The sequence below is a fragment of the Aquarana catesbeiana genome, linkage group LG04, assembly GCF_042186555.1.
Source record: "Aquarana catesbeiana isolate 2022-GZ linkage group LG04, ASM4218655v1, whole genome shotgun sequence".
NCBI classification, from domain to species: domain Eukaryota; kingdom Metazoa; phylum Chordata; class Amphibia; order Anura; family Ranidae; genus Aquarana; species Aquarana catesbeiana.
This window is the reverse complement of record NC_133327.1, coordinates 562,625,664-562,760,615: the sequence shown is the minus strand read 5'-3', so window position 1 is coordinate 562,760,615 and position 134,952 is coordinate 562,625,664. Positions and strand designations below refer to the sequence as shown.

At 42.6% G+C, this 134,952-nt stretch overlaps 1 protein-coding gene across 1 annotated transcript; it reads right to left on the bottom strand.

The window, feature by feature from the left end:
- Positions 1-40,368: 40,368 nt before the first annotated feature.
- Positions 40,369-134,699, bottom strand: LOC141141285 (kinesin-like protein KIF28P). Its single transcript, XM_073628959.1, is given in 21 exon segments — positions 40,369-40,433; positions 46,529-46,695; positions 48,733-48,867; positions 58,916-59,187; positions 59,713-59,820; positions 61,061-61,179; positions 75,895-76,039; positions 76,345-76,468; positions 77,412-77,466; positions 79,190-79,280; positions 84,579-84,655; positions 85,211-85,265; positions 85,267-85,357; positions 87,956-88,023; positions 99,504-99,615; positions 102,965-103,119; positions 121,517-121,741; positions 123,600-123,635; positions 127,064-127,270; positions 128,859-129,050; positions 134,646-134,699. Coding segments are annotated over 21 exon segments (2,553 nt in total).
- Between the last annotated feature and the right edge of the window lie 253 nt (positions 134,700-134,952).

Here is a 134,952-nt window from a genome sequence, read left to right as displayed (position 1 = left end):
AAGAGGAATACATTGCTTATGTCCTTTTTAAAATGGTTCTAAAACCTGAAGAATATTTACCTTCTTGCATTCTACGCATGAAGGTTAAAAACTTTCAGTATGCAATGCCCACTTAACCGAGCCTGATCACGATCCAGCGAGGTGCATGAGAGTGGCTGCTCTTCTGGGTCTCTGCCTCCTAATTTGCTGAGACAGCAGTGGAAGCCATTGGCTCCCGCTGCTGTCAATCACAGCCAATGGGGGGTGGGCAGAGCCCTGTTCTGTGTGTGTCTAATGAACACACAGAGTGGGGCTCAGAAGCGAGAGCCCCCATAGCAAGTGGCCTGCTGTGGGGGCACTCTGAGAGGAGGATTTGGTCTGCTCTATGCAAAACCATTGTACAGAGCAGGTAAGTATAACATGTTTATTTTATTAAAATATGCCTTTTAATATCACTTTATAAATATTAGCTGTTGGCTATTATTCCGACCCACTAGCTTTAATAATCACTGACCTAAATAAATATCCAGATCAGAGACACCAGGAGTCATGCATTTAAAGCTATTTTCAGAAGCAGAGCTTGGCAATGGCAGTCTCTGTTGGTCTCTCATGACACATTACCTTTAAACAGTGAAATGTTGTATTGTAAATATTATATGATGAACTCTTCCAATATCCCATCATAGCTTTATCATGACACATTTATCATTGACAGAAGTTATTGGCTGTTGTTTCAAGTATGGTTTGTAGTTTCATTGTTGAGGTACCAGAGAGACATAAGCTTGCTTGTTCCTTCATCCTACCAGCATTAATGTGTAACTTTAAAGTCCTGTGTCAGTGGGTAAGCTAATGGTTATATGCAGATTGACAGTAGTTTGAATTTCTCATTTCCATAGACTTGCATGAGGGGAGAAGCAGTTCTGATGTGAATAGAAGCCCATTCACACTGGCTCTTTAACTGTTTGCTGCCCACAGAGGTTGTACTGTGAGCGTGCTCAGCTGCAGGCAAGGCGACGTACGGGTGCGTCGCGGCCCTTCTTTCAGTTTTGGGGGGCATATGCTGTGCACGCATGTGACTGGACACAGCATGAGTTTGGAGGCTGAAGTCAGCTGATCGGCTGTGGCCAATCGCACACAGTTTTTGTAAACCGCCATTACTACTATAGTAGCATACAGTAGCTAGTGTAAATTCCAGTGTATATATACACCATAGTTTGTAGACACTAATTTTTGCACAAACCAATTTATATACACTTATTGGGATTTTTTTTTTTTTTTTTTTTTTAGCGAAAAGATTTAATAGAATACATTTTTGCCTAAATTTATGAAGACATTTGATTATTTTTATTGAATATGTTTTATAACAAAGTAGAAAATGATCTAATACCACTGAAAGAAAACTCTTTGTGTGAAAAAAAAAATGATATAAGTTTCATTTGTGTTAGTGTTGCATGATTGTGCAATTGCCAGTTAAAGAGGAGCTCCAGTCTGGAAAAAAAAAAAATTAAGTCAGCAGCTGCAAACGCTGTAGCTGCTGACTTTTAATATAAGGACACTTGTCCAGGGATCCTGTAACGTTGGCACCCCGAGCTGATTCGGCTTCAGGTGCAGGCATCGGGATTGTAAGTAAGGGAAACCGGCAGAGAAGCCTTCACTGTGCTTTCTGAATGGTCCTGCTGACTTCTGGGACATGTGTGTTTCCCAGATGGTAAGGAGAAATGCACATAGATTGGCAATCTTACCCGAAAGTGAGAGCAAGTACTTGTCAAAAGCAGGTACCCGCTCCCCCTTTCGCCCAAAAAAGTGCCAAATGTGACAGTGGAGGGGGATGCAAACAAGCAAAGCCTCCCCTTTCTGGGTGGAGCACCGCTTTAAAGTAGCACAGTGTTGAATGGCAAAAAAAAATGCCCTGGTTATGAAAGGGGTAAAACCTTCCAGAGCTCACGTGGTTAAATTAAATGTCCTTCCTTTAACGATAAAGTTGTGTACACAGTACTACCTTTTTGCCCAGCTATTTAGAGCATTTGCAAAATTAGTTTTAAATGTTCTTACTGGTGGCTTGTAGTGTTTCAGCCGTAGGAAATGTCCTCGGATAGTGTTCATGCTTTGATAGAAAACTTTCAGAGCTTTTGCAAAGTCTGCATCATAGCTGGCCCTGTGCATCGGGGTTCTCACTACTTCTTTTGAAGAACCTGCAGAATGTGAACTTTGAGCAGAACTGTTGTAGCTTCTAACAGCCTTCTCACAACCTAGAAAGCAAACACGTTTTAATACAATTCAGAAAGGAAGAAAATGTTACTGTTTGATCCTCTGCTGATTTTGTACATTCGCACACTGACAAAGAATTATAAACTGATTTGCATTTTAATGAGTGAAATAAGTATTTGATCCTCTATCAGTCAGCAAGATTTCTGGCTCCCAGGAGTCTTCTATATAGGTAATGAGCTCCTGATCTTAGCTTGTTACCTGTATAAAAGACACCTGTCCACAGAAGCAATCAATCAGATTCCAATCTCTCCACCATGGCCAAGACCAAAGAGCTGTCCAAGGATTGTCAAGGGCAAGATTGTAGACTTACACAAGGCTGAAATGGGCTACAAGACCATCGCCAAGCAGCTTGGTAAGAGGGTGACAACAGGTGGTGAGATTATTCGCAAATGGAAGAAACACAAAATAACTGTCAATCTCAATCATTCTGGGGCTCCATGCAAGATCTCACCTTGTGGCATTTCAATGATCATGAAGACATTGGGGAATTGGCGCAGAACTACACAGGAGAATCTTGTCAATGATCTCAAGGCAGCTGGAACCATAGTCACCAAGAAAACCATCGGTAACACATGCCGTGAAGGACTGAAATCCTGCAGCGCCCACAAGGTCCCCCTGCTCAAGAAAGCACATGTACAGGCCTGTCTGAAGTTTTCTAATGAACATCTGAATGATTCAGAGGAGAACTGGGTGAATGTGTTATGGTCAGATGAGACCAAAATCAAGCTCTTTGGCATCAACCCAACTCGCAGTGTGAGGAGGAGGAATGCTGCCTATGACCCCAAGAACCCCATCTCAATGGTCAAACATGGAGGTGGAAACAGTATGCTTCAAGGGTGTTTTTCTGCTAAGGGGACAGGACAAGTTCACTGCATCAAAGGGACGATGGACGGGGCCCTGTACTGTCAAATCTTGGGTGAGAACCTCCTTCCCTCAGCCAGGGCATTGAAAATGGGTCGTGAATGGGTATTCCAGCATGATGAAGACCCAAAACACACGGCCAAGGCAACAAAGAAGTGGCTCAAGAAGAAGCACATTAAGGTCCTGGAGTGGCCTAGCCAGTCTCCAGACTTTAATCCCATAGAAAATATGTGGAGGAGTTACCAAACCTCTGCCTCAAAATCTTAATGACTTGGAGAGATCTGCAAAGAGGAGTGGGACAAAATCCCTCCTGAGATGTGTGAACCTGGTGGCCAACTACAAGAAACGTCTGGCCTCTGTCATTGCCAACAAGGGTTTTGCGAAGGGGTCAAATACTTATTTCACTCATTAAAATGCAAATCAATTCACAACGTTTTTGAAATGCGTTTTTCTGGATATTTTTGTTATTCTGTCTCTTACTGTTAAAATAAACCTACCATTAAAATTATAGACTGATTATTTCTTTGTCAGTGAGCAAACGTAGAAAATCAGCAGGGGATCAAATACTTTTTTCCCCTCCCTGTACATTCTCCTCCACCTCCAACCTGCACATACAGTCAGACATGTCTTACCTGTCAAATAATAAACCCCTGATGAAACTTAGGCCATACATTATACAATTTTACTTTAGGATTACCAAAACCATATAATACATATAAAACCTAAACATTTTTAATTTGTATGCAGTCAGGCAGGCCATTGCACTACATAGTTGAAGGTACATCTAAAAGAAATTGAATAAGAAAATTGTATAATGTATGGCCAGCCCTATGTGTATTTTGCTTAATCAGTTCCAAGATGCATCGTTTTATTCTGTACATCTGAGGTTGCCTAATATGCTGTTTTTGAGTACTGAAGCCTTAAAAGATGGCTAGCAGCTTAATTGGAATATATAGGCTGCCATGGCTAATCTCCTCCTTATAATTGTAGCTGCCTCTGACTTTGATTTGCTGTCCTAGAAGATGCAGGTTAGGCTTCTCTTTACCTGCACTGTTCGCAAACCTGTTCTAAGACAGTTGCTCAGAATGTATTGAAATTGGAGAAGGCCAGGCAACCATTAATTTTAGAAGGTCAATAATGGCAGCTTATGTTTCTCGCAGCACAGTTTTCCTTTAAATAATAATGCAACATTGTTTAAAATATCTGTTTCTAATTAGCGACAGAATACTGTAATGGTATCATGGCACAGTTATAGCATTTGCATTGTGATGCGCTGGGCAGCATTGTATAGTACAGTCCCAATGCAAAGACAGGGCAAATTGCCTTGTTTCCTATGGTGTCAGTTCACACCACTGCATTGCTGGGGTGTGAGTTGAAACAAAGTACTGCATGCAGTACTTTTTCAGTGCAGCAGGCTGATAGAGAAGCCACTACATCCCAATGCCGGTGTGAAAATAAAACCTTATGGAATGCCACTTGTGATATTTCAGTCAAATATCTCTTTATTCAAAGGGTTTTGAAGTACGTAGTTTGACAGCAATGAGGATATGGTTTTGTACCACATGTAAATCTGCAGTGTAATCAAATATAATAGGAAGAACACGAAAACACTGAAATTGTCAAAGGATCATTCAAAGAGCTATTCTAAGGCCGATCAGGAATAATTCCTGGAAGTAACGAAAAGAATGGGTTTAAATAGGGGATATGAACAAAACCAAGGAAGGGGATACAGGAGCAGGGAGGATGCCATGGGAAGCTAATTTTGAGAGCACCGAGAACTCAAAGAAAGAATTTTAGGAAGGTGTAGCAAAGTTGTTGTGATACTAAGGTGCAATCAGCAGCAGAGTCCCTATAGGCCCACCGACACATCCATGTACTACAGACTCATTTTAGGTCTGTGTTATCTTCTACTGCAAGGGTTTCCAGTACCATAACATTGTTGATATCTGGGCCCACTCTAGGATATGAGGAGGAGAATTAGACTTCCAGTGGTGGGAAATAACAACCTAAGCCACTATCAAGCAGTAGCTCAAGATGTCCTTTTTAATTTTTGGAGATGGATGCAGGGATCATCAACAAAAGAGCAACCCTGGGAGTGACCTGCACATCAGAGCTACACATAGAATTACATAAGACAAAGATTTCCTGTCAAAACAGTGAGATAAGGTGACATCCCCACCATATGTGAAGGTAGGAAGCCCTGTTCTTCCATGCACCTCCAACAAGTTTTAGGAGATAAGAGATACATACAGTTCATATTAAGCAGGGTCCTATACCACAATGGGACAATCTTGTAGCTCTTTTCATGAAAATATGAGGGCATTGCAAGTTTATGTGTAAAAATGAAACATTTCCTCCAGTCATCTGCAGGGAACGAAGTGTGTAAATTTTCTCACTTTCAAATGGAGGGGACTTTGGAAGTCCCCTCCCTCAACATGACATACAACCAAGATATGGTATGGTTATGGGAGTGTCTTGGGAGAGAAATGTCTCCAGAGGAATAAAGTATGGGTCAGACTGGGGGTCAGTTCGAAGTTTGTGGAGCTTGACCCAACTGACAGCTTGTCAGTTGGGTCTAGGAGAGCAAATCCTGGCTTATGTGAAGAGGCTGAAGGAAAGTGAGTCATGAAGGACAGACTCATGGAGGAGTAGTCAGGGAGAAAATGGTGCAGTTGGGGCCAGTCTTTTCGGGATAAGAATAATATGGCGGCTTTCCATAGACTTGGACTGAAAGGATTGTCAAAGATGGGGGTTCAAGGGATCCTGACGATGGGACAACCTGTGGGGTATGATGGAGAAAGGAGAGAATGGGCAAGGTAGGGGAAGGAGGAAGAAAGAGGTTGATGGGGAGGAGGTATCCAAGGGAAAGCCCGATGATCTAAAGAGGAAAGATTTTGCTCCAGTTGGCCCACTCGTTTGTCCGTTCTATGGTAGAACCAGTCTGACAATCAATCCAACAAAGCTGCTTTACGGTATAGTTCAAAGTCTGGAAGGCCTAGTCCCTTGCCGATTTAGGTTTTGTAAGGCCCGCCATTCGACGAAGTCTCTAATACAGCGATCCGTGTAGGTAGTTGAGCACAGAAGCTCTTAAGCAGAATGTTAGGGATTGCTTTGAATATAAATAAAGACGTGGAACGATATCCATTTTCAGCATATGTGGCCAAACCAGGAAATATGTTTCAATTTCCAGCTTGATAAATCTCAAATATTTCAGTAAGGATTCTATGATAATTGAGGTGTAAAAGAGATGAAAGATCAGAGGGGATATGTGTGCCAATATAGGCAATGAAATAATTTTTTATTCTTTAAAGGGGAATTTCTGCTGCATTTGAGCCTTCAGTGATGAGTGCAGGGATACGTTTAAGATTTCTCACATGTACATTTCTATAAAGTTCAGACAGGAAAAAAAAAGCGCAATGCAGTGCACAGGGATTGGCACTTCAACACTGTGTCCTCCCAGCGCACACCAGCAGCTGTGCGTTCAACACGACTGCTGATGTAAATCAGCCTTTAAAGTGCAAACTTTGTTTATAATTACATAGTGGTAAGTACACAAGCAACTGCTACCGAAATGTATATGTAAATTACTTGCTTATTGCATTTTGTAAAAATAAACATGAGACAAAATAAGTAAATGGAAGAAAATATGCTGACCATTGGTTTGGCTAATAATTATGGATTGTGAGACCTTTAACCTTCTTCTTCATATCTGTGAATTTAACATTATAACCATACAGGTCAGGTTGTAAACCCTTAAAACATATAACCAGTACAGTGACAAGCCTAAAGTGATACACAGGGATGAAACACATTGTCCTACATAAGCTGTACCTGTTTATTTACTACAATCTTCTTCTCTATAGACATTCAAATTGCAGAATTTATACAGTTCTGAGCTTTCAGAAAGCAGGGGATGGAGAGCTGAAGTTACACTATGCAGAGCTCAGTGAGGACACCTGAGAGCTGATTGGAAAAAAGGGACATACCCTCTTCACATGGGTATAGAGCTGATACTGTAATTGCAGGCTGTGTGCTGGAGCTCCCTCTCTGTCACCTCTTTAAATCTTGGTGTCAGGAAAAACTGTCATAAGTGACTCATGCAGATAGCAGAGGAACACGGCAACAGACAGAACTGACGCTTACAGTAGTGCTCTGGATTGAGACAAGTACACACTACAGAGGGATATTCTTTGTTCAGATTTCATGTCAGAGGTTTACAATCACTTTATTGTTTCAACCATGCCACAAAGTCCTGAGCTAGGCAAATTTTAATATGACATTTAGCGGTAATAATTCAACAGAAAAGGGTAAAAATGAACAAGCTATAGTGTATATGTTGGAAAATGTAACCATATATGCAGTATTTATATCTCAATGATCAAAACTGCACGCAGACACAATATAACTAACCTTGAAATTTCCACGTTTCTGACTGTTTTAGTGACTCTTTCAGGAAGATATTCTCTTCTCTTAGGGCTCGGTTGATGTCCCTTAAAAGCTCAGTTTCTTGTTCCAATTTTAATAATTTCAAATAGAGCTCAGACACTTGGCTATCTGAATCCTGAAATCCAGAAAGAGAAGTATTCTTATACTGAGTGTCTTGAATAAATCACAATCACAGCTGACATGCTCCAGGACAGAAACTAAAAAAAAAAAAAAAAAAAAAAAAATAAATTTTTGCCAAATGGTTATGTATGTACAATATCTGCAGCCTGGATCATGTCAGGTGGATAATTCTGTCACTGCCCACACATCAGCAGCAGAATCAGCGAGGTGCAGGAACAATTTACTCTAATGGAGGCGTTCGCACTTTGGTCTGGAATATGTAACAATTTCACTAGTGAGGGTGGACACCTTTAGGTTTGACCTCATATTATATGGTTTTGGTAAATCTAAAAGAAAAAAAATGTATAATGTGTAGCTGTGTATTTGTTCAGTTTATTTTAATAGGGCTTAAAGCAATATGCATAGTGCATAGTTGTATAAAACTGGTGCGCTATCCCTTTAAAATATAAACATATATGCAAAGTATCAATATCAAAAAGCACCCCTTCACATCAGTATAAATTGAACTTGCACAATATAATCATAGATAATTAATGCATTGTCCATAAACAAGCAAACAAATGTTTAATGAAGGGTTAACATATCAAGTGCAAAAAACTCATTAAAAGTCTACATAGATGTTTTGCTCAGTTGTAATCCACTTAAGTGTTTCAGTGCCAAATAACTTTAATAACCACCAAGTGCACACACTCTTTACCAGAAGCATAATATGCATAAGTAGTGCAGTAGCTCATAGTAAGCACCTAAACTATTTGACGCCAGTAAACTAAAATGTGAAAATCAAAGTATAGGGAATGGCGCTGTGTTAGAACTAGGAGTGTGGCTGTAAATTAAACAAATGTGCATAAAATAATTACTATTAAAATTGAAAAATATTTTGGTATGATCCAGAAATTAAAAAAAAAAATTTGTCCTTATTTTAGTGAAAACACCTTATTAAATGAAAAAAATGCTACTATATGTGCAAAAAATACCGCAAATATTAAAACGACACCTTTATATAACACATATAAATCTTCACATTAATAAATATAAAGTGATAAGTGCCAGAAGCAGTGATTATCAAACAATAGTGCATTAATGTGCAATAACCATTCGCAATAATAAATCATTAGTAGTGTGTCAAATCGCAACTACTAATGATTTATTATTGCGAATGGTTATTGCACATTATTGCACTATTGTTTGATAATCACTGCTTCTGGCACTTATCACTTTATATTTATTAATGTGAAGATTTATATATGTTATATAAAGGTGTCGTTTTAATATTTGCGGTATTTTTTGCACATATAGTAGCATTTTTTTCACTTAATAAGGTGTTTTCACTAAAATAAGGACATTTTTTTTTTTTTTTTTTTTTTTTTAATTTCTGGATCATACCAAAATATTTTTCAATTTTAATAGTAATTATTTTATGCACTTGAACATTTGTTTAATTTACAGCCACACTCCTAGTTCTAACACAGCGCCATTCCCTATACTTTGATTTTCATTTTTTGGGGGATCACTTAGGTGTCCCCTTTCCACATAGGGGGGCTGCAGGTGTAAATTAGTCTGTAAGCGCGGATCTGTTGATATATTTATAAACTAAAATGTGACTCAGTATGAGTACCATAATAGCTCTACCTCTTTGCTCTCCTTTATTAAATAAATGTAATGATGTACTAAGAAAATTTGCATGCTGACTCCAATTTTCCAGCATATGCACAGTTAAGCTAAAATAAAAGTATGAAACATTAATTTGACAGCACTTAAAGGGTAAGTTCCCCTCTACAGAAAATCTATAAAGGTGAACTTACACTGGACACCCCCCCCCCCACCCCCACCCCCCGATCCCCCCTGTCAGGCACGGGGACGTTGCTTTACCGGTCCGAGTATTTGAAATCCTCCTGGTTTTCTCTCCTATCCTCCAGTGATGACAGGACAGGCTAGGGGGATTCTGATTGGTCAGCGCTGTCCTCTCTGGGAACTCACACTCCTGACTGGCTTTTGGCAGCAATGGGAGCCATTGGCTCCACTGCTGTCAATCACATCCAGTGAGCCAATCAGGAGATGGAAGGGGGTGGGGCTGACAGTACACACAGAGCCATGAGTCGTGATCGCGCCTGCTTGGGTGCCCCCAAAGCAAGCAGCTTGCACCCGCCAGGAGGGAGGAGCCAGGAGCGCTGGCGGAGGATCCGAGAAGAGGAGGATCTTTAACAACAAGACTTTAATATCGCTTTAATATTAACTAAACTAAATTTATCTAAACTGATTGATAAATTAGAACACTTGGAGCACTTAATATCATGGAAATTAGGAGCTGTGATTGTGGTGATATTTCACTTTGCAATAAATACTCAATCACATTCCACAAAAATAATAAAAACTGCATTCTAGATGGCGCATGATTGGGCGATGGAAGGCAGCAAAGCTTCAACTCATTCATTAAAGTATAACTAAATGCAAAACTTTCTTTTTTTCATTTTGGATACAGTGGAGAGGGATTCAAATGCTTTTCAGGTGTTTATGCTGCCTGTTCCCCTGTTAAGGAGATTCACGCTCTCTATTTTTCCTGATTACCATTATAATTGAAAGTGAAAGTAAAAAAAAAAAAATCCAAATTGTGGGTTGTCCCGAAAAAAGTAATAAAGGGGAAATCTTTCAATGGGGACGCTAGTTCTGGTTACCTGGGGGTCCCCAATGAATTACCTTTATTTTCAAGGATTCGCTCTCACTTCCTGTTTGCATATGAGACAGGAAGTGAAGGGAAATCTCCGCAACGGGACACAGATGGCGGAAAAAAACCTGGCTGGGGTTATAACCCTCCCATGCTCTATCCAAAATGAAAAAAAAAGTTTGCCGACAAACAGAAAACAGATTCACACGCACTTCCGGGGTCACGTGGGGCGTGATCACTAGGGATGGGCGAATGGTTCGGGCCGAACTTTCGCTGTTCGAACAGCCGAACAAACGGGTCGTTCGACCATTTGTTCGCCCCCGAATCAACCACAATGCATTGCGGCGCTGAACAGTGCATTGCAAGCCCTGATTGGCTGAAGTAGTGAAAGCTTCAGCCAATCAGGGCACAGAGTACTGTCAGAGTCATGATTGGATACTGTCATCATGACTTTATCCAATCATGGCTCATTCCCGTCCCACAGTATAAAAGTATACTTTCAATGGCAGCCATTTTTAGTGTGATTTCAGCGTGGAGAGAGATAGAACAGGGCTCTGTTCAGTGCTATTAGTTAGTGTGCTACATTGTGCTATTTGCTTTGATTGTCAGTGTAGAATATTAGTTTAGTGTCAGTCTAAGGATAGTGAGTGTAGTGAGGAGGACCATCATTCAGCTTTGCATAGTGTGCAGCTAGAGTAGGGACAGCTCAGATAGTTTCACTGTAGTGTAGTGAGACCGTGTCATTCATACATACATTAGTGTAGAGTAGGGACAGCTCAGATAGTTTCAGTGTAGTGAGATCATTTCAGTAATAGGGATAAGCCGAACACCTCCCGGTTTGGTTTGCGGCAGAACATGCGAACAGACCAAAAATTTGTGCGAACAAGCGAACCCTGTTAAAGTCTATGGGACTCGAATGTGAAAAATCAAAAGTGCGAATTTTAAAGGCTAATATGCAAGTTATTGTCCTAAAAAGTGTTTGGGGACCTGGGTCCTGCCCCAGGGGACATGTATCAATGCAAAAAAAAGTTTTAAAAAACGGACGTTTTTTCGGGAGCAGTGATTTTAATAATGCTTAAAGTGAAAAAATAAAAGTGAAATATTCCTTTAAATATCATACTTGGGGGGTGTCCATAGTATGCCTGTAAAATGGCGCGTTTCCCATGTTTAGAACAGTCCCTGCACAAAATGACATTTCTAAAGGAAAAAAGTCATTTAAAACTGCTTGCGGCTGTAATGTAATCTTGCCCCCCCAGCCCAAAAAAAAAAAAAGGCGTGGGGCCCCCAGGCCCTATACACTCTGAACAGCAGCAGTATACAGGCGGTCACAGGTTACAAACAAGATAGGGACTGTAGGTTTGTTCTTAAGTTGAATCTGTTTGTAATTTGGAACAGGTACATTTTCTAAGTGTAGCTCCAGCCAAAAAATCTATTTAAAAGCTTTTTGGATAACAGGGAAGGGTTATCATCACCCCTGTAGAATTTGTTTTGCTGTCTGTGCCCCTGTTCAGAAGATTTCACCTCACTTTCTGTCCCAATGAGAATTGGATTTTGAAAATGTTGGGTTGTTTTAGAAACAAGGATTGGTGATAAAGCATCAGTGGAGACACCTTTTTCCCAGATTAACTCTTACAGGAGAGAATTATCCTTCCTAGGGGTAGATTTCCTCTCACTTCCTGTTGTCTTCCTCCATTTTTAAGTAGGAGTTGTTTGTAATTTCGATCTTTGAAAACAGAGGACCGCCTGTATATACTATACAGCCTGCCCTATACACTCTGTGGAAAATTGTGCCTTAGGTGTTGGTGGTACCAGAACACTGTAAGCCCTCACAGTTACTCTTGGTGGGCGCTGTAACGGGCCCTGCTGCGAAATATTATATCAAGAATTGTATTTACATGCCCCTGTTAAACAGGGGCAGAAATATTGGGCCTTAGGCGGTGGTGGTGGTGGCACAACACTGTAAAGCCTCACAGATACTTTTGTTGAGCGCAGGAACAGGCCCTGCAATGAAATATTAGATCAAAAGGTTTAATTAAGCGCCCCTGTTAAACAGGGGCAAAAAATTGGGCCTTAGGCGGTGGTGGCACAACACTGTAACCCCTCATGCCGCGTACACACGAGCGGACTTTGACAGACTAGGTCCGGCGGACCGTACTCCGTCGGACAATTCGACTGTGTGTGGGCTCCAGTGGACTTTTTTTTCCCAAAAGTCCGACGGTCCTAGAAAAAAAACATGTTTCAAATCTTTCCGACGGACTCGAGTCCAGTCAAAAAGTCCGCTCGTCTGTATGCTAGTCCGACGGACAAAAACCAACGCTAGGGCAGCTATTGGCTACTGGCTATGAACTTCCTTATTTTAGTCCGGTGGTACGTCATCGCGTACAAATCCGTTGAACTTTGGTTGATCGTGTGTAGGCAAGTCCATTAATTCGAAAGTCCGTCGGAAAGTCCATCGGGAAGGCCGACAGAAAGTCCGTCAAAGTCCGCCGGACCTAGTCCGTCGAAAAGTCCGCCAGTGTGTACGCAGCATCACAGATACTCTTGTTGGAACAGGCCCTGCTGTGAAATATTAGATCAAAAATTAGAATTACACACCCCTGTTAAACAGGGGCATAAAAATTGGGCATTAGGCGGTGGTTCTGGTCAGGGGTGGATCCAGGGGGGGTGAACGGGGCAATTGCTCCCCCTGAGAAAATAATGAGCGGGTGAGCCGGCGGGTGACTGAGCAGGCTGGTGAGTGAGCACTCATGCCGGCGGGCTGGCGTGTGACTGAGCGAGGCGAGCAGGCAGGTGTTGTCAGGAAGCCACTCCGCTTCTGAATATGTGACTGAAGGGACGTTGTGTTGCAGCCATCTTGGTACTCCTGCACTCGTCCACAGTAAGCCTAGTGTTAAAAGTTGGCAAGCGGACATCTTTATACACCCATCAGAGTCTTGCTTTTCAGTTATTTTTAACAGTAAACTCAACTTATATTTCACTAAATAAGCTGAGTTTACTGTTAAAAATAACTGTGAAAAGCAAGACTCTGGTGGGTGTATAAAGATGTCCGCTTGCCGACTTCTAACTCTAGGCTTACTGCTGACAAGTGGGGGTGTACCAAGATGGTCGAAATGCAACATCACTTTGGTTGCATATTCTGATGAGTAGCGGCTTTCTGATATCATCTCTCACCCTGCATCGCTATCACCACAGCTCAGCTTCTGACAGAACACCACCAACGCTGTGCAGGCGTGGGCAGCAGAGAGATTACATTATCTCTCACTGCCCACCCTGACCCTGGGACACAGCCACTGGCAAGTGACAATCCGCATCTTGTGGCAGGCGACATTGGCAAGTGACAATTCGCATCTTGTGGCAGGCGACATTGGCAAGTGACAAATCTCATCTGGTGGCAGGGGATGTGGCAAGTGACAATCCACATTTGGTGGCAGCCGACAGTGGCAAGTGACACGCTGCATCTGGTGGCAGGCAACGGTAGCAAGTGACACGCTCAGGGCTCACACTGATTCTGGATTATGGTGAGTTGAACTATTTAATTTTATATTACTGTGTAATAATAGAAATAATGCGCTTCAATCATCCTGATACCATATCAACCATGGCTCTGTGATGATTGAAGCGCCAACACCAGCCATTGCCCTGACAAATTGCCCGCAAAATTTTCTGGCAGTGCCCCTCCCAAGTCTAGGCTCTGGATCCGCCCCTGGTGGTGGTGGTGGCACAACACTGTAACCCCTCACAGATACTCTTGTTGGGCGCAGGAACGGGCCCTGCTGTGAAATATCAGATCAAAAATTGGAATTACAAGCCCCTGTTAAACAGGGGCTGAAAAATTGGGCCTTAGGCACTAGTGGTGGTGCCACAACACTGCAACCCCTCACAGATACTCTAGTTGAGCGCAAGAACGAGCCCTGCTGCAAAATATTACAGCAAAAATTATAATTATACGCCCCTGTTAAACAGGGGCAGAAAAATTGGGCCTTAGGCACTGGTGGTGGTGCCCTGAAACAGAAGCTATCAACATGAACATTGAAGAGGAATAGGATAGTCACTGAGCATAACAGGATAGTCACTCAGCATAGGCAGTCTTCAAGGGATCTCACATTCATAGAAAAATTAATCAGCTACATCAGCATCAGGTGCTTGGTAGCTGGTGATCCAAGACTGATTCATTTTTATGAAGGTGAGCCGATCAACTGAGTCTGTGGACAGGCGCAATCTGTGATCAGTTAAAAAGCCTCCAGCAGCACTGAATGTGCGTTCAGAAAGAACGCTGGATGCAGGACAGGCCAGTAGCTCAATTGCATATTGTGCAAGCTCTGGCCAGTGATCCATCCTCAAGACCCAGTAACCCAGTGGATTTTCGGTTGGAAAGGTCTCCAAGTCTGATCTTGCCCCTAGGTATTCCTGTAAATCAGATGCTGGCGATGGTTGCTGAAACTGATCAGATCTTGGGGCTGCGGACTAAAGAACTGTCTGAACGTATTGGTCAGACGGCCACCTTCTCCACCGCTCCTTCTGTGGCTGACCAAAGCCTCAGCAACATGTTGTCCAGGAAATTGTAACCTCCCAGGCTCTGGAAACGCATCGCACAAACCTTTCTACAAGGCCTCCTGAAGATGTTTCAAAATGTTTCATCCTCTGCTCCCTCTGTGAAGGCTGGATAAGTTCCGCAACCTTACCCTTGTAACGTGGATCAAGAAGGGTTGCCAGCTAGTAATGATCCCTCTCCTTAATACCACGAATCCGAGGGTCCTTTCGCAGGCTTTGCAGGATCCGGGAGGCCATGCAGGGAAGGTTTCCTGAGGCATTCGATCCGGAGTCCTCTGGGTCACTAAGGATGACATGATCCACAGCCACCTCCTCCCAGCCACGTACAAGTCCATGGGTTTCTGGGGACTGAAAATGATCCCTTGAAGACTGCTGCTGAGTGTTAGGCTCCACCTCCATGCTGACACAATCCTCATCCTCCTCCTCCTCTTCCTGTGAGATTGGCGGGCCCGCGGGAATACTGTCAGGATAAAGGGGGCCTTGAGAGGTAAGGAAATCCTCCTCTTCCTTCCTCTGTTCTGCCTCAAGTTCCCTGTCCATTATTCCACGAAGCGTGTGCTCCAATAGGAAGACAAGAGGGACAGTATTACTGATGCATGCACTGTCACTGCTCACCATCCACATGGCCTCCTCAAATGGTGACAGGACAGTGCATGCATCCTTTTTTTTTTTTTTTTATATTCTCTTTTTATTGGTATAGGTTATTCAGGTTAAACAGTCTTATTAAGTATTACATTTTTACAAATGTTGGTATCTCCACCTTACATTTTCAATACATTAATCTATATTAGACATACCATCCCTCATCACATAACCTGAAAAGAAAATTTCAAAATTTAGTAGATAATTAAACAAATCCCATAACCACCCCTCCCTCCCCCTTCTCTCTCTCTCCCTCTCTCCCTCCCCCCCCACCCCCCATGCATCCACCCTCCCGACTCCTCTTAACACTCCACCATCATCATATATTATAATGATTTTTTAAACTCTAGCCACCTCTCCCATACACTGTTATATGTTTCCATGGAGTCTTCACTTCTATGTATTGTTTCTTCTATTGATCTCAACCAATCTATTTTTACTGTCCATTCTTTCATTGAGGGGGGATCAGGAGTTCTCCACACTCTTGGGATCAGGCTTTTGGCTGCATTCAGAAGGTGGGGTACCAAGGTATTCTTGTATTGAGCTACTGTTTTATCCGTATCATGGAACAGACATATCCACGGCTCTTTACGAACATGCTCTCCTGTTATTTGGTAAATGTTATCTATGATCCTTTCCCAATAAGGCTGGATCTTCACATAGTCCCACCATAGGTGTGCAAAGGTCCCCAGGGTGCCACATCCCCTCCAGCATGTTGGTGAGGTCTCTACACTATACTTCTGTACTATTTGCGCGACAACATACCATCTCGCCATCAGTTTACAACACATTTCTATTGTCTTAATATCCCTAGAGGTAGAGCACGCTAACCTAAGAATCTTACACCTATGTTCCTCATCCCACAGGTCACATATTTCCTCTTCCCATTTCCCCAAATAGGGTGGGTATTTAGGTTCTGTTTCTTCTACCAATATTTTATATATTTTAGATATACTCTGGCCCAAGCACCCCGGGGAAGAGAGTAGCCTCTCCATAGGCCTTATATTACCTCTTCCCCATAGTGGCTGGGGGAGTGTCTGTGAAAAGTGCAGTATTTGTGCATATCTCCATCTATCTAGTGGTCTGTTTCCCCATTTTTGTGTTAATTCAGAGAAAGTGCATAATCTATTTCCCGTCATTACATCTTGTAAAGTTATGTCACCTTTCGTTGCCCATCTAATAAAATACATGTGCTCATCTTTCCCAGGTTTAAAATAATTTGTGTCTAGTAAAGAAATTAAAGGGGAGTTATATTGCCAGTGATATAATCTACTTAAACCATCCCATATCCTTAAAATGTTTTTTGTTAGTGGATTTGTGCTATTTGATAATTCGCGATATTGATATGGGATCCATACCCTTTTCCCTAAGTCTACTTTGCTTTGGGCTTTTTCAAGATTCACCCACCCTTTCCCGTCTTTATCATGTATCCATCCTGTTATCCGTGAGATAATAATTGCCTGATAATATTTTTTAAAATCCGGTGCTGATAATCCCCCTAATTGTTTTCCCTTTACAAGTGTTGCATATGAGATTCTAGGGTGTTTGTGCCTCCATATATATTTTATTACTAGAGTTCCTAATTTTGCGAAGAAATCTTGTGGGACTCTTATTGGGATCATTTGGAATATGTATGTTAATTTTGGCAGGATGAACATTTTTAAAGCATTGATCCTCCCTAACCACGAGAGGGGTTTGTGTCTCACATAGTTTAGTTGGTCTTTGACCTTATTCAGTATAGGGATATAGTTAGCCGCATAGAAAGTTGACAATGATGCTGTAAGTTTTACGCCCTAATAGCCAAGCTCTTCTCTACACCAAACGAAGGGAAATGTAGGTTGAATTGCCTGCTGTTCTTCTTTTGACGTAGTTATGTTTAGAATCTCTGACTTTGATGTATTTATTTTAAAAATTTTCATCTTCCTGTATCTACTCAGTTCCTTTATTACGATTGGTGTTGTTGTCCTGGGGTTTGTGATATAAAATAGTATATCATCTGCATATGCAGCTACCTTATATTCCTTATCACCTACTCTTACTCCTCTTATGTTGGTATTTTCCCGGATCGCGGCTAGCAGGGGTTCCAAAGCCAGTACAAATAGCATTGGTGAAAGGGGGCAGCCCTGTCTTGTACTGTTAAACAGTTCCAGGGAGGGAGAGAGACTTCCATTTATTTTTATTTTAGCTGTTGGGTGATAGTAAAATGCCTCTTCTTCCTGGGCGAACAGTGGGCCTGCAGGAATACTAGTATCTAGATAAAGGGGGCCTTGAGAGGTAAGGAAGTCCTCCTCCCACTGTTCTGCCTCAAGTGCCCTGTCCATTATTCCACGAAGCGTGTGCTCCAACAGGAAGACAAGAGGGATAGTATCACTGATGCATGCACTGTCACTGTACACCATCCTCGTGGCCTCCTCAAATGATGACAGGACAGTGCATTCATCCTTGATCAGTAGCCACTGGCGTGGCGAAAAAAAGTCAAGCTCCCCTGACCCTGTCCTGGTGCCATACTCACACAGGTACTCATTGATGGCCCCCTGCTGCGTGTGCAGCTTCTGCAGCATTGCCAACATTGAGTTCCACCTGGTGGGCATGTCACAAATGAGGCGGTTCTTGGGCAGGTTGCATTCCTTTTGAAGGTCAGCCAGCTGAGCACTGGCATTATGTGACCGGCGGAAATGCCCACAGACTTTCCTGGCCTGCCTCAGGAGATCCTGTAAGCCCAGGTACCTGCACAAGAACTGCTGCACCACCAAATTAAAGACGTGAGCCAAACAGGGAACATGGGTCAAGTGCCCCTGTCGGAGAGCGGAGAGGAGGTTGGTGCCATTGTCGCAAACCACCATTACTACCTGAAGCTGGCATGGCGTCAACCACCTCTGAGTCTGCCCCTGCAGAGCTGACAGAATCTCTGCCCCAGTATGGCTCCTGTCCCCTAAGTAGACCAACTCAAGCACCGCATGGCATCTTTTTGCCTGAGTGCTTGCGTAGCCCCTTGAACGCCTATGGAGCACCGCTGGTTCAGAGGAGAAATCTGCAGAGGAAGAGGCCATAGAGGAAGAAGAGGAGGGGGTGGAGGAGAGAGGTGTGACAGAATCACCACTACTAGCATTTTGGAGGTGTGGTGGCAGAACAAGCTCGAACAATACTGCACCCTGCCCTGCATCCTTCCCAGCTGCCAGCAGACTTACCCAGTGCGCCGTGAAAGAAAGGTAACGTCCCTGTCCATGCCTGCTGGACCATGAGTCAGCGGTAATATGCACCATACCGCTGACCGCCCTGTCCAACGAGGCCAAGACATTGCCTTCCACATGCCGGTAGAGAGCCGGAATGGCCTTCCATGAAAAGAAATGGCGTTTGGGAACCTGCCACTGAGGTACTGCACATTCCACAAATTCACGAAAGGGGGCAGAGTCTACTAGCTGAAAATGCAGCAGTTGGAGTGCTAGCAATTTAGCCAAGCTAGCATTCAGCCGCTGAGCATGTGGATGGCTGTAACTGAATTTCTTTCGACGTTTTAGCAACTGGGGTAGGGAAATTTGCCTGCTACAATCGGATGTTGGTGTAGCGATAGCAGATTGCCCGCAAGTACTTGGCACACCTAATTCTATACCTTCATTCCTCTCAGTGCAAGTAAGGAGAGGTCTGCCTTGTTCTTTGGTGTGGGTCTTTTAAGTACTGTCACCAACGGACTGCATGTGAGGTCCTCATATGTCTGGTCAAGCATGTGGTGCCCAAGCGGCTGTTGTTTTGGCCACGCTTGATACGCTTCAGACATATGTTGCAAACAGCAACGGTGTGATCTGCTGCACGCGTATCAAAAAAGTCTCACACCAAAGAACTTTTCAAAATACGCCGGGAGTCAGCAGCGCCCTGCACATGCGGAGCTCTGCTGTGTGATGCAGTCGGGTGGCTGCCCTTAGGCTGGCCCCTGGAGGGCATCCTGCCTCGCTGGAGATGTGACTCCTCCTCCTCCTCTCTCCTATCAGGCACCCATGTGGAGTCAGTGACCTCATCATCCCCTCCCTCCTCATCACTGGAGCAAACCTGGCAGTATGTTGCAGCTGGGGGATCATGACTGCCAGATTGCTGTCCTTCTTGGGCACCCCCTCTCTCTGGGCTCACGTTACTGCCTTCCTCAACCTGGGTACCATCATCGGAGCCTTCAAAACGCTGCGCATCCTCCTGCAGCATGTACCTGACACTGTGGTCGAACGGTTCGGAGGAATCCCTTTGTATGATGGTGGGGCTAAGGAAGGAGTGACTGATGACATTGAGCCAATGGAATAGGCCACTTTGGCAGCTGCATTGGCAGGCAAACAGCTCTGAGCCTGGGTGACAGAGGATGAGGACGGCTTAATTATCCACTTCACCAACTCTTCTGTGTGTTGTGGATCAACAGGGCCAGCTGCCGAAAAAAAGGACAAGCGTGCCCCATGGCCACGTTCTGAGGATGCACTGTGTCCATGACCAACACTGTTGGCTGTAGACACAGAGCCTGCTTGCCCTCTTTTAGTGGCCTGTGAGCATCTGCCTCTCCTTGGTGGCCTTCCAGACATGCTGTAAACTTTTATTAGCAAAACCCTGCCTGAAGTTTAGTAGAAAAAGTACACCAGGAACAGCCTGCAGTCAGATATAGGCTTGGCTAAACTAGAAAGCAGTGGATATATATATGTAGGAGACTGTATATATATTTTATGCACTGCAGATCACTAAATCACCTGCCTGTCTGCCTGAAAGTGTATTTGAAAACGTACACGAGGAACTACCTGCAGTCAGATATAGGCTTGGCTAGACTAGAATGCAGTGGATATATATATGTAGGAGACTGTATATATATTTTATGCACTGCAGATCACTGAATCACCTCCCTGCCTGAAAGTGTATTTGAAAACGTACACCAGGAACAGCCTGCAGTCAGATATAGGCTTGGCTAGACTAGAATGCAGTGGATATATATATGAAAGAGACTGTATATATATTTTATGCACTACAGATCACTGAATCACCTGCCTGCCTGCCTGAAACTGTATTTGAAAACGTACACCAGGAATGGCCTGCAGTCAGATATAGGCTTGGCTAGACTAGAATGCAGTGGATATATATATGTAGGAGACTGTATATTTATTTTATGCACTGCAGATCACTGAATCACCTGCCTGAAAGTGTATTTGAAAACGTACACCAGGAACTACCTGCAGTCAGATATAGGCTTGGCTAGACTAGAATGCAGTGGATATATATATGTAGGAGACTGTATATATATTTTATGCACTGCAGATCACTGAATCACCTGCCTGCCTGAAGTATATTAGAAACAGTACAGCAGGAACAGACCGCAGTGAGATCTAGCACCCTGCCTTTGGCCAATTATGGCTCTCTTAGCTGAGGGCGCTGTGATTGGCCAAAGCATGCATGTCATGGTGGCCAGTCATCATACAGCAATGCACTGCACTCCTGCAGTGCTTTGCTGTATGATGCTGTATTACGCGTTGTTCGAATTTGGCGCGAACGGCCCATAATGTTCGGTTTTCGATGAACGGGCGAACAGCCAATGTTCGAGTCGAACTCATGTTCGACCCGAACAGAAAGTTCATCCCTAGTCAGTAATCTTTACATTAATGTATAGTAGATCTGCACGATTAATCGTCATAATCGTTATTGCGATTTTTTCCCCTTTGCGATCTTGAAAAAAGCGTTTCACGATTCTTGCTATGCAAAGAATTCTTTCTGCTCTTCTGAAGCCACAGCCGTCAAAAGAAAGGAAGAGAAAAATCGGGCAGTCTGCCAAGAATCAGAACATTCTTTATCAGTGAACTTAAGTAGAAACAACAATTTGTCAATGAAATAGACTTCTGCGTAAGTGAGGAAAGTTTAACCACTTAAACACTAAACCTTTTTCTGACATTTGTCATTTTTTTTTGCTAGAAAATTACTTTGAACCCCCAAACATTATATATATATTTTTAGTAGAGACCCTAGAGAATAAAATGGTGGTTGTTGCAATATTTTATGTCACACTTTATTTGCGCAGCGGTCTTTCAAATGAAAATTTTTTGGAATGAATTACTTTAATGCAGGGCTTTTTTCTCAAACAATAGGTGCTGGAACTTAACCACGAAACCCCTCCCCCTACACACACCCTCCAAATCACATCAAATAGTGGGTGCAGTCAGTCAAATTTCACAAACAGTAGAAGGGTCTTAAAGGGGCATTAAATACCAGGATTGCATTACATACAGAGTGCAGAGCTGTCACTTGTAAACATAGAAACCAGACTTCTGTGTTTACAAGTGATTGTGGTGAGCAGGCACCAAAGGGTTTGAGCCAGAGGTGGTGGAACTGAGTTCCACCAAGTTCCCCCTGAAAAAAAGCCCTGCTTTAATGAATTAAAAACTAAACTAACTAAAACTAACCAGTAAAGTTAGCCCAATTTTTTTGGGATAATCTAAAAGATTTTACGTCACGAGAATCGTGAGAGAATCGTGATCTTTTTATCCTGAGCAAAAAAAATCATGATTCTCATTTTGGCCAGAATCATGCAGCTCTAGTGTATAGCTAGAGTAGGGACAGTTCAGCTTGAACACTGTCTATTTGATTGCGTTACTGCCAGTTAAATGCCATTTACTTCTGTGTGCATTACTGCCAGTTTAACATCATATAGTTCTGTGTGCGTTACTGTCAGTTTAACGCCATGTAGTTTTGTGTGCGTTACTGTCAGTTTAACGCCATGTAGTTCTGTGTGCATTACTGCCAGTTTAACGCCATATAGTTCTGTGTGCGTTACTGCCAGTTTAACGCCATATAGTTTTGTGTGCGTTACTGCCAGTTTAACGCCATATAGTTCTGTGCGTCACTGTACGTTTGGCGCATTATATTGCAGTATATTATAGTGTATCCGTGGAGTGTGTCTGTGTAGTGTGAGTACTCAAATTAAAGTGCACCAAACACCTCTTTACATTGATTAAAGTGCATCTACGTACAGATTTCAACTTCTTCTTTATGTTTGCTTATAAGCACCGCCCCCCCAAATAGAACCTGGAGATTGCGAGGGACGTGATGTGACGTGCTCGGCGTGGGGGAGGGGTCTGGTGGTGGGGCGGTGGAAGGTGGAGGGCTGAGGTCGGAATGATGGCGGCTCCAGTGAAGGCACGGGGTGAGAGCCCGGGGCCAGCTGCCTAAAATCTACACCCGAGGCGGCGGGGAGTGAGCCAGCAGTCGTCCTTACACAGCGCCAAAGCACACATTGGATAGTTTGAGAGACGGGACGGACGGCTATTGAAGAGGTCGCTCGCCGCCGCGGCGTCTCCCACATCCATATCCCGCTGCAGCTCGGCTTCGTCTCGGTCCCTGGGGCCCCCCGCACACCCCCCCAATCTTTTCCCTTAGTCAACGAGGATGACTCACTGAGAAGGGAGTAAGAAACATCAGTGTCCTAGTTGCCTGAGCATTGGCTCAGTAAAGATCAGCAGTTGAAGACTTCCATGACACAGATGAGGCACTGAGAGAGCAGCACGCTCCACCCCTCCCCATCGAACACTGGCAATCCAAAGAGGTCTGCAGGACTAAGGTATGATTCTCTGTCCTTAGGGGATGAATGTATTGAGAAGGCTCCCACCTTTTGTATTAAAGGGACTGTGATTGTGATCTACCTGGGTAAAGCCAAAAACCTAAAGGTGTAGGAGCCTGGGATAATTAACGAAACTGTATTTTTTTTGTTTTGTTCACGAACTGTTCAATTAAGAGACCGGAGGGAGAGTGGATACATCAGTAGTCCGGTGGTGTGACATAAATCCTAAAATAAGAGGAGGAAGAGCGGTCCTAGAAGTTTAAAGGGTTCCAAGTCAAACCCACCTTTACTGTGTAGACAACCTGTCGGACAGAGTTTTGAATCTGAAGGGGGCTCTAGGGGCGAATTGGTGGCCGGAAATTTTACGCGGAACCTGTTTTTCAGCTGAGGGGAGTGGAGGAGGGCGCTCTCTCCTTAAGTGCAAAAGCTTGTATAGTTTGGTAGCAGGGAACATGAGAGGACGCTCTCAAAAGCAAGCAGAACCCAGCAAGCCCAGGGACAGTTTGAACTCTAGCACAATCCAAAAATATTTAAAAAGTCCAGGACCTGATAATAAACAACAAGAAGGTAAAGATAAGAAAAAGACCGCAGTTAAGAACAAGGGTGTGCAAGGGGGGATTCCCAACTCAGAGGCCCAAGCTGAGGTAGAACCAGGCCCAAGCATGGAAACTGACCCTACCGCAGAAGCCCTTCCAACCAAATATGAGATACAGGATATGTTCATCAGGCTGGAAAACTCAATTAAAGCAGAAATCCTTAACGTCAGGACAGACCTGGGACATCTCCTAAAGCGAGTAGAAGATGCGGAGAGGGTGGTGGAACAGCAGGCCCAGGATATAGAGACCCTTAAAAAACAAGTAAAAACCCTCCAGGGGGACCATTATGAGTTGAAGTTCAGATTGGAGGAGCAGGAAAACCAAAATAGGCGGCAAAATTTAAGGATCAGATCTATACCGGAACAGAGAGGGGAAGACTTGTCTATAGTGATGAAAGAACTCCTCAACCCACTTCTAGGAAGGAACCCAGAGGGGGATCTTAAAATCGACAGAGTCCATAGGATAAGAAAGCCCCCTAATATCAGAGAAGATGTGCCCAGGGACATCATAGTAAAGTTCCATCAATTTGAGGACAAAGCAAAGATCTGGATAAATTTAAAAGGGGCACAACCACTGAAATTTCGTAATCAGGAGGTTCAAATATTTTCGGATTTGTCGGCAGGAACTCTGGCGAGAAGGCGCCAATTAAAACCGCTGCTGGACTTACTGAAGGGAGCCAATTTGAAATATAGTTGGGGTTTCCCGCTGTCAATAAGTGTGACAAAGGAAGGCAGGACATTTAAAATGAAACATATGGGGGATCTGCAGGTCTTTTGTAGGAACTTAGAGATCTCAGTTCCAGTTATTCCAGATGGGGTTATGCCCTGGTAAAAGGGTTAAAGATCATAGGCAATACAAGTAAAGGGGGGGTGTTTGGGGGGGTGGGTTGGGGGGGTTGGGCTGTTGGGGGGGTGAGGGGAGTCGGGGAAGTGGAGTAAACAGGGGGATAGAAATCGGCCCTCCAAGGTCCCGTCCGTGCTCCGGGGTGGGACAGCTGTCCACAACCAGTGTCCCACCCCGGAGCACGAGGGGAAACAGGTCGGGAATATGTTATTCTCGACACTGCACCCCAACGGCCAAGTAGTGGCCAGGGGAGGGGGTGATAGAGGGGGAGGGGGGAGGGGGAGTGGTGGGGGGGTGGGGGAGGGGGGGTTGGGCGGGGGGAGGGAGTGGGGTCGGGAAGGGGGGGAGGTGCCCTTGTAGGGGTGTCGGGGGGGTGATGGGGGGAGGTGCCCCTGCAGATGTATAATAACTAGTAAGGCGGATGGCGGTCGGGATAGAGGTTAGGTGTGTGTCCTACAATGTGAAAGGGTTAAATTCACCAGGGAACAGGCGGAAAATTCTGAATGAATTACAGGGGTATGATGCAGATGTGGTCTTCCTGCAGGAGACCCATCTGGTGCAGGAGGAAAACATCAAGTTGAATTCAAAGAATTTCCCAGCCTGGGTATACTGTGATTTACCAACTAAAAAGGCGAAGGGAGTGGCTATTGGGTTCTCGAAACGGATCAAATTTTCATTGATTGAGAAGCGAATGGATGAAGAAGGACGGTTTTTGTTTGTAAAAATTATCTTAGGGGACAGGAAATACACATTGGCTAATGTTTACTGCCCGAACAGAGACCCGATAAAGTATCTCTCCCGGACCCTTATGAGTTTGAATGCATTTAAGGAGGGGGAAACAATTTTGACTTTAATTTTTGTTTGGACCCGGCCTTAGATAGGTCCTCTGGGACCCGGGACACAGGGAAGGGGTCACTGGTGAGATTAGGGAGGAAACTGCATGATAGTCAGCTTATCGATGTCTGGCGGGTGCAGCACCCCAAAGTGAGGGACTATTCCTTCTTTTCCCCGGTCCACGGGACCTATTCAAGGCTGGATTACCTGATGGTCGACCATAGCCTGCTGGAGTGTATAGTAGAGTCAAAGATTGAGGCTACGACCCTATCAGACCATGCACCAATTTTTATGACGGTAAAGTTTAGGGGTCTTTTAAGGGTCCCATTCTCTTGGAGGTTTAATGAGGTTCTTCTCATGAAAGATACAGTTGTTGAGAAAATACAGAGGGAAATCGATGAGTTTTTTACCCACAATGAGTCGAGTGAGACAACGGGGGTGGTTTTATGGGAGGCCTTCAAGGCATACATAAGGGGGGTCATAATATCTATAAGCTCAGGCGAGAAGAGAGAAAGGAGGTTAAAGAAAGAAAGTCTTGTTGCTATAATTTACCAGTTAGAACAATCCCATAAAGCTTCGCTGGGAAGGGATGAGGCTACATTCAGAGAACTGACATTAAAAAGCTATCAGGGAGCTATTAGAAGAAGGGTTGGCGAAAACTAGGACTATACAGCTAAAAAGGTTCCACATGAAAGGTAATAAGGTGGGGAAACATCTGGCGTCAGTCATCAGGAAAAAAAAAAAAAAAGAACTATATAGAGAAGATCAAAAATAGTAAAGGTGAAATGGGGTATACCACAAAAGAGATAGGAAAGGAATTCAGACAGTTTTACGCATCGCTTTATTCGGTCAACAAGGAGGGAAAAAACAGGGGAAACAAGGAAGAGAAGACGAAGGAGTTCTTAAAAGGGGCAGGACTTCCTACACTGCCGGAAGTCGATACACTAGAGCTAGAGCGCCAGATAATGGAAGAGGAGATCTACCAGGCACTAAAGTCTTCTCCCCCGGGCAAAAGCCCGGGGCCTGGACGGCTTTACAAACACTTTTTACAAGAAATTTGGCAGTACCCTGGTCCCGCGGCTGTGCCAAATTTGGAACGGTCTAGGGAAGCAAGGAGATCTGTGTAGAGATGCCCTGCTGGCAGCAGTAACACCCATCCCAAAGGAGGGGAGAGACCGGACTCTGTGCTCGAGCTATAGGCCGATCGCGCTTTTAAACGCGGACACTAAGTTATATGCGAAGGTGTTGGCAACTAGGCTTAGAGAGAAAATTACCTTTTTTGGTCCACCCAGACCGGGTGGGATTTGTCCCCGGGAGGGAGGGAAGGGACAATGGGGTGAGGTCTCTCCTAATAATGGAGTCATTTAGAACGAGCGGGGTCCCCAGTCTACTCCTGTCAATTGACGCCGAAAAAGCATTCGACAGGGTAGACTGGGGATTCATGTTTCATACACTTGAAGTTATGGGAATAGGGCCCATGATGCTAAATTGGATAAAAATTCTATATAATCAACCCGCAGCATTTGTAAAGGTTAATAATACCCCTTCAGCACAATTTGTTATGAAAAATGGGACGAGGCAAGGTTGCCCTCTGTCACCCCTATTGTTTGTCCTGGCCCTGGAGCCCCTCCTAGCTATGATCAGGAAAAATCCTGACATAAGCGGCTGCATAGTAGAGGAGGAAGAACACAAATTAGCCGCTTTTGCAGACAATGTGCTTTTTTATGTTTCTAATCCTAGAATTACGATACCAAACTTGTTATCTACCCTGAGGAAATATAGTGAGCTCTCAAATTTTAAAATAAATATAGAAAAGTCAGAAGCCTTAAAAATAAATATCAAAAAACTGGAAGCGCATAGACTGGGCGAAGTGTTCCACTTTCCATGGAAAGACAGTCTAAAGTACCTGGGGGTTAATTTACTATGCGATAGGACGAAGCTGTATAAGCAGAATTTTATTCTGCTATTAAATGAAATAAAAAGGGAAATAAATAGAATTAAACATTGCCCCGTCTCATGGTTGGGGCGAATCAATCTGGTGAAAATGGTGCTCGCACCAAAGGTTCTATATAAGATGCAGATGCTCCCGATCCCTCTTCCAGAGAATTTTTTCAGAGTGTTATCCAGTCTTATAAATAAATATGTCTGGGATAATAAAAAACCAAGGATTGCTTTAAAGATATTGAGGAGGGAAAAAGTAAGTGGAGGGCTGGCCCTCTCAGATTTTAGGTTGTATTATAAAGCAGTGGTTTTAGCACGGGCACTGGATTGGTCGCGTAGTAGTGGCACTAAAAGATGGATTAGTTTAGAAAATAGGATGAGTAACACACAATTAAAACACTTGATTTGGAACCCCCCACACTCCAGGGGGCTGGGAAAGGATACATATTTCATTACACACCTCACATTTAAAATTTGGGATCAGTTACACACAAATAACAAATGGGACTACAATTCCCCTTTAATATTCTTAAAAGAGAATTTACTCTTCCCTCCGGGGATGGAGAAAGTGGGGGGTAATTGAATATTAGATAGAGAGGTACAAGTAAGGGGTATTATTAAACGAGGAAAAATAATCACGTTTCACGAAATAGCAGCACAAGAGGGGGTTTGGATTTTAAATGGGTGGAGATATGCCCAGCTAGCACACTTTATTGCTAGCCTCCCTGGACCTTTAAGGGAGGAAGCAGAGTATAGACCGATAGAGAAACTTTTTCGTAAAGAATTGAAGAAGGGAAACATTTCAGAAATTTATAAAATTTTGGTGAGAGAATTGGGGAAGGAAGTACCTCCGTTTATCAGGAAATGGGGAGAGGAACTGGGAACTTGTGGTGATAATGAGGAAGTAAGGCGTATTCTAGAGGCGACACATGGAACGGCAGTCGATACAAAAACCAGAGAGAGCAACTATAAGTGTCTGACTAGGTGGTATATGACCCCGGTCAGAGTTAGTACATTTTCACCGGATAGGTCCCCGAACTGCTGGAGAGGCTGTGCTTCCCCAGGAACTATGGCGCACTTGTGGTTGGAATGCCCAAAAATAAAAATCTACTGGCAAGAAGTGATCAAAATAATTAAGCAATTAACAGGCAAGACGATCCCCCTTGACCCCTGGGACTGTTTGTTCCATAGGTCGGAAGGGGGAACGAGAGGGTATAAAACTTCAATAGTCCCGGTACTATTAAATTCAGCGAAAAATACCATTCCAAAGAAATGGCAGGAACAAGAAGCGCCCAGGATAGGAGAGTGGGTGGCTAGAGTTAATGAAATATATTTTCTGGAGTGAGCTGAGGTAGGAGAGCATTTGGGAAGGGACCAGAATACACAAGGGGGTAAATGGGATTCTTGGACCAAATTTAGAAAATCTGAGCGTTATATTGAAGTAATAACATTGTAGGATGAGACCTAGAACACTAGAAATCGCCAAAACTTAAAGAGATGAGAGGGAAGCTGCAGGGGCTGGGGAGGGGGGGGAGAGGAGAGAGATCAATCCGGGGGGGAGTATATAGGATACAAGCGTTAGAGGTTTTGGAACATTTTGTAGTAATATCATAATGTATTCCCCCTATTTGTATGGGGTTGGTTGTTTCCCTTTTTACCCTTTTTTTTCTTATTGGTTGTTTTGTATGAAATTTTGGAAAATTAAATAAAGATTAAAAAAAAAAAAAAAAAGATAAGCACCGCCCCCTCCCAATAATGTCTGGGAGGACAACAAGAAGAGGCAGACGTTCCCTTGACACTCTAAAGGGGGCCAACAACAAATGTGTCCACAGGCAAAGGTGGACGTGGTGGTCAGTCCTCAGGCAGGGCATCATTTCCTCTGTTTAGTGAGTTTGCCCGTGCTATCCAGCCACAGCATGCAGAGGAGGTGGTGGACTGGCTCACTAAACCTTCCTCATCCTCCTCATCCTCTGTCACGCAAGCAGAGACGAGTCTGCAGTCCCCTGCAGTTGCCAGAGTGGATAAACCTGCTTCCTTGTCCACATCTATTCCTGCCATAGCCCCAACATCAGCCATTGAGGAGTCAGCTGAGTTATTTGACCACAGCGTCAGCCACTTGCTCCTTGATGATGCCCAGCCATTACTGGATTCAGATGTTGGTTCTGAGGTTGGGGATGACAGGAACATGAGCCTTGAGAGAGGGAGGAACACTGGTAGACAAATTGGCATTCATGTTCCCCAAGCCGCAGCGCATTGCCAAAATGAGTCACTAATACGACTTGGGTGCCAGATAGAGCAGAGGAGGAAACTGAAGGTGAGGCGGCACAACCCCAAGGAGGCCGACATCAAGAAAGAGTAAAGAGCAGCCACCCTATTCCATCACATTCTGCAGCTGTTATCTCCCACCCCACCCCCCAAAGCTCAGCTGTCTGCGCCTTTTTCAGCACATCTGCAGCAGATTGCACTGTTGCTATCTGCAAACTGTGTCTCAGACTCATCAAACGTGGCAAAAACACTAACTATATGTATATCATTGCAATTTTTTTTGCCTATATCAAGATCACCTCTATAGGGTTATGGTGGGAAGGCGCCCCCGACACCCAAAGAGTAATTTTTCTGTACCTGTTACTTCTATACAAAGTCAAAGTGACACCAGAATATTTTAAAAAAATCTCTAATCTTGTTCCTAGTGCACTACATTGTGGCCTCATCATACACACTGGCTCCCCAGCTGTTGCTGAGCAAAATAAAGGCAGCTTGCAGGGAAACTGTCATTTTTTTTGGTTTTATAAATGCAGTTATTGCTGCAGCAGATTCTAGACATGGTACAGATAGACTAAGGGGACCCCCCCTTTACAGGTAGACTAAGGGGACCTCCCAGGAACTATATTGGAAGGAATTTTTAATTTTTAGGCTTTCACTTTAAAAAAAAAAAAATCACTGCTCATTTAAAAATTACGTTTTTCACAAACTTTTTTTCATTGATACATGTCCCCCAGGGCAGGACCCAGACCCCTATAACCATTGTATGCCCAATTACTTGAATATAAGCCTTCAAAATGGGCACTTTTGATTTTTGACGTTCGGGTCCTATTGACTTTAATGGGGTTCGTTATTCGGGTCCGAACTTTCGCAGTGTTCGGAAGTTCTGGTGGGAACCGAACACGGGGCTGTTCTGCCCATCCCTAGTGATCACGTCAGCACGTAGCTGTTTTGTTTTGGTTTCTCGTTTTTCACATTGATTAGCGTAACTTTTTTTGTCCACTTTAGTAAATCAACCCCAAAAATCCCTAAATGCCCCTTAATCATAGTTCATCTTTTTTTTTTTTTTTGTTCAACCAGCAGTCAAAAAAAAGAAAAAAAGATTCCCCCATCCACACAAGCGAGGTGGGTGATTGAATGGAGGAATTCAAGTACATGGTACAGCAGGCAGTACAGCAGGCACATATCAGGAATATGAAGTGTTGGGGTAACAAATGCTTTAAATCCATAAACACTATTTTCTGCTTAAAAATGGTGACATCTTTGAAGAGTAAAAAAGATGAATGTATTACTGGTCTCTATGTTTTTTTTTTTTTTAAAGTGCTATTAAAGATGCATCCTGTCAGAATACTATCAGGCTCGATAAAGGGGGGGGGGTTGAGTGGTGATATGTAGACCATGCATCCGCAGCTGCTGCTAGAGTGCTGACAGGGGATGGCGCCCGTCCTGGCTCCTGCAAAGGTTCAAGAAAAGAAAGGGTGACCCCTGGAAGTTGCACATCTATGTTGTCCTGCTGCAATGACGACCAGGCCACGTTCCCAACACGTTTCACTCCGCCCACGGAGCTTAGTCATGGGGTCTAAGTCATGGCTAAGCTTCGGGCAGCGGAGTGAAATGCGCTGGGGCCTGGTTAGAGTCTAGGCTGAGATTGCCACTCTATTAATTGCAGCAGGACACCATAGATGTGCGACTTACAGGGGTCACCCTTCCTTTCTTAAACCTTAGTGATCTTGTCACTAGGGAGTTGTCTTCAGAGACAGGATCGCTCATTCTCAGAGACATAGCCCCATCTCTTACTAAAGAAAGGATAAAAGTTCTAACGTTTAAAAGAACACCATCTCCAGACAGTGTGTTGTCCCTGTTATTGTGTCTTGGGGGTATTCTAGGCACTTAAGTGCTTGTGAAAATGACTTTAAAAGCTTTGTACTAAAAGCTTTGCTCTGTGAAGAGCAATGGCAAAACCATCCACCCGTCCCCACATGTCAGGGTGCTAGGTGTTATCCTAGATTCTGAACTCTCCTTTCAGCCCCACATCCAATCACTTTCCAAAGCTTGCCGCCTCAACCTCCGCAACATCTCTAAACTACGTCCCTTTCTAACCAGTGAAACTACAAAGCTCCTGATTCACTCCCTGGTTATCTCTCGCCTTGACTACTGCAACTCACTCCTCATTGGCTTACCTTTAAATAGACTATCCCCCCTTCAGTCCATCATGAATGCTGCTGCCAGACTCATCCACCTTACAAACCGATCAGTGTCTGCTACCCCTCTCTGCCAATCCCTCCATTGGCTACCACTCGCCCAACGAATTAAATTCAAAATACTAACAATAAGTTACAAAGCCATCCACAACTGTGCCCCCAGCTACATCACTAACCTAGTCTCAAAATACCAACCTAAACGCCATCTCCGTTCCTCCCAAGATCTCCTGCTCTCTAGCTCCCTCATCACCTCCTCCCATATCCGCCTCCAGGACTTCTCCCGAGCCTCACCCATCCTCTGGAATTCCCTACCCCAATCTGTCAGACTGTCTCCAAATTTATCCACTTTTAGGCGATCCCTGAAGACTTTCCTCTTCAGAGAAGCCTATCCTGCCTCCATCTAACAACTGCATTATTTTCTCCATTAGCTCATCCCCCACAGCTATTACCCTTTTGTATAACTTGACCCTCCCTCCTAGATTGTAAGCTCTAACGAGCAGGGCCCTCTGATTCCTCCTGTATTGAATTGTATTGTACTTGTACTGTCTGCCCTAATGTTGTTGTAAAGCGCTGCGTAAACTGTCGGCGCTATATAAATCCTGTATAATAATAATAATAATAATAATAATACTACTAGAAATTCATGTTTGAAGCAAGAAGTAGTATTATGTTATGACAGTAATCATTTAAACGTGAATTTAATGTACATACCACCAAAGTAGATGCAGGGAGTAATGTTTTCATGCAGTCAATTAGAATATAGCCTTCCTTGGTACTTTCTATATCAGGCAGTGACCAGTCATGTTCAGGGCAGCCTTCTGCAAATCCATAAGAATATGTGTTTCAATTTGAGTCTGTTAATTTTAAATCTGGAGAAATAATGAAGTAGACAGAGAATGTCAAGAATTTTTCTACACTCTAGTCTCATTTCCAATTAGAGATGAGTGAATAATTACATTTGCTAGATATGCTTCTGTGATATGATCTCTTAGGTTCTAATTTACTGGTATTAACCCTTTTGCTGCCAGGCCCTGTGCTCCATTTTTACACCCCAGGTGGCCAGACCATTTTTGAAATTTTTCCATTGCTTTTTTATTTTTTCCTTACAGCTTGCAGAGTTTGTTAAAGACCCCCCCAAACCATATATTTTCTGAAAGCACATGACCAGTAGAATACAAAGAAGGTGCTGATTTTTAGGGCACAATGATATTTGCACAAATGTTCATCAAAACAATATTTTTGTTAAAAATACACTAAAATCATTATTAGCAGATAAAAACACAGTACATTTTACAAAATTCCTACTAAATCTAAAAGCTTAACCTGTATTGAATAACAAACAAATATTTGTAGTTTTTAACCACTTGCTGACCAGCCGCTGTCATTATACTGTGGCAGGTCGGCTCGATCCCGCGAACCGTCGTAGCTGTACGTCGGCTCCTTTAAGTGGGATAGCAAGAAAAGAAAAAATAACCCCTCAAAAGATAGGTGGGACTTTAAAGGCAACGAAGTAGTAAAAAACAATTTTATTCATACAAATATACAAAAATACAAGTAGAAAAAGTCTGATACAGTTCACTCAATAAACAATAGAATAATATAAAAAATTAATATACTGATGTAAGATTCGAATGTATATTCGTGTAGTCTTCCACCTGGGCCTACGCGTTTCGGGACTACCTATAGAGTCCCTTCATCAGGGGAAACTTGTAGGAGGATTTACACTACATAATGAGATATAAATTTGAAATAATTAGAAATCATATGTATTGAACACATTGTCTGCATCATAAACCAATATGTGTAGTTTAACATCAAAAATATACAAGAGAGATAACACACGTACCCACGTATATTCAGTACAGGAAGCTCACTGTCAAGGTCTCGGAGGTGAGTACGGACAGAGCGCCACGAGGGTTCAAAAGGAATCGGGCGTATAATATTATACGCCCGATATAATATTATCGTAATAATATTATACGCCTGATTCCTTTTGGACCCTCGTAGCGTTCTGTCCGTACTCACCTCCGAGACCTTGACAGTGAGCTTCCTGTACTGAATATACCTGGGTATGTGTGTTATCTCTCTTGTATATTTTTGATGTTAAACTACACAGATTGGTTTATGATGCAGACAATGTGTTCAATACATATGATTTCTAATTATTTCAAATTTATATCTCATTATGTAGTGTAATTCCTCCTACAAGTTCCCCCTGATGAAGGGACTCTATAGGTAGTCCCGAAACGCGTAGGCCCAGGTGGAAGACTACACGAATATACATTCGAATCTTACATCAGTATATTCATTTTTTATATTATTCTATTGTTTATTGAGTGAACTGTATCAGACTTTTTCTACTTGTATTTTTGTATATTTGTATGAATAAAATAGTTTTTTACTACTTCGTTGCCTTTAAAGTCCCACCTATCTTTTGAGGGGTTATTTTTTCTTCTCTGTATACAAGGGATGGTGGCAACTCCTATGACCTATTTGGATGGTATTCTCCTTTTTATATCTTTAAGTGGGATAGCAAGTGCACGCGCCCGCTGCATTGCGTGGTGGGGCCGATGCTCGTGGACAGCGGCCGCAAGCAATTGCGGGCACGAGTGGCAGAACAGGGACGTGTGTGTGTAAACACACAAATCCCTGTTCTGTGAGGAGAGGCAGATTGTGAGTTCCTAATAGCTAGAAACCACGATCTGTCATCTCCTATAGTCAGTCCCGTCCCCCCACGGTTAGAACACAGTGTCAGGAAACACAGTTAACCCCTTGATCGCCCCCTAGTGTTAACCCCTTCCCTGCCAGTGACATTTACACAGTAATCAGTGCATTTTTATAGCACTGATCGCTGTATAATTGTCAATGGTTTCAAAAATGTGTCAAAAGTGTCCGAAGTGTCCGCCATAATGTCGCAATCCCGATAAAAATTGCAGATCGCCGCCATTACTAGTCAAAAAATAATAATAATAATAAAAATGGCATAAATCTATCCCCTATTTTGTAGACGCTATAACTTTTGCGCAAACCAATCAATATACGCTTATTGCGATTTTTATTACCAGAAATATGTAGAAGAATACATATTGGCCTAAACTGAGGAAAAAAATCCTCTTTTTTTAAAAAAAAACTTGGGGATATTTATCATAGCAAAAAGTAAAAAAAAAATTTTTTTTTTTCAAAATTGTCGCTTTTCTTTTGTTTATAACGCAAAAAATAAAAACCGCAGAGGTGATCAAATGCCACCAAAAGAAATTTCTATTTGTGGGGAAAAAAGAACATCAATTTTGTTTGCATACAGCGTTGCACGACCGCGCAATTGTTAGTTAAAGTGACACAGTGCCGTATCTCAAAAAATGCTCTGGTCATTAAGGGGGCAAATTCTTCTGGGGCTGAAGTGGTTAAAGACCCCCCAAACCATATATTTTCTGAAAGCATAGGATCAGTAGAATAAAAAAGAAGGTGCTACTGATTTTTAAGGCCCCACAATATTTGCGCAAATGTTTACCAAAGCAGTATTTTTGCTAAAAATACACTAAAATCATTATTAGCAGAAAAAAATTCTAAAATCATTATTAGCGGATACAAACACAGCAAATTTTACAAAATTCCTGCTAAATTCCCACTAAATATAAAAGCTTAACCTGTATTGAGTTAATAAATAACAAATATTTGTAAATTTTAACCACTTCCAGACTGCCGCATCCCGATATACGTCCTAACCTTGAAGAGGGATATCTTTGTTATGTACAAACAAGGCCAAGGATAAATCCAAGGGAAAAAACAAGCTTAACTTACCACCAGTTTGCAGACAACCAAGTAAACCTGTCTAACAGTATGCATTAAAAGCAGGGGTTTAGTCTGCACACATTTGCAAATGCATGCGTAAGCCACAGAGCCTCGTCAAGGCACCCAGGTATCTGTGGTACATAACACTAACTTATAAGTGTCCCACAGTGGAGGCACATGCATTCTGATGGATAGGTGAGAGCAGGTGGACTGAAGGAGAGCCACCCCTTCTTAAAGGTACAGGGGCACACTGAACACCCAGCACTAAGCACAATGGCTGCAAAGGTGTCAGTGTGTTGCCTGACCAAAAACACGACTGTGATACAAAAATGACGCCACTTGCTCCCATCTATAACTGGCTATCGCAGTATAAAGCATTGGAAGGCTAACAACAGGTACAAACAAGGCCAAGGATAAATCCAAGGGAAAAACCAATACCAAAACCATATCTTTGTTATGGCAGCAGCTAGCGGCCATAACTCTGGTATCCTCTTAGGAGGGCTAGTGGTAGAGCTGCACAATTAATCGTTAAAAAAATCGTGATCTCGATTCAACCCCTCTGACGATCTCTATTGCAGAGTTTGCGGATTCTTTCATATAACAAGTGGAGAGACTTATCTGCTCACTCAGCTGTCAAAAGAAAACATCGGGCAGTCTGCCAAGTTTTTAAAATTGAACATTGTAACTAACTTCCTTCTTAGATCAAAGGGAAACTTCTGTGTGTAAAGAAAAAAAAATCCAGGCAGTCTGCCAAGTTTTTAAACAAGTGTAAATGCAGGAAGTTTAACCACTTAAAGTCTAAATCTTTTTCTGACACTTGTTTCTTAAGGTAAAATCAATATTTTTTGCTAGAAAATTACTTGGAACCCCTAAACATTATATATATTTTAGCAGAGACCCTAGGGAATAAAATGTCAATTGCTGCAATATTTTATGTCACACTGTATTTGCCCAGCGGTCTTTCAAACGCAATTTTTTGGGAAAAAATACACTTCAATGAATAAAAAAAAAAAAGAAACAGTAACATTAGCCCAATTTTTTTGTTTTAATGTGAAAGATGATGTTACGCCGCAAGAATCGTGATCTATCTTCTAAGCAAAAAAATCGTGATTCTCATTTTAGCCAGAATCGTGCAGCTCTAGCTAGCGGCGGAGGCGATCGGATGCTTGTCCTTCCTGGGTATGGAGACGAGTGAGGGGAGGATGGCCCCCACCCGTCTCCATACCATTGCAAGGCAGGAGCGACGTCAAAATGTCACTTCCGCCCATAGCTCTTAAAAGGACATTTATTTATTTTTTTTCCAAATGACAACATTTTATTCATTTATTTTTTTTTTTTTTAATTACATTTTAGTGTAAATATGAGATCTGAGGTCTTTTTGACCCCAGATCTCATATTTAAGAGATCCTGTCATGCTTTTTTTCTATTACAAGGGATGTTTACATTCCTTGAAATAGGAATAAAAGTGACACAATTTTTTTTTAAAAGAACAGTGTAAAAATAAAAAATAAAAGGTAAAATAAATAAGAACAGTTTTTTTTTTAAATGTGCCCTGTCCCGCCGAACTCACGTGCAGAAGCGAACGCATACGTGAGTAGCGCCCGCATATGAAAACGGTGTTCAAACCACACATGTGAGGTATCGCCACGATTGGTAGAGTGAGAGCAATAATTCTAGCCCTAGACCTCCTCTGTAACTAAAAAAATGCAACCTGTAGAATTTTTTAAATGTCGCCTATGGAGATTTTTAAGGGTAAAAGTTTGTTGCCATTTCACGAGTGGGAAGTGTGACATTTTGGGTATCAATTTACTCGGCGTAATATTATCTTTCACAATATAAAAACAAAATTGGCCTAACTTTACTGTAGTCTTATTTTTTTTAAAACACAAAAAAGTGTATTTTCTCCAAACAAGGTGCACTTGTAAGACCACTGCGCAAATACTGTGTGAATGAAAGTATTACAACGACCGTCATTTTATTGTCTAGGGTGTTAGAAAAAAAAAATGTATAATGTTTGGGGGTTCTAAGTAATTTTCTAGCAAAAAAAAAAATGTTTTTAACTTCTAAACAACAAATCTCAGAAAGAGGCTCAAGTGGTTAACAAGAGTAAACACAGTTGATTGATAATAAATGGCTTCATCCAAACACTAACCATGAGTGAAAGAAAAGTTTTTGTGTTATCATTCATATTCTCTATAAAATGGCCAAGAAATCATACATTCTGCCAGGGTATGTAAACTTATGAACACAACTGTAAATGGATAAATATGTTTTTTGACTTTTGTCTAACTTAAACTCATTGCTGATAGCACTAGCTACATGTTTATAGTTAAAAATAAATGACATTTGCACTGATTAGCACTGAAAACAACCATTTTAAGTACTTTTTTTTGCAGTGTCAGTAAGTAATGTGGCTCTGTCAGTAAATGCCATGATTGTTTGCCAGTTAAAAATTGGTGCCGTTTGTAAATTTTGGAATTCTGCCAGTAAATTTTACTTTGCGGGGTTGGCAACACTGAGTGTGAGTCTAGTGATAATTAAGGATGAGCTCCGGCGTGTTCACACAGCCCACGTGCGGAGCCCACCAGGAAGTCGGCACTGCGCTGCGCTAATCACAGGCAGTGAGACATTATCCTGATGCGTGGTTGCAGAGATTGGAAAAAATGTCTCACTGCCTGTGATTAGCGCAGCGCAGTGTCGACTTCCTGGCGGACTCTGCACGTGGGGTGTGCGAACACGCCGGAGCTCATCCTTAGTGATAATCTAGCATTTTGAGTAGCTGGTTCACTGCTGTGCTGTGACTGAAGACCTGACATCAGATTCTCAGGTTACATTCACACTTTAATCTGCAAAAGTCAACAAATGCAGCTCTGCTGCGGAGCTCTCTTATAGGCAACCCAGCATGCGCTGCACACATGGAAACACCCTGTTTTAAATTATGATTTTTACAATAAGGGCCTTTATAGACATTAAAAAAATAAAATGAATATTTATAAATGTATAACCTTTCAAAAATGTTAAAATCATATTGATTAAAGATCAACAGAGTTTCCCTTTAAAGTATAAAATCCAGACGTTGTGGGATTACAGTATAGTAATATATGTAATATAACTTTTATATGCAAAAACGTGACATGAATTACTATTGTACAGTGCTTGAGAATAGTGTCTGCAGAGCCTGTGAAGTGATATGATCAGGGTATATGCACACTGCATTTAGCTGGACTAATAATCTCTTTAGCTAGAGATTATTGATTTGTAATGAGAAATGTATAGTATACTGAGGTGCAAATCTTCAGTTTACTCAGTAAGTAATAAACACATTTGAACAGAACATACCAAGCACAGGTTTTTTTGCTTCAAGTTAAAGTTGAATGCTTGCTAAAAGAATAATTTTAGTGTTCGATGTAGTGAAGAAGGGTTAGAACCTTTGTTATTTTTTTTTTTTGCCGACTATGTCCCCATTGAGGAGATTTCCTCCCCACTTCCTGTGTGGTTAAACCAACAGAGTTCTTACCTATTCCCTACTTTAACCAACACAAAATAAAATGGTTTTATCTGGCGCTTGGTGTCACAATAGAAATGAGGTATCTCCTTCTGTTTAGTTTTGCATAGAATAGGGAAAGTTTAGAATCCAGCTATCCTCCCCCTCGGTGCTCCAGATTGGTAAGAGGTGTGGGGGGAGGGGGGAGTCCTGTGGTGGAGTGATCGCTACTTCCTGTATGGGGGCGAAGGGATCAGCACGATCCCCAGGGTGGAATTGAGCCAGACATCCAAGACCATGGGCGGGGACCTTCTCCGTCAAGGGACAAACTATGCATGCTCGAGATCCACAGGCACACCCCATTTCTTGCTGAGTACCGAGGGGCACTTATTATCATCCCTGGGCATTCAGAAGAAATTACAGTAGCATGCACGGAGATTCAGGGCACTGTTTGGGATCACCTCTTAATTAACGCTCACAGAGCTGTTTGTGGTTGTTCGTTTACAAAAGTTTATATATGATACTGGAGTTGCACTTACTTCTTGCTTAGTACTCTTCTGATTTAGAGTAAATGTTTGTCTCATGTTTTCAAGCTGGGGAGGCTGGACAGGGCTGGGATAACTCCTCTCGGTCTGATCTAACCTCTTCCCCATTAGGCTGAAGCACCTCACCTGTTGATAGCCGGGGTGTGCTCCTTTGCAAAAATATTTTTTGCATTTATTAGTAGGAAGGACAGTTCACACTGTCCACTCTCATTCTTCCTGATCTGATCTTACTCTCCTTTGCTCTCGCTTTTTCCTGTTTCTCTCTCTTCTATAATCTTTCTTCTCCCTCTCTTTTTACCCCCTCCTCCCACACCCCCCTTAAGCAGGGTATTTTTTCCAGCGGGAACGCGGGGGAACGCAGTTCTGGCACCTCCAGCAATGAATGTATTCCATGGCAAGGTGTGCTGGAGGGTCCATTGATGCTGACTGCTGGGGGATCTATTTTTTTGTGGGGATCTATTGTTGCTGGGGTGGGATTTTGTTGCGGGGGGGGGGGTCCATTGTTGCTGGGGGGAGGTCTGTCGTTGTGTGTGGGGGGGGATCTATTGTTGCTGTGGTGGGGTCTGTTGCTGCTTGGGTGGGGTCTATCAAATTCCATACAATTTAGTAGCACAAAATGATACTTGGTTCAGTACTCTCTAAAAGGAGCGGTACTTGGAGGTGGGTAGGGGGTGGAGCCAAGAGACAGTGCTCGGAGGTGGGTACGGGGCAGAGATGAAGGGTGACTCAAAAGGGGGGAGTTCCTGCACCTATTCTCTGAGAAAAAAAGCCCTGCCCTTAAGACCCGGAGACAATGGATTCCATCAACATTTTCTCGCTGAATGCAAATGGTCTAAATGTACCTGAAAAAACGTATGTTATTGAATGATCTTAAAAGAACCCACGATGATGTGGCGTTTATACAGGAAACACACTTTAGAACGGGTAATCCTCCATGCCTTAGAAATCGATACATGAAGTGGAATCGAAACATAAACGAACACCTGTAGCCTCACTGGAAACTGAACTGTTGTCCCTTAGAAGGCAAACAGTGGATTTACTACAATATAGAGCTAAAGCAGCATTACAATTCTGCCGAAAGCTTACCTATGAATCTGGCAATAAATGCGGGAAACTACTGGCTAAAGTAGTTAGAAATCACAGACTTAATACATATGTACCCCAAATCATAGCACTCTCGGGGGAAAAAAGGGTCATGCCTACCCAGATTGCACAGGAATTCAGGGACTACTACTCTTCTTTATATAATCTCCCAGTGCGGTCTTCCAGTGAAGCAGCAATAGACTACATTGCCTCATCCCACATTCCCCAACTCACTGCAGAGGTAGGTGCGGAGATGGACAACCATATCACCCTAGAAGAACTGCAACAAGTGGTGGGAGGGATGAAACCTGGCAAAGCGCCGGGTCCTGATGGGTTCACCCTACAGTATTACCAATTCCTCCTACCACTTCTAGGCCCTTATATGGTGAAGCTGTTCAATGCCCTCAGTGAAGGGGTGCATTTTTCTAGATACCCTGAGGGCCCACATCTCCCTTATACCTGAAGACGGTAAGGACCCAGCCGCATGCAGCAGCTATAGACCCATTTCCCTTCTGAATATAGACCTTAAGCTTTTTACGAAGATATTGGCCAACAGATTAACTCAACACTTGCCGGATATAGTCCATCTAGATCAGGTGGGCTTTATCCACTCACGAGAGGCGAGAGATAACACCACCAAAGTGCTCAACCTTATTTATGTGGCCTCCGTGACCAAAACCTAAAACACTGTGCGTCTTCCTCAGCACAGATGTTGAGAAAGCGTTTGACCGCGTCAATTGGGAGTTTCTGTCCTTAAACACATTGGCCTGGGACATAAAATGTTGCAAAGGATTTCCAATATTTACTCCGCACCAACTGCTCAGGTTGAAGCTAATGGAGTTCACAGGGATGTCCGCTCTCACCTCTTCTTTTTGCCCTAGCCTTAGAACCCTTTTTGTGTACCAAATGCTCAAACCCAGACATATCGGGAAAAACTACAGGTAATGCCCAATACAAGATCTCGGCTTATGCGGATGACCTCCTGTTTTCATTAACTAACCCTGTAGTGTCCCTGCCAAATCTCCTCAGAGAGTTTGAAAGATACGGAAATCTGTCCAACCTAAAAATTAACTTTGATAAATCCGCAGCAACGGGGATCAATATAGCACCAAATAGACTGAGCTCCTTACAATCCCAGTTCAAATTCAAATGGTCAGACTACGCCCTCAAATATTTAGGAACCCTTATACCGTGTGGCTTGACACGCACCTTTGAACTTAATTTTCCACCTCTTAACCTCTTAACCAAGACCTGTTTGCTGCTATAGGAGTGTAATAGGGGACTCCACTCCTGGTTCAGCAGGTGTAACCTCCTTAAAATGTGTGTACTTCTGAAGTTTTTATACTTATTTCAACCACTACTGGTCAAGATCCCACCCCAATATTTTAAGCAAGCGCATTCCCTTTTTATTAAATTCATATGGGCACACTCAAAACCTCGGTTATGTAGACGTTACCTTACACTGCCTAAACACTATGCAGGGTTAGCTCTCCCAGATCTACAGAATTACTATTTGGTGGTACACCTTGGGAGAATTATTGACTGGAATTGACACGGTAAGACCAAACTCTGGACGCAACTAGAACAAGCCCAGACAATTGTTTAGTTGAAAGGGGCTGCAAGGTGCTATGACCAGCTACCTTCTGCTCTGACATCCCATCCTGTAACAGGCACTACTCTCCGCATAGGCTCAACGATCATACTTACAACTTTCCTCTCCACTAGAGACTCTCCTCTTTTCCCAATACTGGGTAACCCTGCATTCCCCCCGGACTTGAACAGAGTATGAGGCACTTCTATCGGCAGGTAGGGATTGCGCCTTGCACTTCTTAGATGGCAATCAGTGGCCTTCCATCCAATCACTGATAAGTGACACTGGTCACTTTCAACTTCTGTTCTGGAAAGCAATACGACTACACCATTTCCTGCATTCGATCGCCAATCCCGCTAAATTTAACCATACCCTGATGGCCTTTGAGGATTACTGTAGGGACGAGGGGGCCCTACCTCAAGTGCTAGCCAAAACATACGCTGTGCCTTGGAGGAGTATGGACTAGGCATCGGCCTAATAGAGCGGCACTCCCAAACCCTTTTTCTACCTACCTCTGAAATTACAGCCCAAAAAAGCTATTCCTTCTACCCATGACTATCTGATGTGACATAACCCGGGAGGCCTTTGGCTTTGATTGCTGCTTGTCTGACCCATTTCAGATATTATCATTTTTGATCGTTTCAGCGATCTACTGATTATTTGTACTATTGTGAACATCCTTTTTTCATCATACCTAACTGAACCTCTATCTCCTGAAGAAGCGTTCTTTGTCAACGTGAAACATGTAGAGCAATTAGAGACTATACCACCTTGGAATACCAGACCTGCAGTGTTCTTTCAATCCCAACTCCACATTCTTCCACCACCCTATGTCAGGGGAAGTTTATCTTTGTTTCTGTATGGAATGAATGTCTGAAATGTTTACATATAGTTACGAGGGATTATATAAGAGCTTGCAGGACAGGATCCACTATGGTGTATTTAACTGGGTTGTATGCCTAAATCAGACCTGTTTTTAAATTTTCATGTTTATTCTCCGTGTTTTTTTGTATGATACTAATAAAATTTAAAAAACCCTATTTTACCTTTTTGTAGTTTAATACTGTTGTGCCCTTGAAGTCCCATTGTTTAGTTCCTTGATGCCCTTAATTACAATGTTGGGGACGTTGGCACATATGACTATCAAGTACCTACAGAGTCACCCTGTGTTTTAGGTACTTTAGTACTAGGACCTCCCTTTTGCTATTTCTCACTCAATAACTCATGATACTAGTGTCGTGTGTCTAACAACAATGTAGTTGAAAATGCTGTCACAAGTCTTATTGATATTACTGTAATGTGTTTCAAACGCAGGACAGATAGCCGGCTTTTATCGAAGTAATTACCCATGTACATTTCCTGTTATGATTGTCATTGCGCTGTACCTTCCCTGACTTTTCTCTAAAAACAATAAAAATTTATATTTGAAAAAAAAAAGAATCCTGCTATCCGGGGCTCTGTCACTTTTTGTTCAGGGGACAACATTTTACCAAGCAGGAAGCGAGGAAAGATCTGCAACGGGGATACAGACAGAAGTAAAAAATCTTGCAGAGGTGACAGCATTCCCTAAATAAATAAGCATTTTTACTTCTATCTGTGTTCTTGTTAGAGAAATTTCCCTTCACTCCTTGTCCTGTTATAAACCTTTTTACCAAACAGGAAGCAAAGAAATCTCTTCAGTGGAGCCTCTGACAACAGTAAAATCCGATAGGAGTTCTAATCCTTTCCCACTTTATCCAAGACTAAAAAAAATAAATGTTTTGGGTATAGATACAGACTCATTATCACAAGATCCTCCATGTCATGTAACAGCAACTTTGTTTAGTTAAAGCAGCAGCTACAATAAGGGTACATGCACACAGATGTTTGCGGACACAAGGGAGCTCTAGTGTAAAACTGATGACTTTTCCCACTCCCAGGGAGCCATAGGTGGTGCGCATAGCTGGCCATAGATGCACATGGCTGTGTGGACATGTACTCCTGTAAACATCGATGCTCCTTTGCATCAGCATTTACCCACCCATATGTGTATGACATATTTGCTGAAATCGGAAATCTTGTGTTTGGGCAAAATACATCATACATACATAGACGTACCGACATCCCTCTTGTCTCGAACCATCAGAGGCGATAATATATACTGTACCAAAGCGAGAGATAAGCGCCAATAATTTAAAACCTTTTACAATTCAACTTTATTAGAAGTAATGCACTTACTCAATCTAGGATAAAAAAACAGCTTCAATCAATTTTCAATGTATAAAATAATGATCGTTGGTTAATCCAAAAAGATGCAATGACATGGATCTGTACCTCTGCCCGACCGGTTTCGTCACAAGGATGACTTCTTCTGAGGCAAGTCTTGATTGAACCTGTTTTTTATCCAGGATTGAGCAAGTGCATTACTTTTAATAAACGTGAATTGTAAAAGGTTTTACACTATTGGCGCTTATCTCTTCTTTGATATACATCATCGGCTCTGATGGTTTGCGACAAGAGGGATGTCAGTACGTCTGTGGGCTGTTATTAAGTGACTCCCATCATCTTCCCTTTGCTGGACAAACAGTGGATGGGTTTATGAGACACATGAGCCTTCTTTGACCTCCTGTAATAGAAGGTCTATGCTCTCTGGTAATGCTGGCCATACACTATACGAAAAATCGTTCTAACCCATTAGTGTTATCATGTAATGACCAATAAATCAAAATGAATTCATCCATTTTTTGTTTGTTTTTTCACATATACCTAGTGCAAACAGTTTGGATGAGAAACACATTAACCTTTCAATTTATCGTTCATTCTGCAGGAAATTTCCAAACTTATCCTTCGTTTTCTTGACTCAAAAATGTCCCAACCGATTACCGCCCATTAACTGGCTGAAAAACGAATGAACTGTCTAAATGACTGACTTTCGGACGATTTTTCGTGTAGTGTATGGCCAGCATAAGAGCACATCTATATGTGGTGGTGGTGAATTCACAAAGTGGTGTGTGGGATTCTGGAACTTAAAGGGGTTGTAAACCCTCAAGGTTTTTCACCTTAATGCATTCTACGCATTAAGGTGAAAAACCTCCTGTAGTGCAGCTGCCCCCCAGAGCCCCCTTTTTACTTACCTGAACCCTATCCCAGCAGCTCCAGCCACTGTCTTGAGTCCTTATTGGCAGATTGATAGCAGCGGGAACCATTGTTCCCGCTGCTGTCAATCAAATCCACAGGCACAAGAGCCGGGAGGTGGGTTCGAGTACTGCTGTCTGTGTCAATGGACGCAGCAGCCGGACTCGGGGGCACACCCGCACAAGTGCCCCCTTGGAAAGCGGGTCTCCGAGGGGGTACTCGATGTGGGGAGGAGCCAGGAGCGCTGCGGGGGGACCCCAGAAGGGTAGGATTGGGGCCACTCTGTGCAAAACCCTTACACAGAGGAGGTAAGTATACCATGTTTGTTATTTAAAAATAAAATAAAACACGAAGCTTTACAAGGCACATCTAATCGGTTACACTGAATTTGGGACTTTTGTGCTAGTAGACTTTTGTGCTAGTATCAGGAAACTGATTCTTGGACGCACATTGGTGGTGCAGCTTGTTCTATTTTTTTGTATCTTGTTTTATTTTTTTCATAAGCGCAGTTTATTTGTATTATTAATCATACATACATACATGCATGCATGGGTAAACTCTGATGCAGAACAGCAAGTAAGCGTTAACATACAAATACTTCTTTGGCCAGCTGTACGACCCATCTTTGGCTCCCTGAAGATGGAAGAAAACTGGGAGTTTTACGCAAGGGCTTCCATGCGCCTACAAACATCTGTGTGCAGGTACACTAAATGAAGCTGTGTAGGATTCTATCTGAGCACAAATCAGGACAAACGGTATACATGGGCAAGACAGCAGTGACTATCTTCCAGGCTGCTCGGGATGTGCTACTGATGACAGGTGAGTCATCCTTGAAGAGAAGTATTCACTGTTCTTAGAAAGATTAATTTTCACATCTGTGATGGATCCCTTAGGTTAAGAGGTTAGCTGTTCAGGGATTCCCAAATACCAACGATTCCTGGACACATCTGTAGTTGCAACCTAAGGACATATGGGCTACAACACTTGATTGTTCACATGATCATATTCTAAAGGGGTCCCAAAACATATATCCAAAGGATTATGAATTATATCAATGCAACTATTTTCCTATTTCCCTATCACTTCTAATAAACATTATTGAAGTTAATAATAAGCAGCTAATACAAAATATGTATAAAATAGCTTTACCTTGAAGGCCGCAGAGATCTACAACTAGTGCGTTCTTCTGCAGGTAGTTAAGAAATTCATTAGACACATTCAAAGCAACAAACTGCAATTTGTGATCAATCACAGGATTTACAGTTTTCCAAACTGGCTTTGTATACAGTGGCTGAGGGACATCATAAAAGCAATACCTTAAAGATAAAATAAGAATAGGTTTTAGTCCAGATTCATTAAGCTGCTAATGGAACTTAAGGCACGTTTAAGGCTTGTGGGGCATTCTAAAGTGGCCTCTTAATTAATATTATTGAATGACATTTCAGTATTTTAGTATGACCTAAGCACTTTTAACACATCTTAAGTGCTGATGCAGTCAGAAGAATCATGGCCATTGCATCAAAGACCTCATTAATATTAGTATGTTCTGATGCAGAAGCCATCCTGTAGGCTTATTAGCACATAAGGTTGGATTTCTATCACTGTAGCTTGTGTTACTGCACAATGTAATAAACACTGCCAGTATCTATCAAAAGCTGAAGAATGGTGCACAGTGACGGGAAGCTGCAATTCATGTATGGGAGTTATAAATAAATAAGGAACCGCGCTACGTGCATAAATGTGAAGATGTGAAAAATAAATGAATCGTAAGTGACAAAGATTGAGTAAAATCCTGCTGCTAAACACTATAACCTCGATATAAGGCAAAGATCAAATATACAGCAATCAGTGTAGCGCTGGACATAAGAGTGTAACTGGTGATTAGAAATTGGTGCACAATCTCTGATAATGCTAGGGTGTAATGCCGAATAAACAATGTAAATACACCAAAAATAATCATCTAAAGCTTATATCTATACAATACATAGTGATATTCCTTTTAAATATGGGACCATGCCAGAAATAGGTATGTGTGAAAAGAATAATAAAAGTGAAAAATAAAATAAAAAGTTCAAAAAAGTGTCCCAAATAACAATGTGTAAAATCCAAAAGAAATCCGGAGGAAGATATATTGCAGGATTCGGGAATATTCGATCCACCTCCCGTGCAGCCCACCACCAAATGGTAAAGATGAAGGCTTACCAGAAAGCCTGCGACCGCCCTTACTCAGGGGGGTCAGAACAAGCTTAGTTGTGGAAATGTCCAGGGATGATGGAGCCTCCGAGTCCTCTCTCACTACATCGGGCAGGCAGCCCACAGCAACGGGAACCCCGAAGAAGAAGTTCACAAGAATTCCCTCAATGTTTCTTCTCGGAAAAGGTCAGATATAAATGAGCCAGCATTTTCAGACCAGCATTTTCAGAAGTATCGGAAGCAAGTTAGGCACATCTAATCTCTTAGACCAGTGGTTTTCAGCCCTGAAAACCACTGGTCTAAGAGATTAGATGTGCCTAACTTGCTTCCGATACTTCTGAAAATGCTGGTCTGAAAATGCTCGCTCATTTATATCTGACCTTTTCCGAGAAGAAACATTGAGGGAATTCTTGTGAACTTCTTCTTCGGGGTTCCCGTTGCTGTGGGCTGCCTGCCCGATGTAGTGAGAGAGGACTCGGAGGCTCCATCATCCCTGGACATTTCCACAACTAAGCTTGTTCTGACCCCCCTGAGTAAGGGCGGTCGCAGGCTTTCTGGTAAGCCTTCATCTTTACCATTTGGTGGTGGGCTGCACGGGAGGTGGATCGAATATTCCCGAATCCTGCAATATATCTTCCTCCGGATCTCTTTTGGATTTTACACATTGTTATTTGGGACACTTTTTTGAACTTTTTATTTTATTTTTCACTTTTATTATTCTTTTCACACATACCTATTTCTGGCATGGTCCCATATTTAAAAGGAATATCACTATGTATTGTATAGATATAAGCTTTAGATGATTATTTTTGGTGTATTTACATTGTTTATTCGGCATTACACCCTAGCATTATCAGAGATTGTGCACCAATTTCTAATCACCAGTTACACTCTTATGTCCAGCGCTACACTGATTGCTGTATATGTATGGGAGTTGCATCATCAGAAGGGGCAAAAATGTACACAAAGATGTCACCAGTGGCTCTGGAGCTGTTATTGGTGGAATAGGGCAAATGCAGAAGTTTGTTCATATTACAAGTGCCCCACCCACCCTCATTCAGTTGTGCTTCATCCAGCAAACCAAACCACAAATGTATCTTGTTGATGACACTGCTATATTTCCCTTAATAAACAATTAGGCCACCAAACATCCCACATACCCAATCTGTATCCCTCGGTTTGTAGCTTCTTTTAGCCACCGGACTCCTAAACACTGTTGGATATGAATTTGGAAAACTATGTTCCTTCCCAGCAGTTCCAAAGGATCAATAACAATGTCTTCTTCAGTTAAAGGCCTATAAAAATATGACATGGAAGTTTTAGTTTTTCAGCTAAATCCACCTTATATTACTGATGGTGTTCAGATGACATGTTACATTACCATTCTGCCAAATCGAAATAAATAAAATCTAGAAATTTACAAGTTTACAGTTGTGCAACCTGACTGAGCACTTTGTGCAATCAACCAATTACATCTACAATTTCAGGGCCAGAAAAATGTCTCAGAAACTGTTTTCATAACTTTTTTTTAGTGTTTGCAGGACACAGGTAGCAATAAACTTGTTCAGACAAATATAAGGTGTAATACTAATTTATTTATACTAGTAATAATTTTGCAACATATGTTGATTTTTCCTAAAATATTTTGGATACTTAAACAGCAATAACTACAACTCTTTTGCTCTCAGGCTGGAAATTATGAGTGTTTCCATCCAACATTGCATATTTCAGTACCTCCTGTTGCTTTCCTTATAAAATACATGTAAAAATCTAAGAAGAGTGAGAAACCCTGATGTCATAAAATATAGTGCATCTGGAAAGTATTCACAATGCTTCACTTTTTCCACATTTTGTTATGTTACAGCCTTATTCCAAAATGGATTAAATTAATTATTTTCCTCAAAATTCGTCAAACAATACCCCCATAATGACATCATGAAAGAGGTTTGTTTGAAATCTATTAAAAAAAATGGCATAAGTATATTCAGCCTTTGCTTAATACTTTGTTGAAGCAACTTTAGCACCAATTACAGCCCCATATCTTTTTAAGTATGATGCTACAAGCTTGGCACACCTATTTTTCCACAGTTTCTCCCATACTTCTTTGCAGGATCTTCTGTTGTAAGATGAACCTTCACCCCAGTCTGAGGTCCATAGTGCTCTGAAGCCGGTTTTCATCAAGGATGTCTCTGTACATTGCTGCGTTCATCTTTGCCTCAATCCTGACTAGTCTCCCAGTTCCTGCCGCTGAAAAACATCCCCATAGCATGATGCTGCCACCACCATGCTTCACTATAGGGATAGTTTTGGCCAGGTAATGAGCGGTGCCTGGTTTCCACCAGACATAACGCTTGCCATTCAGGCCAAAGAGTGTAATCTTTGTTTCATCAGACCAGAGAATTTTGTTTCTCATGGTCTGAGAGTCCTCCAGGTGCCTTTTGGCAAACTCCAGATGGGCTGCCATGTGCCTTTTACTAAGGAGTGGCTTCCATTTAGCCATTCTACCATTCAGGCCCGATTGGTGGAGTGCTACAGAAAGGGGTTGTTCTTCTGGAAGGTTCTCCTCTCTCCACAGAGAAATGCTGGAGTTCTGTCAGAGTGACCATCAGGTTCTTGGTTACCTCCCTGACTAAAGCCCTTCTCCCCCGATTGCTCAGTTTTGTTGGGCGGCCCGCTCTAGGAAGAGTCCTGGTGGTTCGAAACTTCTTCCATTCATGGCTGATGGGGGCCACTGTGCACATTGGGACCTTCAATGCTGCAGAAATGTTTCTGTACCCTTCCCCAGATCTGTGCCTCGATACAATCCTGTCTCGGAGGTCTTCAGACAATTCCTTGGACTTCATGGCTTGGTTTGTGTTCTGACATGCACTGTTAACTGTGGGACCTTATATAGACAGGTGTGTGCCTTTCTAAATCATGTCCAATCAACTGAATTTACCACAGGTGGACTCCAATCAAGTTGTAGAAACATCTCAAGCAGGGGCATCGGGAGGGGGATGCTGGGGGGGGGGCTGAAGCCCCGAATGGGTCCCCGAAAAGCCCCGAGTCTCAGGAAGGCACCGTCCAATTGTTAGCCCCGAGCGCTGCCGGCCGCCGCTGAGCTGGGACCGATCTGATCCGCCGAGTGCGGCCGAGTGACATAGCAGGTTCTGCCTTCTGGAGCTATGATGGTCATCCCACTGGTCCAATGCCGGGACCGTGGGACGTGTGACGTCCTTTATAGGTGCTGCAGGCTCCAGAAGGCAGGAATTACAATGCCGCTGCGCCACATCACTGAGATTCCCGCTCCCCGCTCGACGCCCAGAGAGATCAGGGCAGTGGAGGAGCGATCGGGCGAGATCTGCCGGCAGTGACTGCACCGATTATTGTAGAGGAGGGGATGAGGGTAACCGGAAGAGGAGCCCGGCGCTGTGGTGTGTTGATGAACTGAGCTGTGCTGGGGCTGGATGGCAGAGTGAAGAGCTCCGGATCTCGGTGTGTCCGATCATGGGCACCAGAGTGTGCAGCAGGAGGCAGAAGAGTCTTCTCCGTACCGCCTTGTGCCTGCTGGCCGTGCTGGACTGGGCGGCAGGCTCTACTTTGTATAACTACATGCAGGACAAAGCCCGGAGCTCCAAGGTCCAGGCGATGAAATTCAAGCAGTCTCCTCTCCTCCTCTGGCTGCCTGCTGTGACACATGATGGGCGTGCTGCACACCGCACACTACGGCTGAGGCTGAACTGAACTGTAGGACACCTGGACACATGAAGTCTGTCTCCTGGTCAGGTAGGTGAGGTCAGTGTATGTATGTCAGGTAGGTGTATGTATGTCAGGTAGGTCAGTGTATGTTAGGTAGGTGTATGTATGTCAGGTAGGTCAGTGTATGTTAGGTAGGTGTATGTATGTCAGGTAGGTCAGTGTATGTCAGGTAGGTCAGTGTATGTTAGGTAGGTGTATGTATGTCAAGTAGGTCAGTGTATGTTAGGTAGGTGTATGTATGCCAGGTAGGTCAGTGTATGTTAGGTAGGTGTATGTATGTCAGGTAGGTCAGTGTATGTTAGGTAGGTGTATGTATGCCAGGTAGGTGTATGTATGTAAGGTAGGTGTATGTATGTCAGCTAGGTCAGTGTATGTTAGGTAGGTGTATTTATGTCAGGTAGGTGTATGTATGTCAGGTAGGTCAGTGTATGTATGTCAGGTAGGTGAGGTCAGTATATGTAGGTCAGGTAGGTGAGGTCAGTGTATGTAGGTTAGGTAGGTCAGTGTAATGGTCAGTGTGTCAGGTAGCTGAGATTAGTGGTCAAAATTGATGGGCATTGGTAAGCCCCAGGCAACAACCAGCAAGTGAGCTTACCCTCCGCCACACAACCCCACCGCCCAGCCAAAAAACCCAGTGCCACGACCACCCTGGACCCCCCCCCCCCCCCCCCGGTGCCAGCATTGGACTTCGGGCTGAAGCCCCTGGTCTTTTTGCCACCTAGCAACGCCCCTGATCTCAAGGATGATAAATGGAAACAGGATGCACCTGAGCTCAATTATGAGTGTCATGGCAAAGGCTGTGAATACTTATGTACATGTGATTTTTTTCGTTTTCTATTTTTCATTATTGTCATTATGGGGTATTGTGTGCAGAATTTTTAGGAAAATAATGACTTTAATCCATTTTGGAATAGGGCTGTAACATAAGAAAATGTGGAAAAAGTGAAGCGCTATGAATGCTTTCCGGATGCACTGTACTGTGAATCAGTCAGTTAGAATGTCGGACATTTAACTATAAAACACCTGCCAAAAACTGAAATAGCGGACTGACCCTTGAATGCATTTGGTAAAATCTTTTTAGATGCATTAATTAAATAGGTATTGAAAAGCATTTACCAATTGTGAGCTATTGAGCAGGCACTGTTACTTTGCCCTGAATAGACAATGTAGCACTGGAGCAAATTTACTAAAGACAAATAGGCTGTTTGCTTTGTAAGTGAATGCTATCTTAGCTTAGTGAATGTGATTAAATTCACTTTGCAAAGAATGCCCAGTCATGTGCTGGAGAAAAATCTAGTTCGCTGTAGAACAAATCAGTAAAAGGTAGATCCTAAGTAATTGCTATGGGCAGGTCACTATTCTTTTTCCACTTGTAAGTCTCCTGCAAACATTGTATCTTTAAAATTATTGGTAAATGTAGTGCTAAAACTAGTGTCTATTTGGGAAGCACATGCCACTTTATGGTTTTGTACAAGAGCGTGTATTTGCTTTTCTCCTCATCCTCATGCAAGTCAAATTGAATGCAAAAGCAACTTGAATCATCTTTGAAGATGGTCAGAAACCAGCTTAGAGGAAGTCAGAACCATCTACATGTAAGCTAAATGAACCTGAAGGCATACTGTTTTCCTGACGCACCCCATGGCAGCACACACAATGGGTTGTGGCTCCGCCTCCACTACCTGATAGGACTGGTTAGCTATAAGTTTTGAAGAGGAGCCCACCTCTGTATTCTCCTTTTTTTCCTCACCTAGATGGTTGGACCGGTAAAAGCTGGAAACCCCCTTACCGTATCGCCCCCGCTAGGTTCAGCCTCTCCTAGTCGGAAGCCCTAGCTGTACAGTCTCTAAAGGAGCTTTATGCAGGGAAAGCCCCACTCTGGTGGTCTCAGGGGTAAAGAAGAATTTATCAAACTTTTTTTTTACAAACCTTAAACAGGTTTGTAAAAAAAACATTTTTTTTTCCATTCTTTCATCTTCCTCCTGGCATATAGATTATTTGCTTCCTTAAACATATATGATGACTGCGCTGGGCGCGCTGGGCGCTGTAGTCCCACAGCGTTCCCTTACTGTGTATGGCGCCGGCTCCAGGGCGCACAGGATCTGACATAGGCGGACCACGGCCGCGCCAGATTCCAAGATGGCACCGGACGCCGCAGACGATCACTGCGCATGCGCGGGCGTGACGTCAGAGCGGCCGCGACGGCGGTCTATTTAAAAATCGGATTATTGTCATTTTAGCCTCTTTGAGCTTCAGAAACCCCACCACAGTGCTGCCTTGCGCTCCCTTTAACGTCCCCTGACTCTAGTAAGTACTGAATGTCTTTTTGCTACACTCTGCATCACTTATGGCAATTCCTGTTTTCAAAAAAAAAAAAACAAAACACCATTTTTCTTTTGTCACTATCCCCTTTTCCTTTCAGACACGCTCTATCTCCTTTCATGGAGGCCGCTGCTCCAGCAGACCATCCACGTGCTACAAGGTAAGGGGGGATGAGTATTAGGTAAGTAGTGAAGAGGAGTAAAAGAGAGCCTTGCCACTAATGCTGTATCATCTTGACAGCTCTGGCAGATCATCAAGGTCAACGCACTCCAAACGCAGGGATCGTTCACCTTCAAAACATTCCCAGTCCAGGAGAAGTAGGTCAAGAACCTCATCCCGTCACCATAGAGATGAGACCTCATCCCGTCAACCTCACGAGGACTGCGGCCAATGCCTGCTGGGTTTGCGGAGCAGTTGCACTTCCCGGTAAACTAGTCTGCCAAGCCTGTTTTGAGGAAGCAGCTCGTGAAAAAGAATCGGATGCAAGGCAAGCATCCAATATAATAAGAGAATCAGTGAAAGAATCGATCATGCAAGTGGCAGCCCACAAATCCATCAGACAGGCTTCAGTGGCCTCAAACTCTTATACACCTCAGAATCTCTCTCCGGCAGCCTCTCAAACTCTGCAGGAAGAATCCCCAGAAGAAGACGAGATACTAATACCCACTTCATTTGATTTTACGCTTATAGATCCCTTCGCAAAATCAGTGAAAGAGGCTATCGGTTGGGAGGAGGAGAAGGAGGCACCACGCAAGTTGAGAAAGTATTTTCCTAACCTAAAAAAGGATCCTGAAACCTTTCCTTTTATTGAAGAGCTGGAGGAGTTAATAAAGGATGAGTGGCAGAAACCAGATAAAAAAACTGGTCTAAACAACAGGATAGCGAAACTCTACCCATTAAGGGAACCAATGGTAAATCCGCTAATTTCAGCCCCTGTAGTAGATTCCTCATTAATGCGTTTGGCCCGACATGTAACTCTCCCGATCGAGGATGCTGTAACCTTTAGGGATGTGATGGATCGAAAGATGGACCTCGACCTTAAGAAAGCCTATTCAGCAGCAGGGGGAGCATGCAGACCAGCGATCACTCTGGCAGCGGTCGGCAGAGCAATTACCTGTTGGGCAGCCAACATTGAAAAATTGTTGTTGGAAGCGGCAGACCAGGAAAAGATCATATCAGCTATGCAAGAACTAAGTCTGGCGGGAGACTTCGTGGCTGAAGCGGCCGTTGATATCATAAGATCTTCAGCAAGAGCGATGTTGGCTTCAGTAATGTCAAGGAGGGCACTCTGGTTAAAACCATGGGTCGCAGATGCAACCTCTAAATCTACCTGGTGTAGAATTTCCTACGATGGCACCAACTTATTTGGTCCTAAACTGGATACAGCGATCTCAAAGGTTACGGGAGGAAAGTCTGGCCTCATCCCTTCCGATAGAAGACCCAGACAACAAAGAAATCCTCCATTTAGGCGCCAATTGCCAGAAAGGTACCGAGAGGCAAGATCTTACAAACCAGGGAAGGAATTCAAGCGAAATTGGTGAAACCCCCAATCGTCCTTTGTGAGGGTGCAGAAGCCGAAAGTCCCCAGTTCAGGAGAACAGCAGAAGTCTTTTTGATGGTGCGCACGCCCAGCCCACGTTAGTAGGAGCGAGGCTGAGGCGATTTACTCAGACATGGGCAAATCAAATAAAGGATTCCTGGACGATTTCTACCATCCAGGAGGGTCACAGATGGTCATTCAAACACAAGCCTCCCAAAGACCACTTCAGACCAACCAGAACACCATCTTCTCTACCAAAACGAAAAATCCTGACCAGTTATTTTCAAGAACTGTCACAAAAACAAGCAATCATAGAAGTACCTCGGGAGCAGAGGGGCTTAGGATTTTACTCTCCACTTTTTCTGGTGGCAAAAAAGACGGGAGACCTGAGGCCAGTGCTAGACTTGAAAGGTCTAAACGAAACAATTTCAGTCGAATCCTTCAAGATGGAGAGTCTCCAGTCCATATTACTAGCAATAGGAACAATGGACTGGATGCTCTCGGTCGATTTGTCCGACGCCTATCTGCATATACCGGTGCATCAAACCTTCCAGAAATACCTACGCTTTGCAATAGGTCCCCAGCATTATCAGTTCCAAAGCCTTCCGTTTGGGATATCTACGGCCCCCAGAACCTTTACAAAGGTCTTACTACCGATTATAGCACTCCTAAGAGAAAAAGGGCTAAGGGTGTTGCACCCTCGACGATATCATCCTTCTGGCCGACAGCCAACAAATTGCCATCCAACATCGAGCAATTTTAATTTCCACACTTCAACAGTTCGGCTGGATAATAAATTGGAAAAAGAGCAGTCTAGTCCCAACGCAAAGAATGATCTTCTTAGGCGCAGAATTAGACACCAACTCCAATACGGTGGGCCTACCTCAAGAGAAGATAAGGCCATTGATTCACAAGATAAAGAACCTTTTGGCGGCAGAACATCTTTCTGCCAGAATGTGTCTGAGCATCCTGGGCTCGATGTCCTCAACCTTCCTAATGGTCCAGTGGTCCCAGTGGAACTCAAGGGTCTTTCCTGTCTCAATGGAACGGGTCTTCAATGAAACAGCGAATAATCATCGGCCAGGCAGTAAAAAGATCAGCTTGGTGGTGGACACGAGTCAGCAATCTGACACGCTGTCGTCCCATAGTTCCTCCATTGCCAGAAATAGTCACGACAGATGCCAGCCTCCAGGGATGGGGAGCACATTACCAACATCACGGAACGCAGGGGCGCTGGTCTTTCCGCCCGCAGGGCATAGTCTCCAATGTCCTGGAGCTCAGAGCCGCCTGGCAGGCCATTCTAACATTCGGACCATTCCTGGCAGGGAAAAGGGTCCTCTTACGTATGGACAATACGGTAGCGGTAAACTACATCCACAAACAGAGAGGTACCAGGAGCAGAACGCTCATGAAAGAAGTACGACCCATACTCGAGTGGGCTCATGTTCACCTTGCGGACTTGAAGGCGACCTACGTTCCAGGTATACAAAACCAATTAGCGGACGACCTGAGCAGGATGTTTGTGTCAAACAACGAGTGGTCTCTCAGTCCCCAAGCTTTTGCTCTCATCACCCGCAAATGGGGAATTCCCGATATAGATCTAGCGGCAACCCCAGAGAACAACAAGTGTCTCCGATTCTTAGCGAGGAACGACTATCCGACAGCAGCGGGGATCGATTGCCTTCACCACCCATGGGATTTCCACCTAGGCTATATCTTTCCTCCGATTCCCCTAATAGCCAGATTTCTGGCCAGGTTGAGGAACTCAACATCCACGGTCATAGCAGTGCTGCCCTTCTGGCCAAGGAGGCCGTGGTTCACGACCGTATTACAGTTAAACACAGAGGAACCACTTCCGCTCCCATTGAGCCCGGATCTACTCTCTCAGGGCCGATTCCTGCACCCGTCACCAGAACGTTTACACCTAACGGCATGGAGGTTGAAAGGGAAAGGCTGCTGGATAAAGGATGTTCACTCAGAGTAGTGACCACACTACAACAGGCCAGGAAAAGATCAACAAATGGCACGTACAATAGGATCTGGGAGGGATACACCGCGTTTGCCCAGCAACATTCCTGGGATCCGCTCTCTCCTTCGGTCTATCATATTTTGGAGTTCTTGCAGCTGGGCCTAGAAAAGGGCCTGGGTGCAAGCACTCTTAAAGTACAGGTCTCTGCACTGTCCGCAATGATGGGAACTAGATGGGCACACACTCATAGTTCAGTTCTTGAAAGCATGCATAAAAATAAGGCCACCTAGGAAACCAGTCTTTCCAACCTGGGACTTGTCCATCGTCCTAGAAGCTTTATCAAAAGAACCTTTCTTCCCCCTGGAGTCAATATCCTTATGGGACCTGACGCTCAAACTATCGTTTCTGATCGCAATAACGTCTGCCAAAAGAGTCTCAGAAATACATGCCCTATTAATTAAAGAACCACATCTAGTCCTTTATCCGGATAGAGTTGTCCTCAGGCCCTCAGAACAGTTTATACCCAAAGTGGCGTCTTCCTTCCACTTTAACTCGGAAATCAACCTTCCGGTTTTCCGCTCTAATGAAGATCATCCACACCCCTTGGATGTCAAGTCTACCATTGTTTCCTACCTTGAAGCTACTGAACCGTTCAGGAAGGTTGAAAACCTCTTAGTCATTCCGCATGGCCCAAGAAAAGGGCAAGCAGCTTCCCCAAGGACAATAGCGACTTGGTTGATTAAAACCATCAAGAGGACGTACATTATACAATCACTCCCAATACCGGACGGCCTAAAAGCCCACACGACTAGAGCAGTGGCCACCTCCTGGGCAGCGTAAAACTATTTGCAAGGCAGCAACTTGGTCTTCTAAAACCACGTTTATTTCACACTACAGAATAGATCCGGCTCAATTAACTACGGTTGAGTTCGGAAGATCAATCATTCAATCTAACTCCCCTATACCTTGTACCTGAGTAAATAAAATGCTCTAAAAGCACCCACCCATGTAGCAAGTTATTTCCCATTGTGTGTGCTGCCATGGTGCGTCAGGAAAACGGAAAATTGTATACTTACCTTCCGTAATTTTCCTTTGCTGACGCACCCCATGGCAGCACACAAAATCCCACCCTTCTAAGGTGAATAGTTACTGAGAATACAGAGGTGGGCTCCTCTTCAAAACTTATAGCTAACCAGTCCTATCAGGTAGTGGAGGCGGAGCCATAACCCATTGTGTGTGCTGCCATGGGGTGCGTCAGGAAAGGAAAATTATGGAAGGTAAGTATACAATTTTCCGTTTTTGCCACCTACAAAGTCCTTCAGCTGGCCACACACCAGTAGAATTTCATTCAAATTTCATTTTTCATTCCAAGTACATTTGTTTTGTTTTTTTTAATAGTTATTGAATGTTAAAAGCAAATGAAATTTTGAAGTACTTTTGAATGTCATTCATTAGGGCTTCAAATGTACTAAGAATTTTCGCAAGAATGTTCACACAAATGTTCGTTTATAAACTACTAGTGTATTGCCAGCTTTGAACATATTTTATGCCCTGGTGGTGATGTGATCAAAATGTAGTACTGACTAAATAAAATAAACAATGCATAGTACAGGTATATAGCCTTATCTCTTCAGGTTTATTTAATATGAGACAAGCAAGCAACAATTCAGTTTATTGTTTGGATCAACTAAACAATGTACAAAGGTTCACTGCTTGTAGCCCCAAAGCTTTTGAAACATTTTAATATTTGTGTACACCAACATGAGCATAAAAGTACCTTCCACAGCTGGAACAGGGGGTAATATTTATCATGAGAATGGCTTCCTCTGCCCCTTCGGAATCCAGAACTTCTGTCTGTTCTTCCAGCTTCATACAATAAGCTAAAGACTGAAGCCAGATGTGAGAGGATCCTAAATGTATAACCTCTACCGGGTCCCAGAATGGATCACTTTTACGGTCAAAATTGATGTCTCCATCCAGAAATCTCTGATACAATTCTTCCATCAGAAACTTCCTATTGATGAACTTGGATTTTGACCACATCCATACCTCAAATCCAACAAATATGATATTATTAATGGCAGAAAAGATAAAAGATGGCCTCTCTGTATGTAGACGGATCTACGAAAATGAAAGGGATGTTTAGAGGTTTGTGTTCTATCTGTATTGCACAGACTGTCAGGAAGTGAGGCAATTTGGAGTAAGGAAAAATGGTGCAATAAATAGAGGAAAAAAAAATAGAAAATGAAAGCTTTATTTTTCTTTTTTTGGTGTTCTACCTCAATTTAAATATATCTACCCTTCTGTAATAGGAGAAACAAAACACAAGAGAAAACTAAAATATATATTTAGGGCACATTCAGTTATGCAACGTGTAGTAAAATGACACCCCAATACATTGAATGGTAATGGAAAAGATAGCAATGTGTGTGTATTAAAGAAGCACAAACACAAAGTACTGTATGAAAGACATTAATAAAAATTGTACAAGAGTATGAGCATTATATAGAATATTGAGCTGTGAGCTGTTTTCTTGCATTCAGCAACATATTCATACATATATTGTGATGATACCTGTTGGGTTTTTGTGCTGGTAACTTTTATCACAATGTCTTTCTGAAGATCATACCCTCTGGAATCCGTCAGAGCCAGATTTTTTACCTTTAGCTCAAATTTCAGATCCTGCACAAAATGTAAAAATACCATCATTCATCGGATTTGAGTTCCAAATACACACACATTATTTTCGTCATTCCTTCTTTGTATATCTTCAAAACATGTGTCAGCCTTTCCTGAAGTCTGGCTGTTCATAAATGTTGTGACATTCAGATGTATGTTATACTTTTGTAATAATGAAAAACGTGTGGCGCTATCAATATCGAGTGCATACATTGCTGAAATTCATATATATTAAAAACTGTAAATAAGAATGTGTTAAAAAACATTCATAAATAATCCAGTAAAGTCCATCAGAAAAAAAATAAGAGAGGTGCTCTTGTGCAAAAAGTTTATTTATATTTGTGTATCAACAAAAATCCATATTTCAGTTTAGATAGCAAAATCTTCACACCCAAAAGTGCACACGAACTCTCAAGCCGCTTACCAACTATTCTGACCCCAAGATAGGGGTCTGGCTGCACTTTATCCCAGTCTCCCCATGAGATGGATGGATATCAGGAGCCAAGATTCAAGGATGGGTTACCATATGACCAGGATGTTCAAATGGTATGGTAACCCATCCTGGAATTTTGGCTCCTGGTATCCTTCCATCCCATGGGGATACTGGGATAAAGTGCAGCCAGACCCCCATCTTGGGGTCAGAGTAGCCAAGCCCACTGTTGAACATCCTGGTTGTATGATAACCCATCCAGGAATCTTAGCAGCCAGACCCTCATCTTGGGATCAGAATAGCTGATAAGTGGTTTGAGAGTTGGGTGTGCACTTTGGGCGTGAAGATTTTGCTATCCACACTGAAACATGAATTTTTGTTACAAGTATAAATTTACTTTTTGCACAAGAGCACTTCTTTTCATGATTTTTCTGATGGACTTTACTGGATTATTTATAAATGTTTAACAGATGCTTATTTACAGTTTTTGATAGATATGAATTTCTTACTTGATTGAATTGATGTACTTTATATTGATAGCGTAACATGTTTTTCATTGATATTAATATGTATAATGTTTATGTGGACATTTTGTGAGTGCAGCTGTCATTGAGAAATTATTATTTTTTACTATTTGGTGACACTTTTTGCGCAAGAAATTATTTTTGTATACTTTTGTAATGTTGCCTCCTTCAAAAAATACAAATAAAGGGGAAAAGGGTAATATTACTTCCACCCAAGCTTTCAGTAAAGCTATAGTTAGAAGCAAATAGTCTAAGGAGTTGTTTGTTGTCATTGACGTGCATTGCTTACCTTGGATAACTCTTCACTCATCTGATTTACTTCAGCTACCAGGGGCATCAGTTTAATATAGTCATGAAAGACAGCCAGGACACTTGGGTCAGGTTTGCCATCTTTACTGCTTATAGCACCTGGATGGAAAGAAGAATTAATTGAACCAGAAAGGCTCATATTTAAAGCTACTCTCTTGCTATTAAAAAATACATAAAAAGACCAGACTGCAATGAATATGTATAGCCAAGGTTAGTTTTTGCTGTCTGTGTCCCATTGGGGAGACTTTCTGTCCTGGAGATACAACAGGAAATCTAACAACTAAAGTTTTTTTTTCTCTTTTCACATTCTGTCTGCGTTACAGTGGTCACCAGAACAAATAAGAGTGGCGAATTTCCCCAGCAGGGACACAGACAGAAAAAAAACTTTACTGAGAGTCTAACCCTTTTCCCTAACCTGATAAAAAAAATAGGAATTGTCTTTACATACAGCTTAAGAATGAACCTTCCTGCTCCAAACTCTGCTGTCTTCAAGAGATAAGCCTGAAGAATCTTCAGCATTTGCCACACTTGCAGTAGTGTTGGATGCCACCATCCTTCGCTGTGCTCTGTGGTTTTGTACACCCGCCCTCATGTCACTACTCTGTCCTGTAGGGACATAAGGGTCAGAGAATAAAACTTCAGAACGCAGTGGGGTTTACAAGCACTTGACACTCCCAAAAATGCTAGATCCAGAAGATTATTAGCATCTCTTTAAGACAGAGAAGTTCAATGGTGCAGGAGAGGAGACAGACAAGTATAAATATTAACGCTTTTTTTTGCCAACTGGGCTTCTTTTTAGAGTTGTTTTAAAGGGACTGTTGGGTGTATCTAAGACAGGAATCTCAAACTGGCAGCCCTCCAGCTGTTGTATAACTACAAGTCCCACCATGCCTCTGCCTTGGGAGTCATGCTTATAACTGTCAGTCTTGCAATGCCTCATGGGACTTGTAGTTTTGCAACAGCTGGAGGGCCGCCAGTTTGAGACACCTCATTTAAGACATATAGGAAGCCAGGGGCTCATTCAGCCCACCAGACTCCACCTACAACCACAGTTCAAAATCACTTAGGCTACAGTTGTTAAATAATGGGATTTTTGTACTTACTCTAAAATCCATTTGTCTGAGTTCATTGATGGACACAGCTCTCCATTATTCAGAACCACAGGGTTATATTGCCTCCTACAGGAGTAGGACACTAGGCAGAAAAAAGACTTGGCTACGCCTATGGGCAGTCCTAGATGGTATACATCCCCCTCTCTGCTATAGGCTTTCAGTTTAGTAACAAGCAGAAGTATTAAAACTTCATAGAGGGGTGGGTGCTGTGTCTGTCAATTAACTCAAAGAAATGGATTTTACGGTAAGTACAAAAATCCCATTTTCTCTTTTGTTTATTGATGGACACAGTTCTCGATTATTCAGAACCATAGGGACGTCCCCAAGCAGTGCCAAACATGAGGGGTGGGACATCAAAAATCCCAAGGCTAAACACAATAGCCAACCAGGTAAACCGGAGTTTAACAAAAAAAACTTGAGTCCAACCTGAACAATACATCCCCAAAGAGGGAAAAGACCCTCCAAACAGCAGCCTGCAAAACTTTGCGGCCAAAGGAAGCATCAGCAGATGCCAACACATCAACTTTGTATAATTTTGTGAAAGTGTGCACCTACGACCAAGTGGCCTGCCTTGCAAACCACTAATGCCTGATGACAGAAGGCCCAAGAAGCACTAAGAGCCCGAGTAGAGTGCACCGTTACACGGAAAGGAGGAACCTGACCTTTGATAGAATAGGCCTGAGTCACCGTCTGTCTGATCCATCTGGAAATGGTAGCAGAAGAAGTGGACAGCCCTTTTCTTGGCCCAGCCATGATCACAAACAGTGAGTCTGACCTCTGAAAAGACTCAGTGGCCGCCAAATACACCCAAATCGCCCGAACCAGGTCCAGGGCATGCAAAACAAATTCCTTAGGATGTTTGGGCCTGGGACAAAGGGAAGGCAATGCAATGTCTCCATTCAAATGGAAATCAGAGACTACCTTATGAAGGAATGACAGACATGGGGGAAGAACCACCTTATCTTTGTGGACAACCAAGTAGGGGGTACGACAAGATAAGGCTGCCAGCTCCAACACCCTGCGAGTAGAGGTGATAGCCACCAGAAAGGTCACCTTCTGGGCCAGCGTAAGCAGGGGAATCTCCTGAATACTTTCAAAGGGAGGCCTCTGGAGAACTGAAAGCACCAAGTTCAGATCTCACAGTGGTAGAGGAGACCGCACCGATGGAGTCAGATGTCGAATCCCTTGAATAAAGGTACGCACCAGGGAGTGCATGGCCAGGGGTCGCTGAAAAAAGAACCGCCAAGGCCAACACCTGGCCCTTGATAGTACTCAAGGCCAATTTCTGCTCGACACCTTGTTGGAGGAAGGTTAAAATTCGGGCCACCGAAAAAGAGCGAGGGTGAACCCCGGTCAACTCACATAACAAAATATACGCTTTCCATGTACGATGGTAGATCTTTCTAGAGGTAGACTTTCTAGCCTTCAGCAGTGTCAGAATCACCGACCCAGGCAAACCTCTATCCTTCAGCCCCTGGATTTCAACAGCCAAGCTGTCAAAGCCAGCGACTGTAAAGCAGGATGAAAGATCGGCCCTTGGGATAGTACATCCTTCCTGAGAGGCAGTCTCCAAGGGATTTCGGCGACCAGTCACACCAGGTCAGCGTACCAAGACCAGCGAGGCCCGTCTGGGGCCACCAGAATGATCGGAATCCCTTTGGCCTCGATCCTGCGCAAAAGCAGCGGTAGTAGCTTGAGAGGAGGAAAGGCGTAGATCAGACGATACTAGTCCCAAGGGGCCACCTGAGCATCTGTGGCATCCGCCAGAGGATCCCCTGACCTTGCCCTTGCCACAAACCTCTGTACCTTTCTGTTGAGCCGAGACACCAACAGATCCACCTCAGGGGGTGCCCCACCGGAGACATATCTGACTTAACATGTCTGGGTGAAGGGACCACTCTCCTCGGTCCAATGCCTGCTGGCTGAGATACTCCGCTTGCCAGTTTTCCACTCCTGTAATATGCACGGCGGAGAGGGCTGGAACGAAGCGTTCTACCCACCAAGGCATGCTGGCCACTTCCAGGGCTGCCAACACACTCTTTGGTCCACCCTGGTGATTGATATAGGCCACTCATTGTCCAACTGGATTCATACCGGGAGCCCCCGGGGTGGATTTGTCCAGCGATCCAAGCACAGCCTGATCAGCAAAAGCTCCAAGACATTGATCGACAGTCTGGACTCTCCCAGCGTCCAACAACCCTAAGCGGAGCTCAGTTCCAGGACACCTCCCCACCCAGACAGACTGGCATCTGTGGCGACCACTGTCCAATACAAAGGTAGAAAGGATTTGCCCTGCCGAAGAGCTGGAGAGCGAAGCAGCTAGACCAGGGACCCCTTGGTTTCCCGGCTCAGCCGAATCTGATTGTCCAGAGACCTCGGACACTTGTCCCATTTTACCAGGAACCTCGTATGGAACTGTGCAAATGGAACCACCTCAAAGGTAGACAACATTAGGCCCAGCACCCGCATGCAAGTCCGGAGGGAAGACCATCTACCGGAACCATGGTTGCCTTGTTCAACCTGGAGACAGGGCGATCCACCACTGGTGGGACAGTCCACTTCTTGAGAAGTGACTCTTCAAAGGGGTACCTCACAGCAAAGTGTTTAGGAACCACAAAGGGGCATTTTAGACACTCACATCCATTATAGACAAGCTTGTCAAAATAGGAGGGATAAGGAAATACTTTTGCCATGCAAGACGGCTTGTGGGTGCCAAAGGGAACAGGCACCTCCGCCGCAGCCTCAGCTGCATCCTCCATTTTTAAAGTCTCCAGCACAGAGGTAATCAGTGCGTCAACCAGCACCTTCTCGTGCGCAGCAACAGGTGTGGGGGAATCATCCTCACTATCTGATAGATCAGGAAGCATGGCTACAAACCCTGCAGGACGGGCCACATCCACGGCGGCAGAGGCAGATTCAGGATCTGACAAGTCAGATGAGGCAGCTCAGCTCCACATGCTGGGTCCAATGGAAAGATAAAAACCAGGGGTCAACGCCAGGGGAAAAGGAGGAGCTCCCATAGCCAAAAACACCATCCAGAGGCTCCACTGTCATGGTCACCGTTCTACAAGCATGCCGGACCAACCAAACATGACCACCGGACTACACAAACATGGCTGCTGGCCATTAGAATTACATAGGCCCCAAGGAAATAGTGCCGGCTATGGCAAAATGGCCACCCGCAGCATCCACAAGGCTCCCAGGGACCCAGGAGGGATCCCTGGAGCCCTGACATTAGCTACAGTGGAGTGGGGGATCCAGGCATGGGACCACCATCATCAGACAACGCCGCCCCCCAGCCATAAAGCCCATCCACCGGCGGCGCGCCCCTCCCACCACCAGTACAGTGCAGCACACCATCCCCTGCCACTTACCCACCCACCACGCTACCCCAGAGGAAGGGGGAGGGAAGGAGGGTCGGGGGGTACCAAGATGACCCACAGGGACCACCAAAAGGGGGATATGAGGGGAAAGAGGGGAACCCACAGGTCTGACCGTCCCAGGGAGGGGCCCGTGTCCACTCGCAGACCAAGCGTGGAGCTCTGGTCTGTGCGTGCTCACTGACCAGACTGGAGGGACCACTGAGCTAGATATTCAGACTGTCACCCAGTCTGACAGTTGATTGTAGATTTCACAATACAAAAACAGGAGAAAAAATGCCATGTAAAAGGAAAAAAATGCCAGGACCAGAGATCCCGGCAGGGAACTAGGTCCTTCCTCCTGACTAGGCAGAAAAAAAATGAAGGCCTTTTGCAGAGAGGGGGATGTATACCATCTAGGACTGCCCAGAGGCGTAGCCAAGTCTTTTTTCTGCCTAGTGTCCTACTCCTGTAGAGGGCCATATAAACCTGCAGTTCTGAATAATAGAGAGCTGTGTCCGTCAATGAACGAAAGAGAAATTTACATTTTACAGCAGCCTTTTATACTGCTTTCCTAAAACGCCAGCAGATTGAGAAATACCAAACAGAAGGTACTATGCATAGCTATAGAAGGAAAGAAAAGTTAGTGGTGTTTAAGAACAAGAATGAAAGCTTCCACCTAAAACCATTCCAGGGCTAATGTTACCGTGAGCAAACTGGACAGATATACAGGATCCCAACTCTCTGCAAACCCCCGACATGTATGTGCAGATGTCAGACAGCATCAGAAAAGAACGCGCGCATGCACCAATGTACAGAACAAGTTTTTTTTGTCAGCTGTTTGTGTGCGCACGCATGTTTGTGGGAACATACAAATTCATATGAATGCTGATTCACATGGACAAGTTGCATGGACAAATAGGCATGCAGGCGCACGGGCACGCATATCTTATACCAGTCTTGGAACCTGATGACCTATATAAGAATAAGGCTAAGCCAAGATGTTGCTGAATGGTTTTCTGCTGTTACCCTGCAACCTGTTCCTGTGATCTGCTTACCTGTTGCTGCCTCGGCCTGCTCCTGCACATGTCTCTGCTCTAATTCCCTGTTTTAACCCAGCTTGATTCTGACCTCATCTTCATTTGCCTGCTGACTTGGCTAATACCTGACTGCAGCCCTTCTCTGCTAATTTCCTGGTGTGACCTCGGCCTGCCTCCAGACCACAACTCCGTCTTCTCCCTTTCTTCCTCAGCCTGCCTTCAGACCACAACTATGCCTTCTGCCTTCCTTATTGCCTACCTCCTCAATTATTGATCATGGTTGGTCTCAGACCACACTTTTATTATGTTATGGGCTTCACGACGATAACCCCTCCTGCAGCCTTGCTCCTTGTTCATCCTCTAATCAGTCTGCATGTGCACCTCACAGTCAAACCAACCTCTCTATGCCCCTTCTTTCACTTGTTCTCCATTACAGGGGTGTTTGGCTGAGATGTTTAAGAAAAGCCCTCTTATCATCTTGGCCTCTAACCAAGTACATGATATCAGAGTGGTACCATGTACCAGATGAAGAAGCAGAACACTCCAGGCTGGGGTGAGAAATGAGGTGAAGAAAGTGGGCTTAGATCAACGAGAAACACGATAAATATGAAGGCTGCTGTCTAGTAGCTGCTTATTTGCCTGTTGCCTAACAGCCTGTGGATCCACTGCTGGGATTTCTGAGATAAGCATAAGAAACAAATAAGAAAACAGTTAGCCATCCACACGGGCAGGATTTTTGTGGATTTGTTCTGTACATGTTTACATTATTGTCATGATTTAGGGCCCAATTCACACTAAAAACTACATCTAGTGCACGTTTTTTCCTTGCATGTATGCATGCATTTACATGCAGCTGATGAGCGTTTTTATCTACATTTGACCTGTGAGGTCGCTTCTTTCTTTCCTTTGGCTTCTATGTGCACTGTGATGCTCTGTGATGCTCTGTGATGCACTGCAATAATGACAACTATGCCCATAGGATTACCTTGATTTTGGACTGTCTATGCAGTTGGAATACAGTCCACAGTAATTTTTGTCTGCAGAAAATACCAAAATAGCGTATGCAGCAACTTGATTTCATTTTATGTAGGTGGAATTACTTTTTAAAAGGCTAGTCCCCCCAGAAGAGATATTCAGTTATATCCAGTCTGGTAGGCTGTGCCACCTGCTGGTTTCTTATATCTCTTGGTTATACCAGTGGTGAGTAGGGATGAGCCGAACACCCCGCGGTTCGGTTCGCACCAGAACCTGCGAACGGACCGAAAGTTCGCACGAACGTTAGAACCCCATTGACGTCTATGGGACTCGAACGTTCGAAATCAAAAGTGCTCATTTTAAAGGCTAATTTGCATGGTATTGTCCTAAAAAGGGTTTGGGGACCCGGGTCCTACCCCAGGGGACATGTATCAATGCAAAAAAAACTTTTAAAAATGGCCGTTTTTTCGGGAGCAGTGATTTTAATGATGCTTAAAGTAAAAAAAAAAAAAAGTGAAATATTCCTTTAAATATCGTACCTGGGGGGTGTCTATAGTATGCCTGTAAAGTGGCGCGTGTTTCCCGTGTTTAGAACAGTCCCTGCACCAAATGTCATTTTTAAAGGAAAAAATCTCATTTAAAACTGCTTGCGGGTTTAATGTAATGTCCGGTCCTGGCAATATGGATGAAAATCAGTGAGACAAACACCATGGGTACCCCCCAGTCCATTACCAGGCCTTTTGGGTCTTGTATGGATATTAAGGGGAACCCCGCACCCAAATTAAAATAAGGAAAGGTGTGGGGCCACCAGGCCCTATATACTCTGAACAGCAGTATACAGGCGGTGCAAACAAGACAGGGACTGTAGGTTTGTTGTTAAGTAGAATCTGTTTGTCATTTTGAACGGGTACATTTTTAACGTGTTTAGCTCCAGCCAAAAAATCTTTTTTAAGCTTTTTGGAAAACAAAGGGAAGGGTTATCACCCCTGTGACATTTGTTTTGCTGTCTTTCCTCCTCTTTAGAAGATTTCACCTCACTTTTTGTCCCAATGACAAATGCTTTTTGAGAATTTGTTTTTTTTTTTGTGGAACAAGGATTGGAAAGCATCAGTGGAAAGGAGAAATGTTTTTCCCATATTAACTCTTACAGGAGAGAATTTCCCTTCCTAGGGGTAGATTTCATCTCACTTCCTGTTGTCTCCTTCCGTTTGCAAGTAGGAGTCGTTTGTAAGTTAGATGTTTGAAAGTAGGGGCCTGCCCTATATACTCAGCAGAAATTTGTGCCTTAGGTGTTGTTGTGGCCACAACACTGTAAGCCCTCACAGGGCCCTGCTGTGAAATATTAGATCAAGAATTGTAATTACATGCCCCTGTTGAACAGGGGCAGAAAAACTGGGCCTTTGGTGGCGGTGGTGGTGGTGCTGGTGCCACATCACTGTAAGTCCTCACTCGCTCTTGGTGGGTGCAGAAATGGGCCCTGCTGTGAAATATTAGATCAAGAATTGTAATTACATGCCCCTGTTGAACAGGGGCAGAAAAATTGGGCCTTTGGTGGTGGTGGTGGTGGTGCTGGTGCCACAACACTGCAACCCCTCACAGACACTCTAGTTGGAACGCAGGAACGAGCCCTGCTGCAAAGTATTGCATCAAAAATTGTAATTACACGCCCCTGTTAAACAGGGGCAGAAAAATTGGGCCTTAGGCACTGGGGCTGGTGCCACAACACTGCAACCCCTCACAGACACTCTAGTTGGAACGCAGGAACAAGCCCTGCTGCAAAGTATTGCATCAAAAATTGTAATTACACGCCCCTGTTAAACAGGGGCTGAAAAATTGTACCTTAGGCACTGGTGGTGGCGCCCAGAACCAAAAATGTTCTTACAAGCTATCAGCATGATGATTGAGGAGGAAGAGGATAATTACTCAGGGATAGTCACTCAGCATCAGCATAGGCAGTCTTTGAAGGGATCTGAGATTTCAAAAAAAATTATTCGGTTACATCAGCATCAGGTGCTTGGTAGCTGGTGGTGATCCAAGACTGATTCATTTTTATGAAGGTCAGTCGATCGACTGAGTCGGTGGACAGACGCACCCTGTGATCGGTTACCACGCCTCCAGCAGCACTGAATGTGCGTTCCGAAAGAACGCTGGATGCAGGACAGGCCAGTAGCTCAATTGCATACTGTGCAAGCTCTGGCCAGTGATCCATCCTCAAGACCCAGTAACCCAGAGGATTTTCGGTGGGAAAGGTGTCCAAGTCTGATCTTGCCCCTAGGTATTCCTGCACCATGTAAAACAGACGCTGGCGATGGTTGCTGGAACCGATCATACCTTGGGGCTGCAGACCAAAAAATTGTCTGAACGCATCGGTCAGACGGCCACCTTCTCCACCGCTCCTTCTTTGACTGACCGAAGCCTCAGCAACACGTTGTCCAGAAACAGGAGTTTGTAACCTCCCAGTCTCTGGGAACGCGTTGCACAGACCTTTCTGCAAGGCCTCCCGAAGATGTTTCATCCTCTGCTCCCTCTGTGATGGCAAGATAAGGTCCGCAACCTTACCCTTGTAACGTGGATCAAGGAGGGTTGCCAGCCAGTATTGGTCCTTCTCCTTGATACCACGAATACGAGGATCCTTCCGCAGGCTTTGCAGGATCAGGGAGGCCATGCAGCGTAGGTTTCCTGAGGCATTCGGTCCGGAGTCCTCTGGGTCACTAAGGACGACATGGTCCGCAGCCACCTCCTCCCAGCCACGTACAAGTCCATGTGTTTCTTGGGACTGATCCCTTAAAGACTGCTGCTGATGCTGAGTGCCAGGCTCCACCTCCATACTGACACAATCTTCCTCCTCCTCCTCCTCCTCCTCCTCTTCCTGTGTGATCGGCGGGCACGCAGGAACACTGTCTGGATAAAGGGGGCCTTGAGAGCTAAGGAAGTCCTCCTCTTCCTGCCTCTGTTCTGCCTCAAGTGCCCTGTCCATTATTCCACGCAGAGTGTGCTCCAACAGGTGGACAAGGGGGATAGTGTCACTGATGCATGCACTGTCACTGCTCACCATCCTCGTGGCCTCCTGAAATGGTGATAGGACAGTGCATGCATCCCTGATCATGGCCCACTGGCGTGGGGAAAAAAAAACAAGCTCCCCTGACCCTGTCCTGGTGCCATAGTCGCACAGGTACTCATTGATGGCCCTCTGCTGCGTGTGCAGCCGCTGCAGCATGGCCAACGTTGAGTTCCACCTGGTGGGCATGTCACAGATTAGGCGGTTCTTGGGCAGGTTAAACTCCTTTTGGAGGTCCGTCAGCCGAGCACTGGCATTATATGACCGGCGGAAATGCACACAGGCTTTCCTGGCCTGCCTCAGGACATCCTGTAAGCCCGGGTACCTGCCCAAGAACCGCTGCACCACCAAGTTAAGGACGTGAGCCAAACAGGGCACATGGGTCATTTGTCCCTGTCGGAGGGCAGAGAGGAGGTTGGTGCCATTGTCGCAAACCACCATTCCTGCCTTAAGTTGGCGTGGCGTCAACCACCTCTGAACCTGCCCCTGCAGAGCTGACAGAACCTCTGCCCCAGTGTGGCTCCTGTCCCCCAAGCACACCAGCTCAAGCACCGCATGGCATCTTTTGGCCTGCGTACGTGCATAGCCCCTTGAACGGCTACGGAGCACCGCTGGTTCCGAGGACAAAGCACAGGAAGAGGCCATGGAGGAAGAAGAAGAGGAGGGGGTGGAGGAGAGAGGTGTGTCACAATCATTAGCATTTTGGAGGCGTGGTGGTGGAACAACCTCCAACACTACTGCACCTTGTCCTGCATCCTTCCCAGCTGCCAGCAGAGTCACCCAATGTGCCGTGAAACTTAGGTAACGTCCCTGTCCATGCCTGCTGGACCATGAGTCAGCGGTAATATGCACCTTACCGCTGACCGCCCTGTCCAGCGAGGCATGGACATTGCCTTCCACATGCCGGTAGAGAGCCGGAATCGCCTTCCGTGAGAAAAAGTGGCCTTTGGGTACCTGCCACTGAGGAACCGCACATTCCACAAACTCACGGAAGGGGGCAGAGTCTACCAACTGAAAAGGCAGCAGTTGAAGTGCTAGCAATTTTGCCAAGCTAGCATTCAACCGCTGGGCATGTGGATGGCTGGGAGCAAACTTCTTTCGGCGGTGCAGCAGCTGGGGCAGGGAAATTTGCCTGGTACAATCTGACGTCGGTGTACGAAAAGCAGATTGCCCACAAGTACTTGGCTGTGACACACCTAATTCTACACCTTCATTCCTCTCAGTGCAGGTCTCAGAGAGGACTGAAGGTCTAGTGGGGTTGAAAATCTCAGCTGATGAGGAGCAAGGAGAGGTCCTCTTTGTTCTTTGGTGTGGGTCTTTTAGATACACTTGCCAATGAACTGCATGGCAGGTTAACATATGTCTGGTCAAGCATGTGGTACCCAAGCGGGAGATGTTTTGGCCACGCGAGATACGCTTGAGACATATGTTGCAAATAGCAGCGGTGCGATCTGATGCACTCGTCTCAAAAAAGGCCCACACCAAAGAACTTTTTGAATAACGCGCAGAGACTGCAGCGCCCTGCACATGTGGAGTTTTGGGGTGTGATGAAGTCAATGTGCTGCCCTTAGGCTGGCCCCTGGAGGGCATCCTGCCTCGTTGGTGATGTGCCGCCTCCTCCTCCTCCTCCTCCTCTCTCCTATCAGGCACCCACGTTGAGTCAGTGACCTCATCATCCCCTCCCTCCTCATCACTGGAGCAAACCTGGCAGTATGCTGCAGCAGGGGGAGCATGACTGCCAGATTGCTGTCCTTTTTGGGCACCCCCTCTGTCCGTGCTCATGTTACTGCCTTCATCAAGCTCAGTATCATCATCAGAGCCTTCCAAACGCTGGGCATCCTCCTGGAGCATGTACCCAACACTGTGGTCAAACAGTTCGAGGGACTCCTCAGGAGGACATTGTGGGGCTAGGGAAGGAGTCACTGATGACATTGAGCTGAGGGAAGAGGCCGCTGCTTTGCCAGACAAAGTACCCTGGGCATGGGTGAGAGAGGATGAGGAGGATGAGGACGGCTTGGTCATCCACTCGACCAAGTCTTTCGCATGTTGCGGCTCAACACGGCCAGCTGCCGAAAAAAGGCCAAGCGTGTCCCACGGCCACGTGCTGATGAGGATGCACCGTCACCACGACCAGCACTAGACACAGAGCCTGCTTGCCCTCTCTTATTGGCTTGTGACTGTCTGCCTCTCCTTCTTGGCCTTCCAGACATACTAATGGCCTGTAGCTGCACTAAGCGGGGATATATATATATATATATATATGTACTGATACTGCAGCTAGCAAAATCAACTGCCTGCCTGTAGTATGAGAACACCACCAACCTTCTACAGGTAGCTTTAGCTGAACACTGTGAGGTGGACGCACCCCACTAACTTGTAGGTTTAGCTGAACACTGTGAGCAGGACGCACTGCACTAACTGTAAATAGTCTAGCTGCTTGACTTTGGTACTAATAGGATCAAAAGAACACCAGCAATTTTCTTCAGGTAGCTGTATTTACTGTAACAAGACAAGCCTGCCTGTCAGTAAGAAGATAACAGGAACGGATCTAGCTGAACACTGTGAGCAGGACGCACCCCACTAGCTTGTAGGTTTAGCTGAACACTGTGAGGTGGACGCACCCCACTAACTTGTAGGTTTAGCTGAACACTGTGAGCAGGACGCACCCCACTAACTTGTAGTTTTAGCTGAATACTGTGAGCAGGATGCACTGCCCTAACTGTAAATAGTCTAGCTGCCTGACTGTGGTACTAATAGGATCAAAAGAACACCAGCAATTTTCTTCAGGTAGCTGTGTTTACTGTAACAAGACAAGCCTGCCTGTCAGTAAGAAGATAACAGGAACAGATCTAGCTGAACACTGTGAGCAGGACGCACCCCACTAACTTGTAGGTTTAGCTGAACTCTGTGAGCAGGACGCACCCCACTAACTTGTAGTTTTAGCTGAACACTGTGAGCAGGACACACTGCACTAACTGTAAATAGTCTAGCTGCCTGACTGTGGTACTAATAGGATCAAAAGAACACCAGCAATTTTCTTCAGATAGCTGTATTTACTGTAACAAGACAAGCCTGCCTGTCAGTAAGAAGATAACAGGAACGGATCTAGCTGAACACTGTGAGCAGGACGCACCCCACTAGCTTGTAGATTTAGCTGAACACTGTGAGGTGGACGCACCCCACTAACTTGTAGGTTTAGCTGAACACTGTGAGCAGGACGCACCCCACTAACTTGTAGTTTTAGCTGAACACTGTGAGCAGGACGCACTGCACTAACTGTAAATAGTCTAGCTGCCTGACTGTGGTACTAATAGGATCAAAAGAACACCAGCAATTTTCTTCAGGTAGCTGTATTTACTGTAACAAGACAAGCCTGCCTGTCAGTAAGAAGATAACAGGAACGGATCTAGCTGAACACTGTGAGCAGGACGCACCCCACTAGCTTGTAGATTTAGCTGAACACTGTGAGGTGGACGCACCACACTAACTTGTAGGTTTAGCTGAACACTGTGAGCAGGACGCACCCCACTAACTTGTAGTTTTAGCTGAACACTGTGAGCAGGACGCACTGCACTAACTGTAAATAGTCTAGCTGCCTGACTGTGGTACTAATAGGATCAAAAGAACACCAGCAATTTTCTTCAGGTAGCTTTATATACTGTAATAAGACAAGCCTGCCTGTCAGTAAGAAGATAACAGGAACGGATCTAGCTGAACACTGTGAGCAGGACACACTGCACTAACTGTAAATAGTCTAGCTGCCTGACTGTGGTACTAATAGGATCAAAAGAACACCAGTAATTTTCTTCAGGTAGCTGTAAATACTGTAACAAGACAAGCCTGCCTGTCAGTAGGAAGATAACAGGAACGGATCTAGCTAAACTGAATACAGTGTATATATATATATGCAACACCTGGGATTCATATATATACACAATACACTGTAAGTGCAGCTAACTGACTGACTATTCTGCCTAATCTAGCTAACTCAAATGAAATGACACTGTCTCTCTCTCTCTCTATCTCTCAGCAGCCGGAACACACTGCACAGGGCCGCCGTGCAGGCGGCCTTATATAGTGTGGGGCGTGTACTAAATCCCCTGAGCCATAATTGGCCAAAGCCTCCTTGGCTTTGGCCAATTACGGCTCTCTGTTCAGGTGGCAATGTGATTGGCCAAGCATGCGGGTCATAGTGCATGCTTGGCCAATCATCAGCCAGCAATGCACTGCGATGCCACAGTGAATTATGGGCCGTGACGCGCCACACGAATTTGGCGCGAACGGCCCATATCGTTCGCAATTCGGCGAACGACCGAACAGCCGATGTTCGAGTCGAACATGGGTTCGACTCGAACACGAAGCTCATCCCTAGTGGTGAGACATCCTTCTCATATTTTCTAGCTCCATTCCCTCCCACTTTGGAATTTTTGTTGTTCCCACCGAACTTTGGGTGTTCCTATTTCTCCTGTTGCATTTTGCAAAATATAAAATACATTTGAAAATCCAACTAGGAGAGAGGGCTCCACTTGTAATGGCCTTATCAAAACTACAGACCTGAAAACTCTAGCAGCGATATTTCTCCAGAAAAGCATATGAGAAATACAAAATGTTGTGCTTATCCAATGTTTCAGTTTGAGGGGAAGTGACACTGAGAAGCAGAAATATGATTTGCACTGCTCACCTGGAACCTGCTAATTCAGTCACATCAGCACATTATAAGATAAATATGGGCAAAACATTTTGACCATACTTCTAATGTGGGTCACAGGACTGCACTTATTTTTGCTCCCCTGTGACCCAGAGTCAGCTTTTAGCAGGCTATTGCCCCTCTCACCTGACATGCCAGGCTCTAAACTAACCAGACTTTATTGTCGTGATTCACCCAGCTGCCTAAATGACAGCTGGCTCTGCCTCTCAGAACATATCTGAAAGCCAAAGCCAGCTTCTCCCGTCCCATCTCCAGCCTGGCGCTCCAGTGAGCACTGGTGGAGTAGAACAGAGAGTGGCGACTGACAGACACTCCTTTATGCTACAAGCAGACTGAGAACTGATAGATCAGCGGTCATTTGATCACTCAGTTCTTGGTTTTAGAGCCAGCATTGAACAGCAACAGCATCACACCCATGCTGCAGCATAGAGGGGAGTAAGGATGCTTGTTTTTTTTATAAACCCCATACTTCCCCTTTAATGTGCAGACTTTGTAACCACTTTAATCAGGTCAAAGTCATAATCTATAAATTACTCTGATTATGAAAGGAAGAGATGCATACCTAGTTTATCTACACTAAAACCCTCTGCTGCTGCCAGTTCAGACTGAAAGAAATCATAGTCAAACTTGCTGATGTCCTCAGAGCCACGTTCAGCTGGAAACCCAATGTAAAGATATCCACTGTTTGAACCAAGGATTAGACGGTCCTGGGGACATAAGAGTTTGTATTAAAGAAAACCACAGTAATACCTGATCAAAGATCAACCGGTTAAAATTATAAACATTTTCTTTTCTAGATTTGCAGATATTTTTGACTGTTAACAAAAAAACATTAGACGCATCACATAATTTCAATAAACATACTGTATGTCAAGTAACTTCATTTATTTCCATTCCATGACATATCCAAATCTATATGACAAATGGCTGAAAAAGTAACCTTATACCATCTATCTAATAGGATGGCATAAACAAGTCATAATTAAAACCCACAACTCCCTTCATAGCTTACCAGGTATTGCAGTTTAGTGTCCATGGCAATTGAAACTCCATTAACAACAACTTTAGCCTTGCCATAAGGTTTTATTAACACCTTGTTTTCAAAGTTAGTGAAAGTAGCGTGCTTTGGTAAAATTCTAAGCAAGAAAAAAGTTACAGTTAAAACTGAGATAACCATTAACCATTACCTTTTAACATCACATGCACCACATACAAGACTTGCACATAATTTTATTAGACAACAAGTATGTACAATAACCTCTTTACAAGGCACCCCAAAGTCCAGACTCCCAACTTGAGATTCTGTGCAACAACAGAACTGTACAATCTGCTATAAGAACAGTACAAGCTTTCAAGCAAACAATGTCTACACTAAATTTAATGTAGGTTGATCTGCAATTTTCTGCAATGGGAAGGAAGTCTTACCAGCCTGGTTTCATGAGTCCCAGTGCAGAGAAAGTAACCGTAGGGTCTTTCACCTCTACCATTACCAGCCAATGTTCAAGAGATCATGGAAGATACCCATCTTTCTAAGGTTTAGCACTGCTTACACACACCATATAGTTCTCTTTTATATCACTTGGGATGTTGCATCCCACTTGTTATCATTCAGACACTGATTAATGTACTTCACAGAGCCAGCAAATAGTTTTTAAATAGATCATTTAAAAACTGAATTTTTATCAAAAGAAAGCTCTATATGTTTAAAAAATTATATACATTTGTGTGGGTACAGTGTTGCATGATTAATTCTCATTCTAACAGTGACAGTGCTGAAAACTGAAAAATGGCCTGGGTGGGAGGAGGATGAAATAGTCCAGTTACGTTCAGCATTGTCATTACCTGAAATGCATATTTATATTGAGTTGCTTGTAAAACGTAAATCAGGCTTGCAGTGGAAGTGCCTGCTGCGTAATCTTCTTATTCAGCAGTCACTATATTCTGCTTCATTAAACATATTGGGGGAGAGGGAGTGTTTTGAAGTCAGTGGTTCCATAAAAGATCCAGGCACCCATCATTTCAGAGAAGGTCAGTAATGAGAATAGTGTATCAGGCTTTGACTAGCTACTTAATACATACCCCAGTCCCCTCAAGGTAATTGCATTAGAAGGAGCCTGGCCAATGTCAGATGACCCTGAAGCAAGAGAATGGAGTAAACTTTACCATATGATACCACTTTTTGCTGAACTACAATACAAGGTAAATTCTCTGAATTACTAGCATGTGACGTGAAATGGTGTACACTTGTAATATCTATTCATGTGTAGGAAAAGCTCTATTTTTCAAAATTCCTATATGATGGGATGCTTAAAGTATCGTAGTTCACTTCACTTAACTAACCTAAATTAGAAATAGGCGTCCTCCTCCACCTGGCTGCTTTCCACTATCAATTGACACGAGAAAGAAGATTAATATTGTAATTTAGAGTGAAATAGCTAGTTCATCTCATTTTATCCCACTACTGCACATGTCAAGAGAAGTCACAGCTAACTGGGAAGAGTATTTCCTTATTGTCACTTTTTCCTTTTTTTTAGCATTTTTAATCACTCATTCATTTGTGTACATTTTTTGTATATATGATTTAATTTCATTCAGTTGTAGAAATGATTTAATTTTATTCAGTTGTATTCTAATTTATGTTTCATATCTGTAGGTTTTGTTGTTTTCCTTTTACTATGGTTCCAGTTTCTAATTTATTGGTCCTTTTTTAGTTTTACAATATTTAAACCTAAATTAAGTTTCTGTATTTTTTCTATATTCTACCCCAAAAGCTTGTCCTGAAAAATTGTATGTTAGTGCAAATAAAAAAAGTATCACGGACAGTACTCAATTTTCTCTGTCACAATTGCACTAATACGGCTACAATCAAATCAAGTTCTATATTCTACAATTGATTTAGAGAGTTTGTTTGTGTTTGAATTTTACCTATTTTATTTGTTCTTAACATGGTCTTTTTTTAATTTACACATATTACATATTGACACACTTTTTACATTGTTCTCTTTTTACATTGATTGAAATGCACTTTGACAACCCTGCAAAAATCACCCTTTAGAATACATTGCCGTAAATAATTTTATGCTTTTTTCCTGAGAAACACAAGTTTCTTATTCATCATTTTATGTGGTCATGTGGCCCTGTAAATCAAGGGTTCCTAAGACTTGAGAGGGTCTAAGACTAAGACTGTGGCCAGTGGGAGTTAAAAAATTCCCTTGCATCAATGGCAATAAACAAGGCCCGGGCTCAGTGGTCAATAGGCATAAAAAATGTGGTCAGCAAGGAGAAGGGCAGATAATGCCCCTTTTTTGTGACAGGATTATTGTCCCATTGTTTGTATCAGTGAGAGGCATAGTGTTCCATCATTGGTGACAATGGAACAAATAGTGCCCCATCAATTGTGTCATTTGGAGGAATAATGCCCCTTTGGCTGTGTCGGGAGGAATAGAGCCCCGTTGTACAAATGATAAAATGATTGAGGCTGCTGTGCTAATACATTCACCAATAAGCTGTGTAAATATTAAGTTCAAATATCCAATCATGTGCAGATGAAATAAGAAAACAGGGATATTCTTTTGAAATGATTGGATAATTGAAATTAATCTTTGCATAATTTATTGTGTAAACATTCACAAATACTTAGTAAAACAGTATTAGAACAGTTTAACACAATTGGAAAAAAGCACTTCACACATACTGTAAGTAGTCACAGGAACCTCAACATAGGGACCATTTCTTGGCCTGTTATTTAGGAAAGCTTTTTCATATTTTTTATTTTTCCTTTTACATTGAACAAAGAGGGTCCATAGGATAAGATTGGGTCACAACAGCATGTGCATTATAAAGAAGCAGTATATTACCTTCTTGAATAAAGTATTTCAGCACTCCAGACAGCTGTGGGTCTTCATTTATGTTCAGGAGGTAAGGAAATGACTGCATCATTCTCCTCTCCTTGAAGAGATGTAATCAAAGTTTGATTGAGAGTACATAGAGCAAAGAAGATGAGCAATTTCAAAGATATTGTAGTCTAGTACAAAGTAGGGGTTCGACCTACATTTCTGCTTTAAGCTGCATTCTCCTCCACATCAATCTCTTCTAGGACTCCTTAAAAGGACTTCTCGATGGACTCATTAATGAGCTGTGAAGTTTGAAGAAGAGCACTGGGCACACATTACGGTACATGTCTACATATCACAAGGAGCCTATTTAGCCTTCTGACCTGGACCTGAACACCTATGGTAGAGTAGGTTCACAGAGCTCAGGTGGATCACAGGACCCTTATTCACACAGCTTAGCTGGAAGATACTACCTGTGCACCACCTTCTGACTATAGCAGTCATCTCCTGCCTCTTTAAGTAGCCACTGAGTTTTTTGGGGGGGGTCCAGGTCCTTGTGAGATGCTGATATTTATTAACCACTTCAGCCCTGGAAGATTTTACCCCCTTCATGACCAGAGCACTTTTTGCGATTCGGCATTGTGTCGCTTTAATTGACAATTGCGCAGTCGTGCGACGTTGCACCCAAACAAAATTGACGTCCTTTTTTTTCCCACAAATAGAGCTTTCTCTTGGTGGTATTTGATTACCTCTGCAGTTTTTATTTTTTGCGCTATAAACAAAAAAAGAGAGACAATTTTGAAAAAAGCGCAATATTTTTTACATTTTGCTATAATAAATATCCCCAAAAAATATATAAAAAAACTATATTTTTCCTCAGTTTAGGCCGATATGTATTCTTATACATATTTTTGGTAAAAAAAAATCACAATAAGCATATATTGATTGGTTTGCGCAAAAGTTATAGCGTCTACAAAATAGGGGATAGTTTTATGGCATTTTTATTATTAATTTTTTTTTTTACTAGTAATGGCGGCGATCTGCAATTTTTATCAGGACTACGACATTACGGCGGACACATTGGACACTTTTGACACATTTTTAGGACCATTGGCATTTATACAGCGATCAGTGCTATAAAAATGCACTGATTAATGTAAAAATGTCACTGGCAGTGAAGGGCTTAACCACTAGGGGCGATGAAGGGGTTAAATGTGTTCCCTCTCTGTGTTCAAACTGAAGGAAGGAGGGGACTGCATAGGGGAGATGACAGATCGCTGTTCATACTTTGTATGAACAAACGATCAGTCACTTCTCCACTCAGAGAACCGGAAACTGTTTACACACACAGATCCCGGTTTTCGGTGTGTAACCAGATCTCGTGGGCTCGTGGGAGTCCGGCGGTGATCGCGACCGCCAGGCACTCAGTTCGGCTCCGGGGGCGAGCAGCGGGCGCGCGCGCTTCCGAAAGTGCACGCCCCTAGTGGCCACAGGGCAAAGTGACGTTACATAACGTTGTTTCGCCCAGCCGTGCCATTCTGCTGCAGCAAAACTGCGGCGGCTAGTCGGCAAGTGGTTAAAAAATTGCACCATATTAACAGGTATTATAAATATATAATATATATATATATATATATATATATATATATATATATATATATAAATATACAGTGATGCTAAAATGTTATGTATTTGATGTGATCACAATTTCCTGTATGGGAGGTACGTTCCTTTGCTGTGTTAATGTTGGCCCATTATAATGTGCATCAAAGCTTTACTGGGTGTTTCTGATGTGCCCAAAAAAATAATAATAAAAAAAAGATGCTAAAATGTAGTGCACATTTAGAAGAAGAATAATGGAAATCTGGACATGAATTTCTTGATTTACACAAGGTAAAGCAAAACATAAAAACTCCCGGTTTTAGGTAACTAATCATACAAATTTTTGCCTTTTCTATTATACTGTTAGCATGCATAAATCTCTTTAGTTATACATATACTGTATAAAAATGCAGACTTCACACCTGTTTTATTAAAAAAACATAAAATAGATTTCTTCCAGCAATTCAAATATGTATATGTTAGAACAGAAGAAGAAGCAGGCAAAATATTAAACATGTACTATAGCTCAGTACATTGATGTGTGTTCTGCAGTGCTACCCCCAAAGTAGCTGCTTGGTAATTTGGGTTCTCTGTTCTGCACCTCGACTCCAAGAACAACCTCAGCTCCTCTGGCACACCTGATTAAGTGAAAGTCACTTCACGCACCTAAAGTAACACATGCGTGGCTACCTCCAACTGAGAATTAGTATCAGGAAATAGACACAAGACCATTTAATGGTATATGACCTCAATGTATTGGTATGGGTTAGAGTAAATTGTGCTTTGAGCATAAATGAGCACACAGAAGATAGGTTCAGACACAGTCTGCTATATAGTATAATCACTATGCCAAATTAACACAGAATACAGTTTTGTATCACTAGACTTCAATTAGGCATGAATCAGTCAGCAATAAACAGTGCATATAAGCATTAACTGTAATACATACTGTAATGTAATACAATAATTAGTCAAGAGTGTACTCAAGGAGAATAGCTAAGATATGGTACAATGTCCCCTCCCCAGAGAGGTACCTCTTAGTATAGGCAATAAGTGAAGGTCTCTGTGTAGCAGCTGTAAAGGGGCAGTCCTTAGTCCCAACTCTTAAGCCGGCTAGTGTTGAGGCTCAATGGTACCATTAATGCACATGAGAATAGTCCCAGCCAAACCTGGGGGCAGCAATAAGGCTACTAGATGGCTGTATGGTCAGTTCATAAAGGGCTCAGTCTCTCTAGCAGCAGATAGAAAGTCTCCACAGCAGCAGCTCACCAGTCCCAGCGATATTACAGCTCAACATTCGTCACACAGCATAACACACCATATGTTACAGCAATGGCAAACCTAGACAACATTATAAAAAGCAGAGACATCACCCTATCCACAAAGTGCCGTATAGTCAAAGCTATGGTATTCACAGTAGTAACCTATGGCTGTGAAAGTTGGACCATAAGACCATAAGGAAGGCTGAACGTCAAAGAATTGATGCTTTTGAACTATGGTGTTGGAGAAGGCTCTTGAAAATCCATTAGATGGCAAGAAGATCAAACCAGTCAATCCTGAAGGAAAAAAGACCCTGAATATTCACTGGAAGGACTGAAGCTGAAACTCGAATACTTTGGCCACCTAATGGGAAGAGAGGACTCATTGGAAAAGACCCTGATTCTGGGAAACATGGAAGGAAAAAGGAGAAGAGAACGACAGAAAACAAGATGGATAGATAGCATCATCAAAACAATAAACATGAAGTTAAGCAAGCTCCAGGAGGCAGTGGAGGACAAAAAAGCCTGGCGCGCTATGGTACATGAGGTCACGAAGAGTCAGACATGACTAAACGACTGAACAACAACAATCCGTCACACCCAGCCAGGGCCATCTTTAACCTAGGGCAAAAGGGGCAGCTGCCCCGGGCCCAGTCATTGTTGTGGGGGCCAAAGCAGCTGCCTCTTGAGCCTGCGCTGCCTGGAAATAGTTGCTAAGTGGGGTGGCCCAATAAAATTTTTGCTCAGGGTCCAATCAATATTAAAGACGGCCCTACACACAGCAATTAGTCCACTCACTGCTCTGCACCCAGATGACTCTGGCTGTCTGCACCTTGAACGCAGCACTCCGGATCCTGCTCAGGCCGTCAATATGCAGCAGTAATGGTGTACACTGGACAGTGATGTGCACTCTCCTGTCTCCCTCATGGCAAGAGGAAGCGGAGTCCTGTACAGCTTGAGAAAATGACGCTTTTCCCCCTCTTTCTTGCATTCTGCTTAAGTGCTTGATTACAGTAGAGTCTCTTACCTCTGGACTACAGTTCCCTCAGTGCAGTGCTGTCTAACTCATTCTATTAAACCAGTTCAGCACCACAGGGCAGCAGCTACAAAGAGAAGCTGCGGTATCTCACTCCCATTGTTTGCCAAGCCCCTGGCTACAATAGTCACAAACATAATCACAAATATTTACATCAAATAACAATTTTCTCTTTTGAAAGATCTTCAGTGCAGCGCCCACAAGCAAAACTAACACCAGGTTAATTTAAAAGGGGGCACTCAAAAGTGAAGCACACAAAAAAGTACAAATTGTGTATCAAAGGTGTCTCCTCTGAAGAGAAAGGACCCAAACCTTGAACGCCCTAGGGCGCAAGATTCCTGTCAGGGGTAGAGTACTCTCCAAGGGACCAGCTGAGGCAAGGTCCACTTGAGTACTACTTGATATCACCTCCCCACCTCTCCACTGCATCCAGTCAGAGAAACTTTGAATTCATTGAGTGAACCTATTTTCACAATGCAGCAGGGCATCCGCTCAGTATGTGACCCAGAAGGTGGGAAGATCACTCAGGGCGGTGCATAATACAGTAATTTCCAGCTTCCAGCTGGTCCAGAATGGACCAATGTAACTATATAAAAATATCCATATCTGGGTCTCATCTTTAATTTTATTGATCTATTGGAACACACTTATATTGACTTGGTGTGAGCATCTTGCTTTCAGCATCTTGTTATCCCCTGAACAGTAAATGTCAGACTAAGGCTCCATTCACACTTTGGAGTTAAGAATCACGGGCAGAATCGCCCTGCACAACGTGCCTTTAGGTGCAATTATCCCAAAATGCACCCCAACTGTGATGCTTGTCACCCAAAAAGGGGCAGGAGCTGTAGGGCAGCCCATTCATGCAACGCGTCACGCAAAATCGCATGCAAATTGCTCTTGAAAAGAGCATTCCCGCTACACGATTTTCAAACTAGGTGATATGTGAATGGGGCCTAAGAGAGAGGGCATCTCTAGGGGCCAATCAGGTGTGTTTTGTAAACATGTTGTTGCAAAGACTATGCTGGCAGTAGGAATGAGCAGAGATGAGCTCATCAGTCTGCTGCTGGTTGTTTATTGTCCAGTCACACTGGGTGCAGGGAGCTGACAAACTGCTCAACTGCAGTACAGAAAAGTCAGGTCACCAACCTGGCTCTGCTTTCTAGTAGGACTGTATAAATTACTGGAATGGCTGTACAGAAATACAAATGCTTTGGCATATATGAATTTCTGCTGTGTATGTAGTCGTGCCCTGGAGAAGGGTTGCCACATTATTCCTTTAAACCTGAACACATATTAACTACACAGGTTCTGAGGCTAATTTAATGCAGATAAGGCACCAAGTGAGTTTAATTACCACCTTAATCAACCACAGAACTTGTGTAATTAATATGTGTTCGGGTTTAAAGGAATGAGGTGGCGACCCTACCCTGGAGTTGGACTATATGGCCTTTTTTTAGATGGCCACAGTTCAATTTTGAAAGATATACAAAAAGCTGTAATGATGTAGTATATAGACCTGTGTTATTGCAGCAAACTGTTGTTCCCATTCTTTCCTTGCTTCTTGTAGCTGCATTTCCCATGTATTTTGAATTGCTTGTATTCTCAACTCATTTTCTGCAAGCAGTCGGCGTAGTTCCTCTATGATTTAAACACAGTTTAGAATGTATCAGTTACAGAACATGTATAGCATGACCAGCAACAGGTGTAGTCTAAATTGTGGGTGTGGCTTAAAGGGGATTTCACCAAACGAACAGGCAGCAGTGCAATTGAAAGCAAAGCAAATGTAACTTTTAGGCAACTTGCAACTTTTAGGCCAGACGTGCAAATTCTTCTTTGAAAATTCACACTGATTTTTTTTTTACCACATCTATCATTTTGACAGCAAGAAGGACAGTCCAATTCCCTTGCAAATATTTATCATCATCATCATCTAGAAAAGTGTTTTTTACTATGTGAACATGTATGTGGTGGTTATGCATTCTTTTTTCCCTTCTAGGGAATAAATAGGGGATGAAAAGAGAAAACAAAAGAATGCTCAAATTCTGGTTATATGAACTGCAAGGTGTACAAAAAGACAACAAACATACCAATCATACCAAATACAAGTTTATAAAAAGATATATAAATAATAATTGTTCACATTTTAACATACTGGTCTCTTTTTCCACTCTCTTTCCTGAGCTCCCGAGTCCTGCCAGCCTTGATAAAAGCTTGTTATTTTCTGCTTTCAGCTCCTTAATAAGGCGCTCTGTGGGACTGGCATTGATAACCGCCTTGTTCTTGATCTTCTTTGCTCTAATGCATGAGCAGAAATACAAATCAGTAAACCTATCATAAAACAATTAATTAGAATGTAAGGCAGTAACAATAGAATGAGGTAGTTTGAAGTAGACAATGAGGACACTGAATGTGTAGCTTGCTCTTAAGCCTAGTACACACGGGTCAAATGCCAGGCGGCATCGGCCAGTTCAACAGAAGCTGGCCATTCCGGCCGGCTTCTGTCAAAGGGGCATGACTGAAAATCTCTCTGTCAGAACACAATAGAACAGCAGGGGAAATCGCTGTACTAAAGTCGGATAGTTAGTACAGCTGCTGCTCCCGAGATGTCAGGTTTTTTTTTGTTCAGCCTTGCTGGGTTGAACAAAAAAAAAAACCACTAGTGTATACTAGGCTATACTCAGCTATGAATTGGTTTAAACTAACAGTAACATTGGTATGGAAAATGACAAACAGTTCTGTGATCCTAGAGGGTCTTGTTTGCATTCTTTACCTGATCAAGGAGAATATTGTATCACCCCCTCCCCCCCCTTTTTTTTCTTTAAAAATACAATTAGTATATAAACAGCATTCCCTAAGTGACTATCAACTTTATTGACAGTGCTATGGAAGGAGTTCTAAATTACGGGAGCTGTAGGAGGTCACTCTTGCTAAGTCGGAGTAAGAGCAATGTTCTTAAGATGAACCTGTCATCTTATTACAGATCTAATTAAAGATGTTTTTTTTTTACCTTCCCAGTATGGTGGGCACTTTTAGGTTTCATGTATCCAATTCAGACAAAAAAATGATTTTACAAATATAAACTTTTGTCTTCAAGCCTGAGGATAAATCATCACTTGTAGAAAGTTGTGTGGGAAGCCTTCTTTCTTTATATCCCATATGTTAGTGATGCAAGAAGCAATCGGGAACTTTGATTTTCTCCCATTTGGCAGCACTTTTTGGTGTCCATTATTTTGGGGGGAGAGGCTCAGTTTGTCATCATCAACAAGATGATAGGCTTGCTTTAATACAGCATTTTGCATACCCTAACACCGACCACTTACTGAGGGTAAAAGCACAACATGTGAGATACAATCCCAATGTTATCAACTTCAGGTAATAGGTTTCATGCTCAGCCTTCTCAAAGTTAGGTAACTAATACACGGTCAGAAAATTGGCCAATCGATCGACAGCCGACCAATGAAACAGCATTCGTCAGTCGAAATCGTTGCCAACATTAACCCATCGAAAAAAAATTGTTAAAAGAGCAATTGATTTAATATGTAGTGTTGACGTGTCACGCACAAGTGGAAGTGATGTAGTGTGCGTGTGACCTTGTAGCCACACCTTTCCGCCCAGCACGAACATTCCTACGCAATCCGTTGAAGTAACCGGCATCAGAAACCAAAATATCTGCGTAGTGGAAGTATCTACGTGCGGTATGTGTGCGTGTGTTCACGAACGTACGGTTTAGAATCAATATGGCCCAGAGGTAAAAAATGTATTTTTTACTTGCTGTTTTGGCCATCCATAAATATCGCCAAAAGACAACTAGAAAGCAAATAATGTGGACCAAACAGTTAATTTGTGTTTATGAAACATCATTCTTGAACACTGTTTCCGGGTCATCGACTATTTCCGCTCATGCGTGCTAATGTTCAAGAGATTTTTTACTGACGACCGTCACACCAACGAATAGAATATCGTTCCTTGTCAAACGATACAACACAATTTTTCCATTTTTTTCAATCAAACTTTTTCATTCACAATATTGATATCGGGTATTACTTGTTGGGCATCAATTAGTAGAAAATCGGCCGATCGTTCGCTGAACAGAAATTTTCAGACAATATTCTTATCGTGTATTCCTGCTATTACTCTGTCCATCACCCAATCCTCACAAACTCAAGGGATCCCAAGTGCACCACATACCTAGCAAAGTCTACCCACACTCACATCATATCACATCATCTGAGGCACCACACTCTGCTTGTATGTGTTCTGGGTGTCAAACTACTTTTCTACATGCAGCAAACATACCCAGGTTAACAGATGACTGTCCTGTGTTGCTTACAGATATGCACTTCATACTGACCCATATTCTAGGCCAATAGTCTAATGCCATGTACACATGAGTGGAATGTCCGACAGAAAAAGTCCGACGGGAGCTTTTCATCATATACTCCGATCATGTGTATGCCCCATTGGACTTTCTAAGTTGAAAATTCTGACAGACCTAGAAAGAGAACATGTTCTAAATTTTTCCAACGGAACCAATTCCTATCGGGAAAACCGACGTACCAAAAACGTTGCATGCTCTGAAGCAAGTACGAGACGGAAGCTATTGGCTACTGGCTATTGAACTTCCATTCTCTAGTCCATTCCTATGTGTTGTACGTCACCGCGTTCTGGACGGTCGGAATTTGGTGTGACCGTGTGTATGCAAGACAGCTTGAGCGGAATTCCGTCGGAACTCCGTCGGAAAAACCTTCAGAGTTTATTCCGACGGAAAACCGGTCGTGTGTACAGGGCATTAATGTCAGATCATCCATCAGGGACATTTTCTTGCATACCTGGCCCTAGTAACCAAAACTTTTACCTGTGGAGAACCTCTTAAATTTTACGTGAATGTAATACCTTTCAGCATATCTGAGCGTTGACAAAGTCTCCTCATAGCAGATGTCAGCTGGACTCACTGCAGCAATCTATGGAAAAAAACAAATATAATAGGTATTAAAATGTATGTTAGGGCATTTTCAAAATGCTGTAAGGAAATATGCATACTACATTCTGGGAAGATTATAACATTAGGATGTATAAGAAAATAAGAGATGATAGCAATAAATCTTTTGCAGCATTTACTTTTTCTTCTGAAATGTATTAAAAAGGAGACCCTGACCCTGTCATAAACCTACAAATTGCTGGTAAAAGCACATAAAACTCAAGTATTTTAAATGCTTACTTGTCACATTTCCCCTTTTATAAACATTTTTATTGACTTGCAATATGTCTGTGAACTTGCTAGAGAATTTAACTACTTCAGGAGTCAATGCACCAAGCACATCCCCCTCTGACTTTCAATCATGTGCAAGGGATATTTAAAAAACAGCTAGCAAAAGATTGGGCATTCAAAGTGAGCACATGATACACAACATTACTTTAGCAAATCAACCCATTAAAGTGGTTGTAAACTCGAAAAATAAAAAAAACAAACCCTGTAAGACAAAGGCATAATGAGCTAGTATGTATCGCATACTAGCTCATTATGAAATACTTACCTTAGATTGAAGCTTTTGCAGCGGCCCCGCACACCGCTGTGATCGGCAACATGTCTCCCGGAATTATTTCCTGGGTTTGCGGAATGCAGGGCTGTGATTGGCCGAAGCCGCAATTATGTCACTCCCATGCATGTGCGCGGGAGCCGCCGATCATGGCAGGTTGCTGAAGAAACGGCATGAGCGAGCCATTTGTTCAGTGCGCATGCGCCGATGATGCAAGCGTATATGGTAAATATAGGTTTAGGAGATATTTACAGTACCTACAGGTAAGCCTTATTATAGGTTTACCTGTAGGTACAAGTGGTGTAACAGGGTTTACAACCACTTTAATACAACAAAATACACTTGGAAAAATAGGAAAGTCATATCAGGTAATTTACAGAAGAAAAAAGTTGGACACTGCATCTTTAATAAAATGTGCCCTATGCCCAAAAAAGCATAAACACACCTTGCAAGTCCGCAGATGTGAAGGAATGCTAAAGCTCTAATTACACAAATACTAATATTTGAAAATGTATATTTTAACCTACATTTCTATCTTACTGTATTACATTTACAGTAAAATAATAGACAAAAAATATTGGTTTGTATGACAAGAACTCTAAATTTAAAAAAAACTAACTTCAGCTGTCTGAGATCCTTACTGCACAACACTCAATGGGACCAAATACTTGTAAGAAAGAAAACAATAGGCAAGTGGAAGTGTTTAAATATGAATTAAACAAGTGCATTCATCTTTGTATTGCACAGAGTAACAAGCATAAAAGAACAAAATTAACTAACTTCTACCATAAAAAGACAAAGTATAAGGGACATCATCAGCATTCCAGATTTACAAGGAATGCAACAAGAAATGCAAGGGGGCAATCAGGGCAGCTAAAATAGAATATGAGAAACACTTTGCTACAGCAGGTAAAAAACATCCAAATCATTTTCAAATATATTGACAGTAAAACAATTATTAAAGAACAGATAGACCCCATAATGGATGAACATGGCAAGCTGGTCACAAATGACAGGTAAAAGGCAGATGTATTATATATTTTTTCTCTTCAGTTTTTGTAGGTGAAAAAGACAGATTTGATAGTCTCAACAGTAATATTAACAGTAACAGTAATATTAATGATGCTTTACTAAAGGTATTGTACCTCTGTGGCTGGCTGAAAACCAGGTACAAAAGAGACTATAGAAACCAAATGTAAACAAATCCTCAGGTCCACATGATTTACATCCTTAGGGAGCTTAGCTTAGTTATAGCCAAGCCACTAGTTTTACTATTTTAAATTTTGAAAGACACCTTACTGACTGGAAATGTACTCAATTAATTGGCGTAGAGCAAATGTGGTACCAATTTACAAAATGGATCAAGATGTATACCAGGAAACTACAGACCAGTCAGCCTAACATCAATAGTATGTATGTAGGTAAGGACCAGCAGCGGCCTGTTCATAAGGGGCGTAGGAGCGCCGCCCCCTTAATCCATGCACCCGGCCCCTAATCTACATGCAGGGTGCCGGACGCATGGATTTCAATGTTTTTTTTTTTTTTTTAAGCACATGATTAGAGCTCTAATTGGCTTCAAAAAAGGGTGGGCTTGGGGCGCAGAGCACTGCGCCCTGACCCCACCCAGTTGTGTGACAATAGCAAATCAATATTCCTTATTGTCTTCCTCATTCTCCTCCCGGCCAATCAGGAAGCGGGTCCTGAGACCCGATTGACCAGGGAGTCTTAGGACTCCCAGACAAGTTCGGCCGGAATCTCCTGAAGTGAGGAGCAGCAGCCCCGGATCCGTGTCATCTTCCTCCTCAAGTTAAGGCCTCGGTGGGAAGAGAAGCCCCAGCTCTTTCCGGATCCTCCTGGAGCGAGGGGCAGCAGCCCCGGATCCATGTAATCTTCCTCCTCACAGTAAGGCCTCGGCGGGAGGAGAAGCCCCAGCTCTTCCCGGATCCTCCTGGAGCGAGGGGCAGCAGCCCCAGATCCATGTAATCTTCCTCCTCACAGTAAGGCCTCAGCGGGAAGAGAAGCCCCAGCTCTTCCCGGATCCTCCTGGAGCGAGGGGCAGCAGCCCCGGATCCATGTAATCTTCCTCCTCACAGTAAGGCCTCGGCGGGAGGAGAAGCCCCAGCTCTTCCCGGATCCTGCCGGAGCGAGGAGCAGCAGCCCCGGATCCGTGTCATCTTCCTCTTTATGGTAAGGCCTCTAAACCCCTTCCTTCCCGTCTCTCCGTCTCCTGCGGGGGACTCTATAAGGAATTGTGTCTCTAATAAAGGTAACATATATGACAACCAGCATGGATTTATGAAAGACCATTCGTCAGACCAACCTATTATTATTCTATGTGGAAGAATGGACATCCAATGGATATAGTTTTTAGATTTTTGCTAAGGCATTTGATACTACACCTCATAAATTTGTCACTTAATATGGTCCACAGGATCACCGCCCCCTCCTATGTGCCAAACGCTGCGCTCACAGATCTACCCCTCACTGACAGCTGCTGCTTAAATTAAAACAGTGCAAAAATAATAATAAATGATTCACTAAAACCTGCCCTTACCTCAAGTGAAATCAAATAGCAGCGCTAATTATAAAAAATATGTACATGTGTGTATTTACCACAATAAACTAAAAAGTGACAACCTATTAAGTATCACACAAAAATAATCAAAAATATTCTAGTGTAAAAAAAATTTACAGTGTATATTAAATTGATAATATAAAAGTCCAATAAGTAGTGACGTAGTGATATGTGTGATGATTCATAAAAAATACAGATCTTCAGTGAACAAAAATCTTCCACCACACCGCTGTGAACTGTGATCTCCACTCCCCTTCAGCGAGCAAACTCACCAGCTACTTTTGCCTTACACTCTCGTGTTCAGCTCACAGGCTATTCCCACACAGTAAGGGGTACAGTGAAAATTTCCACTCAATTCCTGTTGGATATCCGGAGCATATACAAGCGTACTCTCCACATGAAACAAAGAAAAGCGAACCAATAGTGCAGTAACGCAATAAACTTTAATAAAGCCACACTCTCCTCCACCATTAAACTCACATTTCATAAACTTGAATCAAGCAGAATAGCACAGCAAACATGGTCATCACCAAAAAACACTCTCCAAATAATAAACGGACGTATGGTGGTCACGGCGGACCCAGGCAGCTAGGTGTTCGGATACACTCTCACCCGTTCCCCGAGTCTCCTGGAGCCGCTTCCCTGCTTTCCCGTATGGCGCTTCCTGTCACAGCGTCCTACGTCTAGCGCGTCAGATTGCCTCGTAGCCACGCCCCGACATGTTTCGTCACAAGGGACTTATTCATGGGATTGGCTGCGCTATCTGACAATCTTTCTTAAATACCCTACTCTCTCGTATGACGCGCGGTAATGATGACACCGCGCCTGCGCACTCCCTGTGTCTCCGCTCGCACCATACGTGTACATTGCTTTGTGTACACAAGTCAACATACATTTAAAAACTTCTGTTACTGCAAATGTTGAGTATGACACTATATATCTGCAAGAGAACTGCTCGGTAATCTCGCCAGCCCATCTCATAGGCAGTGCAGATAACCAATCATCTTTACATGTGTTCTGTATTGCCGGTATGGATTGTCATCTCATAAAACATTTAAAAAAATTTATTTTTTTAAAAAATTTTTATTTTTTTTTTATTACTATAAAAAGCTATAAATTAACATTAAAACTGAATGGTTGAAAAAGTAAATAAAATAAAATGAAAACTTAACCCATTACGGTCCATCCCAGGTATTCCTGGGTGTCCTGAAAGAACCCTATCGACACACATTTTTTATCTCTGGTCCACCTTCTAAGGTTACTAAAGTGCAACATGTTATCATCCAGTCTATCCTCCCTCCCTGTCACTCCCCCTAGTAGGTAAATCTCATAATTGCGTTGGTGTTATAGAAGCTCAACCTCTCTATATCTAGGATCAGAGTGACATATATAGAAGGATCTCAACCGTTTACTCATCACTCACCAATTATTATTAATAATCATTAATGAAACAGTTGAGGTCCAATTCTATATTTAAACCCCCCGGGAAAAGACATTTAAAAAGGTATATCCACCGGGTTTCTCGTTGAGACAGATCCCTTATTCTGTTTGAGCCCCTCCACGATGGATATACAATGTCTATCCCGCAAAACTGTAGTAGACTGGGGTCCTGGTTATGATATTCCTTAAAATGGAGGGACACGCTGTGATACTTGAAACCATTTTTTATATTGGTTAAATGCTCAGAAATACGAACCCTTAGTAGTCTTTTCGTGCGTCCTATATAGAACAGGCCGCACGGGCACCACATCAAGTACACAACAAATGATGAATTACATGTGATGAACTCTTTAATTTCAAAAGTTTCATTTGCTCGATTAGTGATACTCTTCGTGCTCCTACTCCTGTTCCTCACTGTTCTACAGCATATGCACTTATTGCATGGAAAAAAGCCTTTAAGATTAATTTTAATTGATGGTTGAACTGGAGGGTCAAGAATTTTTTTTACCACTTTGTCTCCAAAGTTGGGGGCCCTCCTATAGATGAACTTAGGGGTTTCTGGTAACATCTCTCCTAGATGTCGATCCCTACGGAGTATGTACCAATATTTTTTAAAAATGGTCTCTATCTCTCTATATTGACTGTGATAGTTCGATATGAAGCTCCATTGGTGTTTTTCTTCAGATTTTATCCTTTCTTTCTTTTTCAAACAGTCCTCCCTTGGTATATTAGCTACCCGTTCTATGACGTCATCCATGGATTTTTCTGAGTATCCTTTCTGGAGGAATCTCTCTTTTAAAACCTTTGCCTGCGTATAATACTTCCCTTGTTCAGTACAATTTCGGTGGACCCTCAAGAATTGTCCCTTCGGGATATTCTTTATCCATACAGGGTGATGACCACTCCTGATGGATAAAAAACTGTTCCGGTCCGTCGGTTTAAAGTATACACTAGTCACCAGAGACTGTTCCTTCCTTTCAATGGACACATCCAAAAAATTGACGCATGTTTCACTAATCTGGGCCTCCAATTTAATGTTGTTATTATTAGTGTTGAGGTATTTCAAAAATTCATCGACGGAGTTTCTAGATCCCTCCCAGATGAACAGGAGGTCATCTATGAACCTTCGATAGAATTTCAACTGGGGAAAAAACTTACTGAAGATGAATCTGTCCTCCCACTCAGCCATGAACAGGTTGGCGAGGCTGGGGGCAAACTTAGCCCCCATAGCCACGCCAATCCGTTGGGAGAAGAAGTGCCCATTCCACCAAAAATAATTATGTGACATGCAGAAGTTTAGGGCCTGGCCCACAAACCTCTTCTGCATGTCAGGAATGTCCTCTCTCCTGCTCAGGGCCCAATTCAATGACAGGGAGGCGTCCTCATGTTAAATGATCGTATATAATGAGGACACGTCTGCTGTCACTAGAAAGATGTCAGCGGCAGGGTTCAAACAGACCTCCCCCAATCTTTGGAGTAGGTCGGTAGTATCTCGTAGATACGCCTTAGTGGTTTTTACACTTGGCTGGAGAAACCTATCTAGGTACTCTCCCAACCTCGCCGTGACAGATCCTATCCCGTTTACAATCGGGTGCGCTGGAGGTAGTTTGGCATCCTTGTGAATTTTGGGAAGTGTATATATAACTGGGATCCTACACGCACTAGGGACAAGGTACCTTCTTTCTCTGAGATTCAGGGCGTTAATGGCATATCCCCATTCAACCAGTGAGTTTAATTGTTCCCTATATTTCTCAGTAGGGTCAGTGGTTAATCTTTCATATGTGGAGCGGTCATTAAGCATGTTTGAAAGTTGTCCGTGATAAAAAGATTTATCCAGAATGACAACCCCCCCTCCCTTGTCAGCCGGACGTATAATAATATTGTTCCGTTTCTCTAGTGCCCTGATTCCTTCATTAATATATTTTGGATTCACTTCCTCTTTTACTTTCATGGTGTCTAGATCTTTCAAAACTAGATTTTTGAATACCTCAACATAATGATTATTGGAGTTTTGCGGATTAAATAGCGACTTGTTCCTCAGGCCACTATCAACTTTACTAGAAGAAGACATGGCATTATAGGCAGAAACTACTGGGTGACTGAGAAAATATTTTTTGATGTTGAGGGATCTAATAAACTTATGAGTGTCAATGTACACTCCAAATTTATTTAGCACTCTCCTCGGAGCACATTTAAGGCCCAAATTTAAAATATTCATCTCTTTGGCGTTTAATGTCACTTCACTTAAATTGTAAACACCCGTATTTACATGTCCCTCAATCTCTTTTTTGGGTTGTTGCCGTCGTCCTGCCCGACATCCCCTTCGCCTCCTGGGAATGGTCCCATTGCCCTGTTGGTATATGGCTGTGGTCCCTTCATTCCTTCCCTGTTGTGTGTTGGGTGGTTCTTTCCTCTCGGTGTCCCCCCTCCTCCCTCGCTGGCCTAAAAAAGGTGGGGGGCCCTGTTCTTGATGTTGAGGTCCGTGATAATCCCCCTCCAGAGGAAGATATCTATTGTGGATTGGTATGGGACTTCTCCCCTCTCCATAATTAGATGACTGATATTGATAATGACTGCCATAGTTTTGTTGTCTATATTGATCCCCTCCATAATTGGATCTCTCCATTTGGGGGCCCTTCCAATTCCAGTTTGTGGGCCAGGCCCTAAACTTCTGCATGTCACATAATTATTTTTGGTGGAATGGGCACTTCTTCTCCCAACGGGTTGGCGTGGCTATGGGGGCTAAGTTTGCCCCCAGCCTCGCCAACCTGTTCATGGCTGAGTGGGAGGACAGATTCATCTTCAGTAAGTTTTTTCCCCAGTTGAAATTCTATCGAAGGTTCATAGATGACCTCCTGTTCATCTGGGAGGGATCTAGAAACTCCGTCGATGAATTTTTGAAATACCTCAACACTAATAATAACAACATTAAATTGGAGGCCCAGATTAGTGAAACATGCGTCAATTTTTTGGATGTGTCCATTGAAAGGAAGGAACAGTCTCTGGTGACTAGTGTATACTTTAAACCGACGGACCGAAACAGTTTTTTATCCATCAGGAGTGGTCATCACCCTGTATGGATAAAGAATATCCCGAAGGGACAATTCTTGAGGGTCCGCCGAAATTGTACTGAACAAGGGAAGTATTATACGCAGGCAAAGGTTTTAAAAGAGAGATTCCTCCAGAAAGGATACTCAGAAAAATCCATGGATGACGTCATAGAACGGGTAGCTAATATACCAAGGGAGGACTGTTTGAAAAAGAAAGAAAGGATAAAATCTGAAGAAAAACACCAATGGAGCTTCATATCGAACTATCACAGTCAATATAGAGAGATAGAGACCATTTTTAAAAAATATTGGTACATACTCCGTAGGGATCGACATCTAGGAGAGATGTTACCAGAAAAGTTCATCTATAGGAGGGCCCCCAACTTTGGAGACAAAGTGGTAAAAAAAATTCTTGACCCTCCAGTTCAACCATCAATTAAAATTAATCTTAAAGGCTTTTTTCCATGCAATAAGTGCATATGCTGTAGAACAGTGAGGAACAGGAGTAGGAGCACGAAGAGTATCACTAATCGAGCAAATGAAACTTTTGAAATTAAAGAGTTCATCACATGTAATTCATCATTTGTTGTGTACTTGATGTGGTGCCCGTGCGGCCTGTTCTATATAGGACGCACGAAAAGACTACTAAGGGTTCGTATTTCTGAGCATTTAACCAATATAAAAAATGGTTTCAAGTATCACAGCGTGTCCCTCCATTTTAAGGAATATCATAACCAGGACCCCAGTCTACTACAGTTTTGCGGGATAGACATTGTATATCCATCGTGGAGGGGCTCAAACAGAATAAGGGATCTGTCTCAACGAGAAACCCGGTGGATATACCTTTTTAAATGTCTTTTCCCGGGGGGTTTAAATATAGAATTGGACCTCAACTGTTTCATTAATGATTATTAATAATAATTGGTGAGTGATGAGTAAACAGTTGAGATCCTTCTATATATGTCACCCTGATCCTAGATATAGAGAGGTTGAGCTTCTATAACACCAACGCAATTATGAGATTTACCTACTAGGGGGAGTGACAGGGAGGGAGGATAGACTGGATGATAACATGTTGCACTTTAGTAACCTTAGAAGGTGGACCAGAGATAAAAAATGTGTGTCGATAGGGTTCTTTCAGGACACCCAGGAATACCTGGGATGGACCGTAATGGGTTAAGTTTTCATTTTATTTTATTTACTTTTTCAACCATTCAGTTTTAATGTTAATTTATAGCTTTTTATAGTAATAAAAAAAAAAAAAATTTTTTAAAAAAAGAAATTTTTTTAAATGTTTTATGAGATGACAATCCATACCGGCAATACAGAACACATGTAAAGATGATTGGTTATCTGCACTGCCTATGAGATGGGCTGGCGGGATTACCGAGCAGTTCTCTTGCAGATATATAGTGTCATATTCAACATTTGCAGTAACAGAAGTTTTTAAATGTATGTTGACTTGTGTACACAAAGCAATGTACACGTATGGTGCGAGCGGAGACACAGGGAGTGCGCAGGCGCGGTGTCATCATTACCGCACGTCATACGAGAGAGGAGGGTATTTAAGAAAGATTGCAAGATAGCGCAGCCAATCCCATGAATAAGTCCCTTGTGAAGAAACATGTCGGGGCGTGGCTACGAGGCAATCTGACGCGCTAGACGTAGGACGCTGTGACAGGAGGCGCCATACGGGAAAGCGGGGAAGCGGCTCCAGGAGACTCGGGGAACGGGTGAGAGTGTATCCGAACACCTAGCTGCCTGGGTCCGCCGTGACCACCATACGTCCGTTTATTATTTGGAGAGTGTTTTTTGGTGATGACCATGTTTGCTGTGCTATTCTGCTTGATTCAAGTTTATGAAATGTGAGTTTAATGGTGGAGGAGAGTGTGGCTTTATTAAAGTTTATTGCGTTACTGCACTATTGGTTCGCTTTTCTTTGTTTCATGTGGAGAGTACGCTTGTATATGCTCCGGATATCCAACAGGAATTGAGTGGAAATTTTCACTGTACCCCTTACTGTGTGGGAATAGCCTGCGAGCCAAACATGAGAGTGTAAGGCAAAAGTAGCTGGTGAGTTTGCTCGCTGAAGGGGAGTGGAGATCACAGTTCACAGCGGTGTGGTGGAAGATTTTTGTTCACTGAAGATCTGTATTTTTTATGAATCATCACACATATCACTACGTCACTACTTACTGGACTTTTATATTATCAATTTAATATACACTGTAAAATTTTTTTACACTAGAATATTTTTGATTATTTTTGTGTGATACTTAATAGGTTGTCACTTTTTAGTTTATTGTGGTAAATACACACATGTACATATTTTTTATAATTAGCGCTGCTATTTGATTTCACTTGAGGTAAGGGCAGGTTTTAGTGAATCATTTATTATTATTTTTACACCTCATAAATGTTCAAACTATAAAATAAGGTCTGTTGGAGTTGATGAATTTAAGTGTACGTGGATAGGAAACCGGTTAAATGCGTACTTCCTCTATTTCTGCCGCCTAGCGGACAGATATCCTACTGCTCCTAGGTGAGCTGATGGCCTCACTCTTTCCCCTGTCTTTTTTCTCTCCTTTCCTTTCTTGCTGTTCCTCCTGCTCTCTCTTTTACACCCTCCCGCCCCCTTTTCTTCTTTCTCTTCTCTAAGTCCCCAGGACATACGGTCCTGGTCACTCATTTAATGTTTTATGTATCTTACTCACTATTTGGAATGCTGCACACCTTAAGATGGCCCTTTTACCTAGATTAGGTGCTTCCTTTGGGGAGCTGTCCTTTCCTGATAACCCATCTACTCTGGTATACTGTTAAAATTACAGTAAGTTTTGTACCTTTGTACTGTGCAAAATACTTTATTATCCTCCTCTATGTATATCTATGGATGATGTAAAATTTCTGTAACATTGACTTATTCAAACTTTTGGTATGTTCTGCTCTCTGCTTTTAACACCAATAAAATCTTTGAACAAGAAGGAAACTGGTTAGATGAACAGTGAACAGGTACAGAGAGTAGTGATAAATTACTCATTCTCTGAATGGTCTAAAGTTGTGAGTGGTGTGTCCCAGGGTTCTGTCTTGGAGCCAATGCTGTTCATTGTGTTTCTTAAACATATAGAGATCACAGGAAGATTTTAATAAAATAGGGGGTAGCTTTATGGCAGACGAGGTTCAATATTGGGGAAAGTTATGCATTTGGATGCCAAAAATACACATTGGGGGGGCTCCCCTGGGAGAATCAGTAATGGAAAAAGGATCTGGGGGTGGTTGTAAATCACAGACTTAGATATAGCATGCAACATCACGCTGCAAATAACAAAGCCATTAAAATACTGTCATGCATTAAAAGGGCATTCATACAGTAGATAAATCAATAATTCTACTCTTTTACAAAACACTGGGTCAGCCTCATCTTGAATATGCAGACTCCAACAACTGTGGTAAAATGTTTACGCTAAAGTCCATGAAGAGGACACATGACTATTATTTGAGATTAGGAGAAAGAAGGTTTAACCTTAGATTGAGAAAGGGGTTCTTTATTGTTAGAGCAGTAAAATGTGGAATTCCCTTCCTCAATAAGTGGTACTTGCTGAGAGTGTTGACAACTTCAAAAACCTATAAATGTGTTCATCAGGAGACAGAATTTACACTGTACAGTGCTTCATGTTTTAATAAAAGAATATACAGGGCTATTGACATCGCTAGACGGTAAAAAAAATCACTCACACATACAAACACATAAGTTGAACTGGATGGACCTGTCCTTTTTAACCTTACTGACTATATAAGGGATGTTAGACAAACATGTAAGAGCAAAGGAGGCTATAATATACCATGACAGTTCTGCTGTTTCCTCCTAAAGCAGACTGCAGAAGTTTTGTCAGAACAGAATCTCTATATGGAATGTGAAGAACTTTCTTTCCCATGGTCGCCTCTGCAAGTGCACTGAAAGAGATGATTGACAGATTAGCAGAATAATATTAATGATGGTGACACATAAGAATAGTAAAATTAATTATATATATATATATATATATATATATATATATATATATATAGTATCTCACAAAAGTGAATACACTTTTTTTGTAAATATTTTATTATACCTTTTAATTTGACAAAACTGAAGAAATTACACTTTGCTACAATGTAAAGTAGTGGGTGTACAGCTTGTATAACAGTGTAAATTTGCTGTCCTCTAAAAATAACTCAACACACTCCATTAATGTCTAAACCGCTGGCAACAAAAGTGAGTACACCCCTAAGTGAAGATGTCCAAATTGGGCCCAAAGTGTCAATATTTTGTGTGGCCACCATTATTTTCCATCACTGCCTTAACCCTCTTGGGCATGGAGTTCACCAGAGCTTCACGGGTTGCCACTGGAGTCCTCTTCCACTCCTCCATGACGACATCATGGAGCTGGTGGATGTTAGAGACCTTGCGCTCCTCCACCTTCCATTTGAGGATGCCCCACAGATGCTCAATAGGATTTAGGTCTGGAAACATGCTTGGCCAGTCCATCACCTTTACCCTCAGCTTCTTTAAGAAGGCAGTGGTCGTCTTGGAGGTGTGTTTGGGGTCGTTAAGTTGCAATACTGCCATGCGGCCCAGTCTCCAAAGGGAGGGGATCATGCTCTGCTTCAGTATGTCACAGTACATGTTGGCATTCATGGTTCCCTCAATGAACTGTAGCTCCCCAGTGACGGCAGCTCTCATGCAGCCCCAAACCATGACACTCCCACCACCATGCTTTACTGTAGGCAAGACACACTTGTCTTTGTACTCCTCACCTGGTTGCTGCCACACACGATTGACACCATCTGAACCAAATAAGGTTATCTTGGTCTCATCAGACCACAGGACATGGTTCCAGTAATCCGTGTCCTTAGTCTGCTTGTTTTCAGAAAACTGTTTGCGGTCTTCTTGTGCATCATCTTTAGAAGAGACTTCCTTCTGGGACGACAGCCATGCAGACCAATTTGATGCAGTGTGCGGCGTATGGCCTGAGCAATGATAGGCTGACCCCCTATCCCTTCAAGAAATGGGGAGAAGTTGGGACTTTGTATGAGGCAGAGACTTAGTGGAGTCTCATGCCTCCATCCCTGTCAATATGAGAAAAGGGAAAAAGGCGGGACTTTATATGAAGCGTGCAGTCAATAGTGAGGGGTCAGGAAATTGTATATATTAGGTAAAGCATGATAAAATCTACCATAAAAATAGGTACATAGGTCACAAAAAATTCATCATTTATTGCATATATTTATATTATAACGGTATTACACATTGCATGTACAAGGGTTCATAATTCATCTGTATTACATATGTCTATATTACACTGGTATTACACATTGCATGTACAGAGGCTCTACGCGTTTCGTGGAGTATTTATATCCACTCTTCAGGAGCGACAATGTGTGTTAGAACTACCATACAGTAAGAGTGTAGTAGTAAGAGCTGGTGGCTCCCCGAAGGGGCATCTTTTCCGGGAGCTGTGCCAGCGACCGGCACACGTGGGGCCCCCCCACATGACAACACCGGGGGTGGACGGAACTCCAAAGGGTGGTGGTCCCTGGGCTCATCAGCTGGCCTGGGTGTGAGCGGGTCATGTGACCAGGGACATCCTGAAACCCTGACTTGATGGGAACAGAACTGCCTACAGGATCTGCACTGTCTATCAGAAATCCCTCAAGATGTTTTTTATCACCCACACAACCCCCAGGGACCACCACCCTTTGGAGTTCTGTCCACCCCCGATGTTGTCATGTGTGGGGGGGGTCCCGCGTGCGCCGGTCGCTGGCACAGCTCCCAGGAAAGGTTGCCCCTTTGGGGAGCCACCAGCTCTCACTACTGCACTCTTACTGCATGGTAGTTCTAACACACATTGTCGCTCCTGAAGAGTGGATATAAATACTCCACGAAACGCGTAGAGCCTCTGTACATGCAATGTGTAATACCAGTGTAATATAGACGTATATAATACAGATGAATTATGAACCCTTGTACATGCAATGTGTAATACAGTTATAATATAAATATATGCAATAAATTATCAATTTTTTGTGACCTATGTACCTATTTTTATGGTAGATTTTATCATGCTTTACATAATATATACAATTTCCTGACCCCTCACTATTGACTGCACGCTTCATATAAAGTCCCGCCTTTTTCCCTTTTCTCACCCCCTACCCCTTCAACCTCTGCAGCAATGCTGGCAGCACTAATACGTCTATTTCCCAAAGACAACCTCTGGATATGACGTTGAGCACGTGCACTCAACTTCTTTGGTTGACCATGGTGAGGCCTGTTCTGAGTGGAACCTGTCCTGTTAAACAGCTGTATGGTCTTAGCCACCATGCTGCTCAGTTTCAGGGTCTTTGCAATCTTCTTATAGCCTAGGCCATCTTTATGTAGAGCAACAATTCTTTTTTTCAGATTCTCAGAGAGTTCTTTGCCATGAGGTACCATGTTGAACTTCCAGTGACCAGTATGAGAGAGTGAGAGCGATAACACCAAATTTAACACACCTGCTCCCCATTCACACTTGAGACCTTGAACACTAATGAGTTACATGACATCGGGGAGGGAAAATGGCTAACTGGGCCCAACTTGGACATTTTCACTTAGGGGTTTACTCACTTTTGTTGCCAGCGGTTTAGACATTAACGGCTGTGTGTTGAGTTATTTTTAGGGGACAGCAAATTTACACTGTTATAGAAGCTGTACACTCACTACTTTACATTGTAGCAAAGTGTCATTTCTTCAGTGTTGTCACATGAAAACATGAAAAGATATAATAAAATATTTACAAAAATGTGTGGGGTGTACTCACTTTTGTGAGATACTATATATATATATATATATATATATATATATATATATATATATATATATATATATATATACACACATAGTGTAAATAACATTAGGTTTTTCTGACCAATGGGTATATTGAGACACTTGACATAGACACTCAAAGAAGAATGCTCCAAGTCTCCAAATCTCCAGTGTGCAGAAGACAGAAGACTCAGGACCCAGCAATAAAATAGGGCATTTATTTTAATTTAAAAAAATCTAATTGTGGGATTAGCTAGAGTTCACTAAGAAGCAGGGAAGCAGCAGTTCAGTACGGGTCCCGGAAGCCAGCGGCAATTGGCAATCCAGGTATGACTCATGCATACTTACAATGGTTCAAGCTAGACCAATATAAGTACAATAATCATACCTGAATGTCAGCTTTAACATTACATGCAATGAATATATTATTTTACTGGCCTACTGAACAATAATAACCTGATGACATTTCCCAGAGTGGTCAAACTGAGGTTAACACAGGCTCCTTCCTTAAGACGATCCCCTTCAGATCCAGATGATTTTTGTCTCTCACTGCCTGCAAGATCCACCAAGTGTATGGTCGATTGTTTAGTAATATCATCTTCCAGGAATATCTAAAAAAACAAAGAATAGGAAACATTTTACATTTAAAAGAGGGTTTAAAATATATGGCACCTAATGCTTCAAAAAAGTAAAACTACAGCCTAAAAAAATTAGATAGATACACAGATTATGCAATTTTCTTTCATTTCACAATAGCTGGAAGGAAAGAAAATTGCTAGATTCCCCCATCAACACTAACTGTTGCTTTCCGCAGTGCTATTGTGTTCTGCCAGAGGGGAAGGGGGTGGGGGGAGCCTTTCCAGCCGGCAGAAAAAAGTGATTACTGCTAGCAGCTATAGCTGCTGGCAGTAATTGCCTGTAACAAATCTGACAGCTTGGTTGTACCCAAGTCGATTGATGGATCAGCAAGTCCATAGATAGATCGAATCTCAGTCCGTCTCAGACAAGATTCCATCCATCTATGGTCGGCTTTTCAGTTTTCACTTAGTACCCCTGTCCCACAATTATCTGATGAGCCTGGCAGTGTAATCAACATAATGTACAGTAGCTTCTTGTGATAGATTGGCAACGATGCTTGTCAGTTAGTGCCTGGACACACCTAGCCCTGCCCACTGCTTTCTAGATTGACAGCATTGCTCTGTTATTAAAACCCTCCCACTGTGAACTGCCATGTTTGGAAGTGGGAACATGTATAACACAAATGAAGGATTTGGCACAGTCAGGTAAGGTAAAGAAAGTTTTTTGTTAACTTTATGAGGCATGTGTATCATATTGTAATGAGTATAGGTACTTATGCAGCGTACACACGGTCGGACTTTTCGACCGGACTTGTCCGATGGACCAAATCCCGCGGACAATCCGATCGTGTGTGGGCTTCACCGGACCTCCAGCGGACTTTTCCCGTCGCAAATCTGACGGACTTTAGATTTGGAACATGCTTTAAATCTTTATGTCGTAACTCCGCCGGACCCAGAAATCCGCTCCTCTGTATGCTAGTCCGACGGGCAAAATCCGACGCTAGGGCAGCTATTGGCTACTGGCTATCAACTTCCTTACTTTAGTCCGGTGTACGTCATCACGTACAAATGCGTCGGACTTTGGTGTGATCGCGTGTAGGCAAGTCCGTTCATTAAAAAGTCCATCGGAAGTCCGTCAAAAGTCTGACGAAAGTCCGCTGGAAAGTCTGTCGAACAAGTCCGGTCGAAAAGTCCGACCGTGTGTACATGGCCTTAGACTAAACATTAGATACTGAATGTAAACATGGCATATTTATAAATCTCACTCTACATATTTCGTTCACATCATTTACAGGTGCTACATTTTCTTAATAATTATTGCACATCATATTTTAAGCTTCATGTCATTAACTAATTTATTTATTTATCTATCTGAATCTATCATCTGAACAGCTACAGCATGAATCAATGGGATTTGCTGTAAAGTCATTTGTATTCACAAACATCAAATCATAAGAAATCTCAAATTTCCCATAACTGGATGTGGGTGTTCATTTAGTTCATTTAATCACACTATAACTCACCTTACACTTTTATTTTTCTTGAAATAGCAATTTTTATTAGTTTTTCATTATGGTAAAAAACGAAGAAAAGAACATACAAAGATATAAAACACAATGTTCATAGGTAGCACCTACTTAGAAAAAATAAAGACAAAAAATAGGAGCAAGACATGGTAGTCGCACACAATATAACTACAAGTAGGGAATATATTACTAGAGCAAAATTGCTACTGGAACATTGTAACATAGTGTTGTATCATTGGCATGGAAGTATTATAGTGTAAAATAAAACACAAGTAACACAGAACAGAGAAAGAAAAGAAGAGAAAGAGAGGTGTCGTCAAAGTGGCCTATGTACTGATTCAGGGTGGGTCCTCCTGGAAATGCCATAGGTCCCAGTCATGATTGTGGGCCTCCATTTTATCTTTTAGTCTGGCTGTCATTTTCTTCATCAGCTCCACATCCTTAACCCTGGCATACAAGGCATCAGAGGATGGAGAGGAGCGCTGCTTCCAGTGGAGGGCGATAAGACATTGTGCAGCTGTAATAATGTGGCGGAGCAACTTCTTGTGAGGTTTGGGGATTTTAAGTGGAGAAAGGCCCAGCAGGAAGAGTTTTGGTGTCATAAGGATTGACACCCCAAAGAGGCAACCCAGCATCTGGTGGGTCGAGTGCATAAATGGAGTAATCAGTGGGCAGTTCCAAAATATATGGAGGAGAGTGCCTTTGTCCCTGTGGCATCGCCAGCAGTGATCAGAACTGGAGGCGTAGATGGCATGCAGAACATCCAAAGTCAGGTACCAAAAGTAGAGGACTTTATTTGAATTTTCCTTATAGAAAGTACAAAAGGAACTCTTAGCGGCCTGATTACACGCCATGCCTCCAGTGAAATCTCCTAATTTAGCGCTTTCTCCCATCGGAGCATGTATGAGTGTTTACCTTGAGTTGAAATGGAGTAGGCATTTAATATCTTATAGATGTCAGAGATCATTCCTCTGCGTGCTGAGCATTCTAATACGTTAAAAGGGACATGGGGCAGATACAGTGTGGCAAAAAAGTATTTAGTCAGCCACCAATTGTGCAAGTTCTCCCACTTAAAAAGGTGAGAGAGGCCTGTAATTGTCATCATAGGAACCTCAACTATGAGAGACAAAATGTGGAAACAAATCCAGACAATCACATTGTCTGATTTTTTAAAAAATGCATTTGCAAATTATGGTGGAAAATAAGTATTTGGTCAATATCAAAAGTTCATCTCAATAATTTGTTATATATCCTTTGTTAGCAATGACAGAGGTCAAACGTTTTCTGTAAGTCTTCACAAGGTTGTCACACACTGTTGCTAGTATGTTGGCCCATTCCTCCATGCAGATCTCCTCTAGAGCAGTGGTGTTTTGGGGCTGTCACTGGGCAACACGGACTTTCAACTCCCTCCAAAGGTTTTCTATGGGGTTGAGATCTGGAGACTGGCTAGGCCACTCCAGGACCTTGAAATGCTTCTTACGAAGCCACTCCTTTGTTGCCCGGGTGGTGTGTTTGGGATCATTGTCATGCTGAAATACCCAGCCACATTTCATCTCCAATGCCCTTGCTGATGGGAGGAGGTTTGCACTCAAAATCTCACGATCAGTTGTCCTGTTCCCGCTGCAGAGAAACAGCCCCAAAGCATGATGTTGCCACCTCCATGCTTCATAGTAGGTATGGTGTTCTTTGGTTGCAACTCAGCATTCTCTCTCCTCCAAACACGACGAGTTGTGTTTCTACCAAACAGTTCTACTTTGGTTTCATCTGACCATATGACATTCTCCCAATCCTCTTCTGGATCATCCAAATGCTCTCTAGCAAACCTCAGACGGGCTCGGACAAGTACTGGCTTAGGCAGGGGGACACGTCTGGCACTGCAGGATCTGAGTCCCTGGCGGCATAGTGTGTTACTGATGGTAGCCTTTGTTACGTTGGTCCCAGCTCTCTGCAGGTAATTCACTAGGTCCCCCCGTGTGGTTCTGGGATTTCGGCTCACCGTTCTTGTGATCATTTTGACCCCACGGGGTGAGATCTTGCGTGGAGCCCCAGATCGAGAGAGATTATCAGTGGTCTTGTATGTCTTCCATTTTTTAATTATTGCTCCCACAGTTGATTTCTTCACACCAAGCTGTTTGCCTATTGCAGATTCAGTCTTCCCAGCCTGGTGCAGGTCTACAATTTTGTTTCTGGTGTCCTTCGACAGCTCTTTGGTCTTCACCCTAGTGGAGTTTGGAGTATGACTGTTTGAGGTTTTGGACAGGTGTCTTTTATACTGATAACAAGTTCAAACAGGTGCCATTAATACAGGTAATGAGTGGAGGACAGAGGAGCCTCTTAAAGAAGAAGATACGGGTCTGTGAGAGCCAGAAATCTTGCTTGTTTGTAGGTGACCAAATACTTATTTTCCACCATAATTTGCAAATAAATTAAATAAATAAATTGCAAATAAATTCTTTTCAAAAATGTGATTGTTTGGATTTGTTTCCACATTTTGTCTCTCATAGTTGAGGTATACCTATGATGATGATTACAGGCCTCTCTCATCTTTTTAAGTGGGAGAACTTGCACAATTGGTAGCTGACTAAATACTTTTTTACCCCACTGTAATTGCAAATTTGGAGTAAAAGTTTGAGCATAGTAACAGGTCTGTAAATATCCATAAAAAACCTTGCAGGGTAGGTCAAATTTAGCTTGGAGTTCAGCAAATGGAAGCAGTTTACAGGCTCTGTGGTCTACTAGATGGCCAAATTGGAACAGATTCTTTGATTCCCTGGGAGAGGACATATAGAAAGTGAGGCTGTTGGGCAGCTTGGGGTTGTACAGAAAGGAAGTCAGCAGTGATTTTTCTGAGGAAAGGGCACACTGGCAGGACAGTGTGCGCCAAATTGTCCTGAGCCGGGACATGGACCCCAAGAGTCGGTTAGGGTCTGCCTCCACATTCATAATTCCAAAGTAGATTGTTAGGATGTATAGGAGCTAACCACAATTTTTCAATTTCCGTCCATGTATTAAACGAGCGTTGGGTAAACCAAGAGGCTATGGAATGTAGCTGGCCTGCTTGATAGTATCTAATAAGATTGAGAAACGCTAGGCCACCATCTGAGCACGAGGCCATCACCTTGCACTTTAGTAAACAAGCCCACTTGTGGGTGGGGTCCAGTTGCGCCTGTGTACGTGGAGTATCACCTCATCTGCAGACATGCTCACCAATGCCTGGGACCAGGCGGGCACTGCGATTATGTGAAAAATCTAAAATTAAGGCAGTTCCCAACTCAGAGATGAGCCACTTGTGTGTAGCAATAGTGTGTGGAATTCCTCCTTAAGATGTCCGGACCTCTTCCCTTTTAGAACACACGGGTGGGAGGCTGTGTGATGGAAATATTGGATATCATATTTATATCAATGAGATTCAAGTGGACCATTGCAAGGACTCCAATTTAAACTGCCTTGCCTCATAGGATGTGTATGTGTATGTATGTATGTATGTATATATATAGATATATATATATATATCTATATATATAGATATATATATATATATATCTATATATATAGATATATATATCTACGTGTATATGTGGGTATCTATATATATTTCATATATGGGAATATGTTTCTTAATATAACAAAGCTCACCTTAAGGAATGTAGTTACCTTGATTTGAACCCGAGAAGCCCTAGAGGTGTTGATTAGATCAAAGAGTATTGGCAGACTTTAAGGCATTCATTCTTCAGGGGGCCATTAACATGCTTCCAATACACTGATGGGAATCAGGGAAGGTCCCCTAGGTGGTAATCAACTCACCAGGGGCCATTAACATACTACGGTCGGGACTGTTTGGGCTAGGAGATCAAAGGAGATTGTTCATTAATTCATAGACTGGTAGGCACCGAGGGGGTCGCAATGTCCGAGCATGAATTTTGAGACATCTCTTTCATTTGTGGCATCTTCTGATTGGTGGAGAATGCATATAAAAGGAAGTGGGCTAAATGGTTACAGGCAGTCCAGCCCGAGAACATCTGAGGGACATGCTGTCAGTGTAAATGAGGTATAAATATTTCCGTAACAAATGGTGCCCCAACGTGTGAGGAAGCTTCACGTTTGAGTGATTTTGCGGCTGGAGGACAAGTCTAACTCCAGGAACGGTAAGCATTTTTATGTCTCTGTTTGTATGTCTGTCTCCCCTGTATGAACACCCAAACTAGCAAGCTTCTTTGAACATTGTTTATATATATAACCTTTTGTCTGTACTAATACTTTGATGAGACTGATATGAACAGTATAAGTGAAATAAAATTGTACTGAGAGTGTATGAGAAGGCATCCTGCTCGGTTGGGCCAACACTGCAGGAGGGTGTCTGCGTGAATGATAAGGGGCTCTGATTGGACGCTTGAAGGCAGTGGAAAAAAGTAGGATCTGGGCCTTTCTGCCAACAAGCGCTTCTGGTTGACCCTTGCATGAGTCTAGGTCAAGACGCTTCCCGGTCTTTGAGATCGAATTGCACCTGTGGGCCTAGTACACACTGAATGATCTTCAATGTATGTATCTATCTTTCTGTGTAAACTACTAACTGGGAATCGTAAGCTTTGTGATTAGATCTGTAATGTTGTAACTCCTACAAATCGTATTGCAATTAGGTGTGCATCAGTTAACTACCTCCTGTACTACAAGCACGCATTAGTAATAACCTTTCGTTAAGCATTTCTTTTAGAGTACTTCAGAAAAGTCCACGGGGGGATTAAACTTTATTTAGTTTGGGAAATCTCCAGGCTGATATTTTGAAGGACTATAGCCAGGACAGGGAATTGACCTGGCAAGTAGCGAAAAAAAAAATCGGCAAGGGTGACAGGGGCAGTACCTGTCAACCCAATTCTTGGTCAGAGAGTAGCTACCTCTGAAGTAAAGGCAACCTGTAAAAAGGTTGGGGGAATCAGTTCAAGGTCCGGAGTCCGTAAAGGATGGGTAATCGAATCGCTTCAAAGAGGGCGTCTAACCGTGGGGAACCATACCACTTGACCCCGAGGGAAGAGATGATAGATAAATATGGACCTTGGGTTGTGAAATATTTGCAAGATTGGGATAGTTGGACTGGGAAAAAGTATTCTAAAAGAGGTACTTTTAAGCCGAACGCTTGGGAAGCCCTGTGGTACAATCACCGCGGGAAGATGACACGAACAAATGAAAGAGATGCGTGGAGCGCGTGGATGGTAGAATCCATGCATAGAACTGATGATGTGAATATTTTTACGGTGGGAGTTAAGGAGAAAAAACACCAGATGATGCTGCGGAGTAGGGACAAGCAGGGACAGCCACTAGAGCCACATCCCCAGAGTAGTGACAGTGATGAACAGGGGGATGATGAGGAATGGCCAGGATTGGGGCCTTATACAGCCGCCCGGTCCTTGTTGGCCAGATACTCAGAAAGGGATAGGAATTGTCATCTATCAGCAGATGAAAAAAAGGGGAAGCTACAACTTGCTGCCAAGTTTAACACCCCAGTTAAAACCCCCAATGAATCACAGAAAAACTCTTCCTGTGAAGCATTGAAACCACAGAAAAGAGATAGCACAGCAAACCAGGGGGAGGGAGTGCTGGAATCAGGGGAGAAAAATCTCCCTAGTTCCAGAGAGCAGATACCATCAAAAGGGAAACTTTCTTCCCCTCTGACGGAAGACCCTCCCGAATATAGTAATCCCCCATTTACGGGCTGCGAGCCAGCATTCTCCCCTAAACGGCAGTTGACTAGCAACCCTGCTTCTGTAAGCAATACTGGCAGTTCTGCTACAGAGTACACAGCCTATGTACCTTTATACCCCCAAGTAACTAGCACCCCACAGCAAGGACCTGTGTGGTGTCACTCTAATGGGGAAAGGATATCACCCAATGTGGGCACACCTGTGTACCATGGGACTGTTAATGCCACCCTTCAGGGCACTTTGCAGTTGGATAAAGTGCCCCCACCTGGCAGCAGCCATCGTCCTCAGTCTTATTGGGATTCGGTTACAGAACCCCAAAAGACCAATCCACAACTGATGTCTTTTTCAGATGACGTATCTGTCTATCCTGTAAGGGAACAGGTGGTCTATGACAACAGTGGGAGATCCACGGGAAAGATGACACATCACGTGCCATGGACTCCCTCTGAGATGAAGGGATTTCTGAGTGTTATCCCCCATCCAAGGACAGATCCTATTAAATTTGCCAAAGAGCTGCTGGACATCCAGGCAAGCTACAATGCAAACTGGAGTGATATGCTTCAAATAATGAAGAGGGTTTGTGGAGATGGGGACTTGGATGAAATCCTCAGTAAAACCAATATTCCACGAACCCTGTATGTGGACTCCAGCCATCAAGGAGATATACTCACTAAACAATTAGCACAGTTGATTAAAACAGTCTACCCTCCCCAGTCTTGGACCAAGGTGTCAGGAGTGATCCAAGGTCCAAAGGAAGATTGTATGACATACTACAATCACTTTAAACAAGCCGTGGAATCAGCTGGTGGGGACATTAATAACAGTGCCCTATCACCCGTATTGATCCATAGCTTCATTACCGGGTTGAGAGGAAACATCAGGGAAAAATTGATGACTGCAAATCCAGACTGGAGAGATAAGCCCCTCTCCTCTTTGTTGTCACTTGCAACTGCTATTGAAAGGAATATAGCAGATTGGGAGTCACAAAAACCTCAAAAGATCTGCATTGTCACTGATCAGTTGAACAGTGCAGATCTTGGACAGAAACCAAGGGGGAAACCGGTTTGTTTCAAATGCCACAGACCCGGACACTTCAAGAAGGATTGTAGAGCAGCAAGACCAAATAGGCCATCACGACAGGAGAAGGAATCTGGAAGAGACCTCCAGTGATGGGGAGAGCTCCCGGTGTTGCCTGTAATCTCGACAAATGAACAAGGGAGTGCTTATGTACAAATGCATTTAAATAATCAGACCCTAAACCTATTAACAGACACCGGGGCAGCTCGTACCATTTTAAAATCTAGTGAGGTGAATCTTCCCATTCAAAATACCGTGAGAGGAGTTGGGCTAGGGGGTATATCATATCCCCTATTTGAAACCACTCCCACAAAAATTCGAGTCGGACCCTTTCAAACTGAAGCCTCCCTGCTCTTGAGCGATTCAGTTCCTTGCAATTTGCTGGGAAAAGATTTGCTCTCACAAATGAGAGCACAAATACAATTTACTGAGGATGGAGTGGAAGTAAACATCCCTTCTGATCCTGGCCAACACCAAATGGTAGAAACCTGGGATAGCATCATTGCTTTGTCTAAATTAGAACAGGATGCAAGCTTTGCAGAAAGCTTGCCCAGTGATTTAGTCAAAAACACCAATCCAGATGTATGGGCTAAAGAGGGGAACACGGGATTTATGATCCGCTGTCCCCCTGTTAGGATCAAACTAAAACCGGATGCTATCATTCCTAGATTACCTCAGTATCCCTTGAAATTGGCTCAATTGGAGGGAATTAGAGACCAAATCAAACACCTCCTTGAGGAGGGTATACTGGTGAAAGTGAGCTCGCCAGCTAATACCCCATTGTACCCTGTGAAAAAACCAGGCCGGAACGTTTATCGGATGGTACAAGACCTGAGGGCAATTAACAAAATCATCCAAGAGGATGCTCCAGTGGTACCAAACCCTCACACTATTCTGAGTAACATCATCCCTTCTAATCAATATTTCACAGTTATGGATTTGAAGGATGCTTTTTTCACGGTACCACTCCACCCTGACTGTCAATACCTCTTTGCCTTCAGCTTTGAACTGCAGCAATATACCTGGTGTAGATTGCCCATGGGGATGGTATCAAGCCCAAACGAGTACAGCAAAGCAATGAAAGAGTGCTTGGACAGGTGGCACTGCCCGGAGGGTATCACTCTCCTTCAGTATGTGGATGACTTGCTGATTGGAGGCGACACGAGAGAAGCATGTAGAGAGGCCACTATCTCCTTGTTGAATCACCTTGGAGAGGAGGGATGCAGGGTATCCCCCGCCAAGTTACAATACAACATGGACCGAGTTGTGTTTTTGGGTCATTGCATTTCCAAAGGAAAAAAACACTTAACACAAGACAGAAAGAAGGCTATTCTGAATAGCAAAATGCCACAAAATGCAAAACAATTGAGGGGATTCCTAGGGTTGGTTGGATATTGCCGACAATGGATACCAGAAATGTCCAATGTTTGTAAGCCACTCTATGATTCTGTAAACATACAGGGGAAACTGGAACTCAGTGAAGAGCAAATACATGCTATTCAGACATTGAAGGCTGCAATCAGTGAAGCCCCTGTTTTGGGCCTGCCAGATTATACCAAGGGATTCCGGCTTTACTGTCATGAGTCTAGAGGCCACGCTGCTGGAGTCCTGACACAGGACCATGGAGGACATGACAAGCCCATTGGCTATTACAGTTGTCAGATTGACACAGTTGTCAATGCAATGGCACCCTGTCTGAGGGCAGTAGCAGCAGCTGCTGAGATGCTGACTAAAACTGCAGACATTGTGCTAGGGAACCCGTTAGAAGTTTATGTACCCCATGAGGTTCACGTGGTCATGCAGAACCTGACCACAAAGCACATTTCGTCAGCAAGATTGACCAAATATGAACTGGCACTTTTAACGCCCGCAAATATTACCCTCAAAAAGTGTGCAAAATTAAATCCAGCTACATTGCTACCAGAGACATTGCAAGATGAAATAGAAAGCCATGACTGCAATGCAGAAATGGAAGATCACTATCGTGAAGCACAGAGAGTAAGAGACACCCCTATCCACAATGCTGACCTCACTATTTTTGTAGATGGGTCCCGCTTCTATACTGAAGAAGGGCACCCTGTTACTGGGTATTCAGTAGTCACCAAGGATGAAATCCTGTTCCAAGGAAGACTACCTGGGAATCATTCTGCCCAGGTGGCAGAGCTTATGGCTCTCATGCAAGCTTGCATAGTAGGGAAAGAAAAAAAGCTCAATGTCTACACTGACTCGAGATATGCTTTTGGAATATGTCACGATTTTGGCCAACTATGGAAACTGAGAGGCTTCCTGACCACCTGTGGAAAACCCATTAAACATGGTGAGCTCATTAAGAAAGTCCTTGAGGCACTTTGGTTCCCAGAGGAAATAGCAGTCTTAAAATGTGCCGCACACACCAAAGGCACGGATGAGGTTTCACTTGGGAATGCTAAAGCAGATACTGCTGCAAAGGCAGCGGCTGTAACTGGTACCGAGTCTGTGGGAATCTTCATGGCCACACCTTGCTCCGACAGTCCTGATCAGGTAGATTTGACTGTTCTGAAGAGATTGCAAGTGCAAACTGACGAAAAGACAAAACAGAAGTGGCGAGACCAGGGATGTAAAGAAACAGCTGGACTTTGGGCCCATGAGGATGGGAGGTACTGTGCCCCTCCAGCACTGTATTCATATTTGGCTGAGGCATCGCACGGCCCCTCTCATCTGTCCAAAGGAGCTATGGTCTCCACAATCACATCTCACTGGGTGGCCCCCGGATTCACCACTGTTGCGGAGAGATTCTGTCATGGGTGTGAAACATGTCAGATACATAATCCAGGGAGGCTTGTCAAAACTCCAACTAAACATTTGCCCAAAGCCCAGTACCCCTTCCAGAGACTGCAGATTGATTATATTCAATTGCCAAAATGCCAACAATTCCAATTTGTTCTCGTATGTGTGGACATGTTTTCAGGTTGGGTAGAAGCTTGGCCTGTAGCCAATGCTACTGCGTCGGTCACCGCAAAGAAACTATTGCAGGAAATTGTGTGCAGGTATGGCCTAATGGAGACCATAGAATCAGATCAAGGGAGCCATTTCACAGGTCAAGTGATGGCTGAGGTTATGGGAGGACTCCAAATTGAACAAAAGTTCCATACTCCCTATCACCCACAGGCATCATGAAAGGTTGAGAGGTATAATGGAATGATCAAGAATAGACTAGCCAAAATTTGTGAAAATACGCGCCTTACTTGGGTGCAAGCTCTCCCTCTGGTATTGAAATCCATGCGGCATACTCCTAGAGGTCCAGAAAAACTATCTCCATTCGAGATATTGTTCGGGAGACCCCCAATGACAGGATTGTTTTTTCCACAAGAGATGACATTAATGCATTGTTCCTTAAAGATGTATGTGCAGGAATTACATAAGCAGCTCACCAAGTTGCATGCCCAAGTGTTCTCTTCTATTCCAGACCCAAATTCTGACGGTAAATCTCACTCCCTGCAGCCTGGAGATTGGGTGGTAATCAAGAAATTTCAACGAAGAGGACTGGAGCCCAGGTTTGAGGGTCCCTACCAGGTATTGCTGACCACCCCCACCTCAGTGAAGATAGAGGGAAAAATCTCTTGGGTGCATGCTTCTCATTGCAAACAAGTTCAGAAGGAGATTTAGGAAGGTGGGTGGGATGGGCACATCTTCCCTATTGTTAGGTTTACTCAGCTGGTATGTTCTCGTTTCTGCTCAAGAAACACCAGCTCCTAAGCAGGAAATCCAAACAGAGCCTGTACCCTGGATCCCACCGAAGGAGTATAGTAAATGGGTAATAAAACCTGAGGGGTGGAGTCACACACAGATCCATAAGGCCGAGTGCAAACAAGGACAACTACTCCCCAGATACCCAATGTACTTTCATGGGTATATACTCATTCATGCCATAGCAGGGATGGGTTTTGATGGGACCTTCCTAGAACATACCACCGGCCTCGATCCCCACCCTTACAGATTTCATACAGCCTTTGGGGACATTGATGCAGGGTATCTACTAGATAGGCTTTGCAGTCTTGCGTACTGGAAGACCAGTCCTGATGAGCGGGAACGAATACAGCAGGTGGTAAGAGAGAGCCCCGATACCACAATGTATGTAACATATCACCTAGATGATTACGTTGCCTTGTGTGAAGGAGATTGGGACCCCAAGGATGTGGAATGTCTAATCCCAGGAATTTTTCCTAAAGGATCAAATGACAGTCAATCTACCCAGAGGATGTTTGTAGATCTTGATACCGAGACCTATGAAATGTCCATAACAAACTTAACCAAGGGGTCAGAGTTATGGAGGATAAAATGCAAAAATAGCAAGTTATATCCCGTAGATCCCACAGGGGAGAACTATGAAGGGTGGTATATTGTTTACATTATTTTCAATCAGGGGGAAGAGAAAGAACATAAGAGGTACTATTATGACTTCCCAGAACTTGTTCAAGGGTCACTAGCGGATAAGTGTTTCCACCCCGCGGAGGGAACCCTTGAGATCCTTATCACTAAAAGTCCCACCTATGATAGGAAGACACATCCACTAAACTATCTGTCAAAGAAAAAGGTTGTCTTGCAGTTGAATTGTAGTAGCGCCCATCAGGCTATGTGGTATGAACGAGCAAATGTGACTCTTTCTACCAAATATACAAACACTGTAATCCTAAAAATTAGGACCGATGCTAAAAACAAACAGTATGAGGTCCTGGATTTACAACCAAGACTGTCCATACATGCCTTTGTGTTGCAAGTAATGAGGGAAACTTGTGACCCCGATACAGAGGGTCACTATTTTATTGACACCGCTTATTGGCCCCCAAATCAGTCCTTGGCTTTTAACAGTCCAAACCCATGGAAGTGGGATGTTTTATGCAATGGTGTGGATCTGCCTAGTGTGAATGAGTGGATGAATGGAAGGCCAATGAATGAAGAAATGAGAGGCGTGCATATGACTGTAGACTGGCAGGATCCTCAAGGATATGATTTGGATTTAGACTTACATCTAGATGGCCCATTTGTGTGGCCATTCTGCAACGCATTTGACGAAGGCTGTTGGACCTTTATGCAAATGACAAAGCTTAGGAATGATGACATGTTTCCCGGAATCAGTACCCCAGTTATTGATCCTAAACGTTGGTATCCCTGGAAGGGGCGAGGAAAAATCTGTGTGACAGTTGTACGGGTACCCAATGAGTTAGATGTTCTTGTGCCAGCAAAAATTAGTTCAGACTCCTGTAAGGCTCCTATAGTGAAGGCAGCAGATCTAGTCATCCCTTTACTCTCTTCTCACTGGACGGTATTAACAGACACGCAATTTATGTTATATACTTGGAGGATAACCTTATCTGATTTCCGGGTTGATAAGTGGGATAAACGGTGTGCAGCCTTCACAAAGAATCAAATATACATGTTGAAGGGGTGGCTGCAGTCGGGATATTCAGAATATTCCCACACTAGAGTAAAGAGAGGCCTAACAGAGACTGCCTTAGGAGCAGGGGGTGTTGCCCTGGGTAGCCTAAACACTATGGATTTAGAAATACTCAGAAACAAGTTAGGAGGATTGGCACAACATGTTGGAGAAGGGGTCAAGGTGCAGCTAGACGTGAATCATATCCTCGAAAATTTACAACATGCGCATATCGATGCTACTGCCTCACTATCTGAGGTAATGAAACAGAAATTCACAGGATTGATAGCGGGTTTATCCAAAGTACAGGAAAGCATCCAACTTGCTTTATCTTGCACCCAGGTACAATCAGAATTGTCCCAAGACCTCAGAGTAATGATTGCTTCTTTTTCAGCAGGACAATTTCCACTAAATTTGAGAAAACAAGCAGGTAGGGTAGTATCCAAGTTTGCTATGAGTCATATGGATTGGTGGATGACTCAATTCCATGGCTGTAAAAACCTGACTTGCACAGTCTCATCCCTGATTCCCGTTGCAGGGACTGAGCATCGTGCTTATACCACAGTCAATTTGGGTACTATCCTATCGGGCTCTACCGTGTTACACCCCCGAGTCCATCATGATCTGATGGTTTATGAGTCCGGACAACCTCAAATGATTGATACTGATGGGTGCTGGAGAAAGGAAGGGGTTGTGTTATGCCAAGGGAAACAGGATAGGATCATGAGACAACAATGCTGGCACAGGGAAGGGTCATGTCTCATGGATGCCGAGGAAATGTCCCAACCTTATATAAAATACTTGGGCCAAGGGTATTGGTGCTGGTATCAAACGTCCAGTGATGCCCTATATTCTGCCTACGGGTTGAACTGTACTCAGCGTGGTACGTTACCTCAGGGAGTGTACTGCACATCTTCCCCTGTCCTTGGAATAGATGTAGCAGGGACACAAGGGCGGACCCCTATTACCCCAGAGAAAAGGCTTGATATCCAACCTGATACCCCCATACATTTACAGAAACTTCCTCTGGGATTTGGGGCTGAGTTAAAAGCTTGGCTGATGGATTTCGGACAACAGGATGAAATATTAAATGTACTAAGAGATGCTGAAAAACAAGCCACCATACGACTCACCCATGATCAAAATAGACTGATCCAAGTATCCCACGCTTTAGACGCAGACGCTAAGATTTCCTGGTGGGAAAGTTTATTTGGGTATAGTCCGAATGCTACAGCTTTCCTAAACATTTTGCTCCACCCTGTTGTTGTCCTAACCTGTGCAGCCTTATTGCTTTTCCTGATGCAGGTAATAATGTGCGTTACTATCAGGAGAATGAATGCCAAAGCTATGAGAATGTGTACCTCAACAAGGTATCTTCTCTCAAGGAACAGAAAGGCCACTAACTCAGAAACAAATCTCTGAGGAAGCCAGATCCAATCCAGACCAGTACTAAGAAGTTGCACATGTAAGAGAGGACCCTAGAACTATATTTTTCTTGTTCCAGGGATAAGCCTCTTCAATTTTTAGTAATAAAGTGCAGTCAGGTTTACCTAAATTCCAAAAGTTTTAATCATTTTTTCTTTAATTATTTTAATTTTTTTACATTTTTTATTTATTTTTTTCCTCTCTCCCTTTTGTTGTTAATATCTGTGTACCTGACCTGCAAAAATACTGTTAATGGGAGAGGAGGTTTTTTTTTTTTTTTAAGAAAAACATTTGTTTTGTTTTTTTTTGTTTTTTTTATTTTTTGTATTATGTTTTTTTTAACCAATGTATTCATTTTTTTTATATATATACAGATTCAAGGCTCTTTAATGCCGCGTACACACGGTCGGACTTTTCGTCTACAAAAGTCCGACAGCCTGTCCGACAGACTTCCGACGTACCTTCGGCGGACTTGCGGCAGACTTTCTTACGAACGGACTTGCCTACACACGACCACACAAAAGTCCGACGGATTCGTACGTGATGACGTACACCGGACTAAAATAAGGAAGTTCATAGCCAGTAGCCAATAGCTGCCCTAGCATGGGTTTTTGTCCGTCGGACTAGCACACAGACGAGCGGATTTCGGGGTCCGTCGTACTTACGACGTAAAGATTTGAAGCATGTTTCAAATCTAAAGTCCGTCGGATTTGAGGCTAAAAAAGTCCGTTGAAAGTCCGGAGAAGCCCACACACGATCGGATTACCAGCCAGCTTTAGTCCGTCAGCGTCCGTTGGACTTTTGTAGACGAAAAGTCCGACCGTGTGTACGCGGCATCACAGTCTTGGTTGGAGCAGCGTTCAATCTGTAGTTTTTTTCATTTTTTGTTCTTTTTTTTTTTTTTTTTTTTTTCTCTCATTTCCACTATTTGTCACCTCTCTTCCATTCCTTTTTCTTCTTTAATATTATGCTCTCTGAGTTTTTTTCCTTTGATTTCTATCATCTATCTTCTCAAGATAATGTAACTAAGACATCAGTCATATCATTTTGGGTTAAAAAAAAAACTTATTTTGACCATATTGTTAACTAAAGTATCCCTGAACATCCAGTTTTATGTCTTAATGTAATTTCACCTCCCCTAGTCTACCTACTACTTTAACCTGAGCCCCGTGAGCAGGTGTGGTGAACCCAGGGACCTGGCAATAACAGACAGTATTGTCTATCCCTACCATCAAGGGCCATGGATGATACTGGCTGTTGCTCAGACTCTGTACCCTGTGGGGAACCCACTCTACTCGTCCACATTACACCCTTTATGAGTATTTAGTCTTAATGGCCAACACTCTGCTCCTGTCCAGCATTTCTCCAATATCTGTACACTAACGTTCTCCTCTCTTTTTGTATTCATGCACGACTGTCTGGAGGCCTGCCCGACTCCACCTGAAGAAGCAGCGACCACCAAGTTATTTCTTGAGATAAATGTGTCACGAATAAGACTTTCCTGGACTTTCCTTCACCATGCTGAAAAGTGCTGTCTCGCGGTCCGATCCAATCAATGCAACCATTACATGGTCTTACAAAGATACAGGACTAGATATGCTAGGATCCCGCCATCAATGTTGGAGTTCCGCTCCTCCAAGGCAGAGGAGTGATGAAACATTGCAATACAGACACTCATGGTTTGGATGTGAAGTCTCCAATGGACCAGGATTTCTTTGCTATCTTAAGCCTACTTTGTTCCGGCGTGTTCAAGAAAGGAAGAGGAGGCCGCAGTGGTGGTGGAGAAGGGTCGGGGCTTCTGGGCTGTTGTGGGTGGGTGCAAGATCATTGAAGGAGGACATAAGTTCAAGAATGAACTTCAGGGGGAAATGTGATGGAAATATTGGATATCATATTTATATCAATGAGATTCAAGTGGACCATTGCAAGGACTCCAATTTAAACTGCCTTGCCTCATAGGATGTGTATGTGTATGTATGTATGTATGTATATATATAGATATATATATATATATCTATATATATAGATATATATATCTACGTGTATATGTGGGTATCTATATATATTTCATATATGGGAATATGTTTCTTAATATAACAAAGCTCACCTTAAGGAATGTAGTTACCTTGATTTGAACCCGAGAAGCCCTAGAGGTGTTGATTAGATCAAAGAGTATTGGCAGACTTTAAGGCATTCATTCTTCAGGGGGCCATTAACATGCTTCCAATACACTGATGGGAATCAGGGAAGGTCCCCTAGGTGGTAATCAACTCACCAGGGGCCATTAACATACTACGGTCGGGACTGTTTGGGCTAGGAGATCAAAGGAGATTGTTCATTAATTCATAGACTGGTAGGCACCGAGGGGGTCGCAATGTCCGAGCATGAATTTTGAGACATCTCTTTCATTTGTGGCATCTTCTGATTGGTGGAGAATGCATATAAAAGGAAGTGGGCTAAATGGTTACAGGCAGTCCAGCCCGAGAACATCTGAGGGACATGCTGTCAGTGTAAATGAGGTATAAATATTTCCGTAACAGCTGGACCCCAGCAAAATCCCGTGAACACACTCAGGGAAGGCGAGTGCTAACTAAACAATACGATACATTAGGCCACCTGCCTACACACTCATCTCAGTCTGTTCAAGAGAGCATGCATCTATACTAGTATAAAAATGTTAAACACCCCAATTATAGTACAATCCACAAGGGAAACCGATATGTAGCATAAGTACTCTAAACATTTAAATATCATGAACAGCTAAGAAATATTCCCTCCTTGAATAAATCTCCTTTACCCTACAATTCAGGCTCAATATGGGCACCATTTTTCCAAAATAACCCTTTATAGTAAATCAGACACTTATTAAGTTAATAAGTCATCCTTTGATTTTCACACCCTCGTTGCATTGGAAGTTTTCACCCCAATAAACACTGACAACCCAGATATAAGTCTACAGAATTACTCAAATGATTCTGTAATTCCTCTTCCTTCTCTCTACACCACACACAGAAAAGGATTGGTGCTTTAATTTTCCCACACAATTGCCCCTAAACCAATCAATAGAGAAATGATACTAGAGTAAGGCTTATCCTTTACAGGAAGTCTGCCTTTTACAACCTCATAGAAGTTAAAGTATACTAGAAACTAAAAAAATACATTCCCAAAATTTGCCCGATCAACCAAAACTTATCCACCACCTCCCATCACATTACTATATTTACTTTGTCTTGATGTAATTTGTATATGTTGCACCAGACATGCAGATTATTTGCTGCAGAAGTGAGCTGTACCTGCTTGAAGTAAATGGTGATGACCATATGGGAACGGCTGCTGCTGGAGTTCATGCTGGTTGAAGCTGTTGTTCTTGTTTTCTTCCCTTGTTCCATCAACCTTTCAATTTGTACATAGCTTTCACAAGGCACCAGTTTTAGACCATCAACATAAAACCCTTGATGCTGGTCTTCTCGCACCTTAAGGCCACCTGCTTTCTTGGTTTTTGACAGTAAATCTGTAACCTAATCAATGAATTAGTGAACATACTTGGTTAATGAGCAGATTATCAGAATTAGTAATACCTGGGAGTAAAGGGATCACGGTCATTCTTACTACTGTTGCCTATAGTAACCAGGTAATGTGGTGGGTCAATGCAGTTTTTTTCTATAGACCAACATGTCTAGTTCATAATAGCAGGCATGTACGAGAATCGGTGTGTGCTACATAATAGGCGACAGGTAGAGTTAAATTTACAGGGGCACATTTATAAAACAGTAAGATCATTCAGAATCTGACATTCACCAAACATTAACTGGTGGTGAATCAATCTTTGTCAGCTTTAAGCAGGAATCAGATTGGTAGCACCAAGCGCGTGAAAGATTTTTCTAATGGCTAATCTATAAATCTCTACATTGAAAAGTATAAAATATATAACAGAGTTTGTAAAAATGGGAATGTCATATTAATAATTACTTTAAAGGCATTTTAACCCTTCCTACCTGCACTTTGTGTTTTTCATCTGCATAAGATGTGCATTTATCATGCAGTTTCATGGTGTTATTATGTCATTTGCCTGGTATATACAGCCTATAGTAGTAAATCTTCACATTCCAGTGTCAGAAGTTCCTTCAGATTCCGGTGTTCAAACATGAGGCAAGCTGCATGGCATTGCACAGGTTAAGAGCAGCTGTGCTAGAACTATACAGATGACCACAGACTATTCAATTGAGGTTAAAGGTAAAGAGAAGCAGCTTTTATCTTTTGAGTGTATGATAAGGTATGCTGCCTGAATATGAGATGTTAAAATGCAAGGTAAATCAAAAAAAGAATAATGGTGTAGGGAGAACTTGAGTGTAACTGGAGGAGACTAAAGGTGTCATACTTGAATCAGGTGAGGATGGGAGAGGGATCATGATTAAAGATGACAAATAACATGAATGTCAATGGGACCATACTGTGAATGGCTCACCGAAAGTGGAAATGCAATCATAAAGATGCCAGAGGGTTGTAGGGATAGTGGTAGAGTCAGGACGAGTCTAGTGAAGGACAGAGGAGATGTGAAAGGAGTGGGGATGTGTGAACAAGAATCAGCCAGATGCCAGGGTGGAAAAGGCATGCAAATGATTGAAAAACAGATAGTAATATAAATAATGTAGTGAGAGATGAAGACGCAGTAAGGTGGGCAGACTGATGGAGGCAGAATAAGGCAAGTGGGAAGACAGATATGAACGTAGTGGGGAAATATGGGCAGAGGTATGGCAGATGTATAGAGGTTAGTGCATAATGAATGGATGGGGTGATGTAGGACAAAGCCCCTGTACATGGGATCATGGGACAAAATTCTGGAATGTCCCACCCGATCCAGGACTGTTGGGAAGAATGAAACAAGCATATATTGGTATCTTTATTTTAGGGGTTAAATAGTAAAGAAGTTGTATCAATCAAGAATTTTTTCTTACATTTTGCATGGGTCTGGGTAGTGGTATGTGGAACAAATTATCATGCATGACATCCATCCTAAATCAATATATGAAGTTACATCTAATCTCACAGTTTGGGAGCTAAACCTGATTAGGTCATCACAGCCCTAAAGTGTGCTGATGCTTTGTCCAATTTTGCTGGGGCCTGGATAAACAATGTGTATTAGGAATGAAATAGCTACCTTTCCTAGAAATGTATCTCTAACCTGCCAAGTGTTAAGTCCCTTGATCTCTATTGGAGGGGGAGATCAGTCAATCTGAAATCTAACCCTCTTCTCCAACAGAGATCAATATGCATATCATTTTTTTAAACAGCTCAACACCAATGTATATACAGAAAAAAACAGTAGTTATTGTACCAAAATCATTTCAAGGAAATACCACTGAGAGTTACATTTACCTGTTCATTGTATATTTCAAGCATGCTGAATGTCACCTGCAAAAAAAGGGGCAATATCCATTATTACATTATCTGGGTTTACAAGTGGATAGTGTTATATAACATAGTGAACAGAAAACCTATAATGGTATATTCTACAAAAAGTTCCTGCTATAATTTCTAAATAATAAGAGCTACACATGGAAGCTTCTTTTTCTCTGTCAAGAAGAGAAGAAAAGATTGATCGCACACTTGGATCCAAAAGATGCTGTCGAAATTTCTTTATTGTCATGAGCCAGACAAAATTGCAATGATGATCAGTTGACGCGTTTCACACGAAAAGAACCGTGCTTATTTACAACAATTGAAATGCTCACAATACAAGCTATTTAAAGGCGTATATCAAATCAAACACCTAACCTTTTTTTTTCTTTGAAAAGCCAGTGATTTTGGGTGTTCTTCATTTTTTTTTTTTTTTGCCCTCTAGTTGAGTGTTGAGAACATGGCTGATTTTCATGTGTATGCGCATCCTTTCCATCATGCTTTAGTATCTCATTATTTCCTCTTATCCTTGAACAGTTTTGAAGAAGTCTTTAAAAATAAGGATTAAATCACACAATTAGACTCAATTTGTTATATAGTGATATATGTGATTTATATTGGTATACACACATTTTTTTTCGCTAATTTTCGTTTTTGTTTTTAATATATTTCTTGCTTACATGTTTACATTATCTATTTTTGTTTTGACCATTTTATGATTAGATGTATTAGCATTTAACCACCTAAGGACAGAGCCTCTTTCTGAGATTTGTTGTTTACAAGTTAAAAACATTTTTCTTTTGCTAGAAAATTACTTAGAACCCCCAAACATTATACATTTTTTTCTAACACCCTAGAGAATAAAATGTCGGTCGTTGTAACATTTTCTGTCACACCGTATTTGAGCAGCGGTCTTGTAAAAAATACACATTTTTGAATTAAAAAATAAGACAACAGTAAAGTTAGCTATTTTTTTTATAATGTGAAAGATAATGTTACGCCGAGTAAATTGATACCCAACATGTCACGCTTCAAAATTGCGCCCGCTTGTGGAATGGCGACAAACTTTTACCCTTAAAAATCTCTATGGCGACATTTAAAAAATTCTACAGGTTGCATGTTATAAGTTACAGAGGAGGTCTAGGGCTGGAATTATTGCTCTCGCTCTACCAATCGCGGCAATACCTCACATGTGTAGTTTGAACACCGTTTTCTTATGCGCTCGCATCTGCACGCAAGCTCAATAGGAAGGGATGCGTTTAAATTTTTTTTTTCTTATTTATTTTACCTTTTATTTTTTATTTTTACCCTATTTAAAAAAAAAAATTGTCACTTTTATTCCTATTACAAGGAATGTAAACATCCCTGGTAATAGAAAAAAGCATGACAGGACCTCTTAAATATGAGATCTGGGGTCAAAAAGACCTCAGATCTCATATTTAGACTAAAATGCAATAAAAAAAAAAAATGTCATTTAAAAAAATTATTTAAAAAAAATGGCCCTTTAAGAGCTATGGGCGGAAGTGACATTTTGACAATTGTATGGAGATGGGTGGGGGTCATCTTCCCCTCACTCATCTCATACCCAGCTAGCGACAGGACGCGATCGCCTCCGCCGCTGTCGACAGCTCCGGTAAGCGGCGGAGGGCACAGGAGCGTGGTGGGAGGGGGGTCCCCTCTGCTGCCGCTGATAAAAGTGATCTTGCAGCGAATCCGCTGCAGAGACCACTTTTATCTTGTAGCAGACCGCTCGCTGAAGAAGGGGATACTGGGGTTGTGGCAGCTGGCTGCTGCCAAAACAACATTATCCTCCTTCAAATAGCCGACGTAAAACTGCGGCGGGCGGTCCGTAAGTAGTTAAGAAATGTTTTTATGTCGGTGAAGTTTTGTGTTGATTGCTCTTTAATTACACATGTTTTGTGTTAGGTGTTTGACTTAATATACGCCTTTAAATAGCTTGTATTGTGAGCATTTCAATTGTTGTGAACAAGCACGGTCCTTTTCGCGTCAACTGGTCATCATTGCAATTTTGTCTGGCTCATGACAATAAAGAAATTTCGACAGCATCTTTTGGATCCAAGTGTGCAATCAATCTTTTCTTCTCTTCTTGATCTTGCCCACGGTGATGAGCTGGGATTAGCACCTTGGACCGCGTTTGTTTTTTCTCTGTCCTGGATGGTCTGCACAAACCCAAACCATGTAACCTGTGATGTCTCCATGAGGGCATTGAGAAAGATTGAGATAGTAACATCAAACTTACTTGCACAGCCATGTAGGTCAGTATTAGCCACTAAACCACTAATGATTTTTCAAATTGAATTGGACACCTTCCTCCCACACAAACTTTTCCATACTGGGCCCTCCTTTACCCCATAGCAGCCAGGTCCAAGACCACATAGCAGTCAACCAAGATATTATGCTTGAAGTTGTTGATCTAATTTAGGCCTGTGTTATCATGGAAGCAGTTACATGAAGAAATCAAAATGTCTGAAGTAACTGAATTAATTGAGTAACTCAAGTAATTGAATCACGATGACATTTAACCTGTCCTACCTATCCTACCAATAGTAGATTTTCAAATGAACATTCGTACAAATGTTTGAAAATTCCCAGTACATTTAAAGACTTGATAAATGTTGTTAAAATGTACTGTAAAATATAATGTGCAAAAACTGTGTGTAATAATCCCCACACCAGGTGAAAATAATGTTTTGTACTTTGACAGATGTTCTTCCAGTAGTGAATCAACTCACACCACCACCAACATAAAAAATGCACACTCACCGCCAGTCCAGTGACTTCTTAATTAATAAAAGTCAATAGGCGCTGTGGGATTGGCCTTATGCACCTCCAAATCAATCACACCATTCCTCGGTAGATCTTCTTAAATATCATCCTATCATCTTTTAATCACTCCAGGAACACCACAACATCAGACCACCAAAAAGAAGTAAACTAAGTGTAACATTTTATTAAACCAAATACATTGTATAAAAGTATTCCACTCATTTAAAAGCCTGCCCGCCTGTGATATCAGCCTTAGCTTTAGCCTGCTGTTGGCTGAATCTGTGTCACAGGAGTGCAGAACTACGTGCACTTTTGTGATCCACAGGAAAAGTATGGTCAAAAGAATTTTAGCCATACTTCACCTTTGAACTTGCTAAATAGTAAATAAACGCAGCAGGGAGTGGGGGAGTGGAGAGGGTGTTGAAAGGTAACATTTACCTTTTTTAATGGAATTACCCTTAAAGTTGAAGAGGCCCAGATAACTAACATTTTCATCAGTAGGCCAGCATTGACGGCTTCCTATACTTACCTTATGACAGAGTCACTTTGCAATATCCTATTATTCATATTTTCACTGATGAAAAGCCATTTTTAAAGAGGAACTTGTCCATTGCCTTTTTTTTTGCATTATGTCTGTCCATGTTGAGGTTACTGACCTGATAACATCTGTTACTGTCTTGGTTACTTTCAATTGCTCTGAACAACTCCTCACAGACGACCGGAATGATGCCTCGATTTGCTCCATAGCCAATCATGGAGTAGCTTTTCCCAGAACCAGTTTGCCCATAGGCAAGCAGCGTGGCATTGTAGCCTTGCAAGGCATTATCTAATACACTCTGGCCAAGATCACAGAATACAGTTTTCTAGGAAAGGAGAATAATTACATTTCAGAAACCTTAATTCAGAAAAGTATTTTTTATTTGACCATGCCACTGTCATTTTACACAGACAACTTATGCAATACGAATGATATTTTTACACGTATACTGATATCAATATATATTCACATTGTATACTGTACATAGAGTGCCTTAAAAAAGTATTCATACCCCTTGAAATTTTCCACATTTTGTCATGTTACAACCAAAAACGTAAATGTATTTTATTGGGATTTTATGTGATAGACCAACACAAAGTGGCGCATAATTGTAAAGTGGAAGGAACATGATAAATGGTTTTCAAATTTACAAATAAATATCTAAAAAGTATGACGTGCATTTGTATTCAGCCCCCTTTACTCTGATACCCCTAACTAAAATCTTGTGGAACCACATGCCTTCAGAAGTCACCTAATTAGTAAATAGACCTGTGTGTAATTTAATCTCATTACAAATACAGCTGTTCTGTGAAACCCTCAGAGGTTTGTTAGAAAACCTTAGTGAACAAACAGCATCATAAAGGTCAAGGAACACACCAGACAGGTCAGGGATAAAGTTGTTGAGAAGTTTAAAGCAGGGTTAGGCTATAAAAAAATATCCCAAGCTTTGAACATCTTGCCAAGCATTGTTCAATCAATCATCAGAAAATGGAAAGAGTATTCCACAACTGCAAACCTACCAAGACATGCCTGTTCACCTAAATTCACAGGCCAGGCCAGGAGAGCATTAATCAGAGAAGCAGCCAAGAGGTCCATGGTAAACGCTATGTGAAGCAGAAAACGAACACTGCACATCACCCTGAACACACCATCCCCACTGTGAAACATGGTGGTGGGTGGCAGCATCATGTTATGGGGATGCTAGTCAGAGTTGATGGGAAGATGGATGGAGCCAAATACAGGGCAAAGTCCAGACCTAAATCCAGTTGAAAATCTGTGGCAAGATTCGGAAATTGTTGTTTACAGAAGCTCTCCATCCAATCTGACAGACCTTGAGCTATTTTGCAAAGAAGAATAGGCAAAAATGTCACTCATTAGATGTGCAAAGCTGGTAGAGACATACCCAAAAAGACTTAAAGCTGTAATTGCTAGGAAAGGTGGTTCTACAAAGTATTGACTCAGGGGCGCTGAATACAAATGCACTCCACACTTTTCAGATATTTATTTGTAAAAAATTTTGAAAACCATTTATCATTTTTTTCCACTTCACAATTATGTGCCACTTTGTGTTGGTCTATCACATAAAATCCTAATAAAATACTGTTACATTTTTGGTTGTAACATGACAAAATGTGGAAAATTTCAAGGGGTATGAATACTTTTTCAAGGCACTGTATACAATAGTGCATAGGAAAGACCAATTTCTTCAATGTAGGGTATAACACAGATAGGAGTAGGCATCACATTTTACATTAACATTGCATCTCTTGTTGTGTTTATTCAATTAGTGAAGTCATACACTATTTTAGAAATCACTGAGTGGGAGTTAATTTTCAGTAAAAAAAAAATTATAATGATTCCAATTTTATTTGGTGCTTTTGTTTTTACAGTAAAGCCTATTAAAATAAATCTACCTGGTCGGCATATCTGCTGTCTGGACCATTTGGAACTAGCGTGCCATCTGTGTTCCTCAAGAACCCACTGTGAGACCAATATGCAAGGTCAAACCTAAAAGTCTTTTCATGGCCAAGATTTCTTGGGTCACGTATGGTAGTGCAGTTGGCTTTCATGGAAATTACACATTTACTTCCAGCATCCTTTTCTCTCTGAAGCAAAAACAGAAATTAGATAAAATCAAGACTTTAGCTAGCTCTAGATGGGTAGCTCTATCCCTGAGGACTATAGGTGTGGAGATAGCTAATGTAGAAAACATTCATGATCAGTTCCAAGGGGGGACCTCTATATAGATTAATGCTATATCAAGTGTAGCCATCTGAGTGTTGGATTTGGGTGGGGATCTGCCGCTTGGCCATCCATACATTCTTTATTTTTTTGAGAAATAGATTTTATTTTAAAAGTAGAAAGCAGTACACATAAGACTAGGACAACAGCAAGTATCTACTTGTGTTTAGGCAGCATTACAGTTCAATAATAGGTCACAATAATAGTAAGTAATAGGAAATACAGAAAAATAGTCATATGTCAGTCTATACATACCAAGCACCATTGTGAATCACACAAACAGAAAAAAAAGTTTACTGTATTGTTTTCACTGAGACTAATAAAGTTAGCATTTTTTTTTTATAATAGCTCCTGTCTCACTCCTTACTGTCATATAAACCCTTATACATGATAATATTTTACCTCATATATTAAATACAGTATCACAAAGGGGGATCATTCAATGGATATGATAGATTGCATTTTAAGCCAGGGAGAACATAATTTGTCAAATTTATATGGATAACCCGTGTGCCTCGTAGGTCAGTTTAAATAAAAGAATGACTTGATTGATAAGCCTTTACCAATGAGTTTGTTTTGGAGGATCAGGGGATTTATTTGCATAAAAAAAATTAATGCAGAAGAAGTTTAGTGCAATTAGGCACATCAGATTCTTCCAAATAACCTAATACATATCTAGCTGGATTACAAATATTGGGTAAATTTAAGAGATTGTCTGTGAATTCTGACCAAAATGCCTGTGTAGTTTGCAGTCCAAAATCATGAAAGAAGCTACCTGCGTTGATTAAATATTTGGAGCATAAAAGAGAAGGCAGTTTGCCCATTTTCTAATTCAAGTATGTTATTACATGATACAAGAGCCATCACAAGCTATTGATCAGGTCATGTAGATAGTAAAGTTCTCCATGCAGGGAGATAATCAAGCAATAACATTGTTGACAGTACAGAACAGGGTACTGACTCTTCTTCCAAGGGTTAACCGTGTTACAACTGAGAGAATCTGGCAGGCGATGGCTGTTCACATCATTTTAAACAATTTGCCCCCTTTATGCGTATGACATATAAGAAATATGGTGGTGGTATTTTATCTGGATTACTTTGTCTCTAGAGGAGGATAAAGGTCATATAGGAGTCTAATATATCCTGCCAGGCATTCTCTGCCCAGTGTGGTATATCCCTCTGCCACTGAGGTTTAATACAGGCAAATTGTGGTCTTTCGGTGAAGTAAAGCCATGTAGTAAGTAGAAATTAGCTTATAGTTGCGCCTTGGCTGAAGAAGCAACTGTTCAAATTAAGAGACAGATAAGGTTACACCACCAAACCTAACTGTGTGGCTGCTGTGTGTCTTATTTGTAGATAACAAAAATATGCAGACTGTGGAATGCCATATTTATTTTGGCGTTCTGCAGAGGACCAAAAAGTGCCAATTTTGCAAAAAATTTGATACCTATCACCCATACATTCTTATGTAAATTGGCAGTTCATAGACCTGCTCTTTTCATGTTGTTGAATAAAGAGATATATTTATTTAGTCAGAGACTGATGCCAATGAGCAAATAACTTAAACATTTCTGGAAGCTAAAAAGGAACTGAACCCTGGAAGCTGCACTCAAAAAAGCAAAAAGATCTTATTACTGCTCTTTATGTAGCATCAACATATTCTGCGAAACTCTAAAGCAGCCGTCTCCAAACTGCGGCCCATAGGCTGGATGTGGCCCTTTGCTTGCCTTTACCTGGCCCTTGGGGCACTGTACCATCCACTGACACCAATGATAGGGCACCAATCCTACCCTGAATACCAACATTCGCCCACTGATAGCAACAATAGGTCATTATTCCTTCACTAAAACCAATGACTGGCACTTTTTAATCCCACTGGCCACAGTATGGACCCCATGAAGCCTCAAGGACAGTAAACTGGCCTTTTGTTTAGAAAGTTTGGAGACCCCTGCTCTAAAGTCTAGGGAAGTCACAAACGTTAAATCTGTCTACTCAAAAGAGACATTTTAGTTGCAGTTGGAGTCTAGTGGGCTAAATTACCCCCTGTCTATTTAAAAGTCTTAGATACTATGCCATAATTCCTCAATTTCTGCCTACCACAAAGAGTTTAACCACTAAGGACCACCCGCAATGTATTGTAGATAGGCGGCCCGTACAGCCAAAGTGACGTACTGGTACGTTGCTGCCTGTTTACGGGTTTAGGGTGCACAGCTGGAGCCTGTCAACAGGTCCCGGCCAATGATTCATGGCTGGGACCTGCTGATCGGCTGTGTCCAATCACAGCCCAGAGCCCTATGTTGACAATCAACACAGGGCTCTGTATAGAGGGAACAATCTGTTTCTCATCCGTGTAGAGCAGGGATAAGAAACAGAGAGAGAGAGATCTTTAGTAAAAAGTGGCACACATTACACATTGTTAGGCACACATTTAACCCCTTGATCGCCCTAGATGTTAACCCCTTCTCAGACAGTGTCATTAATACAGTGTATATTATTATCACTGATCACTGTATTAGCATCACTGGCGATGTCGGTATCAGTTAGTCAGTTCAGCGTCAGTTAGTGTCAGATTGCCTGCTGCACTATTGCACTCCACGAATAAAAATTCCAATATATGAGGGGTCTTCAAAAAGTTTCCGGACTCTTATTAATTTGATAGCGTTTAAAGGATAAGTTCATATGCTGATGAAGTGCTTCTCCCTGGGACGATACGCAAGCAAAAGGGAGCTACGTCACCCACGGTCATCTCCTTTTATGTGACAGAATGCTTGTTGGCTGGTTGGAAGTGCCTTTTATAACTGAGAAACCACTTTTGCCTTTTGAAATCCATCTTTGGCTCTGCTTCGGTGGACATAGAGGGGACGTCCCGGCCCTGTAGAGGCTCTACCCTTGCCTCCAACATCTCACCACTTTGCCCAGGGTGGCATCAAGCTCCATTGATTCTATGCTCATGGCAGTAGAATCCGACCTCTCTGGTAAGCGTATTCCATCTATTCGCTAAGGTTGATGATATACAAGTTGACGGTTGGGAAGCAGACAGGATCCACACACAGATTATTTAATCTCACTGCGGACTGTTGTCCTACTTGGATTACATATTCCCCTTGTTACTTGGGACGTTATGTCTATATGCACCTTGAACTTTACCCACTATTAATATATGTGTGTTTTTAGCGCTACAATTTATCCTATCTATGTGTAAGCTGTTTGGCCGTATATCATATGGCCAAGCAGCTACACACTAACAGGAAGCATCAATGAACTACCACAGTGCTCAACAGTGCCATGGTAGTTCATTGAGAACTACAAGTTGACAGCTGCAAAGGCTGCTGGACCTTGTAGTTTTCCATTCACAGAACTCTGTGAATGAGTGACGTGGGCGGGGGCGGAGCCCCGCATGGCCACGTTCTTTACAAAATGTGACAGAGAGCCGGGGAAGAAGATCGCCCAGTGCCTGTCACATCGGAAGGCGGGAGGTTTGGGGGCTGGTGGATTTGTAACATGTTACACCCTGAATACAGATGTAACATGTTACATGTTACAAAAGGTGAACTTATCCTTTAAAAAAGTGGGGAAATTTTTTTTTTACCAAAGACATGTAGCAGAATACATTTAGGCCTAAATTTATGAAGATATTTGATTTTTTTTTTATTTGATATGTAAAAAGGTAAAAAAAAGGTAGAAAATTACTTAGAACCCCCAAACATTATATATATATTTTTAGCAGATACCATAGAGAACAAAATGGAGATTGTTGAAATACTTTATATCACATTGTATTTGCACAGCGGTCTTACAAATGCAATTTTCTTGAGAAAAATACACCTTTTTGAATGAAAAAACAGTAAAGTTAGCCCAATTTTTTTGTATATTGTGAAAGATGATGTTACCCCGAGTAAATTAATACCCAACATGTCACGCTTTAAAATTGCGCACACTCGTGGAATAGCGACGAACTACGGTACTAAAAAATCTCCATAGGCGACGATTTAAAATTTTTTATAGGTTACCTGTTTAGAGTTGCAGAGGAGGTCGAGTGCTAGAATTATTTCTCTTGCTCTAACGTTCGCAGCGATACCTCACATGTGTGGTTTAAACAGCGTTTACATATGTGGGCACAACTTGAATATGTGTTCGTTTCTGCTCGTGAGCTCGGAGGGATGGGGTGCTTTCATTTTTTTTATTATTTATTTTCCTTTTTATTTCCTATTTTTACACTGTCCTTTTTTTTAGAAAATGGAAATTTTCAGTCTTTTTTCATTTATAAATAAAAAAATAAAAAACTCAGTGGTGATCAAATATCACCAAAAGAAAGCTCAATTTGTGTGAAAAAAATGATATAAATTTAGTTTGAGTACAGCGTTGCATGACCAGTTAAGGTAGCACACTGCTGAGAAATGCCCTGGTCATGAAGGGGGTAAAACCTTCCGGAGTTGAGGTGGTTAAACTCTACAGCATGGGAAAAATCCCCCAGGGGGGGTTTTAAGCAGCAGGGTAAATAAGTTAGTAAGGAGTAGGTGGGTTTAGAAAAATAAGTTCTTTATTAGAAAATTGGACTACAATATTTTCATGATAGTTAAAATATGAGCTCTGGTGGGGACATGCCCATACCAAATACAAGGATTGCAAACACAAAAATTATACACAACATTGCATAATGTCTGATGTATAACAATGCCTGACTACAGCAAACATTATGCAATGTTGTGTATAATTTTTGTGTTTGCAATCCTTGTATTTGGTATGGGCATGTCTCCACCAGAGCTCATATTTTAACTATCATGAAAATATTGTATTCCAAGTTTCGAATAAAGAACTTATTTTTCTAGACCCACCTACTCCTTACTAATTTATTAACCCTGCTGCTTAAAACCCCCCTGTGGGATTTTTCCCATATTGTACAATTCGGGGTGTGCAGCACCACCATCTCTCCCTATCTACAGTACTCCACACCTGGTTCCATCCATACCATCTAGAAAGATATTCAAGTTATATAAAATAATTCTTATAGGCTGTTTTGAACATGGCAACAGATCCCATCATGTACTAATTGACTTACTCCAGCCTGAAATATATCTTGCCTTATAAAAACTTTAGGATTGAATAGTTATTCGCTTTTTTTTTTGTTTCAGTGTCCTCCATGGTTGTCTGATAATTAAATATTTAAGAAGGGAAATGATACATAGATATCCTTCTAGTTGTTTTTGTTATTTTAAGGACGACATTCTCTCTATAATAACACTAATTTATAATTAATCATTGTCAAATCACATATTGCAAATATTATACTTATGGGAGTACCTGAAAACACTACGGAAATTATAATTTAGGGCAATACTTCAAAAATACAATATTACTTTTATTCCAATACTTGGAAATATTTTCACTGCATGTCAAATCAGGCAGAAAAGAAGATTTTCAGAGCAGTAAAGGAAGATAAAACAAAGGAGAAATCTTACCTTACTGAAGGGCCTTACACGTACAGCAACTTTCACACTGTCACAGTTTGGCATACCTAAAAAAATTCAACTTACAACAGCTGAAATAGGAACAGTAAATATCTCATAGGTCAATGTGCATTTAAAACACCATCAGTGAACGCCTTTATGTCGCTTGTCTAGGATTCCTTCTGAATTATTTAATGATCCATTCATTTAATCTGTGGTATCCAATGAATGTCTCACATTACAGCACTTTTACTCTTTCAAAAAAATATATCTACTCTTGGATAATCCTTTTATATTCAAGTCTATAATTACAGTTATT